Below are 143,375 nucleotides of genomic sequence, written 5' to 3' on the forward strand. Positions count from 1 at the left end.
GGGCTTGCCGACCCATGGACCAAGACAGCTGAGCGTCTTTGGACAAGAGGTTTACTGGCAGAGTGGGGTATCTCCAGGTACTTACTGACAAGGCTAAAGAGATTTGTGACACTTGCCTGAGCAGGGCAGAGGCCACAGGGCTGAGAGGCCAAGGGCCAGAGAGAGGTATACATGTGAGCATACCTGAGAAGCTGTTCTGACCTAAGAACCGTATCCTGAGTTGTTTCTGATCCTGAATTGTAACCTGTTACTTCCCAAATAAACCCTATAACTGAGTATGGTCTGTGAATTGTGTGTGGCTACTGCAACAAATTATCAAACCCAGCAGAGTAGAGTGCTGTGGGAGGGATGGTGTCATGGACTGAATTGTGTCCCCCCAAAAATGTGTTTATCAGTTTGGCTGGGCCATGATTCCCGATATTGTGTGATTTTGTAAATCTTGCCTCTATGATGTTAGTAAGGGAGGATGGACAGCAGTTGTGTTAGTGAGGCAGGACTCAATCTACAGGATTGGATTGTGTCTTGAGGCAATCCTGAGGCAATTTCTTGAGATATAAAAGAGAGAAGTGATCAGAGAGACGTGGGGACCTCATACCACTAAGAAAGCAGTGCCGGGAGTACAGCATGTCCTTTGGGGCCAGGGTTCCTGTGCTAAGGGGCTCCTAGTCCAGGGAAAGATTGATGAGAAGGACCTTCCTCCAGAGCCGACAGAGAGAGAAAGCCTTCCCCTGAAGCTGACGCCCAGAATTTGGACTTCTAGCCTACTAGACTGAGAAAAAAAAATTCTCTTTGTTAAAGCCATCCACTTGTGGCATACCTGTTATAGCAGCACTAGATGACTAAGACAGTTAGTGCCATAATTGGTAAAAAAAAAAAAAAAAACAGAGGGTGGAGGTATGCATGAACTCTGCCTCATGGGAATCAGCCTTGGGCTGTTGATCTTGCTTCTCCTTTCCTCTTGTGAAGTTAGAGGAGGCCAGACACCTCTGCCACACCACTTTTACACCAACCAATGCACCTCAAATGCAGCCACCACTCATCTGTCGATGGACCAGTTGTGCATGGGTCTCCATGAGTTGGGGGTCAACTCCACAGCAGCTAACAACGTCATGCTGGAGAGCAACAATGATGAAAGAACTCCTCAAATCCTTTTGCGTTCCAGAAAATGGTTTACATACTGCAAAGAACGGACCAAAAGAGCATTAGTAATCTCCTCTGTTTAAATATCTCCTTGACTCCACTCGCCCAGACTTTACAAAGCTCCAGGTGCCTAACTAGAGAATCGCTTATTTCTCTCTCCCTGCCCTAAGGTCTCCTAAGGACACTAAGAACCCCTTAGCTTTTTGAAATCTGAAGTCTTCTGCTTCATCAGAGTAGAACTCAGACGTGCGTCTTTCACTCCCCATTGTAATAGTCTCCCACTATTTTTTTTTTTTATTGAAGTATTCCTCCCCCACTTCCAGTAGTCCTTCCTCTTCTTTTTTACAATTGTTTTGCAACTGTTTGAACATTTTTTGGTGCACTTTTTTCTTTGACAATAGCTAAGTGCTCAAAAAGTGGTAGAAATTATTATTATAACAATTATTATCATCATTGTTATTAACCCCAATATAAGCAAATGGAGAGCAAGTCGTTTGAGCAAATGAAAAAAATGATCAGAGGCTTTTAGGATTAATCTCACCATCACTGATTGATTACCTTCTCGCTCAATTAAAATATCAACCCCCCCCTTCCTCTCTGTAACTTCCTTCTTAGTGAACATCATGCCCAGGAAGAGTCCCTCCACCAGCAACTAAGATTCTCTCACATTAGTGTAAGGATACCAGCTAGAAAACTCCACCACTGCAGGGACAAGCTAACTTGAGCTATGGCTTCTGGGATGTAGAACCAGGGTCCTCCAATCCCACCCTCATGGCTTTTGGACCAGTAAAAACCAAACTCATAGCGACCCTATAGGACAGAGTAGAACCGTCCCATAGAGTTTCCAAGGAGCGCCTGGTGGATTTGAACTACTGACCTTTTGGTTAGCAGCCCAGTAAATACACCCTTAATTACCAATCCACTCTCCTCTCGGTTAAGATCCTGAGTGCATTCCAAAGAGAACAAAGTAGGTGGCATTTCATTTTAATTTTAAATCATAGATTTTTCCCAATAAAAATCCAGGGAAGGGTCTAGGTTTTCCGAGAATGACCCTACTTTCTTAAATCCATTAAGCACTAAACTAGGAGCTTATTTACCAGAGAGTTTCTGAGGAGAGGCATCTCTATGCCTCAGTTCCTCATCTGTAAAATGAGCAATTAATAGTAGTGTCTACTTCATAAGGCAGGAGCCATGGTGGCAAAATGCTTAAGCACGTAGCACTTGGTCAGTGGTTTGAATCCACTAGCAGCTCTGTGAGAGAAAAGACCTGGCAATCTGCTACTGTAAAGATTACACCCTGGGAAACCCTATGGGACAGTTCTACTCTGTCCTATAGGGTTGCTATGAGTCGGAATCAACTTAATGGCACACAAAAACAAAACTTACAAGGTTCCTGTGAGGATAAGATGAGTCAACATGTGTAAAAGGCTTAGAACACTGCTTGGTACATAATAAGTGCTCTGTAGATGTTATGATCTACTGAAGTTAAACTTTCTTAGGGATTTTATTTCCCCATCTTGTCTATAATGTTTCTTCTTTGTGGTCACATATTTTTCAGTAACTAAGTGTTAAGAAGGAGTCCTTCAATGGTGCAAATGATTAAGCACTCAGTTAATCAAAAGGTTTGAACCCACCCAGAGGCACCTTGGAGTAAAGTCCCAGTGATCTGCTTCCAGAAAAACACAGTACGAAAACCCTATGGAGCACAATTCTGCTCTGAAACACATGGGGTCACCATGAGTTGGGATGAGTCAGAATGGACTCCACAGCAACTTTTTTTTTTTTAAGCATTAAGAGGAGCGTTTTAAGAGGCTATTTTAACCCTAGAGGAGTTTAGCTGATGGTTTTATTCATCCTTCAGATCAGAGGCACCTAGTTTTCTCACAGACCCAGTGTTGACTGTATCTGTTAATTTATTGAGGAAGTACACTGCAGATAAAAAAAAACAAGGAAGCTTTTAAATTAACTGGTACCTTTATTAAGAACAATAACATCTATACACATTTAAAAACACACATGTAGGAGACATAAGATTTATTGTCTATGATAATGTCTGGAATTAATTGGGATTCCTGAAGTCCTTGCAACGAACTCCAGAACTCCTTAGTCAAAAGCAGAGTTGAAAAATCATCAGTTTTCGTCAATAAAAATCAAGGTTTGGAAAAGAGTCAACATCTTTTAATTTCACAAAATAAACCTAAAATGCAATTGTCTTCGCATCTAAGGATACAAAGGTGGACAATGTTAGCTGCATGACTGTGGACCAATCATTTAACTTCTCTCCATCTGATCTGTAAAAAGGATATTGAGCCCCCAGTTCTACCTGCCTCAGAGGGTCGGTCTCTTGAAAAACAAATGAGAACAAGAAAATCAGGATGTGAAGTAGGCAGAAAAGAAGGTGGGGAAAGGATAATTTTGCTTTCCAGCGACCAACGCTCTGAATTTAATGAAAATACTAGAGTTAATATAACCTGGGAAGCATAAAGGAAGAACCTACCATAGCCACAGCTCCTTTGGGGCAGAAAGAATCTTAACACAGGCTCCCCCCCGCTGCGGCACTGAGGAACAATTTTGAGGAGGGAACTCCGAAAACATTTCCATTCTCATCGTGCCTCCAGATCCGTCTAACGAAAATAACCCACACCCATCCAGCCAAGGAAGCGATTAAGAGGTGGAATAGGAAAGAAATTCAACAAATACTTATCCAGCGAGCATTTGAGTCACCACGTGCCAGGCACTAATTGGCGCCGAAGATATAGTGGAGAGCCAAGGTCAGCAAAGTCTGTCTTCGAGGGTTTGCAAACTGGTTGAGGAAAAAAAAACATAAACGAGAAAACAAACGAACCAATTTCAGACGGCTGCTACGAGGAAGGTAAAACCGGCAAGAACAAGAGGAATGCGGATTCCTGAATGGTTGATCCGGGTCTCTGCGAGATGACTTTTGAAGCAGACCTAAAAGATCACTATCTGGGTTGAAGTGACCTGGGGACGCAGCAAAGCGAACATTAAATCCAAAAACGACCCACAAATCAGGGAAATAATTGGGATTTCAAAGCCCTGAAGAAAGCGGCGCAAACCCGAGTCAGCCAATTCCAGGACGGCAGGATTTTGAATATTCAATCGGTCCAATCACGGGACAGCTGGGAAGCAGACCCGCCGGCTCCGCCCTCAGTGCGCGGAGCCGCTGGCATCCGCAAACAGCCCCATTGCAGGGCAGGATCAGCGTCCATTCGCGCAAGCCGCTCCCAAGCTCTCAGGGGAATTCTTCAGTCGTACAGGGCTGTCGCGGGCCCGGGCTTGTGTCCCGAGCTCATTTTTAAGAGGACCAACCAGAATCAGTTCGTTTCGAACACAGATAAAGCATATTCTGGAACAAAGCCGCCATAAATTCCCAATACCCTTATTTACAACCGACTTCTAGAAAAAAACTAAGCGCAGCGAGGAGCAAGAATGTATCTATGTTGAAAAACAAAGCCAGTCACGTGCCGGGCCCGCGGGTCACAAAAATTTAAAAAGCTACGTGTGCCATCGTCCCTGATCTCTACTTTGTGAGAAGAATGTGAAAAGACAAGTAAGTGAATAAAGCTCTTTTCTTGTGACTAGGTGGGTGGCTCTGAAAAGAGCCTTTGGAGCAAAGAGGCCGGCGAACAGTGTGTGCGCCGGGTCCCGCAAAGGGACTCACTTGGAGCTGGTGTACTTGGTGACGGCCTTGGTGCCCTCGGACACAGCGTGCTTGGCCAGCTCGCCGGGCAGCAGCAGGCGCACGGCCGTCTGGATCTCCCGGGACGTGATGGTCGAGCGTTTGTTGTAATGCGCCAGGCGAGACGCTTCCCCGGCGATGCGCTCGAAGATGTCGTTGACGAAGGAGTTCATGATACCCATGGCCTTGGACGAAATGCCCGTGTCGGGGTGGACCTGCTTCAGCACCTTGTACACGTAGATGGAGTAACTCTCCTTGCGGCTGCGCTTGCGCTTCTTGCCATCTTTCTTCTGGGCCTTGGTGACGGCTTTCTTAGAGCCCTTCTTAGGAGCAGGAGCGGATTTGGCCGGCTCAGGCATTGTAAAAGACAACACTGTCCAACAGAGAACAGAAGTTGAGAATGGGCGGGCCTGATCCTTTTATAACCATCTTATGCAAATTAGGGCTCCAAAAGTATTTAGTTTCTATTGGTCAAAGTAGTGGGCCTTGCTTTTCCAGTAATAGCTACGTAAGAAGAACTCTTGATTTTATTGGGCGTTTGTGGAGCGATTTAGGGCCAATGAAAATCTCGCTCCTAACTCCACCCCTAAGAAAGCTTATAAAAGCTTTCCTAGGGCTGTTTTCTTAATCTTGATTTTGCACATTTCCCGTTTGGCAATGTCAGGACGCGGAAAACAAGGAGGTAAAGCTCGTGCTAAGGCCAAATCGCGCTCCTCCCGTGCAGGCCTGCAGTTCCCGGTGGGCCGAGTTCACCGTCTGCTCCGTAAAGGCAACTATGCCGAGCGGGTGGGGGCCGGTGCGCCCGTCTACATGGCGGCGGTGCTCGAGTACCTGACAGCGGAGATCCTAGAGCTGGCGGGCAACGCGGCCCGGGACAACAAGAAGACGCGCATCATCCCCCGTCACCTCCAGCTGGCTATTCGTAACGACGAGGAGCTAAACAAGCTGTTGGGCAAAGTCACCATCGCCCAAGGCGGTGTTTTGCCCAACATCCAGGCCGTTCTATTACCAAAGAAAACCGAAAGTCACAAAACCAAAAGCAAGTAGATCGCGACAAAGTAAGCCAAAGAACAAAGGCTCTTTTTAGAGCCACCCAAGTTTTCAAAGAAAGAGCTAATGCGCTATTTCGTGATCAGCCCTTCATTTAACACTTTGGTGGCTCTTAAAAGAGCCTTTGGGATGACGAGGGGTGGTATAAAGCTTAATTATTTATTCTTGCCAGGTTTGTGACTCTCCGTTTTCTTGGGTAACAAGACAGCCTGGATATTTGGCAAGACGCCGCCCTGAGCAATGGTGACACCTCCGAGTAACTTGTTGAGCTCTTCGTCATTTCTCACGGCCAGTTGCAAATGGCGAGGAATGATGCGCGTCTTCTTGTTGTCGCGGGCCGCGTTCCCCGCCAACTCCAGGATTTCCGCCGTCAGATACTCGAGCACGGCCGCCAAGTACACAGGCGCGCCTGCACCCACGCGCTCGGCATAGTTGCCTTTGCGGAGCAGGCGGTGTACTCGGCCCACCGGGAACTGAAGGCCAGCGCGTGACGAGCGCGACTTGGCCTTTGCGCGTGCTTTGCCTCCCTGTTTCCCGCGTCCTGACATTACGGGTAGAAACGTAGCTACAGCTTCTTTTTCAAAGAGAAGGCTGTGGAGAGGATAACCAATTTGATGTGATTTATATGCGCTACCGGGAGGGGTGAAAGGAAGTAGTTTGATTGGCTGAAAGGGTAGCCCGATCAGACAGCCAATGGGAAAGCAGGAAGCAGCCTCTTCGTTTGCATCCTGTACTACGAGGAAATGACGGATTTCATGGGTACCTACCAATCACTGGGAGCCACATTAAAGCTTCTTATTTGCATGCCAGGACTTTTAGGGAGAGGCAGTTTTTAAACAAAAAGCTGTTTCTTTTTTAGTGACAGGGAATTTGTAAGTTTTTTCTTAGTTTAAAGCAGAGAAATCCCAATAAGGACGAAAAAGGACTGCAAAGAGCCTCAAGCAGATACAAAGAATTACTCATACTCGAGGGTACGGGATTCTGAATCCGATTATACCTTGAGCCCTAAATTATCCTCCAAGTCCCTCCCTTGCTGTCTTGTCACAGCCAAACTCCCTGAACGAATACTCTAAGGCCTCCTTTCCTCTCAATTCAGTCGCTAGCTGCCTTGGGGCTTCGCCCCCCCCCCTCACCCACTCCGTTTCTCGAAATCAGGTTTGACCAAGGGCTGGAATAGATCTGTCATCTTCCTCTTGACCTCCAGGAGGCGTCCGATACCGTCCTGAACCTTGATCTCTTGGCTTTCAAACTCTCTCCCTCCCGGTTTTCCTCTTAACCTGACCTTCCTTGTCCTGTCCATGCGTTAGTGCTTGTCCCGCTACCTCTGCCTTTGCTTTACTCACCATTCACTCTTTCTGGGCAATCTTTTCCACTTCTATGCTTTCAACTAACATCGAGATTTGTTTCCGAAGCGCAGACCCTATGCCTGACTGCTTACTGAATACTTCAACCTGTTTGTCCCAGCAAGTACCTCAAGTTCTACCTACCCAAACGAACTCATCCTAACAAACCCCACACTTCTTTCTTTGCCTTTTTCCCCTGAATTGCACCAACAACCCTGCAGGTACCTAAACCAGAATCCTAGTCTACTCTTCCCTTAATGTTAGCAGCATATCCAGTTACTTCTTAGTATTTCTTTTCTCCATAATCCCCTTGTCTGCCTCATCATCTCTCCCGTAGACTTCAGCAACAGCCTCTGACAGGAAGCTTTGCCTGCAGGCTCCAACCACTCCCATCCTACTTCCACCCACCTTCCGTAACAGTCTCTCCCAGAAACTCTTCTTTTTCGCCTTCCCCTGCTTCCCATCCCTGGGAGTTCTATGTCCCCATCCATTTTCACTTTTCCTAAGTATTCCATAGGGACAGGTGGTAGAATGCTATAGAGAAAAGAATAGACTTAAATTCTAGTCCCTGAGCCTTTTTGTGATGTTCTCTGTTTTGTCCTCACCTTAATTCAACCGACATTTATTAAATAAATGCTATAAGGCACTGGGCATACAGATAATTGAGACTAGTACAAAGAGGTCTATGATGATGAAATGACTTCAGAAAATGGAGGAAATCTGGTGAATTCTGGGAGTTAAATTAGTTATTGTCAGGTATCTGTAGAGTTCCCCGAGATAAGAATGCTGGTGTTGATTTGGGAAACACCGGAGTCCAATCAAAGATGGTAGGGTATTTCCTCAATAGTAAAATGTAACTAAAGATAATCCTAACTCAGTCAATTATATTATATCCTTTCAGAGATTAATATGTTAACAGAAAGTTGTAGTTCACATAGATTCCAAACAGGGGCAATTCCAGTAGGAATTTGTAAGTGTTTCTCTAAATATCTGGTAGACACAAGATCTGGGTTACTAGAGAGGGGCCCTTGATTGTGAAAGCATCAGACTTTTGTCTCACCCTGGATGGAATATTTCTGAAGACTCTTTTAGTTCAGATTCTGTGCTCAATTAACTCTGATTATTCTATTTCATGATAAAAATATGAGACTGAGAAAGGGAGAGCCAGTTATAGGAAGATATACCCATCACTGGAAGTCAATGAGTTTGCATTCTGGCTGTTCATAAATTTCCTGTGAATTTGGCTAGCATGGGTCTTTCCACAAGAAGCCAATCAACTGTAGATGTTCTGATATGTCAACTTTTCAGAGCTTCAGGGCTGAGAACCAAACCCAGACAGTGGGGACCCCATCACAACCCTGATAATCTGTGAGACCCTGCTTGAGGGGCCAGCTGATCTCACTCTCTCTTTGACATTTGATCTTTTTTTTTTTTTTGTACATCTACCGCAGTGACCCTGTGCTCTGAGAAAGGGTGGACAGAAAACAGGTTATGTCAAAACTTTATTGTGATAAGCCCCTGCTAGGGGCTACCTATGAGGTAGATATTATGGTTTCTTTCACAGATAAGAAAACTGAGTCTCAGAGGAGTTACAGCCCTTGCTGAAGGTCACACAACCACTTACTAAGATATCATTAAAACCCAGGTTGGCTTGACTCAAAGATCACGCTCTTCACCACTTCATTCACACTACTTCAATAACTATGTTTGAGTTTAGTAAAGTCACTTAACTTTCCCAGCCTTACCTTCCTTCTCTGTAAATAAGGGAATTAGACTTAATACCTTAGATCCCATCCAGCTGCAAAACCTTCTCAGATAAATCTAGATAGGCCAGTATCCTACAAGTTATACCAGGCTCAATTATTGTCTATTGCTCCCCAGAGCTCCCTTCCTAACATTCATTAACAGGGCTATTAAAAAACAAAATATGTCAGGCCATTTGTAATAATATACATCATCACAGAAAAACAGGTTGGATCTTATTTCTTTTAAAGTCTCTGGGGCTTTTAACCAAAGGCAACTGAGTTCCTTCCCAGGGAATTCCGTTAAGCATTTATTTTGCATTCTGTGCCTTTGAATTATGGTGTTGGCAAAGAATACTGAATACACCATGGACTGCCAGAAGAACAGACAAGTCTGTCTTGGAAGAAATACAGCCAGAGTGCTCCTTGGAAGCAAGGATGGTGAGACTTCATCTCACATACTTTAGACATATTATCAGGAGGGAACCAGTCCCTGGAGAAGGACATCATTCTTGGTAAAGCAGAGGGTCAGCAAAAAAGAGGAAGACCCACAACGAAACGAATTGACAAAGGGGCTGCAACAATGGGCTTGGACATAACAGATTGTAAGGATGGGACAGGAGCAGGCACTGTTTCATTCTGCCGTACATAGGGTCACTATGAGTTGGAACGGACTCAACAGCACCTAACAACAAACCAACTCTATGCCACCATTCCAACCTCATCTCCACACTCTTCTTCCCCTGTCCCTCCACAGCTTCCCACTGCCATGCCCACCCCCACCCCTAGCCTCCTCCTTACTGAACCAGACCATTCATGAGAGGATTCCCTGTCATTACACAGACAGTTGCCTCTGGCTGGAATTCTTCATTTTTCCCTTGACCTGGCAAAATCCTCATCCTTCCAGTTTCAGATCACCTCATCTTTTATGAAGACTTCCCGGCTCCCATACACATAGCCTGAGTGTACACACTTCTCTTTGTTCACATCCTGGTGATAGCATTTACCACTCTGTACTATGCTCACCTCCTTTCTCGGACACCTCAAGGGAGAGATTTTGTCTTCCTCATCATTGAATCAGGAGTCCTTAATTCCTTTTACCTGGCTCTTAATAGGATAATTAAATGTTTGTAGCATGAGTAAATAAAATCATACTCTCTTAGAGAATTAATGCCTTCTTTTCTAAAATATATTTCTTTAGTCAATAACCACTCTCCAGGTGCCTACAATCAACAATAGACTATGATAGACAGAGTGATGGAAGATAGCATGGAAGCTCATCGATTAAATAAAAATAATATAACCAAAAAAAAAAAAAAAAAAAACTCCCAAACCCATTGCTGTTGAGTCGATTCTGACTCATAGTGACCCAATGGGACAGAGTAGAACTGTGTGCCCCTTAGTGTTTCCAAGGAGCGGCTGGTGAATTCGAATTGCCAGCCTTTTGGTTAGCAGCCGAGCTCTTAACCACTGTGCCACCAGGGCTCCTTAAGAGAATTGTTAGAACAAATAAGGATAAATGTAAAGGGCCCAGTACAGTGCCTGGATCCTGAGAGTCCCCAGTGCTGGATTAGGAGGTAGAATAGCTTAATGGCTAAGAGCTCAAACTCTGCAGCCTGATTCTATGGGTTTCCTTACCTGCTCTGAGACCATAGGCAAGTTACCTACCTCTAAAGTTCCTTACTAGTGAAATGAGAATAATAATAGTAGCTACCTTATAGGGTTGCTGTAAGACCTAAAAGAGTTCATAAATGCAAAACATTTAGAATAGTACCTAGCACCAATGAAGCAGGAGATCCCCAAATTTCTTTGAATAGATTTGTCATTTCAAAAATAAGCATTAGGTTTATCCAGTGACCCAGAAGTTCCACTCATGGATATACACCACCCAGAAATAAACATTTACATCCAACAAAAACATAGAAGAATGTATATTCATACGATGTGATACTACACAACAATGAAATGAAAATGATCAAATTATTGCCAAACACATGGATGAATCTCATAGACAATGTTCAGCAAAAGAATACAGACACAAATGAATTCATACTGTGTGATCCCATTTACATGGAGTTCAAAAAACAGGTAAAACTTACCTATGGTGATAAAACTCAGAAGAGCAGTTACCTTTGGAAGGGTGGTACTGAATTCACTGGGTACAAGGGAGCCTTCTGAAGTGCTGGGAATTTTCTATATCTTGATATGGGTGTATTCATATATGAAATTAAGCTGTACACTTAAGATTTATGCAGTTTCCTATACGTATATTATACCTCAATAAACTAATTTTTTTCGATGAATGCATTGAAGTAATCATTGTGGGGGAAAAATCAGTACTTTGTTGGGTATCTCAATCTTCATGTTATAGATTAGTTTTTATTGTTTGTTTTGTTTTGTTTAATTACACATGAACTGGCCGCCATAATCTCTTAGTGCGTGAAGTCTCTAAAGTCTTAATCTGGCCATGACAGACCTTCACTAAATAGTAGTTATTGTTATGACTATGTTTTTGTTAGAAACAAAGGCACTAAGCTTATCCTATGGAGCTTGCAATTTGCAAAGCTTTCATTTATTTTTACAACAGGAATAATAATGATGTCAGCCCTTTCCATTCATACATTCATTCATTCACCCATCCAACACATTTTATTGAGCATGTAAGTACACCAATGGAAACTCTGGTGGTGTGGTGGTTAAGAGCTATGGCTGCTAACCAAAAGGTCGGCAGTTTGAATCCACCAGGTGCTCCTTGGAAACCCTATGGGGCAGTTCTACTCTGTCCTATAGGGTCACTATGAGTCAGAATCGACTCGACGGCAATGGGTTTGGGTTTTTGGTAAGTACACCAACACTGTACTTGGCATCACATCTAGAATTCAGTGAATACCATTCCAAATGCCTGGATCTCTCTTCGCCTGGATCTCTGCATGGTTATCTCTCTCTATTCATTCAAATCACTTTTTAAATGCCACCTCCACAGCAAGGGCTTCCCTAACCACAGCCTCCAGCCACAGCACCCCCCACCCCAACATATTAATGTCTTTTATTTTCTTCACAGTACTTATCACTAAAATTATCTTGTTTATTTATTTAAATGTTTAATCTTCTGTTCTTCATGCTATTAGAACTTAAGATCCAAAAGAAAAAAGTACTTATCTATCTCATCATGTGTATATCCCTGGTGACTGGCACATCATACATGCTTAAAATACAGCTGTGAGAAATCTTGGAAAATTTTAATTGCTAAAAACCATAACATTGTTGGGCTCTATCAGGGGAAAAGTAGATCATGTTGTCCTCATGAGAAAACTGAAGAGAAGTGATTTCCTCAGTTGTCACTGGATTAGCAAGTTACAGGGCCCTGACTAAAAAGAAGTCCTATAGATTTCATCTCTTTAGCAGCTTTCCAATCAATTTACTTCTCTCCAGCCCATCTCCTGCCTTTACTCAGGTTATCTTTCACCCAGACTACTGCAAAAGGTTTTTCTACTCCTCTCCCTGCCTTCCTCTGTTCTTAGAAAGGAATAAGATGAAGAGTTTTCGTGCTGTCCCTTCTTGGACTGTTCCCCTAGATCTCCTCTTGGAAATTTTCTCTGTCTGCCAAGTCTGGGTGACATGCCTCCTAGCAACCCGTACTGAGTCCCATCATAGAACTTGGCACACATAATTGCAGACTGTTTGCTAACTTGTCATCTTGAGTCGATTCTGACTCATAGCAACCCTATTTTAGAACGGGGTAGAACTGCCCCATAGGGTTTCCGTGGAGCGGCTGGTGGATTCCAACTGCCGACCTTTTGGTGAGCAGCCGTAGCTCTTAACCACTGTGCCACCAGTGCACCTCCTTGGTGTTAAAAATCCGTTGCGTCGAGTCAATTCCGACTCATAACGACCTTGGGGTTAACCAAAAAAACCAAACCCACTGCCGTGGAGTCGATTCTGACTCATAGCGACCCTATAAGACAGAGTGGAACTGCCCCCATAGAGTTCCCAAGGAGCGCCTGGCAGATTTGAACTGCTGACCTCTTGGTTATCAGCTGTAGCACTTAACCACTATGCCACCAGGGTTTCTGACCTTGGGGTTAAGGAGCCTATCTATTCCCCAGCCTTCCGCTATTGGTCAGGCACACAATCACACAATAACTATGTATTCGGTGATTGGAACGGACTTCCATTTTCTTATATGTAAAATAAAGGAGCTGGGCTAGATGATCTACATGACACTTTGGCAATAAAATGGAACAAATAATCCTAACTCCAATGGCCCAGGAGCTCCGTTTTTCTTTGCGTTCCGGGGAATTCGAATCTCTTGACAACCTCACCAGCGGGAGAGACTACAGTTCCCATGAACCCTCGGAGCACCACGTGGCACCTGCCCCTTCTACCATTGCGTAACAAGGACTCCATTTCCCAGCGTGCCTCGGGACACCAGGCCTGCATTTGCCCGAAGAACGTCCGGAGTCCAGGCTCAGAACAGGGACGGCAGTAGCCAAGGCTGAGCGGCAGGTAGAAAGGGTCCAGCTCGGGGTTCAGAGATGCGGCTCTACGAAAAGACCGGAGATGCATATTTCTTACCTTTGCAGCTTTCTGCCCATTCCTTGCTAATTCCCTTAGTGATGGACGCGCCTTGAGCGCGGGCCACTCTAATCGGCCCTTCGCCAAATTACCTCATGTCACACAGAGAAAGCAGCGAGGGCTCGGATCGAAGCGGGCTCCCTGCAGGAAGGGGGAGTGGTGTGGACGTCGGTCCTGCAGGCCCGCGGGGGTGGGAGTTGGTGATACTGGCCTCTGACCAGGCAAGAGACCCCGACCCTTACCTTCCCGTGTTCCCGCCTCTGCCGTAGCCGATGCTGAGTGGGCGGCTGGTCGCGAGTCTGGTCTCCATGGCCGGCCGCGTCTGTCTGTCCCGGGGCAGCGCGGGAGCGGGGACCGTCGGTCCGGTGGAAGCTGCCATTCGCGCGAAGTTGGAGCAGGCTTTGAGCCCCGAGGTACTGGAGCTGCGCAATGAGAGCGGCGGCCACGCGGTCCCACCAGGCAGCGAGACGCATTTCCGCGTGGCAGTGGTGAGCTCTCGCTTCGAGGGACTAAGTCCTTTGCAACGGCACCGTCTGGTCCACGACGCGCTGTCAGAGGAGCTGGCGGGTCCGGTGCACGCACTGGCCATCCAGGCGCGGACCCCAGCCCAGTGGAGGGAAAACCCTCAACTGGACACGAGCCCCCCTTGCCTCGGTGGAGACAAGAAAACTCGAGGAACCCCATGAACCCCAAAGGAGCGGGAGGATCACGATCTGGGTGGGCTGGGCGAGAAGAAATGCAGTCTGGGATTTATAAGGGGTGAGCACGACTCCTGAGCCCCATTCGACTGGCACATACATATTTTCCGGAGATAGCAACTCATTTCAAGCCAAAGCTAACCCAGGGAAAGGACAGAATCACTACTGCTCTTGCCCTGGACTATTCTCAAAAGGCTGCCCAGTTGTTAGATGTTTGTGACCAAGGGAGGCCTGATGAGTTGGAAACAGTCCTTTGCATTAAAACAGAAACTATCATATGAGGTGCATTGCTGTGTCATTAATGGCCTGTTTGAATCAATGTTACCGGTATTCTGGGGAGAAGAAAGATGGCCTACAGACTAGGTAGTCAGGTAAGGGCTTCATGGTGGAAGTGACTTGAGTTGGATCTTTAAAGGAAACCGTGGAACTAAACCAGAAAGAAAAGGAAAGGGTGTGGCAGGCAGGAGGAAAGCCTTAGCAAAGGCATAGGAGCTGAAGAGGGCAGTGAGTTAGTGGACAAAGCAGGGGTTATAGACCCTTGAATTCCATACTGGGGGGGGACATTAGGCTTTTTAACAGCCTGTCAGTTTCCAAAAATGATTTGCATTTGTAAACATATTATGGAAACAGGGTTTCCAAAGAGCAACTGGTAGATTTGTACTGCCAACCTTTGGGTTAGCAGCCAAGCTCTTAACCACCGGACCACCAGGGCTATATACATATATTTAAACCACAAAGGCAATGAAAAGAGAATAAGAACTTAGAATATGGTTACAAAAGGTGGAAAAACCTCTGTAACCCTTCCTTTTAGACTTCCAAATGAAATGGTATTTCTGAGGGGAGCTCAAGTAATGTCTAAATAAGCAACTTTCTGATGATCTCTCTGTAGGAACAATTTAGATAATAAAAAAACAAACCCAGTGCCATTGAGTTGATTCCGACTCACACTAGAGAAATATACTTGATTAACGTATTTTCACCGTTTCTGGCTGAAGAGTCTAGACTGCATCTAGCTGGGCAGTAGAGAGTCATTGGAGACCTTTGAGGAAGGGGATGCCAAAGAGCGTTTTGTGGCAGATGGACCTGGCAGTGATGTGTAAGTATTGGCGTAGGAGAAATTGGAGACACAGAGATCAACCAAGAGCGAAAGCACAGAGCCCTGACTCAGAGGCACTTGTGGGATGGAAAGGAGGAGTTGACTTGAGAGCTACTGTAAAGAAATCAGAAGGTGGCTTGATTAAAATAGAAATAAATGAGAGTGAGAGTGAGTCAAGGGTAACCCCCAGACAGTGTTTTTCAGATTTCCTCACATAAGAATTCCCAAAGAGGCTTGTTTAAAATGTGGATTCTAGGTCCACTCTCCTCCAAAAAAAGAATTCTGATTCTATAAGTCAAGCATGGGGGTGTGGAATCTACATTTTTAAAAGGCACACCAGAGGATTGAGAAAAGTGGTTCTATCATTAAACAGTACCCCAAGTTTTTAAATCTGGGAGATTTAGAGGACCATCCATCTGTAGAAGTGGAAAGGTCAGGTAGAGAGGCCAATTTAGGGAGTAAATATGATGTATCCATTGTGTTATTCTGGCCTTCAGTTTGGAGAAGGAGTCATTTTTCCATCTCACTGTGTTCCCCTCCTGGAGCTCTAGTGGCTGCTAACCAAAAGGTCGGCAGTTCAAATCCACCAGCCACTCCTTGGAAACCCTTTGGGGCAGTTCTCTGTCCTATAGGGTTGCTGTGAGTCAGAATCGACTTTGTGGCAACAGGTTTATCTTCCCCTCCCAGGACTGTCAGGGAGCAGAAAAGAGTTGAATGTGGGTGGAGCGGCAAAGAAGCAGACACAGCCATTGTTTGACTTTTGTTTCCTTTTTATTTTCATCATTTTTTCATTTCATTTTTGACATCAACAGAGTTGGGTTTAGGATTCCCCAGAAGAGCAAGGGAGAAGGATGGGTCCCTCCAGGGGGTGCAAGGGAGAGGGCTGCGTCCAGCAAGTGAAGGGGGAGGGAAGAGGGCACACACTCGTACACTGGGCACTGGAGAAGGCAGTCCTTTGAGCACAGACACCAAAGAGTTAAACAGGCACCACCTGGTTCAGTGTTACAAAATGGGGAGAGTAACCACAGGGCAGGGCACCAGACGCAGCATCAGGAGGGTGAATTTGGATTTTCTTTTTTTTGTTGTTTTGACTTTTTGTTAACAGTTTACAAACAGCTAAAAACTACAACACATCACAGCTACGGTGAGGAGGGCACCAGAGAAAGCAGCCACACAGAGTACAGTGGAACTGGGGCAGCTTAACCTACAGGAGCTATTGTATGGAAGGGTGAGATGGGAAAACTGAGGCTTCTGGTCCCTGCATTAGGGGTCCGTCACTTACTGCCCAACCTCTCCCCACTTTTAGAGGTGCCGAGAGGGCCCATGCTTCCTGCCCCTGCCCCAGCCCCTTGTGCTTTTTGATCTGCTGCTTTGACCTTAGGCCTGGTTTCTTTTCCTCCCCTGCTCCCGGGACTGTGAGGGGACAGGTTGGGGGGTGAGAGGGCAGCTGTGCTGTTCCCACCTGTGCTAAAGTGGGTAGAGCCTCTCACTTCAGAAGAGGCCTGTGTTTCTTGAGCAGAGGGGAAGAGTTGGACCTTGTCGTGCCCTCAGGTCTCCCTAGACTGTGGGACTGTTATCCAGACAGGCTTATCCAGTCCCTCCCAGGCCCAACACAGAAACAAGATTAGGGGAGGTACTGTGGGAGGCAGGGTTGTGTGTGTGTCCGCTGAAAGTACCCTTGGCTTAGATTTTAGGACAGCATAGTGACACCCCCTCCCCATGGCACATACACACGCATACATGCATTCACACACACACAGTCCTGCTGAGTTGCCTCAGAACATAATATATAAATAAGAATCAGAAAGCTAACATCATAAAATTTAGGCTTCATATTTGTAGCCCAAATTGCTGGGGAAGTGGAGGCCAGGGGGCTGAGGTTTATTGCTACTCCCCCAGCATCCAATGGGAGGAGTGAGAGGGCACCCAAGGCCCTTCCAACTCTAAGAAGTTCATTTGGTCCATGATTATGCCTAAGCCCCAGTTCCCAGCATGACCACATGTCCCGTGGTTTCTCCAGGGCCTAGACAGAGGAAATGAGGGAGAAGGCAGGAAGCCTTTTCTGGAGCCCCTGGAGCAGGGAAGAGCAAGGGCCCCTCACTAACACTGGGAGAGAAGGGCTGGGCTAAGCCTTCTCTTGTGCAAAGTCAAGGGTGAGGAGTAGAGCATCCCAATACTGGGATGAAGGAGCCTTCCCTGTAGTCCCTGCCCATGGGCGTCACACACATGCACACGCACACATAAACACACAGCTAAGACACTAAACACGGGATGAGGAGTGGGTGGTGAGGGCTCTGGGAGCCAGGATGGCAGGTCAGGGACGGGGAAGAAGGAGGTGTTGGTCTCACAGTGTGCCTGCCACCCCCGAAGCCCCAGAGATCCTTTCACTGCAGCACCTGCCCCCGGGTCTCGGGCAGCTTCAGCGCCAGAGAACTGCCGAGGGCAAGAGCAGCCGAAGCAAAGAGGATGGGGGCAGCCTTGGTGATTCCCACAAAGGATGTGAAGATGCTGATCCCCAGCACAGCTGCCAGCTTGCACAGGGCGTTCAGGAAACCGAAGGCTGTGGTCCTGCTCAGGATTTCCCCAGCACAGCATGGGGGGCCCAGCCCAGGATGGGGGTCACAGCCAAAGAGACACAGAAAGAGGCAAGGGAGGGTTTGTGGTAGGAAGGGTGGGTGGGCGGGGAAGGGAAGGCGAGGTGGCAGCAGCGTACAAGAGGGAGAGGGAAAGATGGAGAGACCAGAGAGGTGAGTAGTACACCAGGGAATACAGATAATGTGGGTGGGGGGGAGGGGTAGGAGACCAAACAATGAGGTCAATAGTTAAGACTTCAAGGAGTGGATACAAAAGCTACCAGCTTTTAGAAAGGAAACTCCGTGGCAATGTGTATCCCCTTGCCCCCTAAGGATGCTTTTCCCATTCAGATCCCCTTCCTGACCTCTCCTCCCCTGCCCTCTAGGCCCTAAACTTACTACCCTGCCCCACCACACTCCAACTACCTCTTGTCCGAGGGGTAGAGTTCAACAGTCAACACGTCCAGCGCGTTCCAGGATGCAATGCTGACACCCCCAAAAAGGCAGAGCAGAGCAATCATGGCTGACTCGCTGTTCCCAAAAGACAGGAAGAAGCAGGAGACGCAGGACATCACGCTGGAGCCAGCTGGAGCCAGGAGAGGAGCGAGCAGCATGAGCCTGGCCACAATGAAGCCTGTCCACCACCCACCTTGTCCCATCAGCTAGCTTTGAGGGAAGCCCAGGATGAGACTCCCTTTTTCCCAAAGTACCCAAAAGGAAAGCTTTTCACTCATCCTCAGCCTCCCTTATAATTATATTTTTATTGGTAACATCCATAACAGCCATTTATTCAATGCCAGCGATGGCCCAAGCAACTTGCTATTTCACATGCATTGATTTAATGTCTCAAACCTATAAGGGAGCCCTGGTGGTGCAGTGGTTAAGAGCTCAGACTGCTAACCTAAAGGTCAGCAGTTCGAATCCACCAGCCGCTCCTTGGAAACCCTGTGGGGCAGTTCTACTCTGTCCTACAGGGTTGCTATGAATCGGAATCGACTCGATGGCACACAACAACAACATTATCATCCCCATTTTGAGAATGAGACAACTGAGGCTCATACAGGTTCAGCAACTTGCCCAAGGTTGGCTGGTAAGTGGTGGAGCTGAGATTCAAAACCCAGGACATCAAAGCCTGTGCCCTTAACCACTTGCTATTCTGCCTCCCCCCCAGAGGAGTTTCCATGCCAAGCCCCACCCCATCCTACAGCCACACCTTAAGCAGAAGACAAGAGAGAGAGAACCTTCTCCGGCCAAGTTCTTCCACAGCCTGCTGACAGCCTTCCCCCACTCTCAGGCCCCCAGTCAGTCCTGTCCCCCGATCCCCCAGCCTCTCCCCCGTACCGAGCATGCGGAGTCTGCCAATCTTGTCCATGAGTAGGGCAGACACGATATTCCCAGGAAGCACAGCCAGCGTCCCCAAGAAGCTGACGAAGTACACCATGTAGGCCCCTTCACCCGTCCCTGTTACATCTAGCGGGCAGCCCTCCTTGTTGTGCAGGAATGTGCTGTTCACCAAACGGCTGTTCACAAACTTGTATTCAAACAGGTCTGGGGATGAAGGCCAAGACAGGCAGGTGGTCATAGCAAAGGTGAGAGGGAGGGGGCTACTGCTCATGGCCTTTGTGGGGTGCAGCAGTGAGAGCTCTCAAAATCATTCAGGACAGCCATTGCAAAACATCAAATAATATCACCATGGGAACTAGGAATATTTACAGTAGCAAATGTAGCAGTGAGACTGGCTGTTTCCAAGTGTTCCCATTAATAGTCTTTGCTTCCAGTTCATTCCTTTTGTCTACCCTAGCAGACTACTGGCAGTGGTAGGTACCATGGGCTTAGGAAACATTTGTGAGAAAAAAAATTAAAAATAATTTTAAAAGTCCTATCCATTATTTTTTCCTGTGAGGTGGGAAAAGCTCACCTAGGACTCCCTTTAGAAGTGGGAAACCTCAGTCTAACTCACAAAAATAGCACTTTATGTGTATATAGTTTGAGAATCACTGTTACCTCACCAAATATCTCTTTTATTGTTTTTCCTTTTCCCAAGGACCCTGTTTTGAAAATTTTTGCCCTCTTCAAAAGTGCATTAATATTACCACATAGAGTTGTTGTAATTCCAGCCAAAGACAAAAAAACTTGATGTTTAAGTCAGATATTCTGATTATCACAGGAAAATGTTCAATTTCCATGAGATTTTCAGAATTATTGGTGGTAGCTAATAGGCCCCCATGTCACCTTCCCCCCGGGGTCCAGAGATGTCAGGTTGAGAACCCTGAGCTAGTAAATGAAGAAGGTCCTTCTATCCCTCAGGGCCCACCCAACCCTTCCACCTGACACCCACTAGCCATCTCATCTTACCAGTGTTATAGAACACAGTGTTGATGAATGTACAATTCCGGAAAAACGTGTTGCTGGATGTGACATCCTCGAAATAACACTCCTCAAATAAGGAATCCTCAAAGGACACTGACTTCAGGCGCAGCCCAATGAACCTGTAAGGCCAGGATGGTGAGAGATATTTCCCCCTCATCCTCAGACCCTCCTCTGACACTCATTCCCTTAGTGAAGTAATGCAAACTGTGACACTGAGGCGAAACCACAGATATCTTTTCCAAAGAGCCTTGTCTCAAACCCCCACACTCGTAAAAGAGACAAGGATAGAAGACACATGGGAGGAGTGGCGTTTAAAGGTCCCCTCATACTTGTCATTGAAGTACTGCCCCCCTCGGTGGATCTGATTCTCCAGTGTGAAGTTAAAAGTCACATGTTCCACACGCTCCCCAGCAAACACTTTGGTGCGGGCTGCATAGTCTACTGCCTGGAGGTGGCGGATCATGTCAGGAAACCAGACGGTCAGGCCATAGTAGCTAAAGAGTCAAGGGCAATGGAATCAGATAGGGTTCAGGGATTACAACCAGGCAGTTCAGAGGGAGGGGGAAATGGTGCAGTCAGCTCAGTCATGACCTTGCTCCTCCAGCCTCATCTCTCACCACTTCTCCCTTCACCAGTTGCTGTGGTTCTGGTGGACTTGAGATTCTTCTTACTCGCCCACCATCCTCATGCTTACCTCCCAGGAATTTGCTTTTCCCTCTGCCTGAAACTCTCTTCCCCCACTCTATCCTTGGCCTGTCTAACTCCCGTTCATCTTTCAGGACTTAGATGCCCACCACTAGTCTGGAACGGGAAGCCCACTATGTGCTCCATGGCACTCTGTACTCCCTCCATCATGATGTTTATCACACTTCTCTATAGCTAGTTTTGCCTAGCTTCCTGACCAAAATATAAACTCTCTGAGGACTGAGGCCACATCTATTTCACCCCAGCACAGTGCCTGGCACGGAACAGACACTTAATACTGGTCAGCCTATAATACAAGTTTGTTGAATAAATGAATGGAGGGGTAGGATAGAGGATCAGAGATATGGACAGCACCTCCTTTTGTTATTCTTCCCCTTTATTTGCATTTTCTCCACCTCTCTCCCAACCCACATATCACCAATCCCACCCACCCCCTCACCTGAATGACATGGTGAACCACACACCCATCATCATCAGGGTGATGCGTCGGTATTCTGGACCAAAACAGGACAGGAAATTCCCCCAAACCTAGGCAGGACAGAACAAAGTTAGACTGTGACTGTACTTCTTTTTAATGCCCACCGATCCCCTTTTTATTCCCCTACGCTCAAACCCCACTCTCCTCTTCAACTCTCCCATCCCCTTCACCTTCCTCACTACTTTCTCTCCATCATCCAATTCCTCATTACCTGCCCCCCAAGACTCAAGGCTCGGACTCCCCAGCGCTGGTACCAGGTCCCTGTGTCTGACTGGATCTCAATCAACTCGTCCTCCTGATGAATTGTCTTAATGTGGGTTACCTAGGGTCAAGAGAATGAGCCAGCAGTCACACAGTCTGTATTTCCCAACCCCTCCCGGATCCCTCAGTTTTCAGGAAGTAGCAAAATGGAAGGCAGGAGAAGTCTCACTGAGGAAGAATGTGGTCTGAGATGTCTATGAAGGTGGAGAAGGGGAGTATCTAGAGAGGGGACAGGGCTGCAGGGGCCTGGAAGTGTGAGTGGGGAGGGCTGTGGCTTACTGAGAACACTCGCTCAGGATGCCCCTTGGCTCGCATGTTGGTGTCATGGACTTGCTTCAGCACCATCCAGGCCTCATCATGCTTCCCATTCTACAGCCACAAACACAACCCCCATATCCAGGTCAGCCCCTTCCTCACCCAGGGTTACAGATATACCCTCCTTCCAACGTGACCTCTGGAATCAGACATGAAAGGCCCCCACCCAACCCACCACCAACCTCTGACCTATAAGCACATGCATCTAACATTCCAAAAGAGCCCCCAAGCTGGGGTAAAGCAAGATACAATCAGACTTGGGCAAGAGTGGGGTTGAGTCCAGGGGACAAATACAAGCACAGGTCCTAGGGATCCTCTGGTGCTATGGAGAGAAAAAACCAAAGACAAGGGAAATGATAGGCAAGTATGTAGTCAGAGGGGAAGGGGCAGCATCCTAACCCTGCTGGAACACAGACAGTTGGAGGGGGAAGGGGCAGGGGATGGGAATTTCTCTTGAGCTGTAAAGTCACGACCTGGGCCAGGGCCCCTGCCTGCAAAATCTTAAGCCACCATGGTTGAGCAGGTTCCCTGGTTTTTCTACCCATAGAACCCCTCTGCAGATAAAATCCAAGACAAAGGAAGCAAAATAAAGTCCCCCGGAGTAGGGACTGTGTAAGAAAGGAGGGCAGCCACACAAGATCAAATCAAACCCTCAGTGGGTGTTTGAACACAGGAACCTCTGCTACCCACCCTCCCTTGGCCCAGCCCCAGCCACATTCACCTCCAGGAAGAAGCGGGGGCTCTCAGGCTGCGTTGTCAGAGCCCCAATGGCAAACACAGATGGAAAGGCGCAGACGAGGACAAAGACCCTCCAGCTGTGGAACTGGTAAGCAGAACCCATCTGAAAACTCCACCCTGGCAGGGACAGAGTCATAGGCATCAGCAGAGAGCCCACCACAGGAGAGGAGGGAAAGAGTCTGGGGTGGATTCCCTGGGGGCTGCTCACCATAGTGGGGGATGATGGCCCAGGCCATAGCAGCTGCGTACACTCCACCAATCATCCAAAACATGCAGAGCCAGCTCAAGTGCTCCCCACGTTTCTCCTGCGCCAGAAACTCCGAGAAATAGGAGAATACAATGGGGATGGACCCTCCAATCCTGGAGGGCATTGTAAGAATTCAGCATTAGATAGGTGCCATATTCCTGATCCCCCGCCCCAGTGCTCTGGATCCCAAGCAACTTCCACCTTCCAGATCCTTTAAAAGAGACTCTCACACAGTGCCCTACAAGCTCCTCTCTCCCCTCACCACCTATCATCAAGCACCCATCCTTGGGACCATAGGAAATAGGCAGGCAAGTTTCAGGGAAAAGGAAGGAACAAACATTAAATCTTGGAAGATGGCTACAGAGTTGAAAGGGAAGGAAAATCATTAGAGAAGAGAGAAAAAAATTCCCAGAGAAAAAAGAATGGCAAAGGAGTCCGAGGGCAAGTAATCTAGGAGCAGGCCCAGAAAGAGCTTGGAGACAATTCAGAGTGGCAGTGTATGCAGGTGACTGAAGAAATGTAGGGGTGGGGTAGGTCAAGGCTTCAGAGTTGTGGCAGATGTGGGTAATAAGGAGGTCTGTTGTCAAATGCAAGAAATACGTAGACTGGGAGGGGAATAACTTTAGGGTCCACAGCAGCCCAGGGGTGAGGCTGAGACCCACTAGGCCCCTTCATGGAAGTAAGCTAAGAAATAGGACTAGAGGGTGGGATAGGAACTCAGGAAGTAATCTTCAGGACAGGGAGTAAACAGGTTCTGGACAGGAGGAAGCTGGGCTGAATTCACATATATTTAAGGTATATTTGGTGCACCTAGAGATACCAGTGACCAAGACACAGTCCTGCCCTCTAGAGGATCACTCACCCAACACCAGAAAGGAGGCGGCAGAAGAGGAAAGTGCCATAACCTTGGACGAAAGATGAGAAAAATGCGAAGACGCTGTTGACTGAGAGAGAGATGAGTAGACACTGTCTCCGACCTAGTCGGTCAGCCAGACCCCCCCAGAGGAAGGCTCCCACCATCATGCCCAGGTAGACGATGAGGCCTGGAAAGAAGAAAGCAGAGGCAGAAGGGGTATGAGCAGAACACCTCATTTCTCCCACCTGCTGAGCATTCATTGAGCTAAAACTGCAGCAGAACGGATCAAGGGTCTGAAAGACTTTTAGAAGCTAAGTGTCCAGAAATGAGAGTAATTGAGAGGTTGGATGGTATGAGCAAAGACAGAAGGCCATCTCTGCAGGCCAGGGGTTCAAAAATAGGAATACAGATATAGGGGGACCCCACAACCCCAAACTCCTCTTCTTTACCTCTGTCTCTGTCTCACACACACAGGACACCCCTACCCCCATTTCACCTAGACTGAGGAGTGAATCTGCCTAGATTCCCAGGCCCTCCCAAAGTTCTCTCTATCCTCCCCTCCTTGATACCCTCAAAGCAGCAGGAGGTCACTCTGTGTTCCTCAGAGAAAGGGCTCCAATCCCCTCACTTCTCCCAGGACCTGTCAATAAGGTCCCCACAAAATCTATCCTTTATGCCTTCCGGTCCCAGTACTTCTGGTCCTCAAACTCCCCCATTTCTTAATTCCTCCATAAAATCAGAGTTGAATCTGATCATCTACTCTGAATGCTGCATTTTATCCATGCCCAAGCCAAGCTCCAGGGAGAAGGGACCTGTCCAAGATTCCGTAGCAACTTGGCAGCAGAGCAAGGCCTAGATTCTTTCTCGGTGAACCTAAGAGTTCCCTCCTTCAGGATGCCCATCAGAAATGGCCATCAGAGACCACTCCCTGGGCCTTGGACACTCCCAAGGCTGGAGTGAGAGCAAGTGTATCCAGTTTCTCTGGCTGAAAATCCAGGATTCTTCCCCACCCCGAACTGACCCTCCCAGGGTATGAAAATACAGACTTCTTGTTCCCCCAGTGAAGGAAAGGGAATAGGATAATAAGAAGGCAGGCTATGAAGAAACATTAAGTGGTGGTCCATCCCACCATGGCCACCTCCTGGGGAACTAACTAAGCAGACCACCACCCAACCATCATTCCAAGCCCCAGCCCAGTTGCCCTCCCCAGACCCCTTTCACATACAGCCTCACTATGACCCAACCCTTAGAGGAAGGTGTATGTGAGCGGACACCATTGGAGGGAACCCTGAGCCCTCTGGCGACACCTTGGGAACAGGGTCCTAAGGAGCCCAGTGGTAAGGACAGGGGCAGTTCTCAGGAACAAGGGTGTGTCCAGAGTTTGGGGCAGGACAGGGTTGGAGTCCCCCACAGTGTGTCTCACCCAGCATGCCCTTGTTGGAGTCAGACAGGCACATGTCCTTCTCAGCACTGGGCAGCACGAAGCCCACCACGAAGACCTCGACACCGTCGGCCATCAGCGCCAGACCAAGCACGAAATAAAGTGTCCACTGGAAGCGGCCATGGCCACACTCCCGTAGGATGGCCTCATACTGCTGAGCCAGTTCTTCCCGCTCTTTCCGCAGCTGTGCCTCCCCCCGGCCTCCAGGGGGACCCTCCCCATCACCCACACCCCCCCTCACTCCAGCCAGGGGTGCCCCATCTGCCATCCGCTCGCCTTTGCCCCCAGACTCTGCCCGGGGGATGCCCTGATATTCCCCCTCGTAGATCTCATCATCCTCATCATGGCCCTCAGTGGCATCGCTGGATGCGCCACCTTCCTCCTCATCCTGGGTCACTTCCCCACGGTAGTAGCCATCAGCAGGAGCAGGGTAGTCATCGTCATCATCATCCTCTTCAAAGCGGGAGTAGGATCTACGAGAATATTCGTCCTGGACTCTGTCCAGGCCCTTCACCACCTTCTTGGTTGCATGCTTCTTAACTTCCTTGGCAATGTCTTTTGCCCCACGGATGAAAGCTGCCCGGTCTCGGAAGCCCTCTTCCATGATGGGGCTTTGGGGATACCACCAGACTCCCCCAACCCTTGCTCCTTATTCAGCCTTTTGCTCAAGAACTCGTGGAGTCAGAAGGACCCTTCCCCACAGCTATTTAGAGGAAGTGTGCTCAAGTATCTTTGGGCACAGAATAAAAGGAAATAGGACTTGGTCAGTGGGTGTGTAAGAGGAGAAAGAAGGAGGGAGAGGAGCCTTGGCCCACACCTAGTTCAGTTGGGTGGATGGGGAAGAGAGAGGGGTAAGGGGGGAAAGGAAGGGGAGGGGGAGCCAGGTTGGTGGGCCTAAGCTGAGGAGCCAGGATAACTCAAGATGGGCTGCCCACTTTTTCTCCAGGAGCTTCTAGAGACCTAGAAAAAAATAAGAGGGAGAAAAAGGAAGTTGTGAAGCATAAAGTAGTGAAAGTCAATATAGAGGCCAGGCCCATGGAACCTGCTCAGGAGTCACCTACCCAGAGCCCTTCCCCAGACACCCTGCCCCACATCAAGTTCAGACCCCTTGCTTTACTACCAACCTGCGAAAAACAAAACAGGAAATATAAGAAACCAGGATTCCTTACTCTAGTCTAGTTCCTTATTGGGGGTGGAGCTTGGGGTGAATGGGTAGAAGGAGGACCAAGTCCTCCAACCTGTTGCCTTCAGTCATGGATGGCATCTGAAGATGGACTTCCACAGTCCTTCCATCAGGTTTCATGATTATAGGCCCCACAAGAAGGGGTTTTCTGTCAACATAGCCTGGTGAACAAAAGCTCAACTTCCAGAGCCAGGCAGATTTGAGTTTGACTTCCTGCTTTAGCGCTGACTAGATGAGCGACTATGAGCAAGTTTCTGACCATCCACTCCTCAGTTTCCTCTTATTTGAAAAGGGGAAGTAAGGATTAAATGAGATAATGTGGATAAGTTCCTTATCATAGTACCTGGCACATAAAAAATGATCAATAAATATTAGCTATTACTCTTTATGGTGATAGTAATACGGTGAGATGACCTATCCAAAACTAAAACCCAGTGCCATCGAGTCGATTCCGGCTCATAGCGACCCTACAGGACAGAGTAGAACTGCCCCATAGAGTTTCTAAGGAGCGCCCGGCGGATTCGAACTGCTGATCCTTTGATGAGCAGCCATAGCACTTAACCACTAAGCCGCCAGGGTTTCCGAGATGACCTATACTCCCTCACAAATCCCCCAAACAAAAGCTATCTCTGGATCCTCTTTAGGGTGAGCAGCAGAAAGACACACTAGCAAGGACAAAGCCAGGTTCAGTGCAAAGCACATGACAGATGATCTAAGTTGAAATCCCAGCTCTGCCACTTACTAACTGATCTTGGGCAGGTTACTTAACCTCCCTAAGGGTCAATACCCTATTTCCCAGAGTTGGTGTGAGGATTTGATCTCACAGTAGATATTCTATAAATATTAGCTTCATTTCTTTCTATTAGATTGAAAGATATGACGGAAACAGGAAGCAGCAAGGCACACCAAGTGGTCATACTTGAATGTTATTGTCCAATATTACTCCAAAACAGAGAGTCCCAAGACCTCTCAGCCTGTGTTCAAATTAATTCCAGCAGTAGGGCCCATATTATCTCCCTCCAGAAAAACAAGGGAAGACCCAAAAGAAGGGAGACCTGGAACCTGAGTAGAATGGAGGAGAGGGGAGATCAAAAGCTGAGGAAAATGTAATAACTGACTGCTGCCATCTTCTTTCAAGACATCAAACATGGACCTCCTTTCACTGGTGGGGGTGGGAATGGAAATGACTGATCAAACTCATAAGTTTACAATATAAAGGTCTAAGGTCTGTAGTCGCACCCCATTCCTCCAGGGCCTCCCTTCTTAATCCCTCCTAATTCTTTCTGCTTCTCTTCCAGAAGTCAAAGGAAAAGGAGTCCACAAATACCGCATTGCGTAGGAGGCTGGTGTGGAATGAAGGGGGCTGTGGGCCTCCCCCCCAAAACACACGTTCTCCAGAGTGGAGCATAGGAGAACCCCCTTTCTTCATAGAGGCAGAGGAAGCAGGACTAGATTCTGATCAGAGATCATTCCCCTAAAAATATCCTGCTTCCTTCTGCTCCTACCCATCCTGGGCCTTCATTAAATGTGTGTCTCTCTCTCACACACACAAACAAGCACACACACACACACACACACACACACACACAGTAGCCCTGGTAGCAGATAGTAGGTAGCACTATATGCTTCAGAGAGGCACTGACAAGCAAAGCCTTGCCCCCTCAGTGCAGACGTGGGCAATGGACCATGGTGACCAGAAGCAGTGACTCCCATGTCACCTTCTTTTCTTCATGGTTTCCCCCATGAAACAGAGGGAACTGTGGAATCCCCTCCAAAACCAAAAAACCAAACCCACTGCCATCGAGTCAATTCCGACTTAGTAGTAAAACTGCCCCACAGGGTTTCCAAGGAGTACCTGGTGGATTCGAACTGCCAGCCTCTTGATTAGCAGCCGTGGCTCTTCACTAAGCCACCAGGGTTTCCTGGAATCCCCTCAGTGCCTCACAATTTGCTTTCCTCTCCTTTCTACTTCCATTCTTCCCCAAACAAAACCCTGAAGGGAGGCAGATGGACCCAACAGGAGCCATACCCTATGTGTGTACCCCTGAGAGGACATGTAGGGTACAGGAGGCCTCCAGAGCCACAGCAGGGTATGATGGCTCAGCAGTCAGTTCCTCCAGGGCCAACAACCCCAAGAGGTCAGGAGGGAGAGAAAGAAGACAAATTCCATGAGCTGGTGAGGAAGTAGTGCTATTTTTAGCCCCCAAAGCAGCACAGGGTGGCTAAGCCTCTGGGAGAGAGGTAAGATTTGGAGAGGTAGAGGTTAAAAGGGACAAAATTCAGGGTAACGTGGCCCTTTAAGGCTGCCTGGCTTCACCTGACCGGAAAAAAATGTGCCCAGGAGAGATTCTGCAGAGGATGGAGAGGGGCGGGGGAACTCCTGAGCAAAAGCTTCCCTTTGAAGTCCACTCACCTAGTCCTGGATAAGAGGAGGGTCCGGAAGCCCCTCCCCGCCATTGAAACCTGACTTTGGGAACCTCCCTGACCCCCAGTCCACCCTAGCCCAGGTGACAAGGTCATTAAGAAGTAGTCACTTATCAAAATCTCCTCAGGGTGGGGAGAGAGTTGTGGCAGAATGGGGGAGAGGATGCACAGTGCCCCTCCATATTAGAGCTGGATGATGGAGCCTCGGCCCCCACCCCAGGGCTGCCAAGGCTGCGCCACGTCCCCACATCCTGCCCCAGGGTTAGGGAAATGGGAGCATCCACAGTTCTGAGAAAAAAAAAAAGGTGTCAGCTGAGAATGCACACGGAAGAATATGAAGAGGCAGGGACGCAGGGAGAGACCTCTACACGCACAGCCATAGAGATCTCTCCTACCAGAATCTGTAATGACCTCCCCCAATCTCGCCTCTGCTCTGGTATAAGAGAAAAGCCCCTAGAATTTACTAAATCGCTTCTCTGAGCGCCCCCTCCCTTGGTCCTGCTGCTGGACAGGTGCCCATCATCACTCGACACCCCCTCCCCCATCCCTGAACCACTGCCTCGAGGCCCTGACATCCATGCCCCCAACTCTGGTGGTTTACCATCTCTATCCACACAGTATTACCATTCGTCATTCCTCTCCTCTCTCCTTCACCTACCCCTCCTTCACTGCCCCCCCGAAGTCCAAAGGAGCATACTGAGGCAGCATCCATTCTCCGGCCCCAGCCAAGGTCATTTATCATCCATGGGGGTGGGGGGGGGGACGCCAAGGTGAGGAAGGGGTTGGAGTTGGAGGGAACCCCATCCTACCTAACAACCCCCACCCTGAGCAGGGTAGTGGGGGACTTGGGAAGGTAGAGAAAAACACCCTTCCTCCCCCTTCCTTCACATACAAAAAATTGCACACGCGTATATATACATATATGTGTCTATATATATCTCCACAGCAACTAAAATAAATCTCCATCTCCAAACCACTACCAACCTTCCTCATCCCAAGAACGGGGTCGGTCACCCTCCCCACAAGCAACATCGGAGGATAAAATGGCTGCAAAGCAACGCAAGGAAGGATGCTTCTGCCAGGGGCGGGGTGGAGGTGAGAAACTGACAGAAGGGTCTCACCTGGGCTGGGTCCCCCGGGTAAGGGAATCCCGGGAGAGGGCGGGGGTCCCGGCAGCGGGGCTGAGGCGGCAGCGGCGACTGCTCTGGGTACCAGGAGAAGTGGCAATGCAGACCTGCCCCCCCCACTCCGGCCCCGCCTCCTCCCCTCCCCCTCCCCCCCTCCGCGCCACTGAGCTTCGGGAGAGACCATTGTTGGGGGGTGGGGGGGGGCGCGGAAGAAAAGAGAGTGGGGAGGGACTCCCGGCACCGGGAAGAAATGATGAAGAGGCTAGGGGAGTTTGTCACAGGGGCAGCTGAGATGACACAGTCTTTCCCAGCCCCTTCCTAGTAAAAGATGAAAGCAGCTAAGGAGAGGCAGAAATAGTGTTGCCAAGAAAACAAGTGGGAAGGCAGAAAGGAAGGTGGTAAATGGGGCAGCCTCTTCCTTAGCCCCTCAGTCCCAGTATGACAGGAACCACATATTTCAGGGGCTTTCGCTGCCTTCAAAACATCTCCCTATCCTTTCTCCACTGCTCCCAGCCAAGCGCTCCTTTCCCACAACCTCTCCCAAATCCTGAGTGCTCAGGTTCTAAGTTTACTTGGCTATTTAGAGAAAGCAAGGATAACAAGGTATGATTTCTATCCTGAGCTGCCAGAGGCAGAGACTCCTTGGTCCCTGCCATCTCTTTCCTCAAGAAACAGTCCAGATCGTTCATTTACAGTGAAGAAGTCCTTATCCTCCTCCATTCAATTGGTAGTAGCAGAGGTGAGATTGAAGCTGAGAGGGTTTTACAGGCCTGACTGGACAGCTCCCCTTTTATTCATTTGCTCCAACGACTCAAAAAGGGATCACCCCTATATCCTTTCCCCCTTTTCTTTTGTGTACACACAGACACAACCATACATATGGACACACACAGGTATACACACACTTCTAGAGCAGGAAGGAGTGGATTGATTTCAGTTCTTTCCTTTCCCCTGTACCAGTGACATGGGCTCAGAGATACAAGACATACACTTGGTGACTAGCCTCACTCCACAGGTCAGCGGGTAGGTGGCAACTTGGGGATGGATGGACATACTGAATATGTCCACCCATTCCAGGTGGAATATTTCAGACAGAGTATTGACCTGGGTTTCTGACCTGGATTATCACTCCTAACAAGCTATGGGCTCTTGGTCAAGTTCTCTGCCTCTCTGGACCTCAGTTTCCTCATCCAGAATAGAAAATTAAACTAGATGCTGCATCAGGTCCCTTTGAGATCTAGTAGGGTGTGATTCTGCTTTACAAAGTGTGGTGGTTTCAGAATGCCAGGATGATGTTACCTGGAGAAGGCCGGCAGGCCGTGTCCCAGGAGGCCTCACAGGTAGCATTTTCATTGTTGAATTTCCCACTGACAGGTATGGCTCTGTGCTTTGCAGTCTCCAAAGCTAGATCTTAGAAATACTTGTTTGTGCCAACAAAGTTCAAAATTTATTGAAATACAAAGCCATATACAAAAATATTCATTTACCATGAGAAATTTAACTGTCACTCAGATTTATAACTCATGTCTCCATGTCCAGCACATTCTCTCCCTGAAACCAAATCAGAACCATAATATGAACATATAAATGCACAATATAACTGAACAGGAGCATTTGTATCTTTAATGGCATCTGGCCATCCCCAATAAGGAATCATGCCAATGAGACCAGAAAGCTCTCTTCTTGGCTACAATTCTCTACCCCCCTCTCTGTGCTATGGGCAGCCTTGCCAATGCTCCTGAACTACTCTAAATTGGTTGGCTAAAGCACTCTTTCCAGGATGCTATTTGGAACAGCTCGGTTCTGCCCACATAGGCCTTAGGGACTCTCCCTTTACTAAGCTTTCATTGCTGACCTCTCTTCAGGTTAACACATTTTTTACTTAAATATGTTAATATTTTCAATTAGGTTACAGCCAAGTCCTGCTGACAGGGAGCCATTTCTTCTTTTTAAGGTGACTTTGCATTCTCTACACTGATCCATTACCAACTAAAATAGATATGCTCTCAGAGGGAAACGTTATATATATATATTTCTTTTTAAGTTTTAAGGGAAGACTTCATTGTTTTCCCCAGGTGTCACTGCTCCATGCGTCCACCACCCACTCCTTCACAGTCTCCTTTGCTGGGTCCATTAAAGTTGGAGTTCCTAGGGGCACAGTCCTGGGCCCTTCTTCTCCTTGGTCATCTCAGGTAGACCCATGACTTCAATATTGTCTATATGTGGATGATTCCCACATTTTTATCTCCAGGCCAGCCCCAAATTTGAGATTTCCGTCTCCTATTCATCATCACTACTTGGGTACCTAATACGCATCTCAAACTTAACAGATCTAAAAACAAACTTCTGATGCAGGTCTTCGTCTCTTCACCAAGGTGTTCAGGCCAAAACCATGGAGTCATCATTTCTTTCTCTCATCCCTATATCAGCAAGTCTTGTCAGACCTAACTTCAAAGAATTTTGAATCTACCACTTATCATCAGCTCCACCACTGCCATCCTGGTCTAAGCTACCATCATCTCTCTCCTTAGCTACTGCAACAGCCTCTTAACTGGTTTCCCTACTTCCAGTCTTGCTCCCCTATGATCCATTATTCTCAGCAGTCAGGGTGATCTTTTACAGGCAAAATCAGATCTGACCCAGCAAATTTACTCCCATGTAGATACTCAAGAAAACTGAGCACATATGTCCCACAAAAAAGGCAAGTACGAGTATTTTCATAGCAGCTTTATTCATAATAGTCAAAAACCTCAAATGTTTATCAGCTAGAGAAAGGATAAACTTGGATAAACAAATTGTGGCATATTTATTTAAAGGAATACTATACAGCAAATTTTTAAAAGACCGAACTACTACTATACACAACAACATGAAAAGTTCTCACAAACAAAATATTAAGCAAAAGAAATCAGACCAAAAGAGTACATACTGTATGAATTCCATTTATCTGAGGCTCAAGAAAAGGCAAACTGGTCTACAGTAATACAGAAAATAGTGGTTACCTCTGGAAAGTTGAATTTAGAGATCATTTCAAGAACAGATTTGATGCATTCAACACTAATGACCAGACAAGTTGTGGACTGACATCAAGGATATCATACATGAAGAAACCAAGAGGTCATTAAAAAGACAGGAAAGAAAAAAAAGACCAAAATCAATGTCAGAAGAGACTCTGAAACTTGTTCCTGAATGTAGAGTAGCTAAAGCGAACAGAAGAACTGATGAACTAAAAGAGCTGAACAGATTTCAAAGGGTGGCTCAAGAAGACAAAGTAAAGTATTTTAATGAAATATGCAAAGACATGGAGCTAGAAAACCAAAAGGGAAGAAAACACTTGGCATTTCTCAAACTGAAAGAACTGAAGAAAAATGTAAGCCTTGAGTTGCAATATTGAAGGAGTCTATGGGTGAAATGGAGCCCTGGTGGTGCAGTGGTTAAGAGCTCAGGCTGCTAATCAACAGGTTGGCAGTTCAAATCCACCAGCTGCTCCTTGGAAACCCTCTGCGGTAGTTCTACTCTATCCTATAGGGTCGCTATGAGCCAGAATTGACTCGGTGGCAGTGGGTTTGTTTTGTTTTTGTTTTTTTAAGTCATGGGCAAAATATTGAATGACACAGGAAGCATCAAAAGAAGATGAAAGGACTACACAGAGTCACTGCACTAAAAACAGCTGGTCGATGTTCAACCATTTCAGAAGGTAGCATATGATTGAGAACTGAAGGTACTGAAGGAATTAGTCCAAGCTACACTGAAGACACTGGTGAAAAACAAGGCTCCAGGAATTGAGGGAATACCAATTGAGATGTTTTAACAAACAGATACAGTGCTGGAAGTGCTCACTTGTCTACGCCAAGAAATTTGGAAGACAGCTACCTGGCCAACCAACTGGAAGGTATCTATACTTATGCCTATTCCAAAGAAAAGTGATCCGACAGAATGTGAAAATTATCAAACAATATCATTAAACCACACACAAGGAAAATTTTGCTGAAGATCATTCAAAAGCAATTGCAGCAACACATCGATAGGGAACTGCCAGAAAGAAATTCAAGCCAGGTTCAGAAGAGGACGTGGAACCAGGAATATCATTGCTGATGTCAGACAGATCCGGGCCAAAAGCAGAGAATACCAGAAAGATGTTTACCTATGTTTTACTGACTGTGCAAAGGCATTCGACTGTGTGGATCATAACAAATTGTGGATAACATTTCAAAGAATGGGAATGCCAGAACACTCAATTGTGCTCATGAGGAACCTGTACATAGACCAAGAGGCAGTCATTTGAACAGAACAAAAGGATACTGCATGGTTTAAAATCAGGAAACGCACGTATCAAGGTTGTATCCTTTCACCATACTTACTGAATCTGTATGCTGAGCAAATAACCTGAGAAGCTGGACTATATGAAGAAGAATGGGGCATCAGCTTTGGAGAAAGACTCACTAGCGACCTGTGTTATGGAGATGACACAACCTTGCTTGCTGAAAGTGAAGAAGACTTGAAGCACTTACTGAGGAAGATCAAAGACCACAGCCTTCAGTATGGATTATACCTCAACATAAAACAAAAATCTTCACAACTGGACCAAGAACCAATATCATGATAAACAGAGAAAAGACTGAAATTGTCAAAGATTTCATTTTACTTGAATCCACAATCAGCGCCCATGGAAGCACCAGTCAAGAAATCAAACAACATATTGCATTGGGCAAATCTGCTGCAAAAGACCTCTTTAAAGTGCTAAAAAGCAAAGATGTCACTTTAAGGACTAAGGTGCACCTGACCCAAGCCATGATGTTTTTCAATTGCTTCATATGCATACAAAAGCTGGACAATGAATAAGGAAGACCAAAGAAGAATTGATGTTTTTGAATTATGGTGTTGGTGAAAAATATTAAATGTACCATGGACTGCCAGAAGAACGAACAAGTCTGTCTTGGACGAAGTAAAGCCAGACAGAATGCTCTTTAGAAGCAAGTATGGTGAGACTTCATCTAACATACTTTGGAGATGTTTTCAGGAGGGACCAGTCCCTGGAGAAGGACATCATGCCTGGTAAATTAGACAGTCAGTGAAAAAAGGAAGACCCTCAACAAGATGGATTAACACAGTGGCTGCAATAATGGGCTCAACCATAACAATGATTACAAGGATGGTGCAGGACCAGACAGTGTTTTGTTCTGTTCTGCACAGGGTCACTATGAGTCGGAACTGATTCGACAGTACCTAACAACAACATGAGTTTGGACAAATGTATATGCCCATGTAACTACAACCTCAATCAGGGTAAAGAACATGTCCATCAGCCCAAAAAGTCCCTTTGGGCCTCTCTGCAATCACACCCTCAACCCTGGCAACTACTGATCTGCTTTTCTAACATTATAGATTAATCCTTTTCTAATTTAATATAAGTGGAATCATATATTATATGTAAGTAGAATCATACACTATGTAGGTCTCTGGCGTCTTTCTAGATCTTTCCAGGATTCTTAACCTTATATTGCCTCCTGGTGTAGCTTCCTTCTACTTACCCATCAAACTGGCCACTCCTCAGCATCAGCCATCCACTGGTACTCAATCCCTGCTTCTACCCATGCCCTACTCCAAGCGCATGAGATTGTCAGTATGAGGAGGATACAGAAGGACAGATCTTGGTTCATCAAGTACCATCAGTTTCCTCATCTTAAAATGGGGTAAAAACAGAAGCTACTTCAGAGGACTGTTGGGAGGATTAACTGAGATAATGCATGTAAAACACTTACTACGGTACCTGGCACATAGTAAGTGTTCAATAAATATTCGCTGTTATTATTTTTACAATTATTTTATAGGTCAGGTACCTTTTGATGCTCTCAGGATATACAGATGAATAGAATGAGATCTTTTAAGGGTTCTTAAGGGATTCAGTCTTATGCAGGAATACTTAGGTTGGGATCTATAAACCTTCTGGAATGTTTGCTTACAAAATATTGGATATATGTGTATCTATGTATTTTTCTTCAGTAGGAACCACAGCTTTTGTCATATTCTCAAAGGACTCTATGGCCCATAAAACATTAAGAAGCCATGGTCTAGCATGTATTCTCAATGTGGGCAATTTTGCCAAGGGGACAAAAATTGGTTTGAAAGGGAATGTAAAAAAATATTATATAATACAATGGTTTGTGTCCCTCCAAAGGGCCATAGTACATAAACAGATATACAGTATATCTGTGGTATGATAATTTCATGGGTAGAGGAGACAATTTGAAAAAAAAAAGTCTCCTTAGGGGGGTGATAATGAAAAAAGATTGAGAAATCCTGGTTTAATGAATAACAAACAGAAGTGTGGGCTAAAGTACCAAAGTGTACAAGCACATAAGTTTTTAGAAAATTGCTGAGCACCACAGGATGAAAAAGCTAGAGGGTAGAGAGAGAAGAGACTAGAGGAGACACTCAAAAAGATATTGTTAAATGAATGAAGGCTCAGAGATTCTGAGAATGAATGCCTGAGAAAATAGTGGTTCCAATTTCAGAAGTAGGGAATTCAGCAAAGGCACCAATTTACTCTGTGATGGTGTAAATTCATCACCATGGTATCAGACAACAGCTGAAGATACCAAAGAGGAGCTTATGTGAGAAAAGCTAGAGATTTGAGAATCATCAGCATAAAAGTAGCAGATGTTAAAGTCCTGATCAAAGATCAGTTTGAAGATTCGTTTGACAGCTAACACGGAGGCAGAAAGGACACAGAGGCAGACAAAGCTGCCCACCACGTGGGGCTGCTCCCATGCTGGCCTCCAGCACCTGGGGCCAGGAGCCAGCTGCTAGCTGTGCCAGGCTTCCAACTGCTCCTAGGACCTGCTTATGACCACATCAAAGTAACTCTATAGCAGAGTTCAATGAATCCCACTGTGATTTAAAGCTTGGCATCCTTAGTCACTCAGCGCAGAGTATCATGTCTAATCTTTGCGGAGGTTTAGAGGTGTGTAACCAGCCGCTCATTACATAACCCCACCTGCATGCCTCACAGCTCACCTTGAACCCAGCGTGTTCAAAATTGAACTTATCATTTCCACCCTGCCCCCCTAAATTCTTCCTCCTGCATACTCTCATCCTTTATTCCATTTTCCGTTTCATGCACTACGTCCAGTCTAACAACAAGTCCTACTATTGCACCCTTTAAATACTTCCCAAATGCATCTCTTCCTCTTCATCCCTGCTCCTGCCACAGCCCTCATTTAGGACTTCATCTCTTATGTGAATTATTGCCAGATGCAAAATTTGTGACCCTGCCCCCCAGACACCTCTACACTGCTCAAATCTACTCTCTACACTGGTACCATGATTCCAAAATGCAAATCTGCCATTTGCTTGCTTCAAATCCTTCTGTGGCTCCTCAACGTGGAGCAGAGCTTTCCAAGCAGTACGCCTTGACCATGTGCTCAGATACTAATTCACTCAGCTGCTAGACAGAGCCTCAGGTAGCCAGAAGCCTTGAGCCAACAGACTCCAGCCTGGAGCGGCCGCTTCTCTTTACTTCAGTGATCTGTGCCATGACATGAGACAGAGCTGAGAAGCATTCATCTACTGAAGCTCCCTAATTGGCTCTCTCACCCTGCCTCCAGCACCAAGCAGCTTTAGCTTTGGCACGTTATACACCCTGCTATTTATCGACTCTCAACTTCTGCTCAGAAATATCCTATCTATCAGGAATAAGCTTCCCCTTCATCTTTGTCAAAGGAGCCGTGGTGGTGCAGTGGTTAAGCACTTGGTTGCTAACCAAAAGGTCAGCGGTTTGAACCCACCATCTGCTCCAAGGGAGTAAGATGTGGCAGTTCGCTTCTTTAAAGCTTTAGGGCATTGAACACCGAATAGGGCAGTTCTATTCTGTCCTATAGGGTAGCTATGAGTCAGAATCAACTCGATGGCAATAGGTTTGTGGGTTTTTTCATCTTTGCCCAAGGAGCCCTAGTGGCACGGTGGTGAAGCACTAGACTGCTCACCAAAAGGTTTGCGGAAACCCACTAGCTGCTCTGTGAGAGAAAAATGTAGCAGTCTGCTTCCATAAAGGTTACAGCCTCGGAAACTCTATAGGGCAGTTCTACTCTGTTCTATAGTCACTATGAGCCAGAATTGACTTGAGAGCAACACGTTCACCTTTGCCTAGGAAGCTTCTACCCTTCCTTGAAGATTCAATTAAGTATATCAGGTTCACCTGACCCAAGCCATGGTATCTTCAATCACCTCACATGCATGTGAAAGCTGGACAACAAATAAGGAGACTGAAGAATTGATGCCTTTGAATTAACGTGTTGATAAAGAATACTGAATATACCATGGACTGCCAAAAGGACAAAAAAAGTCTGTCTTTAAAGAACTACAGCCAGAATGCTCCTTGCAAGCGAGAACGGAGAGACTTCGTCTCAGGTACTTTGGACATTTTACCAGGAGGGGCCAGTTCCTGGAGGAGGACATCATGCTTGGTAAAGCACAGAGTGAGCAAAAAAGAGGAAGACCCTCAACAAGATGGACTGATACAGTGGCTACAACAATGGGCTCATGCACGGTAATGACTGTGAGGATGGCGCAGGACCAGGCAGGGTTTCATTCTGTTGTACATAGGGTTGCCGAGTCAGAGATGGTTCCCCAGCACCTAACATCACTTTTTCCCCAGATGTTTTCCTGGACTTTTCATGCCAGGTTACATACCCTTCTTCATACTCTCAGAATGTTTTGTTTCAGAACGATTTATATGTCAGTCTGCCCCCTTGGTAATGGCTTCCTTAACATGAGAACTATCTTGTTTGTCCTTGTATCTGCAGCCACCCCAGCACAGAGCCTTTGTAGGTATCAGAAAAATGTTAAATGAATGAGAAAGATGGAAGAGAGTAACAGAGGGCCAAGGCTTCCCTTTTTTTGGCCAGTTTAGGAATGTTCATGGTTACATAAGCCAAAGAACCAAAGAGGTAGCTTCAAGAAAGGGGTGACTAACAGGATTAGATGTGACAAAGAAAAAATGCCATTGGATTGAATTTAATTGCTGAAAGTTATTTGAGCACAGATTTAAATGCAATGGAATCAGGTTTGGAAGAACAGAGAATGAGGTAAAAATAAGATACAAACCCTTATCCAAAATGTCTGATGGTAAAGGATGGAAGAAAATGAACATTTACTGAGTTCCTTACTATGTCCTAATTTTTCATTTTAAATTTGTTGAGCAATGATGTTAAGATATTCATATGGTTCCAAATGAAAACAACATAACACAGAATACTCAAAGAAGTTTACCTTCCCTCCGTATCTTCCTTCCACCACTGGTATCGATTTCCATTAGTTTTTGGTTTATTCTTCCCTTTTTTTCAATATAAGCAAATACATGTACGTGCCAACTCTTTGGTAAGGTGTGGGATGCAATTGATTACTTTTGTGTGGCCTTTCTAGCCGTAGTCTTCTAACATCCAGCCAACTGATTAGGCATGACTGTATGATAGGGTAATAATGGCTCACCAAGGGGACTGGTCAGTGTTGCCATCCTGCTGGGTTTGAAATGAGCCACCCCAGAGGCAGGGAAGAGAAGAGCTCCACTACCACCATGGAAGAACAGCCCGGAGCAGAGACTACATCTTTTGGACTTGGGATCCCTGAGCTGAGCTGCTCCTGGAACCAGGAGACTAAGAGTGTGCTATAACCCTGAAGATGGTGAGAATCGGTGGCAGGAGAGTCCTGGCAGCAAAGAGCTGGCAGCAGGAGGTGGCATGGTGGGCTTTCCAGCCCATGGAGAAGGCTGAATGCCTCCGGGCAGAGGCCTTGGGCCAGGGAGAGGCGTGTCTGCAAGCAGGACTGGGGAGAGGCTGTCCTGACGGAAAAATCGTATCCTTGAGGGTTCCTGAACCTGAAATGTAACCTGTTACTTTCCTAATAAACTCCACAATCCAGAGTACAGTCTGTGAGTTGTGTGGCCACTGCAATGAATTATCAAACACAGCAGAAATTAAGAGGGTGCTGCGGGAGGGACAGCTAGTGTCAGAATCTGGAACAGATGACAGAGAGGGCAGGCTTGTCTGGCCTCTGCCTCATGGGAGTCAACCTTGTACTGCTGATCTTGATTCTTCCTCCCCCTTGCGACATTACAGGAGGTCAGACTCCACCTCCATGCCGTTTTTACAAGGTGGCACACTATACGGTCTGTTCTGCACATTGCTCCCTCCACCTAACTTCAATCTATTGCTGGAGATCTTTCTGCAACAGTACAGAGATATTCCTCATTGCTATTTACAGCTCCACAATGCTCTATCAGCTGAATCTACCAGTTTACTTAACCAGTCCTTCACTGATGGGTATGTGAGTTATTTCCAATCTACTGCTATTATAAACAGTGCTGCAACGAATAGCTCTGTACGTGTCACTTCACATTTTTACCAGCCTATCTCCAGGCATTTTACTTCTGCTCTCACTTCATACAATAATCTATGTCACAGATATTGGGTCCCTGCCTTAAAAATTAGAAATATAAGCTCAACTTAAGAAAACAATTGCTCTAGTGCACAGCAGAGTCCAGCAATTGCAACAGTACATTACAGAGTAAAGCCTTAAAATGAAAAGTGAACACTCTCACCTCTACCTTCTCGACCTTCTCCCAATATACTGACATCTCTTCTTTAAAGAAAAGTTACTTTGCCAAGGAAAACACCACAAAACAAAAACAAGTTTAGTTTTATTTTCTCTGTGCATTTGCAAAACACTTGGGACCAACAGGGAAAGAAAAAAAAAAAAAAAAAGGCCTGAGAGGAGGCAATGCCTTAGCCCCAGGGAGCTACAGCAACTCTGATTGGTCCAAGGAATCGAAAAGCTATTGGAAGGATACAATAGGAGGAAGGAGAATGAGCATTTACTGAGGGAGAGGGCCCCGAAGTGGGCCACGAGGGGGAACTGGAGGCCGGGGAGTGGGTCTGGGTGGAGGAAGTGGCCCCCGCTGGTAGCCATAGGGTGGGGGTCGTGGAGGGCCAGTGTATCCATGAGGGGGCATCAGTGGAGGAGGTCCTCGCATGCCATGTGGGGGCATAGGACCTGGGTGACCTGTAGGGAGAGAGAGAGAGAGAAGTTGGTAAAAGCAAGAAATAGGAGACAGTTAGTGGTGGGAGACCTGTGGGGGAGAAGATACACAGAGAAACAGTGAGAAGAAATGCAAGAAGTAAAAGAAACGGCAGGGGACCAAAAGGTGTAGCAAAGGAAGCTGGAAAAATGTGGGACCTGAGAATGAGGGAGGTGGCTAGAGCCTACTCACCCATGGGTGATCCGAACGGAGGCCCTCGGGGTGGCATGCCCATTGGAGGGGGTCCAGGATGAGGCATTCCAGGTGGTGGTCGGGGTGGTGGCTGCCCCCCAGAACCTGGGGGCCCGGCATGGGGGTGTCCTAAGCCATGAGGGCCATGGTGGGCCAGCTGCATCTGAGACATCCCTATGAGAATAGAATAGACATAAGGAGACAAATGGAAAATAGAAAAATTTTTAAAAAAGAAAGACAGAGGAGAGGATAAAGAAAATAGAGAAAGGAAGAAAACAAAACAGAGCAAGGAAGAACGTAGCATCAAAAAGAGAAGGATAAGGAAAATAAGCTGGTAAAAAGTACCTATCCTTGACCCCATTCCAACGGTACAAATAAACCAACTACCAATCAACTCCTCACTTCATTTGCTCCTTCTATGATTTAGGTACTCTTACCAGTGATCTAAAAGCATATAATAAATGGAGTGATTAGTCTGTTGATGGGGTTTGTGAAGGTGGCAGAGACACTGTCTGAACAAAGACGTAATTCTAAGGGATGATGAGAATTTTTCAGATGGTCAAGAGATTGGGAATAGACCCTTCCAGGCAGAAAGCTTACTGTGTTCAAAGCACAGGCATGTCAAACAGTATCTTATGCTCCAGGAAATACCAGTAACTCAGTGCTCAGTGCATCGTGCAGGGGCAGGGGCCAGATCATGAAAAGCCTTGACTGCCCTGGTAATGAATTTGGATTTTACTCTACAGGTAAAAGGGAAAAACAGAAGAATTTTAACCCAAGGGTATGTGAACACCCATGTTTTAGAAAAATTATTCTATGAAAGACAGATCAAAGGCAGAGAAAACTGGAGTGAAAGTGACCAGTTACACGATTGCTATGATAACTTAGGTGTGAAATAAAAGAATGAGGGCTTGAACCAGGACACTGGCAATGTGGGTAGATGCCAGAGATTCTAAGAACAGGGTAATAGAGGATAGTCTAATACAGCTCCCAAATTTATGAATTAAGCATCTGAAAACAAAGAATATGACAGAAAAAGTAGGTCTGAAGGGAAGGAGTAGAAAATTTCATTTTTAGTCATGTTTGGTTTAAGGTACCAAAGGGGTAGCACAGTACAGCTAGCTGTCCATTAAACAGGAGGATTATGGGTCTGGAATGTTAATAACCATGGACTAAAGAAACAGACCTAGAAAGTATCAATGAATAATGAAAAATATAAAAATACGCGGAAAAGAGAACCAAGCACAAAATCCTAGGTGCAGGCAGGGAAAAAGGAGCCTATGAAGGAGGCTGAGATTGAGAAGTCAGAGAGAGGTGGAGGAGAATCCAGAAAAACAAAAGCCAAACCAGACAAGAATTTCAAACAAAAGAACACGGCCAGTTTCATGTACAGCAGAGGTCAGAGCAAAAAAGAAGGGTCCCCTAGGTTTGGAAATAGGTCACTTTTGGGGTGGAAATGAAAGGAAAGAATACAAGTAAAAGTTAAGGAAACAAAAAGTTGCAAGTTTAGGTTACTCTTCAGGAAAACTTAAATAAGAAATGGAAACGTGGCAGCACATGTTAGTGTAAACAATATAAAGTATTTTGTTTTTGTTTACATAAAAAAAAGGAGAGCTCTGGAACTACCTATTTTTGTTGAGGGACAAAAGGCAACAGCAGGAGTGATAACAAAACCCCTCTACCAAGCTCATCCCTTCTTTTCCCAGCAAAGAACACTCACCTGGATGGGGCATCCCACCTGGTGGGAATGGATGAGGATGTGAATGTCCATGTGCAGGATGTCCAGCCCCAGGGGTTCCTGCTGATGGGGGGCCATGTCCTCCAGCCCCAGGAGGCATAGGTGGCGGCGGCATGGCTGGGGGTATACCGGGTGGAAGGGCTCCAGGAGGTGGTACTGGGGGTGGGAAAGAGCCAGGAGGAGGCATACCTAAAGAAGAAATGGAAGAAGAGTTACTAGTAGTGAGAAGAGGATATCTTTAGAGAGCTTGTGCCAATCAGACCTCTCCAAGAAGGATGACCTCTTTTCCCCTCTTCCCAGCTCTCTTAAAGCCAGCAACAGTGTTAGACAACTCAAACAACTTCACTCTCCTGGAGAAATCCAACAACTTTCTTCCACACCACAACCATCACCCCCCCCAATGCCCTCATCACCCACTGACTTGCTGTCCTTTTTTCCGTTCTTTTCCACCCTTCTGTCCCCTCAACCCCAAGACAAACACATTTTGAATCAAAAGCTTTACCTGGCGGAGGAAGCCCAGACCCCAACGATGATACCACAGGATTGGGGGCAGACGGTGGAGGGGGTGCATCTGCAAACAGCTGGTGAGGACGGTCAGCCTGGGAGAGTGGGTTTTGGGCTGCCAGAAGTCGTTCAGCTGCTGAGCCATGGCGCTCACCCTTAGAGTCCTTCTTAAAGGCATAAGACACAGTGATAGGGCGGTTACATAGGTACTGCCCATTCATGGCCTCAATCGCTGCATCCGAAGCATCAAATGAAGCAAAATTAATAAAGGCATAACCCTTGGAGTTGCCTGTGTCAGGGTCCCGCATAATCTTGGGGGTTTGTAAGATGACCCCAAAGGCGCTGAATGTATCATAAAGCAGCTTCTCGTCAATCTCTGGGTCCAGGTTCCCGATGAAAATGTTGGCCCCTACATCCAGGTTTTTGTTGTGAGCTGATGCTTTGTTCACCCGTATTGGCTTCCCATAGAGTTTGATCATGTTCATGATCTTAATGGCATAGTCAGCATCTTCCTCACTTAAGAATTCCACAAAGCCATAACCTGTGTATAAAAAAGGGAAGGTTAACAAACGAAGTGAAGAGACTCGAAAGGGGGTAAAACTCATCCCCCACCAAGGCACAAACAAGAAAGAAAAAAAAAAAACCTCACTTCAATGAGAATGGTTCTGGAAACAAATTATGAACTGAGGTTCAAAAGAAAGGATTCTTTAAACGCTACTCCTTACAAACACTGTGACTACTACAGAGCCCACCAGGACCACTACATCCCCTCAATACACAAATGCATCTCTTGCTAGGTACTCACCTTGGTGCTGGCCAGTGACTCTATCCTTTGGCATGTGGGTGTTGACTACAGGCCCTGCCTGGAGAAACAGCTCCCATAACAGTGGTTCGCTAACCTTCTCATCCAGGCCCCCCACGTACACAGTAGCATCTGAAGGAAAAGTGAAGGTTAAGGTAGGTGTGAGAGTATAACAAGAAATGAAGGGGACAAGAATATGAAAATGCAATTCAGGCAAGATAACTGGGGGTGGGTTTAGGGGATAAGAGCAAAAAGAAAAAAAAAAAAAGGTGTTAGATCAAGCCCTTAAATCCCCTTCTTCCCAGGACCTAGAGAATCTTCGGAAGTCCAACACCGTGTTCTATTGAAAATTCTACCTTTCTCCGTGGACTTTGTATTTTTTTGAGTGGGAAGGCAAGAGGAAATTGGGCACAGAAGGCATCACACATACAGGCCTCAGCAAGCACCCGACCACCCCGCCCCCGGCAGGCATGGCTGCCGGTCCCGCGCTCTACGAGGCGATCCAGTCACTCGCCCCGGCAGTGACCCTGCTGGCTCTAGTCGGAGCCTCCCAGCTCCCCTGTGCCCATTCCGGGCTCGTCCCCTCTAGTTACCCTGATTCCTCTCAGAGATCGGCCCGGCCGCCATGGCGAACGAGCTCCCGCCGTCTCCAAGCAGCAGCCCCGCCCCCTGACCGCAGTCGCGCCTTCCACTTCCGGGGCAGAGGCCGTGGTAGGGTGGCGGGCGCGGCCGCGGCAGGAGAGGAGCCGGAAGCGGCCGGAGCCATCTTAGGAGGCGCCGAGATTGGGCGCGGCTTGGGATACTCTTGCTGTGGGGTGTTGGTCTTGCTCCGGGCCGCGCCTGCGAGCGCCCGAGCTGGGAGGGGAAACGGAAACGTTCAGACCCCGTAAAGCAGTGCTAGAGGTTAAACCATGCAGCTGCTCCCGAAAATGTAAATTTGAAAGCTAGAAACAAAACTGCTTTTCATGTATCTTGTAGCCAGGTGATCTTTTTTCCTTCAGAAAAGTGTTGAGGAACCCGCGCCCAAGGGCTCGGCTGCCTTCCACCTTGGCTCGCAGCCCTCGCCAGATTCGGCTTCACAGCTCCGGCCTGGGCTTGAGGTATTTTGTTTTCCCTCGGGCGGGTATTGCGGAATGTCTGAGCGGGGAGTGACGTCGAAGCTCGGCTAGCCGTTATTGCAGGGGGATGATGGGACACCAAAGCCAAGGGGTGGCTGGGATTGAAGCCCAGAGCCTTGTCTCAGCCGCCTGAACACACTAGCCCAACAACAACTCTTGATATGCTCCCCAGCTCTTGCCACATCTACCCCTAAAGTGGGAGGCACAGAGAAATGAACCCCTTTCCCAAATTACATGTGAATTCTGCAGACCCTCACCTGACTCCATTCTCTTATCTCGTAATAATATGGTGGGTGCCTTCCTCTCTTGGGTCACACCCACCTTCCACCCACCACTCTTTGCTACCTAGAATCATCTATTCAGATAAATGCCAGCAACGTGTATAAATACCGTGCTTTAATCAACCTTTTAAATACAAATGTCACTGCAAAAATACACAGCTGGAGGAGGCAGGGTGTCTCCCATATCCACCCCATTCTCATGGAGAACTATAAGAAATATTAATTGGAATTAAGCAGCAAGAGGGGTAAGAATGAGGTCACTAGGCCATCTTGTTGGGATGATGACCAGCATCTCTGATCTCACAATTTAACAGCTGATATCCAAAAGAGGTGGTAATGCCTTGAAAAAAATGGGAGATCACATTATAGATTTTGTTTACTGATTTCTTCAAATCACGAGAAACAAGCAAACAAAAAATCTCGAGGAATCAAAACACACAGGACAAGAGTTGGAGAAGGTTAGCGCCACCCCCTGCAATGGAAACTCAGGCCTGCTAAGTAAGCTTGTTTAAGGGCTGGAGTGTGGAAGCTGAGGCAGCAAAACCAGATAAGAAAAATCAGGATTAGACAGAACCCTCCCTCAACCCAGACAGGCCTCTTCCCTGTCTGTGACAATGCCAGCAGTTTCAGCAGGGTTGAGAGAGAATGGTATTTGGGTCTCTCTTCTTAGAGTGATCTTCAGGAGATAGTCTTGGTGGTCTTGGCGTCCATTTCCTTAATAGCTCCTGAAGATGGGATAGCTCATCCTGGAGGCCAGAGATTGTGGGAGCTGACAGGCCCATCTGGGGATGGGGCAAAGAGGGGTAAGAGGAATATTATTGCAGTTCTAGCCCTCTCCTAAGATACACTACGTCCGGTGTCTTTAATTCTCCTTCTCCTTCCAACTGTGCCCGGGGTTCCACTTGATCTAAGCCACAAGCAGTTTCCCCCGCCCTCCCAAAACTACCCAGTTTGATACCAACAGGAGTGGTACCTCACTTTCCAGCCCCTCCCCCTAGCCCCTTGCCATTCCAACTCCGGCTCATCTGGTTCAACAGTCAAGCCCTTTCTCCCACTCCCAACCTCTGTCTTCCCTTCTCACCTGGACTTCAGGCCTTCCCCTCAGGTAGCAGCGTTTCCAGAGCCTGATCTGGGGTCCCAGATTTCCAGGAAGCAGTAGCCCTGGGGGTAAAGGGCAAGCCCCCCAATGTGAGGGGAGCCCCCACTCCTGGTCAGCCAGGCTTTCAGTGGAGATGGCTAGTCGAGGAAGCCAACGAGAAGAGACGGCCAGTAGGGAGGGACTGTCCCGCCAAGGACAGAGGTGATTAAGGGGTGTCAGGGCCCCTCTAGAGAAGAGCCACACAGAACTGGGGGGTCCAGGAACCATGAAGCGTGACTGGGGGGGAAAGAGAAATCATTTGGCAACCTAGAAACCAGACTACCCAGTTTTCCCAAGTTAGGCCAGGAAGAGGCATCAGCTGCCACTGCACTAGTGATTGGAATTACAAGCCTCTCCCTGAGAACTGTTTATCTACTCTCCTTATTAGGGTTCAAACTAGGCCTCAGGACTGACTGAAGTTGATTTAGGGAAACCTGTAAAAGTGAATGCATGAGACAGGAAGAATAATAAACAGAGATGAGAAGGACAGAAAGGATGCCTTCTATGCCATTCTAGGGTTTCTGTCTTTCTGGGGACAGTCAGGGCTCATAAGTGACACCTGCATAACAGGAGTGGGATAGCTCCCCATGGGCAACTAAGATACTGTCTTCCCACTTTTCCCCGTCTAGTGGGATGAATCTGTGGGAAAGTCAGGGGAATTTAGAAATCATTGACACCTCACCTGTCGTCTACGGAGCCAGGAATCTGGGCAGTGCTCTGGGTCATAGCCAGGATTATGGAATTGTAGGATTTGTTCATTGCTGTAGCGTAAACCCCAGTCCCAGACAGAGAGCTGCTGGTTAACAGAGTTCCCAGGTAGGGGCTGGGAGTTCCGTGGGGTGTACACTTGTGTATAGGAGCTGAACTGAACAGAGGAAGCAAGAAAAGGGATGGTTAAACAAACAAAAAATACAGTCCTTTTCCCAAATCTAAAGAGAAATCATCATGAAACGCTCACCTCTTACTCCAAAAATCAAATATAAGGCAAAAGTCCAGTCTTGAGAATGAGCATCAACCTCCTCATCCCCACCCAACACTTCTTTACTCAAAACAAATCAAGGCTAAACTTCAGATAGTACATCTCAACGGGAAAAAAAAAAGACAGATCAGAAATGGAAGTCACTGACCTGTCCACTCTGCTTTCCACGCTCCCAGGGATTATCTCTCAGGAACGTAAGGGTGTCAGGGACTCTGACACTGTCATGAAGAGCAAGAAGGAAAAACTCAGAGAATTCAAACTCAGCTGGAAACTGCTGGAGGAGCTGCCAGACACAATCAAGGAAGAGGAGAAACACTGGAGCCTGAGAAGAGGGAAATTAAGAGATTAGAAGAGATGGTGAAGACTTAAGGGGGAAGATCACAAAATGATGAGGGGTGGGGGACACAGGAACGGGGCACTAAGGAGGTCAGGGAATGGAAATCTGAACTGAGGGTAGTAGGGGATTGTGGGACCTCTCTCATTTTGGTCTCTGTCTAATCTCAGCCTAACCTTAGGATCCTCTGACCCAATTCTCCTACAATGGATTATACTATGTATTATTCTCATCCCCTTACTTCTTTAGTAATACCCCCCAATACACTCCCAAATCCTCACCTCCTCACTGGCCCCAGTTCCCCCAAGCCGGGTCAGGAAGGGGTGTCCAGCTGCCACCCACTCTCGTTGTACTAGTGATTGAAAGCCAAGCAATGTTCGGGCTTCGGGGGCTGAAAGCAGCTGGACGAGTGAAGAGAGGAGGCCATTGAGATCACGATCACCGAGCTCTGGGTGATAAAGAGAGGGAAGGAGCAAAGAAAAGGGGCCAAGAAACTAGGGCAGGAGAGAATGGGAAGAGGAAACATGGCAAGGAGAAGTGAGAGGCACAGAGGAGAAACATTTTGGGTTAGGTAGGATTGAGAGGGCACATAGAAGGAGTGAAGAGAAAATAAAGATCTTGAATGACTCACTTCATAGACTCCACCTGAGTAGAAAAACCCAGCTCAATGTAGGAGGCACAATCACATTTGTCAAACCAGCTTGGCATTGCCCTTCCCACCCCAACCTCAGCACCCATGCAGTGATTGAAGGGAGGGAGCAGAGGGGCGAGAATTGAGAATCGTAGGGTTAGGGATGACAAACTACAGTGGGGAGGCAGAGGTAGTATGGAAGGGTAAGAATTAGAGCTCATGGGTAGTTTCTGGTAACTGAAGAAGAAGCTAGTCCTACAAGGGGACAAAAGAGCCTTATGGGCCTCCTTCTCTGGGCAAAATCCAATCGTGGGTAAAGGAAAAAGGCAAGGAGTGGAGTGGGATGACCCAAGGAACTCACCTTGAAGTACTACAGAGCGAACTTTGGAGGTCACTAAAACTGAGATGTCACTGGCTTTTCGGAGACAAGACCTGAGGGACAGAGGTGTAAAATAAGCCTGGAGGAAGACAGTGATGGGTCATGGGATGGCATAGAAGCAGACTCCAAAATCCTGCCCCTTCTAAGGAGCAGCAAACAACAATCTTCTTGGGAGACTGAGGAGAGGAATTAATGGAAGGTCACTTAGGAGTCCCAAGTTAACAGAAGCTTGGAGAGGACTGAATGATATAAATCATGGCTAGAAGAAGGGGGAGTACCTGACATAGTCTAACCATCGAGTTCCTTCCAGGGCTGAGAGCCATTTATCCTCAGTAACAGATGAATCTGGAAGAGAGTAGAGGGGTCAGAAGGACAAAGAAATCAGAACTCTGGATTCAGGATAGAGTCTATAGCCTGATAGGTTAAGAATAAGTTGGGTAGTGGTTGACTAGGGATAGGAGTAGGAACGAGGAGTTACTATAAATGGCCATGAAGTTTCAAAAATTAGATTGTGATGGTTGTACAATACTGTAAGTATAATAAAATTATTTGAACTGCACACTTAAAACAGGTGAAGCGTGCATTTTATGGTACATAAACTATACGTCAGTGAAGCTGTTAAGAAATAATTACATTGGGGTCAGGAAGACAGGAAATCAGTGAGCCTGCGAGTAGAAAACTAAGGATCACTGGGCTGAAGGTTTACTCATATGTAGCAGGCAAGAGATAAACCAGGTTAGGGTCAGTAGATCTAGGGGTGAAGGTGGGGGCCAAAAGTTATTCTCACCGGGCAGGCAGAGGGCCCTCAGCCTCAAGTGGGCAAGCTGGACATCTGTAAGACTAGGTAGCTCATCCATGGTGTCTACCAGGACAACATCCGAATGCCCAGCCTGGAGCATTGACTCCGTTGCTCTGGAGGAGAGGGAGTCAGAAAGTAAGGGAAGGAGTCTTCCCTGAACACCTAACCCTTGATTCCTTTCTCAAACCTCCCCTCACCTGATATCCTCCTTGCTAGGGTCACTGGCTGTATAAAAGCCACCACAGCGGAGAAGATCACTGCCCCCAGGGTGATGCCAGGACAGGCGCTTCAAACGGGTAAGAGAAGGATCATTTTGGAAGAAACTCCTCGTCCTGTCCTACCCTTACCCCAACACTGACCTCACAGGAATCCCTCCCTCCACACTGACCCCTGACCTCCCATTGACCTCAGCCATTAATCTGATCTTCATACTGACCGGTCCACGGCTCTGATGGAAGTGACCAAATGCTCTCCTGACCTCGCTGTCCAGAGTTCGATTAGGGACCCAGAAGTAACGGGGGAGGCTGTGAAATCAAGTTATGTCACTGCTTGGCTCAGTAACCTCATTATAGTAAAAAGCTGTTATTACAAGGAAGCTGCTTTGGAGGAGACATTCCAAGAGGTCTCAGGTTTAAACGTGTAGAAAGTAAAGGAGATAGCTTTGTGGATGTCCTAGGAGACTAGAGTTTGTGGGGAGGTCTAGGTTTAGAGGATCAGAGAGTGGGAAGACTGGGAAGACAGGAGGGTTGGGGTAGACTGAGGGATCACCTGGTGGCTATGTCGAACCTCTCATTGACAGTGCTGACCCTCCAGTCCCTGGCCCCCTGCTTCTTCCGCTCAGCCTCCCAGTCTTCTGATGTTTCCAAGAGGGGAACAGGTGGTTTTCTGGGGCCAGAACTCTGGCCTGGGGCAGGAGTGAGAACCAGAAAAGGAAGAAGATGAACCAGACAGCTACTCAGCTCTTTTGTCTTCGGCCATCCTCTGCTTTTTCAGACTCGTTTCCCTTCTCTTACCTGAAAGCACCCTCACTCACCAGTCTTGTTCAGCGTTATCCCTGAATACTGTTGGGCTTGACTGCTCTGAGCTCTGGCTTGGACAATGGCCATGGTCACCTGTGGAGGAAAGGACATCCCATCCTTTTGGCTCAGACTGAAGAATTGAAAAAGAATGGGGCCGTTGTTGCCTCACTGTCTTTGCCAACAATAGGGAAAAACAATGAAGACAGTCCCTGGAGGAGGGGACTTCCACAGGTCATGGGGACTGGGGTCAAGAGAACAAATCTAGAAACACAGAATGTTAATTCTGGGGAAAATCTGAGGAATAATCTCATCTAAGTCTTCCCGTTTTTCAGAGGAGGAAACTTGCCCACAGTTACACTGCTGGTCACTGGCAGAGGCAGGCTAAAATTCAGGCCCCTTACTCTCATTATACTATCATATACCCCAGCCATTCAGCCTCTCCTTGAGGAGAGAAATGAGGGGAATGATAAGAGGGATCCTAGGGGTGGGGGTACTGGGAATTCCCAGGGAGAGGATCCGAAGGACATAAGGGAAGGAGGAATCCTTAGGTTGAGGGCCTTTTACCTGAAAGGCTTGAGGTTCTAGTCCTCCAGCCTCAAAACCAACTCTGAGCAGCCGGAAGTCTCGGCCATGAATCAGGATCTCCTCAGGGATAAATTTAAGCGGGGACCCTGGACGGAGGAGCTGGACTCTGGACAGGCCACTCACTGAAGAGAGAGCAGTATAACCATGGATCAGGATCTCTCTAGAAGGAACCCTTCCATCCCACTCTGCCTCATTTCTGGCTGTCCTCTGAGAATAGAGGAAGGATGAGGAGGGATTCCAACACCCTAGTGAGCCCCTCACCAAAGCCCCACACTTACCAGCCTCTAATCGCCCAATGTTGACCAGGGCAAAATCATACTCACTGCTCAGGGGAGTGTCCTAGAGGAAGCATATGACTGATGCTAAAGAAATACGTACCTAAAATACCCCTTTTTTCCTACCTTGGCAGTCAGTCCCCAAGCTCCCTAGAGATAGTCCCCATTGACTATTCCTGATATATTCAAAAGATAGCCCTTAACCCATAATGCTCACTATCTCGCTGTAATGGTTGTCTAAATCCTTCTAGACTCCCCTGCCCATTTCCCACCACCTGCCCTTTGCATTGCCCTAACCATCTCTCTCACCTGACCCCGCTGCCATCCACAGGGCTGGAAGGTGACCCTCAAGTTGGTGCAGATCAGTGTTCCAGGCAATTCAGGTTCCAGCCCCTTCCTTACCCCTGGGGCCCATGCTAGGATCTGCTCCCCTAATGGGGAAGAACGAAAGTCAGACTATGACTACCCCCAGTGTTGCCCACACTTGTATTCTCTGAGGCAGGAGGATCTAAAGAGGGAAAATTAAGATCCTCTCCTAGCTCCACTAGAATGTAAGCGCATTAGGTACAAGAATTGGTGCTTTTTACCTCTGTAACTTTAGAGCCTACAATGGTGTCTGGCACATAGTAGGCACTCAAATATTGATTGAATAAGTAAATGAGAGAAGTGGTAACAGGGTCAAGAACATCAAGAAAATATCAGAGTCCAAGCACTCCCAGCCAGCTGTGGACAAAAGAGTGCAAGCCTCAAGCAGAAGCGCTTCAAGCCAGGAGAGGAATACATAGGTATCTTTGGTAAGGGTATTGAAAAAGGTTTGGGTAGGATAAAATTTTAGGTGTCTTTGGAAGTCAAGAGTATTGGAGGGATATTATTACCTGGGAGACAGCCAGAGGCCAGGCAACTGTCAAGCTGATTGCTCTTGGGCTCCGGCATCCCGCTCCTTTGGACAGACTTTGGTCCGGAGAGCTGAGAAAAGTACAGGATAAATCCCCAGGCCACGCCAGCCCAAACCAAAAAAACCAAACCTACTGCTGATGAATTGATCCCGATTCATAACAACCCTATAGGACAGAGTAGAACTGCCCCATTGAGTTTCCAAGGCTGTAAATCTTTATGGGAGCAGACTGCCACATCTTTCTTCCACAGAACGGGAGGTGGGTTTGAACCACCAACCTTTTGGTTAGCAGCCCAGTGCTTAACCACTGTGCCACCAGTGCTCTTCTGTGATTTTTCTCAGCAGCCGCCTTTGGAGGCCTACATTCAGACTCAGGGGAAACTGAGATCTGTGGCTATGGGGAGCTCAGGGCAGGTTAGCAGACAGTAAAGGGAGGAGCTGGTTAATGGATAATGAAACAATGAACTTGAGACTATGAGAAAGGCAGACCAAGCTCCATCAAGAGAAGCTGATATGACAGACACACCCTCCTCCAGATCCTTCTCTTCCCCCTCCTGTACTCCTCCTCAGCCCGGTTCACACCCTCTTACCAACTCGCCCCCCTCCTCTAGACTCCGTCTCCTTACCCCCATTTCTGCTTCCTCCTTCTGGGGGGCGATGTTGAAAGTCTGGCCCCGGCCCCCCCACCACATTTCTCTGCCTCCATCCGGGGACGGAGCAGTTAAGGGTGGGAAACCTCGAGGATGCTCAGTCCCTTTGGGAAGAGGCTGTATCTTGGAGTTGAGGAGAGGGAAGCCTGGGAGAGGGGCAGAGGGGAGGACACATGGGAAAGGAACATTTGAGGCGGACCGAGTACAACTTGAGGGTCTTTTGAAAGGTGTGTCCAGCCAGAGTAGTCTCCTCGGAAACTTCAGTCGACTCTGAAGAGGGCGGGAGAGATGCCCAGCCCCTTAAAGTGGAATACACACAATTTTGGAAAAGTGGGAAGTGGAGGAGCCTGAGAAAAGCAGAGGAAAAAATGGGGAACTGGGAGAAAGCTACCCAGACTCCTTTTTTTTTTTTTAATCTTAACCCCAGATCCAATTCTCTTCCTGTTCATGAGCATTGGAAACTGATGGGAGCAGTAATAGCAATGATTAAACCGGGATAATTTGGGCTGCTTCTCTGTACTGTCTCAGTAATGTTTTCTCTGGGAAGTTCAGCTCTCTTTTGAACAAACCTTCTTAAAGAGGAAGAATGCAAAAGTAGTTCAGACCTCCTACTGCCTCCCCCAACAAACCTAATAAAAATGGCTGAGAAGAGGAAAAAATCAAAACTGGACCTCAGGGGATTTTTGTCAGGGGAGACCCAAGAATTGGGGAGGGGACAGGTTAGATGTTTTTGTATATCCTTCTCCAAAAAGCATGAAACATACGTCATGTGAACGATATTGTGGAGAACCAGGGAAAGAAACTGAAATATCTTCAGGATGTAGACACAAGTACAGGTGTGTATGGTGCAAGTCTTGGCGGTGGGGGTGGGAGACCCAAGGAAAAGATCTTACCACATAACCCTGCGCATTTCGCAATCTCTCTCTCTCTCTCTCTCTCTCTCTCTCACACACACACACACACACACACCCCAACCAATTGGAAACTAGAGCCCCTTCCAGGTACATGACCCCTCCCCCTCCAACCCAGAACCAGATCTCCAAATTAATGATTCATGTCCAGGACTTTGAAAGCTGAGGGCTGGAAAACCTCTGTTCAGCTTAAAAATCCCATCCCACTCCCTCCTCTTTGCAACTCAAGAAGCAAAGATGGGGGGGTGGTGGCGCTAGGAGAGTATACGAACTGCAGCTGAGGGTTACTGGGGGGTCGCAATGCAAAAATTATATTTAGACATGAAAAGGCCAGGAAATGCAAAATAAAAAAGTTAAATCAGCTGCTGTTTTATTGTTCTTGAGTCCATACGGAAGCAACGATCCTTAGGTGGGGGCCCCGTTTTCCAAAGTGACACTCGATTCTCCCTCCCCCCCAGCGCACACACCCTTCCGGCCTCAGCTTTAAAAATTCCCTGTCTTAGCTGCAACTACGGAACTAATGAAAACACCATGAGATAGGGAGTCAGTCTGGAATGAAGAGACATACAGCTACTAGGAAGGTGGCCCAGAAGCTTGATTCTAGAAACCTTAAAAGCTACGCAGCACCACTCCCTACTCCCTACTCCCTGCCCCTGGGTTCCAGGAGCCACAGCCTCTTGGGGGAAGGAAATTCTTCGTAAGGTCTGTTGCAATAAGAAAACAAGAGCATAGGAACAGGTGTGCGCCACTACTTAAAAATCTCATGCACATTCCTTCTCCCCAATACCCTTCATTCAAGAGCCTCATTCTAGTCTTAAATCATTTAGAGGTGTGGGGGCATCGGAGGAACACAGAGAAAAACCATCGGAGGAAATGAGTGAAAGTCAAAAGAGAGAGAAATAAATTGGTTGGATCAGCACCCAACCAGGAGTGCCAAAGCGGCAGCAGCTGAGGGTTAACATGAATGCCTCTAACCCCCCAAGACACACCCACTAGCAGTGCCTTACCATCACCCACCCACTGCTGCGTGGTCAGCTGCGACTCAGAGCAACCTTGTAGGGCACAGTAGAGCTGCCCCATAGGGTTTCCGAGGCTGGAAATCTTTATGGAAGCAGACTGCCACATTGGGGAAAGGAAATTCTCCTGAGGAGCAGCTGGTGGGTTCGAACCGCCGACATTTTGGTTGGCAGCTGAGCGCTTTAGCCACTGCGCCACGAGGACTCCTTAGCAGAGGATTAGTGGATGAAAACAAGGGTGGAGAGAGGCAAGAGGCTGTATCAGATTTTTCCATTTTCAGAATTCTAGTCTGGTTGCCGGTTTGTGCCAGGCCTGAAAGCTGCTGGGAGGGGCAGCTGGAGGGAGGTGGAGCTCAGTGACTCACCAGATGAGTCACGATGGTTACAAGCACAGAAAGAGGCCAAGGTCCTCCCCACCCCCACTCCTCTCAGCTACAGTCCGCCAGCTTCGGATCCTGTTTCCTACCGCCCCCTACCCACGCGGCCAGTGAAGGGCCACATGGGGACGTCAAAACAAATGTTTTATTAACCTGGTGGCACAGTGGTTAAGAGTTTAGGCTGCTAACCAAGAAGTCGGCAGTTCGAATCCACCAGCCGCTCCATGGAAACCCTATGGGGCAATTCTACTCTATCATATAGGGTCGCTGAGTGGGAATCGACTAGGTGCAGCAGGTTTTAACAAATATAAGTACAGAGCACAAATTACCCTGTGACTTGCAGACTGAGCGTCTGTAAGAGACCAAGTGTCTGTGTGACTCACTGAGTCTGCTGTTGAAGGCCTGGAGGAAAAGAGGAAATTAGAAACATCTGTGTTGTAGGTGATTCCAGGCCTAAAGAGGCTTCTAATACTGTCTTCTCACCTGCAGCTGTATGTCTGGGGGACTCTTTGGAGAAAGAAGAGGACACAGACTCCAGAGGTGTCTAAGTAACTCATGGGCAATCATCTCTGAAATGCTCCAGAAAAATGTGCCTGGAACCTTGGACACATGACTCCTTAGAAAGGAGTGAAAAGAATGGTAAAAGTAGGTTCTAAGTCATTCAGGACCAGCTCCATTTCCAGCAGGGCTGAGTACCAAGTCATTGCTAATTTCTGTTTTATTGGTCTGAGCTTTAGTTTCACTTAAGAAACAGAGCCAACAAGAGAGGGAGTGTACTTCCTTTCCAGGCCTTGTACAGCACTGAGTTTAACACCATTCCCACTTCATAGATAGAATTTAAAAAAAAAAAAAAAATTTTTTTTATATAATCTTTTTATTTTGTTGATAAAAACCAGTATGAGGGAAAAACTTTTGGTTAAATCTTATTAACTCTCAATAAAACTACCATGAGTTAAGGAAGAAATCTGGAGGCCCATCCTATAGTATCTTCCTTGCTCCACTGGAGGTAGGGTGGAGAATGCAGGGGGTGGGTGGATAGCATTGTCTTAAACCAAAAGGTAAAAAAATAGAAGCCTGAAAATCTCCCCCTCATTACAAACCTCACTAGGTACCCCAGATGCCCTGGATTAGAAGAACTAAGTGCACTTATTTAAGCCTGAAAGGTATCACCCTCACCTAGGGTTAAGGGATATGTCTCCCCCTTCACCCACATACCCCTCTCTAACTAGGGGATTTTTGCTTATTAGAGTTAATCCCATGTACCCCTCTTTGCTTTTCCCCAACACAGTAATTGCATGGGCTTGCCTCTTCCACCCCCTCATCCTCCCAAAATACCACAAACCAACCAGAGTCTGTCTTAATTTCCCAGGCATTATTCCTTCACTCCTTGCACCCCACCCAAAGCCCCTGAAAGAATAAAGCAAAACAAACTTCACTCCTTCTGTGTGGAAAAATACCCTCTGCTTCAGGATCCCTCATTCTTAGAATGAAGAGGTTTTTCAATGCCTCAATAGTTACCTTCCCAAATAAAATTATTTCTTAATAAAAACTATTGGGTCTAAAGCCCTATCTTACCAAACCCCTAGGCCACACCTCAGAATTTCGATTTTTTCTTTGAAAAAAGAGCAAAAGGAATTGGATTGGTTAACTTATAAATAAAAACAAACATGATACAAGGTTTCTGTTTTTGTTCATTTGTCCTCATTTTTTTTTTTAAACAAAAGTATCAACTAGAATCTAGTAACAAGATCAAATTCAAACACAGCAGTCCACAGGAGAAACAAAATTTTCCTGTTTTTATTTTCTGGGATAACCCCTGATGTATTTCCATTCCTATTGGTCCAGGCCAGAATCCTATGTTATAGATAGACGCCTAAAGGACAGCCAGGTGAGCTGTGCAACTTCAAGGTGTGAACTTGAGCCTCCTGTGGTTTGGTGTATGTTGGAGGTGGAGGTCTCACCAGCGTTATGATCCCAGAAATAGGTCCAGCACTAGGGCTAGGCGAGCAAGGCTCTCACCTTCAACACAAAATTTAAAGAGTACCAAAACAGTAATCAGAATAAATACTATTTTAATACAATACTTAAAAAAGAAAATAAAAATGCAAAAAAAAAAAATCCATGATGAACAAAACAGCAAAATTTTAAATACAGGATTCAACTCCTTACTTGCTTGACTCAGCCACATTTCCCTCACATAATCCTGGTCCTGTCAGATCCTGTCTTTATTTAAAATTTTGCTATTTTGTTCATCATGGATTTTTTTTTTTTTGCATTAAAAAATATTGTATTTATCTTGATTACTGAGTTTTTTGGTACCTCTTTACATCTGGCACCTAAGGTAAGTGTTCTTCTCACCTTAGGCTCAGCCTTACCCAGAAATATACTTCCTCTCCTTTGGGACCCATCTCTTTTGACCTCACTTGCATCCTTAAAACCAGTTTAGTTTCATATAAAAGTCTAAGATTTAGTAGCTACAGGAAACGATGACATCAACAGGCTATCAGGTCTGGTAAGTCAGTGACTTTCAGTGTGTTGAGGAGAAAGGAATCTTTCCAAACTGTGCCCAGTTCTAGTGAAGAGGGCAGTCTTGGCTGGCTTTGTTACCAAGTGCAACATGGGATAAAAACTTTCTTCATCGGGAAGCAAAAAGAACATATACAGATAAGAGTGCCCTGCCCTCCCCACTCCACCCCACCCCCTGCCCCCAGCCCCATGTCTGCCTTAGATCAAACGTGGGGATTACATTCCATGGGATGGGTTATGAGTACATACCTCAAGAGAAATCCAAATACAGAAAAATTGCCCCAATCAACACCCTGGACGCTTAAGTACACTTATTCCTCTTCTTTGTATGCACCCAGAAGTGTATACAATTGCATAGTTTGTTTTTTTTTTTTTCCAGAAAAATATAAAATATAAAGAAAAAGGAAAATTGGCCTAGGATAGGTCCTCTGATTTAAAGCTCTTAGGAACGGCTCTGGTCAGAGCATAGGCTGTCCAGACTTGTGCTTTGTGCAAAATGCAAAGGAACTCCCTCTACTGGGTCCGCATCCCTACTCCTACTGTCTGGAGAAAAGGGTTGGGTCAGGGAAAGGGAGAAATCCAAAGACAGCTCAGCTCATTGGGAGTAATCGGTGGTCTGTGGTTATAGTTCACTAAAATATATTTCTCTAACTACCTTTTTATAAATTGTCCCTAACCCCTACCCCATGTTTCAACATCAGTCCTAATATCAAAAATATCTCTTCTTACAAAGTTTTTTTTTTTTAATTATTTTAATAAACTAACCACAGATTAAGGTCAGCTATGGCTTAACAAAAGAAGCCGGGATGTTATAGTCACTCTCCAGAAGTAGAGAGGAAGGAGAAACGATCACTTGAATAGGAAAAAAAAAAAAAAAATTCCTTTTTTTTTAAAAATGTTTTTGCTTGATGGGGTCTTTTTGTTGGTTTCTTTTCCTTAAAAAAAAAAAAAAAAAATTAGCCCATAAAATAAGTTGTTTTCTACAGAAAAGCAGCAGCAGAAGATGGTAGTGCTCTATTTAGATTTTTGGTTTTGTTTCAAACAGTCTGGCCAAATGTCTGTCCTTTCCCCACCCCTCCCAACGCACAATTATAGCCTTAATGTATGATTATTGCTAAGTAGTTAAAAAAAAAAAAAAAAATCACCTCTGCACTAATTCACCTGGAGAAAATTCAACACAAACAGCTGGTCTTCTCATCATTCTCTTCCCTTCCCCAGAGGGAACTTTTTTTTTTTTTTTTTATAAAATTAAAATCTTTAAAAAAAATCACAACCTTCTTAACTTAGCTGAGCTCGGCCCTCAAAAAGGAGGAGGAAAAGATAGGCAGCATTCAGCAATCTCTCAAACTAGAATAAATGACAGATGGCTTTTCAGAAGGAAATAAAATTTGGGAGGCAAAGGATTCCCCTTTTCAGTTCCTCCCCCTCCCAACTCAATAAACTGTGATTTAAACTACCCCCCTCTCCTAATAACCACCCATGGGCAGACATTACTGCTCTGTCTTTCTAGATCCTCCCCTGCCAAAACCAAACCTGTTGCGGTCAAGTGGATTCCGACTCATTTAGTGATCCTATAGGACAGAGCAGAACTGCCCCATAGGGTTTCCAAGAAGAGGCTGATGGATTCAAACTGCTGACATTTTTGCTAGCAGCCGAACGCTTAACCACTGCATCCTCAGGGCTCCCAAGATCCTCCAGGAGGAAGAAACCCTACCCTGATTTCTACCTTCATCAAATCAATAGAAAATATGTCTGAACTTCCAGTTCCCCTCCATATCCACCACCATGTGCTGTTTTCCGACCTGAAAGAACTTTGGTCTATTTTTTCTTTATTGACTGAGAACCTCCTTTGCCTGTTCCTCCTGTAGACTTATGCCCACCTCCCACCCCACACACACCAAACCTTCCCCTAGTACTTTCCCTTAGGTCCTGAGATGGAGCCCAAGGGGTTATGAGACAGAACCACCATCTTTCCCCCTTGTACCTCCTCCGTCCCATCAAGTCAAGCTCTGCAAAGGAATAGGACAGCCCTTGAGGCACCATCCAGCCCTGACCTGCTCTCACCAGCCTGGCAGCACTCCAGCGCACACACACTTAAAAGTTTCCAGCCAGGCTCCCCCAGAACATTACTGTGTTTGCCCCATCAACATAGGGGCTGGGCCTTGATGAGCCAATTTGTTAAGTTTGACTTTCTTTGTTTAGCTCCTTTGCCCTCCCAGGTTCCACCTATTCAGAACCTGTGCACCAGCAGTTCCCCACCCGGTTCACGTTCCCTCCTCCTCAGTTCTTCCCTATAACAGCAGGAGCAGAAATTGTTTGTTTCAGGGTGTCCATAGAAGCTGCAGTTCGGTTGTTTGCATTTGGTCTGAGTTGGGGGAAGCCCCCGGGGACCTCCAGTCCATCCATCTGGTTCAGGGGGCTCTCTGTAGCCGTTACTATAAGAGTCAGCCACACGGAAGGGAGGTGGTAACAATGCACCCCTGTGAACGCCATCCTTGGAGTGACTGCCTGGCTCCAGAGAAGGGTTGCTGTCCTGATGTGGGTAGGGTCGCCCAGGAGGGCACTGTCTGGGGAAGGTGGCATATGGTGGTAGGCCCCCCCCACATGGACCCCCTGCCAACTGCCTCCGGGGTTCCTGGCAGTGGACTCCACCCCCAGAAGGCCGAGGGATAGTAAAGCCCCCAGGGTAGCCAGTAGAGAAGGCCATTGCCTTGGACTCTGCTAGGGGGGCAGGCAGCAGCTCCTCCCCACCATCTGGCTCTGGCTTTTTGGCTGGAGGAGGCCCACTCCCTACTCCTCCATTCATGATCTTCCTCTCTGCCTCCTTCTGCTTCTGCTCTGCCAGGAATCTCTCCTCAGCATCAGAAAGGTAGCGCTGGATCATCTCCTCCTGATACTGGTGGCGGTGACCCATCTTCAGGGTTCCAACAAAAATAAACTTCCCTTCCCCTTGCATTGCAATCCTCATAATGCTCAGACTTTGCATCACCTCCTGGCTATACTTGCTTCCTCCATTACCAACAGATTCAGATGCGGGCTTCTCAGACACAGGCCCATCCCCAGCTGCCTCCTCCTTGCCACACTTCCAGCTCTTCAGTGAGTTTTTCTTCTTCTTCTCTAGTGTCTCAGTGCCACTGCTTACCCCTGAGCCCGTTCCCAACCCTCCAGGCTTAGACCCCTTGCTGTGCATCAGGCCTCCCATGTTCTTCTTGAGCTTGCTGCCCAAGGTTTTGCCAAAGCTGCCCAGTTTGTTAGCCACAGAATCTGCTCTCTTCTTGTCCTTCTCCCGATCTCGCTTTGACTTGTCCTTCCGCCTGCTGCCCTCGTTGCTGGTAGAACTGCTGCCAACTGACTCCTTGTCTGATTCCCCAGACTCAGGAGTGGAGCGGGGCTCATCTCCAGCTGAGGCTGTGGGGGACTCAGGCTGGGCCAGGGGAGCCTGAGAGAGACAAGAACAGTGTTAGCAATTATCTCACTGGTCTGGGTTGGGGGAAACCCTCAGGGACCTCTAGCCCATCCATCTGGCTCAGGGGACTCACTACAACCTTGTTGCTACATGTATTAGCCATGTGGAAGAGGGGTGGTAACACTCCTATGTACTCCATCCTTAGAGAGGCTGACTAGTTCCAGAGAAGCCTGCTGTCATGATGGGGAAGGATTCCCCAGGAGGGCACAGTCCTTCCCTATCTCCAGTCACCTCTCCTGTGAACCAAGGAAAAATGTATCTAAGTTTTACCTCACCCATTGCAACCCGGCTTCCTTCTGTAATAAGGTGATATCAAGATAAAGCCTGACTGCTCTTCCAGAACAACGAGCAACAAATACACAGCCTCTGGGTCAGGAGGAAGATAATTTCAAGACACTAGAATGTACTTTATTATAAATGCCTCTATGCCAAACTCTGCTCTAAATAAATCTCAAGCAAGTCTTGACTAACCACAACCAACCAAGTCTAGCCAGTCTTTATTCCCTCAGCTTTTATACACTTAGCTTGGGAGTCCATCAATTTGCCTTGCTCCTGTGTTTCTTTTCTACGTATAATAATGGTATCCTGAGACTCCACTGGATCAGAAGCTCTTTAAGTTATTCTGTCACCCTCTGCCCAATCCAGAGGTCTATCTACAGAGGGCTCAGAACAAAGTAATGATGACTTCAAATTCATCAAAAAGCCCAGAAAATTTTTCTTAAAGAATATGTCTTAGTATCAGGAAGCAGAGTCTGGTTGGAGACATGTGTGGGAAAATGGAGGGGACTGAAGGGTAGAAAGGCAGGAAAAAGTGTCCCCTGAAACTTATCTGATACCTTCCAGTTATGCCTAACCTTGAATCATAAGCCACCACTCAGCACCTATTCAGAAGGAGACCATCACCAGACCAGATGTCCTTGTTCTCTCTGCCACTGAGGGCATGCAGGGTAGGGCTGGGTGACATCTACCTGTGCATCAGAAGACAGTGGGATCCACTTCACATTCATGTAGCTATGCAGCAGGTGCAGTTTGACCTCCAGAGACAGAATTACACTGTGAAAAAGAGAGAGAGAGAGAGAAAGTTAAAAACTTAACTGTGACCTCTAAAAAGCAAAGCAGCAGGATTCAGTTGGGAGGTAGGGTACAAGAGGGCTAAATGTCTGGGACTCTGGCAGAATGGGTTTGAATAACAGCTCCATCAATTACTGGCTTTATGACCTTGAGCAAGTCATGCTGATGTCCCTGCAACTCAGTTGGGGTTGATAATGGGGACAGATAATACTATCTATCCTGCAGGGCTGTTGTGAAGTTTAAAGTAGTGTTTGGAAAGGGCCCACCACAGTGTCTAGAAAATAGGGAACACTTACTAAACAGAAACCAGTATTATTATTGTTGCTGTAAATATTATTTAGAAGGAGCTTCTGATACTCAGAGAACTTATTGTTAAAAAAGCTATAAATTCTGGATTTTAAATCAAATCCTCTCAGCTGAGTCCCAGTGGCAGGACCTCAAAAAAAGGAGGTATTGGGCAAGGAGCTATGAGTCGGAATCGACTCTGGCACTGGGTCTGGGGGCAAGGGGCAAGGGAGGAGCTTTGATATTTATACACTCTCCGCAGGGAAGCTGTGGAGGGAGGCAGGAGGAAGGCCAAACAAGCTGGGGGGTGGGGGGAGAGGAGGACAGGCAGTATTTTTCTTGCTGTCTGTTTAAATTCCAGAAAAGCAAAAACCTAGACTAGACCATTTTGGTCAACTATTTAAAGCCTCTCTCACTTGAGGGCTGGGAAAAGTATGGTTTGATGATTTTTATTTCCTGATCACTATTTTGGGAATTCTGGAATGTTTAATGGCAGGAACACTCTACTAAAGAACAAGTCTAGATCCCAGGATTCCTCTCCCTCTCACAGGGAGAAGGAGCAGCAGCATAATGCAAGAGTCCTGGTGCCCAACCTCTGTCTCTCACCTCTCCATCTTCCCAAAGAAAACAGAGCTAGGATGCGACCGTCTTGCCTCAGAGCTGGAGAAAATCCCCAGGAGACAGACGCTGTACGCTGTATGTGGAGGCAATCCCAGCTACCAAGTAAATGAGAAGACTCAGCCTGCCTCACCTGGCCAATCGGACATTGTCACTGTCATCTTTGCCCCAGTCCCAGCCCTTTCCAGGGTCCACGGCAAAGTGCAAGGGCAGCAGCTTATGCTCTGCATCTGTCAGTGGGATCACAGCTGGGGAGGGAAAAAACATGTCACCAAGGAGGCTCCTCAAGAAGAGAGGAAAGCCAGTGAGCACAGACAGATTTTGCAAAAGAGAGGCAAAAATCATCCCATGGGTCTCAAACTGCAGTCATTTCTTGATTCTTACATTTGAATTATTCCTGGCATTAAAAACTAAACAGGCCTGTTTCTCCAACCACCCAGCATATAATTTCGGCCACTGATCTCCATGACTCCCCACTAGACACCTAACACTCAGTGATGTTCTTGCCAATTAATATGTACTCAGAGAATTCAAAATCATTGAGTTGAGTATAGCGAAGCATCATTCGGAAGGCCCGATGACCCTGACACACAAGCCCTTTACTCCAGAAGATGGAGAACAGGCTACCATGTTTTCTCCCAAACTTTTTTTTTTAATTTTAAAACCCTGGTAGAAAGGTAGGGATAAGGGCTGCACAACATGAAGAGTGTAGTCAATGTCACTGAATTGTGCATGCAGAGACTGTTGAATTGGTGAATGTTTCATTGTGTCCATTTTGTCCCACAATAAAAAACAAAATAAAACAATTCTGGTGTGTTTTCCAGCTTAGTAAGCCCGTGTCAACATGCACTGTCAGGGCTTGCATGTTACTTAATTCCTTCCTCCTATATTAGCTCTCATTTCAATTTTTCCAAGTGAAAATAAAGCAGACCAACAGACATGAGGCACAGACACTGACTCAGCACCTTGTTCCTTGGTGTTCTCCTTCTGCTCCATGGACACAAGCGCAGAAAAGTGGGCTTGATCGTAGGCAAGCACTAGAGGAGAGCGATGACACTGGTTGGCTGGGACCTCCAAGGGCAGATAGATGCCCCCAAAGGGAATGGGGGCAAATGCTGCAGGAAACCACAGAGATTATTATTAAGGCTATGCTGCTCCTTGCCTAGTAGTCAATCTCTCCACCCCGGTCTGCCAAATGAGTCCTCCCTTTCATTCGATCCCTGCTTAATAATTCTTTGCTAAGGCCTTGTCAATTAACACAGCTGCTTTATTCTGAATCACTTGAGAATTCTGCATTGTCCTAATTTATATCTTGTTTTTTTCCAAGGGTCTATATATCCCCTTTCCTGCCTTCCTCCCAGTCCTTAGCCCAAGGCTCTGAACGTAGGAGGTGCTCAGGGTAGAGTGATGACTGACCCATTGACTCACTCACCTTCCCCTCCCGAGTCCCTCAGCATTGTGTCTGCCACGACGACTATAGGCCTCCTAAGCACATGGGCAAGGACAAAGACATGGAACTCCTCTAGGCTTTCGTATACAGGCTCCTCTGAACTCTCCACCCTAGATTGCAAGAGGGGAGAGAAAAGAAAGGTACAGGGGGAGGGAGAAGGAAGAAAACAAAACAACCCTTAAAGACTAATCCTGTAATTTATTTGTTGAAGAAACTGGGTCATTTATCCTGCAGTTTCCCAAAATCTGGATAGGATGCAATTTTAATTCCTTAGCACAGAACAAGACAAACCTTAGCATGGCACACAAAACCATGGGTTGTAGCCTCATCTATCATTTTATACCATGTATTCTATATAGCAGCAATATTGAATGACTTGTAGTTCCTAGACATACCATGCTATTATACATTTCTGTGCCTTTGCTATGGCCCCGTCTCCTTCCAACATCCTCTTAACACAGAGCTTTCTAGACACTGGGCTGTGGGGAGCAGAGAAGACTCAAGGAAAATGATTTCCTGCTCCCCCACTTAGCCATACGTACCCACCACAGTTGGCTCCATTGGTGCCTAGATGCATGCGGGGTTCACTTGAGGCAAGTTTGATCAGCTCATTCCATTCTTTCTGCCATTCGTCCTCTGTGTATACCAGCCCTGACTGTATGAAAGACAGGCAGGGGCACAAGGGAATTAGAGTTCTATATCCTTCTGACCTGGAACTGAAGCCGTCTGGAGACCACCTTCCAGCCAAACAACAGAAAAGCCCATAAAATAAACATCACCATCCAAGAGGAATGTGCTCCTTAGAACAATCAATTATAAAGATCAAAAGAGCATCCCATTTACCCAGAAGCAAAGCCGGGAAGGCAGGAAAAAGTAGACAATCAGGACGAAAGGAAAACAGGTAACCCCAGGTAGAAATGGGGAGAGTGGTGATACATTGTGGGGAATGAAACTAAGGGATGAAACACTTCATGTATAAACTATCAAATATAATTTGCTTTGTAAACTTTCACCTGATGCACAATTAAAAAATAATAAAGCAATTAGAGTTCCAATTAGGTTCCAAAAGGTAATACCCATTCCAACTCAGGTTACCTCACTCCTGTTCTCTTAGTACTTGGTTTATAATTTGTACTACAAAGTCAAAGCTCTTCTCCCTTTTCCAGTCAAGACACACAAAAGAATAGTCTATGATCTCATTCACACTTCTTTATCCTCCATTCTTCCCCAACCCATTGCAATCTGGCTTCTGTTTCTGCCCTCCATCACCCTCCTCCCCCACCCCACCCCCACCACAACTTTACCTAATTCTGGCAGAGGACACCAATGATCTTCTAATTGCCAATCCAGTGGACTCTTCAGGTCTCACGTTTCTCAGCCTTTGTATAGCATTTGGTATCATTAAACTTTCTTCTTCAAATTCCACAAAACTACTTTCTCCTTCCTCTCTGTACTCTGCCCCATAAATATTATTGTTGTGTCCATGTTTTCGCCTTGTTTCCATCTGGGTGATCTCATCTATGGCCATGATCTAGTCTACTATCATCTATATGCTCATGACACTTTAAAATCCCTCTCCAGCAACCCAGACTTCCTCTTAAATTCTATATTCACATAACCAGCTGCCTACTGAAGACTGTCACCTCCCCATAGCTACCTCAAATTTTATAGTCAAAATAGAACTCCTGTCTTTTCCAAAGCCCACTCCTTCCTGTACTTCTATCTTAGTGAAGAGTACCAAATATCCACCCAAATACCCAACCTAGAAACAGGGAGTTAGCTAAGTCTCCTCCCCTTCTTTCTTCTGCCTGGAGCAGCCCACTTCCTGTCCACCTGGTGAACCATTTTTTTACCTTTTAGAACTGAACTCAAGTATTGCCTCATCTATGAAGCCTTTCTTAAATCTCCCAGGTAGAGCCCTCCCTCCCCAACTGCTATACAGACTTCTATCACAAAAGTCACACATATTACACTTTGTTACAATTACATATTTACATTTCAACTCCCACGGTTGTTGTTAGTTGCCCTTGAGTTGGTCCCGACTCACGACTCACGACTCATGGCGGCCCCAAGTATGTAGAGCAGAACTCCACTCCTAGGGTTTTCAAGTCTGTGATCTTTTGGAAGCAGATCACCAGGCCTTACTTCCAAGATGTCTCTGAGTGGGTCTGAGCCACGAACCTTTTGGTTAGCAATTTAGTGCTTAACTTTTGTGCTACCCAGGGACTCCTCATCCCCACTATTACCCTGTTTTATGCAACATCCCCAGTGCCTGCTATGTGATCAATACTCAGTAAACATATGTTGAATGAAACTATAATTTCTATCAAAGGAGAAGGAGTGGTGGTGCAAGCAATTTCAAAATATTTTATTGACTTCAGCATGTATACGATGATTTGTGAGACAAGTTTATTTCACTAATTTACTTGGCTTATATTACTATTAAAATGAGTTGATGCTACTTGAACACACACTGACAGAGTAGAAGGAACCACACTGGAAACTTGCGGGTCATCATGTTTTAGCTGATGAAGAAATTCAACTGGGGATAAAGAACTGCTGTGAGCACATTTTACTTTTTAATAATTAAAAAATGACAAAGTTATCATCAGTTTGTGAAATGATATTCCAAATATTTTTTTAATTAAAAATAAAATGAACAATGCCTAGGTTATATGTAGGGTGCTGGACACTCTGAAACAGGCATCCAGGAGGACTGTCTCCCTCTTCCTCTCATCTATCTCTGCTTCCTGTTTTTATATACACAGCCACTAGGTGGCAGCCTTCTAGCCTGAACATGTTCCCACTGGGGCTTTATCACCTATTTCAACACAACTCAGAGGGACCCTACAGGACAGAGTAGAACTGCCCCATAGGGTTTCCAAGGAGCAGCTGGTAGATTGGAACTGCCAACCTTTCGGTTAGCAGCCATAGCTCTTAACCACCACACCACCAGGTTTCCAAAATAAAGAGGCCAAGGAAATCAAAGCCAATTAAGTTTGGCGTTTGGTACTGTCTTAAAGAAGCTCCCAGTCCATCACCTACCTTCCCTCATTCCCACTCCCAAGATAGGGTATAATGCTACGAATTGGTCTGAGCTAGGACAATTAATGAGGCCACATTTTCAGTATTTGTGCTGAGCAAAGCGTTAAAGGAGCAAAAAGACCACCCCTTCCCTAGCCACTAATCTCTGTGCGTGGGATTTCCCTCGGACTTTGAGAGGAATGGGGTGGTTGACCAAGGATGGGTATTTCCGGGTCTCCTGGCTAAATACCATCTTAATCTCATCCCATTTCTAATAACCACGATAGCTTTAATAGCTAGAATTGGGCACACCTGTTTTATGAATGTTGCGATCATGTCTACTTAATAGCGAGTACGCGCTCCTTTGGCCTTTTCTTGTCTCTGAGGTGGTCAAACCTTAGGTTCAGGTGTGAAGTCAACAGTGAAGAAAAGAAGGTAAAGATGACTACTTATGTGGTTTGGGTTCGAAACTCTGAGCTGGCTCTAGCTCAAGCAAAAGAAGCTCCCCACAAGGTCCAGCCCAGCTCACCAGGGAGCCACACTGGGATTTGGTGGTAATAAAGAATGTAATTTACTTGGCCTTGCCCCTGTGCATTTATTTCTCACAAGAATCTTCTGGGGCAGATTGGCTGATCAAGGACAGGATTCTGATCTTAATGTCATCCTACTTTTAACAACTGGACTCTTTGTTTTTGAGAAAGAAACCTATCACATTCTATTTACACATTTTACATCTTCAGAACATGAAATTCTAATAACAAACAAAAATCTTAGTTCTATATTATAGCCAGTTATGATAAAGCAACAAAAGGTGAAAAGAGAAGAAAATGGGAGAGAAAAAGGCTTCTGAAGAGAATTTCTCAGATTCAATGCAGAAATTTCCAGAAATACATATGAAGGAAAAAAATGGACACACACAAAGAACAGGGGAAGAGGAAATAGGGAGGCCCATTATCTCTAAGTAAGGTATAATGTCACTATTAAAGAACAGGGCTCAGCATACTTCTGCAAACGGCCAGGCAGTAAATATTTTAGGCTTTAGAGCCTTATGCAACTACTCTACTTTGCTGTTGAGCAGAAAAGGTTACATACATAAACACATATGTAAATGAAGGGCAGGGCTGAGTTCTAATAAAACTTTTTTTTAAAAAAAAAACAGTAGGTGGGCCAGATTTGGCCCACAGGCCACAGTTTGCCTGACCGTGCTGAAAAGCACACACAATCTACTGTTATTTTCTTATACAGAAGCAGCCTCAACATTTGCTAAATCCTTGAGAAGTACCATTTAAATTCAATTGAACAGGTGTAGTACATTTAAAACATTTAAACAAACTAAAAACTGAATATATGAAAAATACCTCCAAAAAATTTTTCAAGCACTTACAGTTCTATCTAAGAGCTGAACACACAAGTTCTTAAAAATTAGTCTACCTTATCAAAGCAAAAAACAGTAATACAAAAATCTTACGGCACGGTCACTAAAGGCTTATTGAGCACCTATCAGGTGCAAAACATGATGTTAGATATTTCCTCTATAGGTCTCAGCTTCCCCACACCAGCTCTCGTGGCTGTATCAGAAGCCTTTTACCCTATGGCGTTATCTGCATTTTCTACAATTTTTGAGACTACGAGGGAAGTTATACCGACCTAAGCACCTGAAGATGTATTCCCACAGGCCCCCACTTGGGCATTCCTCCCAGGTAACTTTGGGAAACAAGGTGTCCCACCCGAGCTCCCCACCTCTTTATTCTGTTGGGTTTGCTGCCACCTCCAGCGCCGCTTCAGTGCTTCCTTCTCCACCCCCTTCTCCATCAGTGCATATAAAGCTTTCCGGAGCATCAAGTCACGATCATGAAAGCCCCACATACCTGTGACAAGAAAACATGGTGGTGACCAAGAGAGCAAAGGCACCTTACTATGACTCAATTCCACTTATTATGATACACAGACCCTGGCATGAAGGAAAACAACGTGAAGCCCAGAAACCCATGCTGTAGTTTAAAGAAGTACTCAATCAAGAAAAGATGTGGTTGACAGACTTTGAGCACTTGAAAGTGGGGGACAGACCATATTCAAACCCCTGACAGGAAAGCCTTGCTCCTGAAGCAAGTCTAACAAACTCAAATACAGAGTAACAGCAGATAAGATTGGTCTGGCACACAGTAAACAGCATCAGAGCTTGACGGATGGTTGCAAAACAGGGACCTTTTTTAAGCTAAGGCAAGTAATATATTGAGTTGTAAACAGATTTTATAAACAGGCTCACAAATGACTGCTGAAAATATATTTTATACACCAAAAGAATTTATTAAAGTAGAAAATACAAATGGGATATATATACTTCTGTCTAATGTCAAGGTTTAACTGAGTCCCACAAATGAGATTTGACTGAACAGCTTCCTTTCCACAGGAAAATGAAGAACGCCTTTCTAGACTCACCAAGGGAGGCTGCATGCAGGAGGCAGTTCCCATCTCCAGTAGTTGCCAAAGGAAGCAGCCTCTGACAGGTGGGGTCCACACTCGCCCACCAGTTCAAACGCCCTGCAGAAACATGACAGTGAAGGAAAAGGAGAGAAACAGATTATCCACACTTCCCTATTCCTAAAACAGACTCCTCTGGGGAGCCTAGCTAGAATAAACTCATCCATTCTCAGTGCTCAGTTACTCTTCATAGCTTCTTCATATCCAGTCAGTCACAACCTGGTGAGCATGATGGGTTGGGTCTGTGATTCTTAGGCAGGAATAACTGTGCTCCTCCAGGGGACAGTTGGCAATGTCTGGAGATATTTTTGGTTGTCACAATGCCGGGGAAGGGGGGAGGAGGAGAGGTGCTACTGGCATTTAGTGGGTAGAGGCTAGGGATGCTGCCAAACATAATATAACACACAAGACAGTTCCAACTCAAAAAATTATCCAGCCCAAAATGTCAATAGCGCCAAGGCTGAGAAACCCGGGGTTAGATGATGAGGCTAAAGTCATAGGCTCAAGTTCTGTGCAGACTACTTGGTTTGGATCTGGTCAGAAGACCAGTAAATACTGTAGCAACAAAGCTCTGCACAAATTCATCATTAGTAACAGAAAACAACTCCAAGTGTGTATTCACAGTGACCTGAGAGAATCAGCTGCATGCATGACAGTCAGCCCATCAGCATGTAAATGGTGTGACTTTAAAGATATGAGCAATAAGACACAGCACATTAAACACCCAAAAAAATGAGTCTCAGTTCTGTGTAGTCATCCCACAATTGCCAATCCATTACTTACATGAGGACATTATTACATGAATGATGCTTAAAAATAACCTTAGTTTTCTTGAACTAACAAAAAGTTTACAGAAAGAAAAACTGGCCTATAGTCTTACTAGCCAGGTAACTTGCTTTTTTTTTTTTCAAAATTAGAAATAAAGTATATGGTTAAAAAAAAAATCCAAAAAGTATAGAAGGGTACAAAATGAAAAATACAGAAGCTTTCCTTCAGTGCCCCACCTCTCCTCCTCAGTCTTCTTCCCATGGGAATTTTTTAATACCAGACTAGATTTCCCAGAACTCCCAACTGCCTCATTTCATTAACTAATTTTAAAAATAATTTGTGACAAACAATCGTAAAGGTAAATAACTCTTTTAGCAAAGGTGCATATAAATAAATGTGACTTTCAGGTTAATCACTTCCGTGTACCATCTACAGCACTGGTCCTTTCTGTTCACAAGCGTCTTCCGGAGCCAATTATAAGTAGTTTGTATTTTTTCCTGTGTTGATTTTTAGTATTCCTAGGCCTTTCATATTTATATCTGGTTTCCCTTCTGTTAGATACGAAATTTTCAGAGGAATGTGTCTAACCTATGTCCTTTCTTTAACTTCAAAAAGTGCCTAGCTCAATACATGTTTATTTGACTGCCGACTCTGACTGCAATCAGACCACACACTTAGACTAGAAGCTACTGATCAAGCTCAGCCCCTCCAATACTCCCTCTGTGTGGCTCCCCCTACTCGGAGAGTAGAGCAAAGAGCACAGGAAAGGAAGCACTCACTGACCTGCCTGTTCCAAGGCAACCAGCATGGACTGTTCAATGAGGTCTCTCTCTATGAAGCTGCGGAAGTCTTCATTGTACACAGTGAGATCTGGGAGCTGGAAGGCACAGATGGGCATTTCCAGGGGGTGCTCATTGCTCCCCCCACCCCCACCATTGGAGGAGACATGGGACCGGGCCAGGGAAACAATGCTGGAGCTGGCGTGGGAGATGCCCCTAGACAGGCGTTTTTCTGCAATGAGAAATAGAGTCACCTTAGAACATACACAGCCCACTTAGAGAACCCTCCACTCGTGTGCTGATGGTTACCTCTCCATGAGGTTTCCAGTCAGGGAAAAACAGAGTCTAACTGGCTTCTGAATTTCACCGTCTTCTCTCTCAAGGCAAATACAAGGAGAAATGTAGAAAGTGGTATTTTCACAGGCACTCACATTAGCACCAAATATACATTCCTCTTTCTACCTTTGTTTGAAATTTGCCTGACCTTCCTCTCTCTCTGACTCTGTCTTCTTCCACTTCTATTTCCCAACATGATAGAGATCCATTCATTTGGCTTGGTCATTGTTTGGTAGAAAGAAAAGAGAGTGAGGGAAATGAGGTTTCACAGGGCTAGATTTAAGCAAAGAATCTCTGAAATTTTTCAGGGTCTTGAGGAACATAGGAAAGGATTTCCACTATAACAAAATTAATGACAAATCTTACACATTCGAGAACTTGTTTATCTATCATCATTAACATCTATTTACATTATTTACTGCAACTTTTCTTAATACCCATATTTATCAGAAATGTAACATGTCCATTTTGATTAAATGCTAACAGAGGAAAACACTAATAATTTCATTTGTCATTTGAATGCAAGGAACTTGCAATTTCCCAACAGAAATACCATTCTGATCATAATTTGCTCAGTATAATACTGCAATTTATTTCCATGGCTTGAGTCACATAATTATTAAGAGACATAACAGCTAAATGTCATGTTGGGCAACAATTCTCAATCCATAATAAACCAAGAGTTGTCTAAAGTTATCTACAGTAATGTTACTTTTTAAACTATATTTTTGGGCATTTAAAAAGTACCACATGCCCATGGTAAAGTATCAGAATAATATAAAAAAGTATATACTATTTTTTTAAAAAGAAGCTTTTCTCTCATTCAAAACTCTTGATCCCTTTCCCAGAGGCTACCTTTTATATCCTTCCAGAATTTTTTATGCATGCAGAAGCATAAAAATATCACCTTTAAAATCATCTTTTTTAAAGCATAAATGGGAATATATTACATACACTGTACTGAATCCTACCTTTCTCAATAGATTTTAGAGACTTTTCCAAAACACTACATCAAGCTCTACTTAATTCTAATAGCTACAGAGTATTCCACAATATGAACAATTACAATTTATTTAACCAGTCCTCTACTGATGGACATTAAAAGTTGTTTCTAAGCTTTTATTATTGTAAAATGATGCCACAGTGAGGATCCTTGTATACTGCAAATGTGTATGCGTGTTTATGTATCTAAAGTATACACACACACACACACACATATACATACAAACAGGTAGTTCCCAACTTATGACAGGGTTCTGTTCTGACAATTCCATCAAGGTTGGTTCTGACGTAAGTCGAATACCTCTTTTCTTTTTTTTTTTTTTTTCAGTTTTCACAGGCTGCTCTATGGCAGGTTTTGAATAGTAACCCTAACACTGAACATCTGCGAGTGAACACCCGATGATGGTGACATCAGCAAATGATGTGCTGCTACACTGTACGTACGTAGTACATATTACTGATGATAAGATATACAAAAAAAGTCCTAAGTGTGATTCGACGTAATCTGAACACAGCATAAGTTGGGGACTACATATGTATACCATATACGTGTGTGTATATATATGCACACACACACACATATATATGATAAATTCCTAAAAATGAAACTGCATTCTTAAATTTTGATAGAACTAACAAATATTAACATATTTTCCCCCAAAGAGGTAGGTGGTAATGATCCTTTCAATTCCATCTTTATGTATCCCATATTTCAACAATTAGATCGTTATCCTCCTTCCTCTATTTCTTTCACAGTATCTGAAGATGGCCTTCATGAAGGGTAACACTCAAGATGAAGAGAGTCGATGACAGGCTCTAGCACCTGGATGAATTGAGGCCACCTTTTAATCAGCTTGGCTGGGGAGGAGAGAGAGGAGGAATAGAATGATCTCCAAAGGGCCACTAGACTGTCTGACTGCATTTAGCAGTGCCATCTCTCCCTATTCCTTATATAGAATGTCCCTCAGATACCCTAGTACCTTGAACGATGTCATCCTGCCGCTGCAGGGTGGGCCGGGGAGGACGAGTAGATTCTCTATCAGAAAACCCCTTTTCAGGGGTCCTGGGGCCACCACTCCCTTCACTAAAGGGTGGGGACAGGTTCCCGGCATGGACTTGACGTAGCTGTTCAAAATCACTGAGGGCTGCTCTCACATCCCAATTCTTTCCTGGTCAGGAGATAAAGCAAAGTGAGTTGGGTGCTGCAGAGTTTAGGGAAATCGAGTAAAGAAACATAAATATCACTCTAACTATGTTATCAAATATAGCAAGCACATACTCAGATACACTTCAATCACTCTCCTTTCCCTTACTCTGCTTTAATTTTCTTCAGAACACTTCAATCTCAACTATTACTAATTTCTTTCTTTACTTAATTATTGTCTATCTCCTAAGTAAGCTTCATGAGCATGAAAACTTTGTCTTCCTTGGTCACTTGCATATCCCCAGCACTTAGAACACTACTTAGTACATAAAAGGTACTCAAATAAATATTTGGTGAATTTACTGAAAAAAGGAAATGCCATAAGTAAATAGAAAGGATTAAGCAGGCACTCCTTGTACTATGGGTTCATTTGGTACTTCAGATGCCCAGGAAGTACTGTTTAAATTGGCAATTTACTAAGACAAGGCTTTTCAAGGGTTCTTAAAACATTCCCTGATACGTGTCAGAGATGTGATTCCCCATCCTCATCCCTCCGAGAACGTGAACCTCCTCCAGAGCTTACACAGAGCCAGTTGTCATTAAAACGATTCAGATGTTATAGCTAAGCATAATCAATTGCTTTGCTCTGCAGAATGAAATATACTTTGTTTTTACTACCCTAACGTATCCTTTTCTAATCCGTCAGGGCCCAAAGCAGCAAAAATCTGGGAGATAAACCAGTCACAGTATTTAAAGAATATTTAAGAGAAAACTTGTTTGAGGAAAAAAATCTAGAAACAAAATAACAAACTTTAAATTCAACTGGCTTAACTGAACAGATAGCACTAGAAACATTCCTGATGTATATAATACCAATACCCATTGCCGTTGAGTCAATTCCAACTCATAGCGGCCCTATAGGACAGAGTAGAACTGCCCCATAAAGTTGCCAAGGAGCGCCTGGTGGATTTGAACTGCTGATCTTTGGTTAGCAGTCATAGCTCTTAACCACTGCGCCACCAGGGTTTCCTGATATATAATGGACACTGAATAAAACTCCCGACTAAAGCAAGAAAGAATGAATATGAAGTTCTTAAAACAAGGTCCTTCTTTTACTTCCATAGTGAAATATAATTATTTGAACCAAAATTTAAACGTATTTAATACCCTAATCATTGTCCTGATTTCATTTGTCATTATTTGAAAATACTAATTCACTTATTTATAAATATTTGTGAAATTCAGGCACAATGCTCGCTAGAAAACGCAACTGAAGCCAATACTCAAATTAAAAAAAAAAAAACAAAAAACTGATCATATGATATCAGACTGGAAGGGCCCTTAGAGATCCACTAATCTAAAACCTCATTTTACAGATTTAGGAAGTGAAGCCTAGTGAAGTAAAGTGACTTGCCCAAAGTCACAGCTAGTTTGCTTCAGGGCCTAGCAGGACTCAGCCCAGTTTCCTAACTCTCAGGTCCAGAGGGGTTCTTAGCATAGATGGGCTTCAGGGTGTCCTAAACCACCCGAAACTGTATACAAAGTTATACGGTGTATGTGTTTTTGGGGGGAAAGGGCTGATAGCTGTCATTAGAGTATCAAAGGGAACTGTGACCCCCTCACCAGAAAAAATTAAGAATTACTACCTTACTGAAGATCCTAAATGATGACTTTGTCATATAGATTTATCAGTTGCTTTCTCCAGTTAAATTATTCAATAAACACTTACTGTTCAATAAATACCTCTCTCTGTTCTATTCCATCTGCCACCACCTTAATTTAATGCCTATCACCTAGTGTCCCACCTCAAATTCACTCTAAAGAATCTCATGAGATTAATTCTGATCATTTCAGTTCCATGATCAAAATCTTTAATGGCTTACCACTACCTACTTAATAAAGCCTATGCTCCTTTGCCTGACATTCAAGGCTTTCTGACCTAGCGCCAACCTACTTTTTCAGCCTTTTCTTTGTGCCTCAATTTCCTCATCTGTGGAAATGGAGATGATAATAAAAGTACCTACCTCATTGGGCTATTATGAAGATTAAATGAGTTAAAAGTACTTACAACTGTCCTTGATACACAGAAAGCCTTAGACATGTGTTGACTGTTGTTGCTATTGTTTTTATTACTCTAAAGTTCCAGTGAAGCTGTACTAATCATCCACACCTGATGACTTTACTCCTGAACCATTACATTTACCATTTGTTCCAACTCCCTTTGCTCACTCTGCTCCGGTCACACTGGCCTCCCTGCTGTTCCTAGAACATGCTAAGTAAGACTGCTCCCACCCTAGGGCCTAACCACTGACTATTCCCACTGCCTGGGAGGCTATTCCCTCTACACATCTACACAGCCTACTGTTCATCTCCTTCAGGTATTTGCTCAACTGTCACATTCTTAATGTGGCCTACCTGACTACCCAGTTTGAAAAGTACCTGCCTCATCATTCCCGTTACTGTTTTTCATAGCATTTAACACTTCAAAATATACTTTATAATTTACTTAGTTATGTTTATTCATTGTCTCTCCCACTAGTATGTAAGGGCAGGGATTTTTGTTTGTTTTGAGAATCCAGAACAGTACCTGGTATATAGTAAAAAATATAGTAGGCACTCAATAAATGTTTGTTGAATGACTAAAGGACTTTTGTCCTAAAATCAATGCATGAAGGACATCTGTCCTGAGCATTAGATCTGTATTTCTAATTGTCTGCTAAACACCTTACAATCAGGTCCTCCTAAAAATGAACATGTCCAAAACTGAATTTCCATCTTCCCTCCCAAATTAGCAATAGCATCACAATCCTTCCAGGCCAGAAACTTCAGTCATGTTTAGTTCCTTGCTGTCCCTCAGACCCGACTCGGCCTCACCATCCAGTCCATCGTCAGGGTTGGCTGTACCCCTAAAATATCTCTCAGATCCATCCTTTTTTATCCATATGTATTATCGCTGCCCCAATTTAAGTTCTTATAATCCATTACCTGGTATTTGGTATTTGGTATTTTGGGAGGAGGTTCTCTCTCTGGTCTCTCTGTTACTAATCTCTCCCCTTTCTAATTTGTTTTTTATATTACAACCAGAGTTAACTTTTAAAGGAAAAAGACACAGAGAGAAGGAGAATCAGGTCCCGATGATTTGACTTATAAATTATATTTTATTTTAAATCACCCACTTCTTGCTCTACTGCTACCATCACAGTGCAAGTCATTGTCATCTCTTACTTGAACTATGAGACTGGCCTTAACTGATCTTCCCACTTCTCTGGCCACCTTCCAACCCATTCCATACTGTTAAAAATTCAAATCAAATACCCTCCTGATTAAAATCTTCTACCTGCTTCCCACTGAACTTAGAATAAAATTTAAACTCTTTACCATGGCCTACAAAGACCTCACATATTCTGCTTCCTGCCTATCTGGCCAGCTTCCTACCACTCTTCCTATCTCGCTCACTTTTAGTTTCCTCAACGTGCTAATCTCTCTCACTTAGTACCCTTGTATAACCTTTTCTTCTGTATAAACACTCTTTCCTACATCCCTCTTGTCTTGCTGCTCCTACTAACCTTTCAGGGTTCAGCAAAAATGTCACTGCTTCAGAAAGGCCTCCCGGCACTCTAAATCTAAATTAGGTTTTTCTCTTAAACTCTGGTAGCATCCTCAACCTTTCCTTCATAGCACTTACTACCATGTAAAATTGAGCACGCAGTGGTTAAGAGCTTGGCTGCTAACCAAAAGGTTGGCAGTTTGAATACACCAGCCACTTCTTGGAATTTCTACGGGGCAGGTAGCTATTAGTGACCTACCAGGTAGCTATTAGTCGGAATCGACTCAATGGCAGATGGTTAGTTGTGTACATGAGTATGTTTGTGCCTGTATGTTAGCATGCAAGCAATAATTTGTAACCTAATTTGTTAATTCAGAGCCAAACTGTGAAACCAGATGGCACAGGTTAATTTCTCTGAGCCTCAGTTTTTTGTTTTTTTTTTTAAGTGTTATACTGGGATAATCAAACCTATGTTTCAGGGTAGGTGTGAGAATTAAATAATATACGTCAAGTACCTCACACATACTAGGTGTTCAACACATTACAAGGGGAATGAGTAATGGTTAAGGGTTGCTTTATAGAAGAGGCGTTTGAATTAAATCTGGAAGTGGGAAGATGATTTCAGGAGGATAATGGAAGCAAGGATACAGCAGTCTTAGGAAACAGCCTAACACGATGAGGGTAAGGTGACAAGTTGGGCCTGGCTGGAGCATGGAAGTGTGGGGAAAAAAAGCACAAGATGAAAATGAAAATACAAGTTATGGGTAAGGTCATACTGAATCAGTAGCTGGAATTTAAATTCTGATCTTCTGTTTCCAAACTCATGATCCTCTCACAGGTAGCTAAGCAAATGTCAGCCTGTCACACCTTGTTAAGGGCCACCAACCTAAAAAATAGCTCCTGCATGCTAAGAACTTGCCACTTCCCCCATAGGTGTGCCTGCTTGTGTCATTACACATTTTCTTCAACAAAAAGTATCTGTTAACAAAAGATCCTACAAACATGCTTTGGACCCTCCAAGGCCTTAAGATCTAAAACATTCATACATAGATGTATATACAGATTCAAGTAAGCAAAAGTAGCAAAATAAGAACATTAATTCATTCAACATACAATTACTCATGCAAATTAGGGCAGGAAAGAAACAAAACCATAGGTAATCCCAAATTCAAAAGTCATTTTTATATAAAGAGGAAGTCTTGGAGATCTACGATTATGCTTTTATTGGATGAATATAAAATTTCACTTGCACTCCCTGAGCACAAACTGACAGTGGAGAAAGCTACTCCAAAGGGTTCAAGGTGAAAAAGGATTTTAAATTTTAAAATTATGGTAGGTCACACGAAAAGATCATTAGAAATAACTGAAATGGAAGACCTGTCACACATAAAGTGGATTCCTGATCACCTTAAGTGTTCCGTAGAATCATCCTAACAATAAATATCACATTTTACCCTCTCTCTTTACTCTCCCTTAATGACTCCTTACCTTCCAGGAGATCTCGGGCCAGCCCTGGCTCTGCTCCTGTGGAACGGACAAAATCCGACAGGACAGCATCCATGTCCAGGGTCATGTGATCATTAAGTAGTTTCAGGCAGCTGGATGTAGGGAGGACATGGATCAAAATTCAGGCCTCCACCTGAGGAGGAAATAAACACATAGGCTCAAATTACACAACAGGATGATCACAGCCCGATTCAGCAGCTTCCTAACCAAACGGGGAAACTATCCTAGTTCATTCATTCCAATTAAATTAAAAAATAAACCAGTTCAAAATTTATTATGGAAAGTAACATTTAACTTCCTAATTCCTCATCAGCATTAATTTCTAAACTACATTAACTGTAAAAACGTAATACTACTACAAACAATGCTTTTCCTCTACCGTTCTAGAATATTACATTTCTACCACCGGCTTGCTTAGCCAAACAAATGCAAAGCAGCAGCAGACCACCACTCTAAAACTAACACCCAGCGCGTCGAGTCCATTCTGACTCAGAGAGTCCATTCTGACTCAGAGCGACTCTACAGGACAGAGTAGAACTGCCCCACAGAGTTTCCAAGGAGCACCTGTCGGATTCGAACTGCCGACCCTTTGGTTAGCAGCCGTAGCACTTAACCACTACGCCAATATGCACTATTCTCTAACGTGATACCCTGTTTATTTCCTTCCTGGTACTTAATATACTCTGAAATTATTTTAATTAGTTGCTGTCTGACCTCCTCCTCCAGGATATAAGTTCCTTGAAAGCAAGGACATTATGTGCCTTGTTCACTAATGTATTTCCAACATGTATCACTTGGCACACAGGACCTCAATAAATATTTGTTGAATGAATGAATGAAAACTAGACACTGGATACCTTCAGAGCTGACTGGTGTCCTGATGCTAGCAGAGGAAAGGAAAGGAGTAAAATCATAACTAATAATCCAGAACTACTCAAAATAAAAACAAGCTAGTCTACAGAGCAGAGTGGGGATCCCATAGGTTTGTAAGAAAAAAGTCAATCTTTGTCCACTAATTTCATGAACTGAGGAACATGCCTACCCCAAACATGCCTATTCCCCACCCAGGACAAATGACTGCCAAATAAGTGCACCTGAAAAATAGCTCTTCTTTCAGACTGGACTTTGCCGAAGACTATGTCCCTGACTTGACAGTCTGGCACCCAGTCACATTCCTCTGAGATTAGCAGTCCCAAATGAGAACAATCTCTAACCAAATTTTGCTACCTCAGACAGGTTTACAATTCTCTGTAGAAGAGGACTTGTTCAGAAAGTCACTAGGTACACACCTACCCTACCAAACCCACCAACCCCCTGCAAGAGATGACTGTCTCTTCAGAAACATCTCCTCCGAAATAACCAGAAGTCTAGGGTGACTCCCAGATACTTTTTCCTTCACACTTCCCTCTATTCCAGCATACAGTTTGTTTCGTGGTATGATCAGACCCTGATTTTTGGCATTCCTTAGAATAAACAAACAGTAAAGCTCTATGAGTTATAAAACCAACAGGTCACTAACTTGATTACTAAACACTGGATTTTTTTTTGAGGGAGGTGGCAAAGTACAAAGTATTCCTCTTGTACTGGTCTACTAGTACAGGAGATTCATGCATACAGGGACGTGCTTTATGCGTATTTGTAGCCCTAGCATCTAGCATAGCACCCACAACGCAGGAGGCAGTCAATACATGCCTGATGAATAGATGACTAAGTGAGCCTCCACATCGGCAGCCACCAAACCAATCAATGGGAATCTTAGCAGATCAGAAATTCTAGAGGACTTCATACCACATTTTTAAAGGTCTCAGTTTTAAAAATTCTTTTCCAAAGAGGCATCTACCATACTGTCATTACTCCCACTACCATTTTACCATATATAACATTTTAACCGTTACCTGTGAATTGCCCAACTAGTTGAGTGACTGGTCAAATTACTTGCACTTACAGAGTTTTGGTTATAACTTTCCAGGTTTAAAAAATGAAAAATTTCAGTTCATTACAGCCCCATAAGCTATGATCGTCACATTCTCTTTCAGTCTAGATTTTATTAATGTTTAATTTACTTCAGTTTCAATATCACAACTGTCAGAAAGTGCTAAAACATTGAGAATTTTAGCCTAAGATATCTCAAATTCAAAATGTCAAGTTATTAAATCAGTTTCTTAGACTTGATACTTAACAATTAAATTCTTTTAGAATTCACAGGTGAACAAATGGCTTTTCCTTCCCTAACACAAGCAAAGAGTCCTTCTCCAAGCCCATTTTAGTCACTGTCTTAGGTCACAGGAAATGATAGCAGCTCAAATAACTTAATCGTATGAAAAATCCAAAACCAAGAGATAGCTACAAAATGAATTTCATTCTTCTCTCCAAAAGACATGCAAAGGAACAGTAAAACCACTTTAATAACTTTCTGCAAGAGAATGTGGGAAATATACAATAACCAAATAAAAAACAATTAGCAAAAAGGTGCTCAGCAGAAGACAGAAGAATTGATTAAGCCACAGGCATGTAAGCAATTTCCCAAACAGACACTGGCCAATGAGATCCATCAATGCATGGCATCACAGATCTCCCATGTCAACAGTTGGTCACGCATTTCAAAAAAGAAATTTAGAGGTCTGGCATTGTCTATAATGACTTTCTCATTAACTAAAATTCCAAGCACTAAACCAAACTTCTTGACAGCACAAGCTTGTATTTGGTATTTCCAGGTACATGCCATGGACTCCAACCTAACCTCACCCAACAGGTGAGGACAGCAGCTTTTGTTACATCACTACCAACACCTGGCTTGAGCTTCTCAAACTCCAAATGGGGATACCCAAGCCAATGACTAAAACTCAGTAACTTGGCTCTGTTCCAGCACACAGAGAGAGAGAAAGAAAAAAAAAAAAAAAAACACTTGCTTTCGACCTTTTAAATAAAACGGTGGTGGCACTCAGCATAGTGTATGGGCACGTAAAAATCCTCCAATCCTCCAAATGGAAGGAACTTTAGCAATTATTTAATCCAATGCCCAACCCCATGCAAGAATCCTAACAGATAAACCATCCAGTCTTCGTTTGAATATACGCTTTTATGGGGAACCAATTACTTTATCATGATGTATATTTTGTCGGATAGCTCTAAAAAGCTCTAATTACCAGAAAACTCTTCTAAACTAAATCAAAAGCTGTTTGCTAACCCCCTTCTCCGTAACTTTCACACACTGGTCCTTAATCTTTTCTCTAGAATAAAATTTATTCCCAGGCAAGATGGAATTTTCAACGAAAACAATTAGCTAAAGCAGTTCTTTACATAAAAATTTGTTGCACATCAACACAGCAATGCTATCGTGAGCCAGCCAGTGGTCTTTATTTTACACAATCCATCCCTATTTCAGTACCTCTTTGTACCTGTATTCATTCATAAATATTTGTATGCACATTTTCCATACGTTGGCCCTGTATTATAAACTCAACATGCTAAATAAATGTCTTGTTCAAAATTGACTTCTGCTGCTATCTTTGTTTCCCATCCTTACTTTCACTTTCATGGCCTCCTGAAGTGTTAACAGCAATCGAGAATAAAAACTAACAGGTTAATATCAAAGACTTTCAAAAATGCTATCTTATTATCAACAAAACTCCTGCAGCAGGTCTCATTATTCTCATTTTGCAAACGTTGTTGTTACTCGCTGGTGAGTCAGTCTGACTCACGGAGATGACCTTATGCATAATGGAACAAAATACTGTCTGATCCTGTGCCATCGTCACGATTGTTGGTATGTTTGAGTCCATTGTCTCAGCTGTTGTGTCAATCTAATTCACTGAGGCTTTTTTGCTGACCCTCTACTTTACCAAACATGTTGTCCTTTTCCAGCTATTGGTCTTTCATTGATGTGTCCAAAGTAAGCGAGTCAAAGCACTGCCATCCTTGCTTCTAAAGGAGAATTTTGATTGTGTTTCTTCTAAGACAGATTTGTTCGTTCTTCTGGTAGTCTATGGTATATTCGATACTCTTCACTCATACCACAATTCAAATGCTTCAATTCTTCTGTCTTCCTCTTTCACTGTCCAGTTTTCACATGCATATGAGGTGACTGCAAAGACCATGGCTCAGGTCAGGCATGCCTTAGTCATCAAAGTGACATTTTTGCTTTTTAAAACTTTAAAGAGGTTTTTTTGCAGCAGATTTGCCCAATGCAATACGTTGTTTGATTTCTTGACTGCTGCTTCCATGCAAGTTAACTGTTGATCCAAGTTGAATGAAATCACTGACAACTTCAATTCTTTTCTCCATTCATCATGATGTTCATCAGTCCAATTGTGAGGATTTTCATTTTCTCCATGTCCAGGTGTAATCCATACTGGAGGCTGTAGTCTTTGACCTTCATCGGTAAGTGCTTCAGGTCATCTTCATTTTTGGCAACCGAAGTTGTGTCATCTGTATATCAAAGGTCATTAATGAGTCTTTGCTCCAACCCTGAGCTGCATTCTTCTTCATGTAGTCTGGCTTCTTGAATTATTTGTTTGGAATGCAGATTGAACAAGTAAGGTGAAAGGATACAACCCTGCAGCAAACCTTCTCCCATTTTGAGTCACATTTTACAGAGAAACAAACAAGTCTTGAAAAGTTAGGTAGGTTGCTCAAAATCTGAACCCAGACATTCTGAATTCATGTTCTACTGTACCACATTGCCTCCCAAGGGACAAGGGCGTTATCAATTCCCAGAACTGCACTGATTCTCATCCATTTAATTATTTCACCATAGGAAAAGGCTGCATCTATCTCTCACGTTTATTACATACTTAGGCGCCTGCTTTGTATTTTCCTCATTTCAAATCCTACCATCTTCCTGAGCAATTTCAACATCCACCTCCACAATTTACCCAACATTTCTGCCTTAGAGTTTGACACTCTCATCAAATGCAAAGACCTCCACATCCATTCCACTTTAATGACTCAGTCCTGGACTCTACCATCTCCTAGAACCATTCCACCTCTAAGTCTTAAACTCCAAAATTTTACCCTGGCCACAACCTCTTCTTCCGATTTCCCCTCTTTATCACTAAATCTGTTTTCTCACCTCATTAAGATATCCAATGCCTTGACCACCTTACTCATTAATCCAACAAAAATTCATGAAGTGCTGTCATGGATTGAATTGTGCCCCCCAAAAATATGTGTCAACTTGGTAAGGCCATGATTTCCAGTATTGTGTGGTTGTCCTCTATTTTGTGATTTGATGTAATTTTCCTGTGTGTTGTAAATCCTAATCTCTGTCTGTGGTTAATGAGACAAGATTAGGTTATGTTAAAGAGGATTAGGATGGGATGCAATACCCTTACTTAGGTCATATCTCTGATCTAAGGGGAGTTTCCCTGAGGTGTGGCCTACATCACTTTCTATAAGACATGAAAGGAGAGAAAAGCAGCAGAGAGATAGAGGGACCTCCTACCACCCAGGGTCCCTGAGCTCAGAAGCTCCTAGACCAGGGGAAGACTGATGACAAAGACCTTCCCCTTGAGTCAACAGAGAGAGAGAGTCTTCCCCTGGAGCTGGTGCCCTGAATTTGGATTTCCAGCCTCCTAGACTGTGAGAGAATAAATTTCTCTTTGTTAAAGCCATCCACTTTGTGGTATTTCTGTTATAGCAACACTAGGTAACTAAGACAAGTGCCTACTATATATTAGGCACTATACTCAGGATTAGGAACACAACAGTGAACTAGACACAATACCTATCTTCACAAAGTTCCAGTATGGCAGCGGGGGGCGGGGGGGGACATAAGATTTCACAATTATAATATGGAGATGTTGGGGTTGGGGGACTAATAGGGAATCAGGAAAGGTTCCCCCAAGGAAGTAATGTTTAATCTAAGAAATGAAGAATGAGTAGAGACTGGTTAGGGAAATTAGGAAAGGAAGATGCTCCAACCAGAGGAAACATACATCAAAGTCCTGTGACAGGAAGAACAGAGGTAAGAATTGTGCAAAATGAGCCTAAAGAGAAAGTCTAATAGACCCTGTTAAAGACTAGAGTTTATACTAAATGCAACTGGAAGTCACTGAAGGGTTTAAGCAGGGATATGGGCATAAGTATCGCTAGTATCCAAGCACCTAGTAAATGCTCAGATTTTTGTTCAGATGAACTGAATTGTATTTGTACAGTACTACACAGGCAAATCAGTGTTTACACAGATAAAACTAAGCCAGTGGCTCATCTAAAAGACATGTGATGAAGATCGTTGAGTGATTTTACTTGCAATAGATTTCTCTTCCTAAACAAGTTTAGCTCAGACTAATATTAAAATCAGTCTGCATGCTCTGAGTGCTCAACTACTTAATAACAGAGAGAAATGACCCGAAATTAATTATTTGTTGTAGATTACAGAGCTGTACTAAAATGTCTGAGAAACTACGGACCCTACGTTCCCGTGTCTACAGTATCTCCCAACGCTTCTGTGAAAATGGGGTGGCAGAGGTGTCTCACCTCCTCCAACTTCACAAGGGGGAAGGACAATCAAGATCAACAGCCCAAGACTGACTGCTATGAGGTGGAGGTCAGACATACCTCCTCTCCAACCGTTAGGCCTAGCGGGATAGCAAAACTGACCAAACCTCTCATTAAGGCTCCATACACCTTATTTGCACGGTCTCACCCCCACAAGGCGCCATGCACCTTATTTACATTATTAGCAAGCTATCCAATTCCTTCGATGGGCCACATGCACCTCATCTGCACAGTCCTATTCAGTCATTTAGTGGGAGTTACAAAGACTATGGCTAGAAGGGCCATATTAAGTAGTTCACTGTACCACAGGCTGCCCCCCTGGTTCTTCTAGCCATTGACCCTTTCATATCTGAAGGATTAACTTCCCTCTTCCAATCATTTTACCAGTCCAAAACAGTCATTAACAATTAGTCCTTCAGCAGGGCCAAGAGTCCTCAGGGTAAGGTTACTCAGGTACCAGCCATTCAGGTCTGCTGCAGGTGTCCATCTGATCTCGTCAGGTTCTCCAAAAGTTCTTCTTGTCTTTACCCTTTCTGATAAAATTTAGCTGAGAGAAGATTATTCCCTCTGAGCCTCACGAGGTATAAGCATACCAAAATCTTTAAGGGGCTTTAAGTTTGGCCATTGTACTCCAGTTCAGCAGCTCCTCCCCCTTAGTCTACTCTTTCACACTTACAGCTTCTACAATTAGTTTTTACAATCACAATTAACCCTGTTAACAATCAACACTCACAACTGAATCATATAATCCTATCAGCATCTTCCTCCCTCCCCCCAATCAGGAAAAAAGGAATCTATTCAGTGGTGATCCTCCCTTGTCCCCCTCATTTTGAGTGTAAGCACATTCACAAAAGCATGTAAGCCAGCCACTTCATGCCTTTATCCCCCTCCATTTTAGATAGCCAATGTTTAAATTGCCCACCCCTATCAAACCAGTACTCTGTAGAGACAAGCATGTTCCTTAGTGTGAAGAATCTTCTGTTGCAGTTGGAACTTTGAGCATCTGCATCCATGAGCGAAGTCCAGTCCAGAACAAGTCATCAAATTGCAGCAGTCTACACCAGCGAACAGTATTAAACATGTTTCTCTTCATTCAGTTGGATTCTAGTCAGCTCATCCCTACCCATCCAAGCTAGGTCACAATGGGTACCAACATAGACTCAGGAGTTCACACTTCCCTGCACTTCAGACCAGCCAGCCCCTTCTTTCTCTCATTCCTAGCCCCCATGGGCTAGGTCAATGGGCACCACCTGTAAGCTCAAGAGTCCACACAACTCCTTGGATTTCTGATCAGCCAGCCCTTTCTCTCTCTCATCACTAGCCTCCATGGGCTAGATGGACAGGTGCCAATGGAAGATGTCTAAACTCAGTCCGTCTCTTCATTGCTGCACCTCCTCCACTTCCACTCATTGAGTGGTCCCAGGTGGTCACCACAAATGAGCATACCAAGCTGTCTACTTACCAGCTCCCCTTAACTTCCAGTCCTACAATGGGGTTCTTCTGATGGGCACTGACTTTTCCTGACTCAATGTACCCAAAGGCAAACCACTTGCCAGAGAAACTCAAAATGTAAAAGTAGTTTTTTTTTCCCTAAAGGTCCTTCTGTGAAATGCAAATTTCCTGCTCTCTAAATAGCTCTGTGTGGGTCTGCATGTCTTTTCAAATGCAAATCTCATGACTCCAAAGGTTCAGGGTGGGGGTCAGGTTTTCAACCTAAGCTCCCAGTACTCTATACACAGGGCTACTGCATTCAAGCCAACAGCCTGTGTTTCTGTCAGAGCAAATCCTAGTTCCCCTTTTAGCATATCCAATCAAGTATTAAAAGCTGAAGGCAGAGTTACACATTCTCTGTAATCTATAATACCTAATATTCATTTCTATCATGCATTTAGGTCAGCTTTACAACACTAGATAGGAGGAACATGTTGCCTTCAAGTCAATTCCGACTCATAGCAACACTACAGGACAGAATAGAACTGCCCCATAGGGTTTCCAAGGAGCAGCTGGTAGATTTGAACTGCCGACCTTTTGGTTAGCAGCTGAACTCTAACTACTGTGCTGCCAGGGCTCCCCATATCCATAGTACATTCAAACGAACACATAACCCTTTTAAAAAACATTCCAGTTTCCTTCTCCACCCTTTGACGATCTTCCCGTTCATATACATATGGCCTCGGGTCTCTGGGTGGGTGGAAGCAGTAGACCCTGGTCCCCTATCCAGCTTATCTGGCCTGGTTTTTGCTCCGGTCCACGGCAGATGCAGCTTTTTCTCCCTCAGCAGCAGCATAACTCTCCTTTCAGCCATTACAGATAATAACCAAAGTAATCATCTAAGAATCAAAGGTTTCAATTCCCACACCCCTTGTCCTTTCTCTCACAAACTCCTGTGCTTTCATGAGTTTGGAGCCACTGCAACAAATCCTGCTTCTGATATCAACTGTAAAAGTGGCATAGCAGAAGTGTCTAACCTCCACTAACTCCACAAGGGAGAAGGAGAATCAAGATCAACAGCCCAAGGCTGACTGCTATTAAGTGGAGGTCAGACGTACCTCCTCTCCAACTTTTAAGCCTAGCAGGATGGCAAAACTGACCAATACCCTCAAACCAAAAAACCAAACCCACTGCCATCGAGTCGATTCCGACTCCTAGCGGCCCTGTAAGACAGAGTAGAACTGCCCCATAGTTTCCAAGGAGCACCTGGCAGATTCGGACTGCCGCCCTCTTGGTTAGCAGCTGTAGTACTTAACCACTACACCACCAGAGTTTCCACCAATACCCTCACTAGAGTTCTATTCACTTTATTTACATGGTCTCACCTCCACAAGAGTGCCATGCACTTTTACTTTATTAGCAAGTTATCCAATCCCCCAGGTGGGCCACAGCACCTCATTTGCATAGTCCCATTCAGTCATCTGGTTGGAGTTACAAAGACTATGGCTAGAAGGCCGTATGAAGTAATTCATTGTATCACGGCTTCCAAATTCTCACACTATACCTACTCTCTCAGTTCCGCTGATGCATTAGAGCTGCATCTGAGTCCTCTTTAACTCCTCCCAAAACTCAATGGAAAACTACAACGGTGAAGACTGGTAGGAATTTTCAGAGGTCAGAGACTCCTCCATGTCTATGATGTCAGTCCGAAGGCATCCAGACAGGCAGAAAGAGGAGGGACAGAGGTCCTTTAGAAATTTCACGTAATTCATTAGGTGGGAGGGAGAGATGAATGGTTATCTTGGCAGAATGTTTTTAGTTAATATGGGTCTTTCAACTCAAAGAAACAAAATAAGGCCTTTTTAGAAAGGAAGAGAGTATGATAAAATTTTCCATACTAAAAGGACCTACGGAAACCCTGGTGGTGTAGTGGCTAAGAGCTATGGCTGCTAACCAAAAGGTCGGCAGTTTGAATCTACCAGGTGCTCCTCGGAACCTCTACGGAGCAGTTCTACTCTGTCCTGTAGGGTTGCTATGAGTCAGAATCGACTCAACGGCAGTGGGTATTTTTTAAAGGACCTACAGAAATGTTGCAGATCAGAAATAATGAGTCTGAAAGCGGAAAAAAAAAAAAAGAGAGAGAAAGGAAATAATATGTGTGAAACCTTTACATGTTAGTTCATCTAAACTTCCAAACAACTCTAAGATGTGTGTATTGTAAACTACCTGCTACAGTAATCTGCCCAAGGTTACAAAAATAAAAAGTAGCAGAACCAGGATTTTTATGACCCCAGCCCATGTGACTCCAGAGACCATACACTTGTGCTATACACCACACTAATTTACCCTCACTGCTTCAACTTTTCTCAACTCCAAGGCCCATTCAACAATATGCCATAATAAGGGGAGAATGGGCTCTGGATTCAGAAACCCCGCAGTGGTTAAGTGCTCTGGCAGCTAACCAAAAAAGGTCGGCAGCTCGAATCTGCCAGGCGCTCCCTGGAAACTCTATGGGGCAGTCCTACTCTGACCTATAGTGTGGCTATGAGCCGGAACTGACTCGACGGCAGTGGGTTTGGTTTTTTTGGTTTTGGGCTCTGGATTCAGAGAAATCAAAATTCAAATCCCAGGTCTACCACTTAAGGACGAGGTAATCATGGGTAAGCAACGTAAGCACATTGTGTCTCAGTTCCTTCATGCGGCAAATGAGGAAAATAGCTGCATTTCAGACCTCTTGTGAGGAATAAACAACCTACAACACGCAAAGCTGTTAGTGCAGTTCCTGGCACATAAATCCTCAAAAAAGTCAGTTGCCATTTTCTGTTCAACTCCCTCCCACACACTCTTCCGCAGTCCACTAGAGCCCAACACAGTTCCTGTATCTTCCTTTCAAAAGTCCCCTCTACTCCTCCCAAACAACACCTTCAATACTACAACCGTTTCCAACATACCAATCTTCACACACACACACACACACATACACACACACACAGAGAGATGCTGCCCAGCCTATCAGTCCCATTCCATTGTCTTTCAACTCCTTAAGCCTTGCAGAAAATGTCCTAGTGGGGTTTCCTTAGTTGTACCTTCCACCAGATCATTCTTCAAAATAACAGCAAAAGCAAAGTGCCCTCTCCTAGATTTACAGACACAGTTAAATAGCTCATCATTTCCAAATCCTCAGGAACTGCAATTTCACACTATTTCTTGAAATTTCAATGTCTTAATCTACCTCCCACCTTTACCCCTTACTCATTCCAAGTCCAAAAGATTTTTAAAAATATTTTCTTATCTGCCTGCATGTTGTCTATTTTTTGTATTGGAAGGAATGTTTACATCTCCTCCTACTCACCCTGCACACTTCTGGGTTGTTTTTTACCTCCATTACAGTATGTGCTCAGGGTATGTCTACTCTCCCACAACACAAGGGACAGTGTGTAAAAACAAAAGTTCTACTTGAGCAAGTTTTGATTACTGAACTTTTGACATGGAAAAAAAAAACTACAAATTAACAGGCTACCGTAACAGCTAACCACACTGCTTCTCTAGAATCAACTGTCAAACATTGAGGAACTGACAACCTCTCTTCTTTTTAATTCCTCACTATTGGTCATTTCACTGTCAATCATGGAATTTCCACTAAAGGGAAGAAATAACAGAAGAAAAAATTCAAATGACTCTGCTCTTAGTTATCCATAAGAAATTAATTCACTTCCTAAATTTCAGGTAAATAAACTTCCCTAACCTCACCTACCACCCAGCATACAACTACTAATTTTTTTTTAAATCTAAAATCATTAGAAAAAGAAATGTGTCTTTTATAAAATTGTATAAATCAGTTCAAAGAAAAATACTTTTTGTTGTTATTTTTCTAATTATCCACCTTCAGTTCTGTAATTCCATCTTCCCTGGCCATACACAAACCTCACTTAAACTCTTATAAGCCCAGTTTGGGAAAACAATCACCTGGCACTTGCTGTTATCATATACAGGCAATCCCCAGGTTACAAACAAGATCAGTTCCTAAGTCTGTCTTTGAGTCAAATTTGTAAGAAAGTCAGAACAGGTACATACAGTTCTTATTTAGCATTAGTCAATGCTTTGTTTTAGTATACAGTATACACTTTACCTTTCTATGCAAATAAAACACTTAAGTGCCACAAAGTAGTGCAAGCACTCATTATTACAAACCATTGTATTTAGCTCAAATTTTTAACATAATAGGTTTTATGGCAGTCCGTTCTTAAGTATGAGTTCTAAGTCGGACATTCATAAGCCAGGGCCTGCCTGCCTTATTACTTTTTAATATTAGTTGGCCTTCCTGATCCTCATATCTTATCTCTCCAATCTGACTATTAGTTACTCATTCAAGCTGGTCCACCAGGTACTAGGTACTGTGCTATGGCCCAGGGATACAAATACAGAAGGGAAGCCACAGGCCTACCTTTAAGGCACTCCAGTGTGGTTATTAGTGCACAGTGGGGTATGAATAAGTGTAAGGAGCCACCGGGCTACCTGAATGGGTTAGGGAAGCTTCTCAAACTTTTACATGAGTCTTGACGAATATATGAGAGCTCACTAAGCTGGGGGACAGGAGTACATTCTAGACAGAATTAAGATCTTTGAGGCTGGTATCTTTCTTTTATACTTCAAAAAATTCTAAACAGAAAAAAAAAATTAGAGAGAACATTAACTGGTCCAATTTAGAGAAATGCTGATAATCAAAGTGGTGTACCTACTTTTATTACAAACGACATTCTGAAACAGTTTCTAGCCTTTAATTATGGTGAGCTTACACTTCAAAAAAAAAAAAAAAACTAAGGTTTGTCATGGATTGAATTGTGTCCCCCAGAAATGTCTGTCACGTTGACTAGTCCATGATTCCCAGTATTGTGTGATTGTCCACCATTTTGTCATCTGATGTGATTTTCCTTTGTGTTGTAAATCTTATCTCTATCATGTTAATGAAATGGGATTAGCGGCAGTTAGATTGATGAGGCAAAACTCAATCTGCAAGACTAGATTGTGTCTTAAGCCAATCTCCTTTGAGAAATAAAAGAGAGAAGCAAGCAGAGATACACAGGGACCTCATATCACCAGGAAAGAAGCACTGGGAACATAGTGCATCCTTTGGGCCCAGGGTCCCTGTGCTGAGAAGCTCCTCGACCACAGGAAGATTGATAACAAGGACCTTTCTCCAGAGCAGACAGAGAGAGAAAGCCTTCCCCTGAAGCTGGCACTGTGAATTCGGACTTATAGAGCCTACTAGACCGTGAGAGAGTAAACTTGTTTGTTGAAGCCATTCACTTGTATTTCTGTTACAGTAGCACTAGATGACTAAGACAAGGTTTTAGAAAAAAAAAAATTCTAAACAGGCCTAACACATAGGAAATGCTTAATATGTGTGGTTCTACATTATTCATGCTACTCCATGTGTGGTTAATTGAGAGCTCTCTGTATCTAAAATAGGCCTGTGGACTCCTTATTGGTTTCAAATGTCAAATTCACCTCACTGGTATGGATAACCACGGTCTATATGAATAAATATAACTTACATTTGTACAGCTGTCCACTGAGAATAACTTCTCTTTTCTGTAATTGTTTTTAAAGCACTTTCCCAAATATGGCCTCATTTAGCAAAAAGAAAAAAAAAATTTAATGCCCTTTGAGGTCTTTAAACTCTTTTCTGATGGAAAACACATATACACAGAGAAGCTTACAAAGCTTAAATGATGCCCAGCTAGCAAGGAACCTGGACCTAGGTATTCTGGCTCTGAATCCTGGGTTCATATCAGTTCTCCAGAGACTTACGGCAAAATCAAATCAGTCTAGCCATGAAAACTCCAAAGGCTAAAGAACTCTTAATATTTTGCTTTTAAAAACACTATTCATGTTCATGCACAGTTTCCTAGCCACCACCATACTCCCTGGGCCCCGTCAACCCAACAAACACACAAATTTCTATTTCTAAGTTGGAGTTAAAAACAGGAACTCCAACCCATGATACCCTGAGCATTATTAGAGTTTCTTTCATTTATATAAGTTGTGCCTAGCATTTTTCTTTTAAAAGCAACCAAGTCTTCTATATTTATGCACATAAAATCAGTTATGAACATATATATAATCAGACAATTCTAGTTCAACTAGGAATACAGAGTCCGCACTTCTAATATTTATATCATTAACACTTCACATTTGGGTCTTACATGGAGTAAACCTGGTGGTGAGGTACCAAGTCAGTCTATTTTCCCTGTTTCACACTTTAGAATCATAGACTTTTAGAAGTCGGACATTAGAGATCGTTTTGTTCCATACCCTCAAGTTACAGTTGAGAGCCAGGTGAGTAAGATTACGTAACTTGTCCAAAGTCACGAGCTAACTAGCAGCAAAACTGGATACAGAACGTAAGTCAGCTTACTCCCATTCCAGTAATCTTTGCTCTACTTCACATATATCTCTAGCTGTCAATTCTTCCTGTGACGTACTTTGTGGATTTCCACAAAAACTGCCTTTCTCCCTGCCACCCAGCTAAATTTCTTACTTCTGCAGAAGTGTACCAAAGGAAGAAATCTGTACTTAGGAAATTTAATTAAGTCACTGAAAAAACCATATTTAGGAAGGGAAATCATAAAGAAAATCATAAAGGCATGCTAAAATCAGATCATCTTTTTGGTTTTGCTCATCCCCACTAAAGATACAAACCAGATTTGGAAATATTCTTCTAAAACCACATTCCTAAGGTCTGAAATTTTATAGCAAGAGGTTAGGACAAAACTATATGTGAAATACGGACAGATTTTTTTTCTTTTCTATTGACAGTTTGAAGCTATACTTTTCACACATTATTAAGAAATCACAGTGCATAACTAAATTCTGAACAGGACAAAATATAAAACTAAGAGAGAAATAAAGCACCAGCTTTTAACGTATTAACTCTCCTGGTCCAAAAGTGTAAAGCCTGAAAGTATTAAAGCAGTAACTTTCCCCACATTTACCTTTATTCATGTTTACATGTGGGAGAGCTACAACTCTTCCTCCTCTCAGGAAAGCTACCGTCAGCACAGTAGCACTCAAGTCACTGCAGTTCTCCCCTGATGAACCTTAACCTCCTGACTCAATAAGTGCTTTCTGAGGACCCACTCTGTGCTAGGCAGTCTGCTAAGTGGGGTAGAAACATCAACCACTAAGTCATCATCCCTATTTCTACAAGTTCATCAAATGAGCTGGTTCCAGGGAAAACCCCAAGATTGGAATCAGCTAACTTCCACTATTCAGCAAAGGTTTACTGAGTGCCAGGCATTAGAGACAGAAAAAAACGAAAAGGAAATTTTAAAAGGTGAGAGTTCTCAAAATTTACTAAACTTTCTCTTCTGGATTATTCAAAACAAGAATGCCTGTCATTAGGAGTTGACTGTAAAGGCTTTTGATGATAATGCCTAACCAAAAAGTTTGGTCAAAGGCACTGTTCCCTTAATCTTACTACTTTGCAAATACTGTCTTGGACCAATACTTTTTTGTTATCTATTGTAGAATTCATATAACAGGAATGTGGTTGATCTTACAATAAACTGAGAAGTGTTGTTTCCTACGTAGACAGATACATCTAGTAAAATATGCTGTATTCCTACGTAGACAGATAAACATCTAGTAAAATATGCTGTATACACATAAGGCCAAACACATGACAAATCCTGTTAAACTTTCTTGCCACCGTACTCAGTGGGTCAAAGTAGTATAGGCAACCCGTCATGATGACATAGCACCAGGCCAAGTTTTCAGGGTGGCAAGAATCTGCTCTTCCTTCTCCTGTCCGTAAAGAATACAAAAGGTATCAATTAAGCCACAAGACATCTGGCAAATATCCATTGCCCTCGAAGTCTTCCTCCTTGAAATTAATCCAGGAAACAAACACTTCTAAAAATGAGTCTTATCCCATTATTATTTTAAATATTATTCTTGGTAGTGGTGGTGGTAGCAGCAACAACTGCTAGCTTTTATAGTTATAGTATTACAAAATACTTTCAGATATATTATCTTATTCACTGAAAAAATGGAGAGAGGATAAATGGAAACATCATAGGCAACTATCTCAAATATTAAATATCAAACCCAGGGCTCTTCAAGCAGATCTTGAAATGCTATGAACATAAAACAGTATAGAAATGAACTGAAGTTCTGTAAATAAATCTTCTCTAACCCCAAATTTGCAGAGCATGGAGAAACTCTGGCCGTGAAACGATTAACATTGAACTGTTTGGGGCAAAAGGAAGAAGCTTATGAAATGATTCATAGAGGTTTGAGAAATTACTTCAAGAATCCTGTGTGTTGGCACATTTATGGTCTTCTCCAATGGTCAGACAAGAAGTATGATGAAGCCATTAAGTGTTACAGAAATGTGCTAAAAAAAATGGGATAAAGACAATCTTCAAATCTTAAGGGACCTTTCTTTACTACAGATTCAAATATCAATTACTTCAGCTTCGACCTGTACAGAGAGCATCATGGTTGGCTATGCTACTGCTTATCATTTATTAGAAAATTATGAAATGGCAGCGAAGATTTTAGAAGAATTTAGGAACACAACAGATATCCTCTGATAAAGTAGATTATAAATACAGGCATACCTTGGAGATACTGTGAGTTTGGTTCCAGACTACCTCAATAAAGTGAATAAATCACAATAAGGTGAGTCACTTGAATTTTTTGGTTTCCCAGTGCATACAGAAGTTGTTTTTACACTATACTGTAGTCTATTAAGTGTGCAGTAGCATTATGTGTAAAAAAAAATGTATATACCTTCATTAAAAAATTACTTTATTGCTAAAAAATTCTAACCATCATCTGAGCCCTTCAGCAAGTCAGAATCTTTTTGCTGGTGGAGGATCTTGCCTCCATGTTGATAGCTGCTGGCTGATCAGGGTGGTGGCTGATGAAGGCTGGGGTGACTGTGGCAATTTCTTAAAATAAGACAACAATGAAGTCTGGTGCATCAATCAACTCTTCCTTTCATGAAAGACTTTTCCACAGCATGCGATGCAGTTTGATAGCATTCTACCCACAGCAGAACTTCTTACAAAATTGGAGTCAGTTTTCTCAAAACCTGCTGCTGCTTCATCAACTAAGTTTATGTAATATTCTAAATCCCTTGTTGTCATTTCAACAATGTTCACAGCATCTTCACCAGGGGTAGATTCCAGCTCAAGAAACCACTTTCTTTGCTCATCTGTAAGAAGCAACTCCTCATCTATTAAAGTTTTATCATGAGAGTGCAGCAATTCAGTCACATCTTCAGGCTCTACTTCTAATTATAGTTCTCTTGCTATTTACACCATATCTAGTTACTTCCTCCACTGAAGTCTTGAACCCTTCAAGGTCTTTCACGAAGGTTGGAATCAACTTTTTCCAGACGTCTGTTAAAGGTGGTATTTTGACCTCCTCCCATGAATCAAAAACGTTTTTAATGCCATCTAGAATAATGAATCCTTCCCAGAAGGTTTTCAATTTGCGTTGCCCAGATCCATCAGAGGAATCACTTCGTATGGCAGCTACAGCCTTACAAAACGCGTTTCTTAAATAATAATACTGAAAGTCAAAATTACTCCTTGCTCTATGGGCTGCTGAATGCATGCCGTGTTAGGAGGCATGAAAACACCACTAATCTCCTCGTACATCTCCATCAGAGCTCTTGGAGGACCTGGTGCATTGCCAATGAGCAGTAATATTTTGAAAGGAATTTTTTTTTCTAAGCAGTAGGTCTCAACAGTAGGCTTAAAATATTCAGTAAACCATGTTGTAAACACATGTGCTGTCATTCAGGGTTTGTTGTTTCCATTTATAGAGCACAGGAAGAGTATATTTAGCATAATTCCTAAGTGCCCTAGGATTTTCAGAATTGTAAATGAGCAATGGCATCAAATTAAAGTCACCAGCTGACTCTCTTGTTAAAACAGGAGAGTCGGCCCATCCTTTGAAGGCCTGAAGCCAGGCACGGACTTCTCCTGTCCAGCTCTGTCAGTCTCAGGCGGCGTCTTCCTCCAGGAGAAGGCTGTTTCACCCACACGGAAGAGCTGGTGTACCTCGGCGAGATCTTCTGGAGAACTTGCTGCAGCTTCTACACCAGCACTTGCTGCTTCACCTCGCACTTCTATGTTATGGAGACGGCTTCTCTCCTTAAATCTCACGAACCAGCCTCTACTAGCTTCGAACTTTTCTTGTCCAGCTTCTTCGCCTCTCTCAGCCTTTGGAGAACTGAAGAGTTAGGGCCTGGTTCTGGATTGGGCTTTGGCTTAAGGGAATGTTGTGGCTGGTTTGATCTTCTAACCAAACCACTAAAACGTTCTCCACATCAGCAATGAGGCTGTTTCACTTTCTTACCATTTGTGTACTCGCCGGGGTAGCACTTTTAATTTCCTTCAAGAACTTTTCCCTTGCATTCACAACTTGGCTAATTGTTTGGTGCCTGAGGCCTAGCTATCAGCCTGTCTTGGCTTTTGACATGCCTTCCTCACTAAGTTAAATCATTTCTAGTTTTTGATTTGAAGTGTGAGGCATGGGATTCTTCCTTTCACTTGAACACTAACAGGCCATTGTAGGGTTATTAATTGGCCTAATTTCAATATTGTCATGTCTCAGGGAATAGGGAGGCCTGAGGAGAGGGAGAGAGACAGGGAACGTCTGGCTGGTGGAGCAGTCAGAACACACACAGCATTTATTAAGTTCACAGTCTTATGTGCGAGCAGTTCATGGTACCCCAAAACAATTACGACAGTAATATCAAAGATCACTGATCACAGATCATCAAAACAGATATAATAATGAAATAGTCTGAAATATTGTGGGAACTACCAAAATGTGACAGAGACACGAAGTGAGTACATGCTGTTGGAAAAATGTCCCCAATAGACTTGCTTGATGCAGGGTTGCCACAAACCCGCAATTTGTAAAAAATGCAGTATCTGTGAAGCTCAATAAAGCAAAGCGCAATAAAATGAGGGATGGCTGTATAGCGAACTCCTTTTATATCAGAATCAAGTTCTTCAGGAAGCAAGCCTCTATAAAGAAGCTCCAGAACATCTCTGTACCTATGAAAAGCAAATTTGTGATAAACTTGCTGCAGAAGAAACCAAAGGGGAACTTCTGTTACAATTATGTCGTTTGGAAGATGCTACTGATTTTATGGAGGATTACAAGAAAGAAATCCTAAGAACTGGGCCTACTATAAAGGTTTGGAAAAGGCACTCAAGCCAGCTACGTTATAAAGACTAAAAATTATGAGTAGCCCTGGACTAAATATCCTGGGGGACTGGTGCGAAGAAGACTGTCATTAAACTTTTTATCTGGTGATAAGTTTAAGGAATATTTGGGTAAGATCCTAAGGATGAATTTCAGCAAGGGTTGTCCACCAGTCTTCAATACTTTGAGATCATTATACAAAGATAAAGAAAAGGTGACAATCATAGAAGAATTATATTTGGTTATAAAATGTATCTATAAGAGCTACTGGTTATTTAATCCCAATGACAATGGAAGAGAGGAACCACCAACCACATTACTGTGGGTCCAGTACCACTCGGCACAACATTATGACAAAATTGGTCAGTCATCTATGGCTCTGGAATATATAAATACTGCTGTTAAAAGTACTCCTATTTTGATATAACTGTCTCTTATGAAAGCTAAAATAGATATGCATGCTGGAAATATTAAAGAAGCTGCAAGATGGATAGACAAGGCTCAGGCCTTGGACACGGCAGACAGATTTATCAACTCCAAGTGTGCAGATAGATTTATCAATTCCGAGTGCGCAAAATACATGCTAAAAGCCAATCTGATTAAAGGGGCTAAAGAAATGTGCTCAAAGTTTACTATAGAAGGAACACTGGCGGTAGAGAATTCGAATGAAATGCAACGCATGTGGTCCCAAACAGAATGTGCCCAGGCTTATGAAGCAATGAATAAATTTGGCGAAGCACTTAATGTCACCAGATTGAGAGACATTTTACAAAAATCACTGATGACCTGTTTGACTTTCATATATACTGTATGAGGAAGATTACCGTTAGATCTTATGTGGACTTGTTAAAACTAGAAGATGTACTTCAACAGCATCCATTTTACTTCAAGGCAGCAAGAATTGCTATAGAGATCTACTTGTAGCTTCATGACAGCCCCCTTACAGATGAGAATAAAGAACATGAAGCTGATACAGCAAACATGTCTGGCAAAGAGCTAAAGAAGCTACAGAGAAGAGCTGAAAAGAAAGCCCAGGCAGGAGTAAAGAAAAAAAAAATACAGAAAAAGAAAAGCAACAAAAAAAACCAGAAAAAGATGAAGATGAGGAGGAGGAAGAGGAAACAAGCGGTCCAAAAGAACTTATCCCCAAGAAACTGGCCAACATTGAAACTCCACTGGAAAAAATTATTAAATTTTTAACCCCACTGAAGAACTTGGTGAAGAACAAGACAAACTCATCTTTTTGCCTTTGAGATTTACTTTAGGAAAGAAAGGTTTCTTTTGATGCTACAATCAGTAAAGAGGGCATCTGCTATTGATTCTAGTCATCCCTGGCTTCACGAGTGTACGATTCGCCTCTTTAGTACCGCAGTGTATAAAAGTAAAGATTTACCTGATACGCTTAAACAGTATTAGAACAAGAAATGAATTGTCTTTTTTGGAGCAATGAATCCAAAAAATTTTAAGGAAACTTTTCTGACAAGGAAGTCTGATTCACTGCCACACAGATTATCAGCTGCCAAAATGGTATATTATTTAGATTCTTCTAGTCAGAAGCAAGCTACAGAGTTGGCAACAACACTTGATGAATCCTTCAATAACAGAAACCTCTAGACATGTATGGAGGTATTAGAAGCCTTGTGTGATGGTAGCCTAGGAAACTATAAAAAAGCTGGTGAAGCATATAGAGCACATTGTCATAAGCTTTTCCCTTATGCTTTGGCTTTCATGCCTCCTGGATATGAAGAGGATGTGAAGATCACAGTTAATGGAGATAGTTCTGCAGAAACTGAAGAAATGGTTAATGAAATCTGAACATCATTAAACAAGCAAATGGAATGACTTTGGACCGTATCTAGTGTATAATATTCTTGTCACGCACCTGCTGCACTGCTCCAACTTACACAGAATGAGAGGAGTAAATGTTCTTGCCTTCAAATAGTGGTTTACTTTTTTTATCCTGCTGGAAAAGTATATATAAAATATCTAACCTATTACAGAGCATGGGTTCAGTTTCTTGAAAAAATTAAAAGCTACTAAAATTGAGGGCTTAAAAAAAGATACCTTATCCTGTTTCTATCTACCCATTCATGTTTTTAAACTAATTTATGTAAAATCTGGAGGCTGTTACTACTACCAAAGCAGGTGTGTGGCAGAAATATTATTTTAAATTTGTCTTGTGAGACATTACTGTATCTCAGACAGCACAAATGCTGTTTTAGCACTGGATTCTTTCACTGAGCACAAAGAGTTTCTGGGGCTTTAGCATCTGACTGATTTTGTTACAGGGTTGATTCTGACCATGGAAGTATGCAATGTGAATCACTATTTACAGAGAGACCTCCAACAGATGCTTGATATTGTAGAAACTGGGAGATATAGATACCACGTAGAATTACTAAAAGAATTCCGAGAGGGTGTTCAATATGCTTGTTGTGTTTCCATACTTTACGTGATCAGTTTGGTGTTCTTGTACTTCAGTTTTTAACTGAAGGATCCAGTTGGGACAATCTCAGTTTTAACTAAAACTCATTGTTTTGGCCAAACTTGTTAAAACTGTAATGCAAGAAGCAAATGTACTGTGATGTGGTTATCAACTAATTAGCAAGCATGAATTTTCACCCCAGAGTGAAACAAGAAAAGCTAACAAGGCTTGAAGTTACTAAGCAGAACTCCTGACTACCATTCTATGATTGATCAACAGACTAACATTTAAAAACCTCAGCAGCCCTTGTTCATGCTATGCAGGAAAAAAACAAAAGCGCTGCGGTTTAGGTAACTCTGGAATTTTTCCAGTGTCACAGGTTTGTAATACTTGAGGCACTACAATTTCTAAGGATATATTTCTTGCTTAGTTGTTTCAGGAAAGTCCAAGACTTTGTAATTTTTAAAGGGCCCAAGGTTTTTGTTTTTTCAGTAACAGACCAGCTTTTTCCTGCAGTTAATCAATTTAACTTCCTTTTTGCTGTCAAACATAAGGTACCAAATATGACACAACAAATTCTTTTGAAAAACAAAAACAAAAAAATCAAATCCAGTTTAACTGGAATCGAAACACAAGCATTTTCAGTTCTACCAAAGGGTCAAGAAGTTACCTCTATCAAAAAAGCATAGTAATAAAATAGCAAAGCAAAATCACAGATTTCCCTTTAAATCACGCCCTTAGGCGCTAGTCTTGACTGCTCCAATTTGTAAATATTAAGATCACAGTTTCAGCAAGAATTGATTTTATAAATCTTTGCTATTCCAAGACCTTTCCCAAATGCTTTACCCACAGTTAAATGATTAATAAATATTCTTCTAAAGAAGAAGTACTTAACGATGAGGAAGCTGCCCTAGAAAGACTCAACATTCAAGTACCTCCTTAATTAACATTTACTGTGTACCTAATCAACCGGAGCCCTGGTGGCGTAGTGGTTAACAGCTTGGCTGCTAACCAAAAGATCAGCAGTTTGAACCCACCAGCCGCACCCTGGAAATCCTATAGAACCAGTATGAGTTGGAATCGATGGCAATAGGTTCTTTTTAATTGGGTGCCAAACACATTCCACATAAATCATCTCATTAGCCTCAAGAGCCATGCTCAGATACTCCTGAATCTTCCACACTAAATTGACTGACTACCCAATACTAAATAGTCCTAATACTTGCATCCTTGATTCCACCCATTTCCTAGAACTCAGATGGAACTCAATCCCTACTGGAAAGCAACTCCTTACTCTCAGAGTCCTACGCATTTTTTAATGCTTGTGCCTTAAAACTCCTAGCTCGAGAATAAACACCACTCATCCCAGGTATGGCATATGGTGATAATGGTCATAATCTAAAACAAAAACTCTTTTGGATTGCACAAACTAAAGAATAAACCTAGAATGCTAATCAAAAAAATCAATTTCAGCTGCATAGAAAACATTGGATTTTGATATTCTTTCCAACCTCAAAAACTATTTTCTAGTCCTTGGAACACAGAAAGCCCTTTCTATTTGGATGAACTGCAGAAGGCAAGTTTGTCTGACCCAAGAGTCCCCACTCACATACTCATCAGAGAACTGGGAGAAAACAACAACAAAAAAATCCCAACTGGCGTGACACATTACAATGTTAACACCACATTACTCACCATTGTGCTACAAGAAAGAACTTGCAAGTGGGCAAGGAACTTTCAGGAAGCCAAAGAAACAAACAAAACTCTTTCAGTCCTCCAAGCACAAACACATCCAAATGCAGAAGCAGGTCACACTGTAGGGTTTATACCCAGGTGTGAATGGGTGGAGAGGAGTGCGGGGGGGGGGGGGGGCAGAAAAGCATTATTGGGTAGGTGTGTTTGTCAGCGCCAAGACAGATTTCTTTGTTGGATTCATCAAGAACCTTTTTAACAAAGAAATACTGGGGACTCCACCTCACAGGGAACACACGTTATGTGAATGGCACCTTTTGGAGTCAGTCAGAACTACATATAAATCCTACCTCTGTCACTTTCTTGCTGTGTGACCTTGGACAAGTTATTTCGCTTCTCTGTGCCTTAGCAGGGACCTCATCTGTCTTATTCACTGTGCTATCTCTAGGATCTTGAACAATCTCTAACCTATAGTAATAAACATTTGTTGGATGAATTAATCTGTAAAAGAGGTATAAGAGTATCCATCTTACAGTATTATGTTAATTAAACGAAGAAATATACACACTACTTAGTAAAATACATGACTCAGGGTAGATTATTGCTATTAAATAGTAACATTTTCTTCTTTTTACTCCCCAGCCAGGTCAGAAGTTATGACAGAACTAGACCAAGGATTAAAATGGAATAAGGACTGTAGAAGCCAAGTATTGGAAGACATTTACTGTTAGGGACCTAGTCATAAAACCCAGGAATATTCCAGTCTTGGCAGATGAAATTAACAGTGCCAGATTGTTATAAAAAAAAAAAAACCCTACTGCCCTGGAGGTGGTTCTGATTCATTGCTACCCTACAGGACAGAGCAGAACTGCCCCACAGAGTTTCCAAAGAGCACGTGTTAGATTTGAACTGCTGACCTTTCGGTTAGCAGCCAGAGCACTTAACCTCTATGCCACCAGGGTTTCCCCAGACCCTTACAGTAAACGCATAGTAAATGTTAGTTGATTTAGAAAATTCTAGTTTGAACCCTCGGGTATCTGTTACCAGGTAGATAAGAGCCCTGAAAAAAACGGTGGGTAAGAAAAATGGGTGCATCTTAAATATGCCTGACTATATATTTACGAAGCAAACAGAACAGATTTTTTGAGGGCTATTAAGCCCTATAAAAACCTCTCATTAGCAAAAACTGATTCACTCTTTTTTTTAGTTAATAAAAATTTACGTAAATAAATTGTTCTTAACTCCTGACTAGGTAAAAATAAGTCTGAAAAATTTGGGTACAAAACTTCTCCCCTCTTTACTCCAAAAAGACTAATGGTGCCTTTGAGGCTACTTCAACTCCTGCTTGAAACCAAAGCAGCCTACCTACCAAGGCAGCAGAACGCGGATGGGGGAGAAGGCAGAAACTATTTAATCTTCAAAAAAGAGGTCAGAGAGAATATGCAGTTAAATTCAAAATCTAAAGGAATCTTATTCCTTGAATACGAAGAATTTAATCTCAGAAAATGAACGCTCTAAGGAACCCAGGCCACTGCTGCACAGTGAGCCTGACGGGCGGAAGCATACACGTTTAGTGTGTAAGTATGAGGGGAAACCGGGCAGAACTGAAACGGGCTGTGGTCAAACCTCATCATAATGTGGTCTTCAACTTCCCATTTCAGTTCCCAAGCATCTGCTCTGTGTTTTTAACCACTTGACCCGTTTCCTCTTAAGCAATGTATGATAGAAAAAGCCATGGACAGCAATCAAAAGAGTGGGTTCTACACCAAACGATACCACTTAACAAGGCATGCACGCGCACTTAAACCAGTCACTGAACTCTCTGTATTCAGGACTGACCGAGAATGTCGGGCTAGATTTTGCCCAAACCCCGGTCTTCTACTGCTATTATCCAGTCTGAAAACGTGCTCACTGTTCTTATCCCTCTTCCCACAACAACCTCTTACCAAATGTTGTTTATTTTTTCCTTACATCACTCAAATCTCTCTCCCCCTTCTCCATTACCATCACAACTGGTCTTTCTTCCTCCGTTTTACATCACACTGCTCAAATTTCCTAAAGTACTAATTTATACACACAATTCCCTGCTTGGGAATGTTTCATGGCCTAGATATAAGCCAAACTCCTTAACTTGAGATTTTAGGTTCTTCCCAATTTATCTAACTCTCCAGCTCATTACCCTCCTAGGTAAATAAGCTATAAACTCCTTATTCTCTCCCCACAGCAATGTGGGCTCAGCTCACTGTTCTGCCTTGAATGCTTTCCCTCCATATTTACCCAGTCTTTCCCCTTCCCCAAGGCCTAGATACTCTAAGGACTCCATACAATTTTTCCGTTTTCCTCTAAATGTCTATACAACACTATATAACTAACGGTATGACCTACGTGGCACCCAGGACCCATGGCTTTGTATTACTATTTATCTTTTTATGTAAATAGTCTTCACAACTAATTATTGTCTTGATGACCTATAATGCTTTCTATACTCGGGGCCTAACTTTTCAGGGTGCAGATATCTAATAAAATGTTTGTTGTTGATGGTAACTACTACCTGGGTCAAGTCATTTAAATTTTCTGGTGCTCATTTTCCTCACCTTGAAAATGATGACAATATGTAAATTTCTTCTCAGTTCTAGAATGCTATATGATACATACTACTACATAGCCAGCATTTGTTTCTCACATTTTTTTCCTATGTATGTATTTATGTATATGGAGACCCTGGATGATGCAACCAGTTAATGCCCTCGGCTGCTAACTGAAAGGCTGGAGGTTCAAGTCCGCCCAGAGGTGCTTTGGAAGAAAGGCCTGTTGGTCTACTTCTGAAAAATCAGTGGTCACAAACCCTGTGGAGCACAGTTCTGTTCTGACACACGTGGAGTTGCCGTGACTCTGAATCAACCTGATGGCAACTGACACCTGGTATTTATGTATATGTAACTATGTCCTATTTAACCCAGAATGAAAATTCCCAAGAGCCTAATTCTCCTACTACCTAAAGGAAAAAAAAAAAAAAAGTGTTGCTGTCGAGTCAATTTCGATTCATAGTGACCTACTATCTATTTATGGGTAACACTTCATTGGCATCTCCTTAGAACATCTTGCCAAAATTCCAACACACAGAAGGTCTTCTGCAGAAAGGAATTTATACTCTCAACAAGGCAGCAAACATCAAGGGAAATTTTCATAGAGGATTTTTTAAATCTTAATTTTCACAATGAATTAGTGAAAATTTTAAATCTTAAATTTCACAATAAATTCCTGTGCCAAACGACCAGGAATTTATTTTAGACAACCAAAGAAGCTTGGATGCAGCAAATCTTAAGTCTAGCTCTCAAATTCTATTTTTCAGAGTTCTGAGAAGGGTTATGGGAAGTCTCTAGGCCTAGGCAGTAAATAACAGGAACCATGGATTCCTCATGTCAGAGAATCTTATCCTTAGTATTGATAGAAAATTTCAGGAAATGAATGGTCTAAAATTCAGCTGGGTGAGCTCCCAGCTGAAATGAGACAAAAGCTAATGCTCACAAAGGAACGCGTAGACCAGTTAATTTTTTAAAACAAATGAGAGCTTGCTGTCCAAAGCATATTTTTGTAAGGAGCATTATGTTTTCCCACTGTCTGGTCTCAGTTCCTAACATAGCACTATCTTTATGTGAGTATCAATCAGGATTTAGCAATGCTAAAGCCTCAGAGGGATTCTCTTCTCCCTTTCCTTTGATGTCAGAGTTAATGATTCAAAAATACTTAAAAAGACACTAGTAGACCAATTCATTTAAGATGACCCTGACTTTTCAAAGAGGAATTACTTTAGAACACAAAACCAATACTCAAAGCTGCATCCATATATGATGTTTTCCAAGTAGGCATCTGTAGTATGCAGCCTGGATACAAATTTGATATGGTCAAGGTATAAGGTTTATAAAGAATTCTGAGCCAGGTTTTGAAGGGTGAGAGGAAACAGAACCTCTTTAAAAGTTTATACCCCTTTTTCTGTTCATGTTCCTCAAACCTATCCTCTGATATCTGTAACTCCTATCTACTCTGTTTCTTTGCTCTTCCCTTGACTTCCACACACATACACCCTTCTCCCTCCACCTTCCCCTTCCCTCCATATCTAAAAACAGTTTTAGGAACCATAAGGTAACAGTCTCGTGCTAGGAATTAATGCTCTGGTTCTCCTGCCTGTTAAGTCACCAAATAAAGTCATGGGGCTACACGCAAATTTCTCTTACGTGGTTTCCCCACCACCAGATCTCCCTTACCAAGAATGGAGAGAAGACAGCGAAATGGCAGGAAAGTGGAAAAAAAAAGTCATTTACTCATAGGAACTGTAAGCTCATTAAAGCCAACGTGATCAATTACATGTAGATATTCACAGCAAAAGTTTTCATCTCAGGCTTATTTCTCACAGTCTGCTCTGGCCAACTCCTATACATTCCCCCCACAACCTTCCCAAATACACTAAACGTGTGCTCAGGAAAAAAAATTTTTTTCTTACCATAAATTCAAGGTAAAGAGCACAGCAAAAGAACATCTGTTGCATATTAAAGCTCAGAAATGCATTTTACAAGTATAAATGGGCTTGGGATAATCTATTCCAAAAGGTCCATGATACAGTTCCTCAGAACCCACAGGAAATCAAGATCTGACCTACTGGGTTGAGTCACATGAAATTGCCAGTATTTGTTTTTTACCTACAAAATGACAATTTCATCTTGTTCAACTTAATATTTCATTTCTTTCTTCTGGGGGCAGGGAGAAGGGTGTAGTTTCCACAGCGCCAAAGTGATGCTCTATTGAGACTATACACTCCGGAATTAAAAGCTTCAAAATATTACACTGAGATACAACCTGGCCTTGTCAATAAAAAAGAAAGCGTGGTTAAAAGTGTATGTATGTACATATGTATATATTAGGCTTTCTTCTTTAGGGACCAAGGAATTCCTGGACCTCAACAGTGTTTACTAAGTGAACAGACAGCCCACGTTTTCTCAACACAAACAGCCCATCTCCTGTGAAGGTGTCAAGGCCTTGATGACAACAGCAGAATTTGATAGCTGGGGAAATGAGTCTGGCCACAGGAGCACACTGCCTCAAAAGCTACCGGGATCAATTCCCAGGAGTTTCCTCATGGGGATGGTCTCACCTATCAATTTCCATTTCATTGCCCAGAAATGTTTGCTCTCACCTCCTGCAGTAAATTAATCTTGACTGCTCTCACAACTTATGTACACTTTTACGTAATTTTTAATGCTGAATATTTCTTAATAAGCTTTTTCATGGAAGTCACCCCAATATTTATAATTAGACTGATAGTTCACCAATGCACAGGATTGTCTTTTTTATTCTTTTATTCATTAATCTAACCATTTAGTCACTTAATAGTTCCTAAATGCCTGTTATTTGTAAGTTATCTTGGCAAGCTCCACCAGAGCTACAAAGATAAGACAGACTATACATTTGCTTTCAAGGAGCTTATAGTGTAGCAAAGGAAGTATGCCATAGAAAAAAATAATGCCATGGGCACAAATAAATAAAAATATAAGAATATACAACTACTACATGACAAGTACCTAAAATAATAGGATGATTTTCACAAGCGGTAAAGATCGTATCCAGTTAGAGAAAAACATCCGGAAAGTCTTCAAGGAAAAGATGGTTTAAACTGGGACTTTATGGATGGGTAGGATTTTTTAATAGGGCAGGGGGGGAGGGTAAGGGAGGAAGTAGGTTTAAAGCTTAGGTGACTGAACTAGCTCTATGTGTGTGCACAGTGTTGAGGAAAAAAGCTGCAAAAGGATATATACAGTAGAATACCACTAAAGTGAAGTTTCAAAGCAAAACAAAACTACAGGTTGTTAGTGTATTATAAAACATGAAATAGGATGATACACACCAATTCAGGCAAGTAGTCAGGGCCTAGAAAGAGGAAGAAGGAAGGGATGCAGGGCAGGACTTTAGCTATACCTGTAACATTTTTGGAAACCCTGGTGGCATAGTGGTTAAGTGCTACAGCTGCTAACCAAGGGTCCCCAGTTCGAATCCACCAGGCGCTTCCTGGAAACTCTATGGGGCAGTTCTACTCTGTCCCATAGGGTCGCTATGAGTCGGAATCAACTCGATGGCACTGGGTTTGGTTTTTTTTTTTTGTAACATTTTCTATCTCAAAGAGAGGGAGAACTAAAATAAGTATGACAAAATGTCAATATCCATTAAATTTGGGTTGTAGGCTCAAAGTTGTCTGCGTTCTTCCCCTGTACTTTTCTAATTGTTTTGAAATGTCCCATTATTAAATGTTTTAATTAAGAAAGGACCAAGTGACTAGAAAATAGTGGAGTCACAAACACCGAAAGAATTGTCAGGAGCAATCTTTCGGGGAACTTTTGACGAGGTCTGTTTTAGACTGAAGAGGGTTCTTCACATCCCTCCGGCAGTGTGCTCAAGAAGCACTGAGAATGGGGAGTGGCTGAAAAAAATGGACAAGGAGGAAATTTTTATTGCCATCTCAAATCAGATTATCTGAGGGGAGAACACCTTCCCACATAACATAAATGCCAGTTTAACCAAGTCATCTCCCTCAAAACAAAGCCAAGGAAACTTTCAGCCACGTAGGAATTCCGATAAGGACTATGAGTAGCTATTCTGTGCCTCCTCTCTTCCCTCCCCTCCCCCAAACACTCACAAACAAAAACAAAATGTACCCTTGCCCACTTGAGAAAGAATTAAGAATTGGCAGCTCTACTAAAGTGGAGAGCTTCCAAACCAAGACCTTCTCTGGAAAAGATGATGACAGGGCCCAGAGAAAAGAGTAAAGAAACCACAACTCAGTAAAGTTTTGATGATGGCCTATCAATGAAAGGGATCTATCCTTTCACAATCCCTCAGGTCCCAACTATCCCCCGGAGAATACGAAAACATCCTCTATCTTATCCTCAGGGCTCTGTTCTCCCAAAAAATGACTAAAATGCAAATCCAAACTCTCACTTAGTATTTTAAAAACCAAATAATTTTCCACCACAAAAATTCAATGAAATTTAAAACACAGGGAAAAAAGATTTAGAATCCAAGTATAACGACAAATCTTGTTTAGATAAATATACTTTCTGTCCCTGCCCAGTTTACCACTGCCTCTTTCTTTAAAAAGTTTCAGTTGCACAACTTACAACTAAGTTTAAAAGAAAATGGCTTGAAGGAACCTTAGCAGGAGAGATAAATATATCCAAACACTCAATAAAACAAACACCTGACATTCTTCCACATTTCAATCATCACACCTACAGCATCCTAACACCCTATTCACCCCACTCCAGGGCACCCAGCTGCCCTAGGTCAAAAGGAGGTCCCTGTTCTCCATGGTACTCTCAGGGCATCCTCAGCCAGATCTGAGGAAATCCACTGTTCACTTTGGACTGGTAAGAAGGAAAGTGGAATGGAATAACAGAATCCCTTTGTCTTCAGGCACAAAGCAATGTTGCAGAATGGAACAAGCACTGGAATGGGACTTGGGAGGGAATAAAGACATGAGCTAATATTTATTAATCTCTACCACATAGCAGCCACTGAAGACCAAATTCCAGATCAAACCATCACTAAACCACTTCTGTGATCCTGAGTAAACCTCAGGTATTCCAACTGAAGATGAACGAGGGAGACTAAAAAAAAGTGTAACAGTTCCTCCAGTTCTGATTCCATTATTCTACAAACTTGATCACTCTCAACAAATGTGTTAAGTACAATGAAGCTATTAAAAAGCCTTTTGCTTTGTCCCTCTCCCATCCACCCCTATACATCAATGACACAGGAAACTTTCTAGAATGTGAAGCTTATCATTCAATGCTTAAAACTCTATAACGGCTCATCACTTGCTGTAGAACAAGATGATCCGGCCTGGCCTACTTCTCTAGTTTCATTCCTGCCCCTTCAACCCTGTCTCCCAGTCATAATAATTACTTAAAAGTTGCCAGTGGAAGTGTGGCTGTTTCCTGCATTTAAGCTTTTGTTCATGCTGTTTTCTGTCCCCATCATCTGTAGGGTACATGCTTAACTCATTTTTCAAGACTCAGGTCAAATGTCATCTCCTCTGGGAGGTACTTTCTAACCTCTGCATGCCTATGGCAGAATAGACCTTTGGGTGCCACTCTCCCCCTTCCATAGTCTATCACAGGTTCCATCACACTTCATTCCATCTATTTCTTTACACATCTGCCTCCTTCTCATGTGCCAACTTAGAACCTCCTTGTGGGTAGATATCTTCTCTGACTTATCGCTGTCTCCTCAGTGCCTAGGACAGTGCTTACAAATGTAGATATGTGACGTGGGTGTGGAGTATGGGGGAGGAACAGAAAAAGGTGTGAGGGAAAGAAGGAAGGACTCAATTAAGATGGCCTTAATTAAGAAGAGTGGGAAATAACTAGTGTTCAGGTTTATCTGTAACACTATCTTTGGCCTTCTGCTCTTTCCAGAGAGCTTATTCATTCTCTTGGCTACCAAAGCTATATCAATGAAGTACAGAGCTAAATTTTCCATCTTATTAACCCCCACCTCCACTCCAGCTTAGGCTCACATTTCCAATAACCCGAACAGCTTTCACTTGAGCACTTTCAACCTAACACATCTCAAATTGAACTCGTCTTCATATTCCCCTAAAAAAATGAAGAACCCTCCCCAACTTCCTTATCTCAATGTCTCAGACATCAAGGCTTAAAATGTTAGTCATACTTAACTCATCATTCTCCTTCATATTTCACATCCAATCCTCACAAAATTCTATTTTTTACTCTTTCCTTATCCTATCCTCTACAATTCTAACTCAGGCCTCGTCACCTTTATACCCGCTAGTACCAATGTCCCTTCCCTCTAAGCTGACCTGTGTCCCAGTGTCATCATATTATTACTATCTTAATCGAAAATTTTCAGTGGTTCTCTATTTTCTTTTAAAAACCTAAACTTATAAAACCCTGTCTTTTAAGACCCTCTATAAATGACCAAAAGGAGCCCTGGTGGCACAGTGGTTAAGTGGTCAGCTGCTAACCAAAAGCTAGGCAGTTCAAACCCACAGCCACTCCACAGGAGAAAGATGGGGCAGCCTGCTTCCGTAAAGAGTGCAGTGTTGGGAACCCGATGGGGCAGTTCTACTTTGTCCTATTGGGTCACTATGAGTTGGAATTAACAACAATGGGTTTTCTGGGGTTATAAACAACCAGAATGTTCCTTGAAGAGAGGATGGCCAAGACTTCAGCTCATTTACATTGGAAACATCTGCAGGAAAAATCAATCCCTAGAAAAGGACATCATGTTTGGTAAAGTAGTGGGCCAATGAAAATAAGGCAGTGGACTGACACGATAGCCACAACAATGAATTCAAACATACCAATGATCGTGAAGATGGCACAGGACTAAACAATGTTTTGTTCTGTGATATGTAAGGTCACCATGAGTAGAACCAACTCGAACACAACTAACAACGTAAAATAGCTTCAAACCTACCTACCGAACTACATTTCACTACTATTCTCTGTTATTCAGGTCAGTCTCATCACTGACCCAAGAATATCCCAGGTACGTTCCTGTTTCCAGGCTTTTGCTTGGGCCCTTTCAGCTCAAAAATGAAAAAAATTTTTTTTTCTTGATCTCATGTGCCAACCCGTCTCCCTTGTACCTAATAAAAATGTATTTATTTTTTAAGATCTGAGTAAGTTATAATTTCTGACATCATTCTTAACTACTTGAGTACTTTTTCCCAAAATACCAATGGTACATAGTCTGTACTACGCAACTGATAATATACTTCCATATTTTTTATTTTTATAATAATAGAGGCTCAATAACTGTTCATTCCTTCCTATTCCTCACTCCCAAGTGAACTGCAAGCTCTTCAATGGTACAAAGTTGTCATTTTTCCTAAACCTCTGTAGCACCTAGGATAGAACTAAACTCACAGTGGGTCATTAAAAATAATAGTTCAGTAATTTCTCCTATCCAAAACTATTTCTTAGAGGACATAAAGGGATAAGACATAATTCTAAAAAAAATACAGTTGAAAATAATCCAGAACTGGCTGTCTAAAATAAGATTTCTCACTTTTCTACCTCTGATTTCCAGCTCAGAAATACTAGTCTCCTGAGGCAAGAGGTAAACGATAATCCTGTGCTCATGACGTCACAAGCACAGAGCTTTGGTGATGATTATGAGGAGGTGGGAGTGGGGGGCAGGGCTGAGGCTCAGCAGGAGCTCCAGTGTGATATGTCAGCTAAAAGAACATCGATGAAAGAAGAGCTATGTGATTTTGTCCACTTTTTAAACATGGACACTTTTCCTCATTTCTATTTTTTTTTTTCAAGTTGACTACATTTTCAAACAAGTTTCCTTCAGAAGGAAAACATCTGACACTTTCTGTGGAGCCTCTGGAAGAGCCTTTACAAAGCTCAAGTCCTTTGAGAAATCCAGCTTAATCTTCAACAATGCAACACAGTACAGTGGGATTCCTCCCGATACCATGAGTGAAAACTCATTCTGGTTACAACACAGGCATCATCCACTAGTTGCTCTTCAGCCTAAGGCAGGTGGCCTGAGAGGCTACACTGGATCCTCGCAGATTTTCAAAAGAAACTGGTCATTATCAGCATACTCAGGAGAGTCCAGTCTCAATTATCCAAAACAGATTATTCATTTTATGGGTTTCTGGGACAAAAGTTTTAATCCAACTTTGACTGTTCTGTGCCAATCAGGTAACACAGGCTTAGAAATGCAAATCCATTTCAGCATCAGCAGGATAAACACACACAAAAGACTAACTTAAATCCAGTTAAAGCAAAAATGCTTTTCAACCCAAGAAATGTCTACATTGAGTTCTGAATTACCTATACCAGTGCTCCCTACATGAGCACAGATAACTGAGAGTTAAATGCACTTGAAACATGACACTGTCCTTACCATAAACACTTATGGAGAATCCAGTCATAGTCTCAAGACTTCCCCACAGGTTGGTGCACTGTGAGAGAGGTACAAGCAGAGTTCAGCACAGTGAGTAAGGCTGCCTGAATTCAAGAACTTATACAAGGACTCTTATGGCTCCTGCTTTAGGCCAGAATGATCCAGAAGAGTCACAATGTACTTGTGCCTGCCTGACTCCGTGTTCCCGAGTTCCTGGACCAGAAGGCTCAATCAAAACTTCTCATTAAATCCATCCTTTGTTCAAGGGCCTACAATGACTCTATTGACCCTTTTATCAACACCCAGCAGAGTCTGGTCTCTGAGTCCTCTCCACCAACCATAACTCTTGCCTGCCCTACCCATGGCTTGACCAACCCACATTCTCTCCAGCCACTCATTTATTCCCCCCACAAACACAACTTAGTCATTCATAGCATCACTGTACACCGTACATTCTATACTCTCTGCCTAGAACATGTTTTCCTTTTACTCCTAACACTTAGAGAATAAACTATTATGTACCCTATACTCTTTCCCTTACTTGAATGCTCATACTTATTTTATATATAAGGACACAAAAGTAACTTATCCAAGGTCACATAGTAAAAGGTAGAAACAGGATTTGAATCAAGGTTCACCCATCTCCATAGCCCATGGCCCTTTATTATCTAATCCAGAGCCTCCCAAATCCATTTAAAAAATTGCTGGTTCAGAAATCTTCCTTAATTTATCTCACTGATTTGTACTTCATTATTTCCAAGTTTTTTCAGCCCTTACATACTCCATTTATAGCACACTAAGATTTGTTTACATGTTGTTTCTTAAATGTTAAAGCTTATAATAATCTGCCTTGTCATTCATATCATGTACCCATCCCACTCCCAAAGGCAAGGGCACCTGTCTTTACATCTTTTATGTTTCCCCAAAGCTTGTCACTGGAGCCTGGAGGCTGCTTTGTCCACAGGAGTGTTCAATCATTATCCAGCAGACCTCCTACTTGAAGGGAAAAAAAAAGAAAAAACTCCCTTCTTAAATTAAAAATGTACTGAATTCAAGCATTCATGATAAAACTGCCTTGTGTCTACATTCCAGTTATACACATTTTTAACTATCTGAATTTATTAGAGGCTGCTGGGAAGACGCCCGTCTGCTACTCCACAGCTTGCAGGTTTCCACAGGAAAGGTACTGCTGAGGTCACATTTCAGAGCATTGTTTCAGGGTTTCGGTGGGCTAAGTGTCTGCGGTAAGGAGCGGGGGGAAGGACCTATGGCAGCGCCCTTACCATACTTGAGATATTCAGGGATTCCAGAACTTCAACAACTGGCACTCAGTGTCCCCATACAATCTGCGAACTTATTTATAATACTGAGTAATTCCATCATAATTAATTTGGTTACTGAAACATATACTGAATCTCAAAATTCCAAACAATGCCTTCTGAGAACTGGGAATAACCAAAAACCAAACCCATTGCCGTCAAGTCAATTCCGACTCACAGCGACGCTACAGGACAGAGCAGAACTGCCCATGGGGATTTCGAGGCTGTAATCTTTACAGAAGCAGACTGCCACATCTTTTTCCTGCAGTGCGGCTGGTACGTTTCAACCGCCTACCTTTTAGTTAGCAGCCAAGTGCTTAACCACTGTGCCACCAGGACTCCTTAAAGCTGGGAATAACCAAACCCATTGCCGTGGATTCCAACTCACAGCGACCCTATAGGACAGAGCAAAACTGTCCCATACAGTTTCCAAGGAGCACCTGGTGGATTTGGACTCCCGACCTTTATGCCAGGAGGGTTTCCAGAGGCCCAAAAGCCCACCACTATTCCCAGTTCTGGAAACCTTGGTGGCGTAGTGGTTAAGTGATATGGCTGCTAACCAGAAAGTTGGCAGTTCGAATCCACCAGATGTTCCTTGGAAACTCTATGGGACAGTTCTACTCTGTCCTATAGGGTCTCAATGATTCGGAATCCACTTGGCAGCAATGCGTTATTGGGCCTCCACTAAGCTTATTCCTAAATTTATTTAGCCTCTCCAAGCCCCACCCCTTGGAATAATATATGCAGTTCAACCTAGGGAAAGTTGCTAGATACAGATATAAATAGAATTTACCCCAACCCAGAACCCAGTGCCGTCGAGTCGATTCTGACGTAGTGACCGTATAGGACAGAGCAGAACTGCCCCATAGAGTTTCCAAGGAGCACCAGATACCATCAATAATATTGGCACCAACCAACTCACACAAATTAAAGCAATTATTGATAGTCAACAGACTGGCAGGACTCTAGGAGGGTGTGTGTGATTTTTATAAAAATTAGATTTCACTCTCCAAATTAAATCTTTTTATTCAACAGAGGTCTTAAAAGAAAGACATTAAGGAAATAAAGCTTTAGGAAAATTCCCCAGTTGTTGGTGACATAACTCCACTCAGAGTCCAGCTAAAAATTAGCATTCATTACTAGTCATCCTGCCTCATACAAGTCAGCAGGCAGCCCTTCCTTTGGCAAAGGTTTACACCCCTACCCTCACCCCCACCCCACCCCCGGCAAGTCTTTGCCATTAAATGAAACAGGGTAAGTCAGATCAGACACACACACAAAAAATAATAGTTTGAGAATTATCTCCTTTCCATCTTTCCTTCCTGCTCAAACACGTAATGTCCAAAGTCGATATCTGTCCAACTATAAATTATTCACGTTAATGGATAATTACTGGCAGAAAGGTGCTGATAATCCAAAGTGGGGGAGAAATTGAAAAATAATCTATTTCTGTTTTGGAATATATGTTCTCAGCATATTTACCCTCTCAATTATTCCTAGGATGAGGTAATATTTGCATTCATTTGCAATCTGTACATAGTAACTGGCCCCTTACTTGGGGAGGCGCTCTGAGGCACGCTGGGTAGCTAGTGAAAACTAGCACAGAATGAACACCAGCCTGCAGATGACCAACATCAACTTCATTTATTTTACAGTTCTGTTCAGCCTTCAAAATATCAATAGAGCAGCACAGCAGGCTGGTTACTAAACTTAAAAAGAACTGCTTGAAAAACAATGAGGGCAAAGAGTATAATTAATTCTTTGTTGTTTGCTTCTAATGTATTCCTTTGTAAATTATGCATGGCAAATGTTTAACTACAGTCTGATTCTCCCTAGCCACCTAGCCTAAGTCCCTGCAGTCTTCTGCCCTCCACCCCACCAGGAATGCAATCTCCTTTTCTAGGAAGGAAAATTTTCTAAGTGTTTTTAAAAGTTATATAGTACAGAAATGTTTTTAAAGAATTTAAGGACCAGCTACCCTTTGGACTAGTCCTACTACCATCTCCTCTCTACTTTGTCCTTTCCTACCTCTGGAATAGGTTCTCAAAGACAAAGAGCTCCTCAAAGAGCTGCGAAATGTGCGGTATGAGAAGCAAAAAAACGAAAAATTGCCAGCTTTCGACTTTCTAAATAAAGTATCTTATACCCAAGCCAGTGCCGTCGAGTCGATTCCGACTCAGTATCTTATACACATACATAAAAAAAAAAAAAAAAAGGTAAAGTCCTGCTAATTCTTGATTTTACATTCACGAAAACTCCCTGAAGTGTTCGGGGGAATCCTCTTACATAATTCCTCAGTCAGCTTCTTTTAACTTAATTTTTATATCTGTACTCTGCCGAAAGAAAGAAAAACAGAGGCTGCCTCAGAGCGCTGGTCCTTGCGAGCCGACAAGCTAAAAATACGCCGGCCCAGTAAACAAATCCCATTCCATCTCGACCGGAGCCACACCGTTAACCTAGTAATTATGAGAAGAGCAGTGAGATCACGCAACCCCCGGCTTACTCATCATCAGCTTCTAAAGTTTCCATCGGCTCATGGCAACTTTTCTTTTTTCTAAAGTTCACAGCCTGCCCTCGAATCACAAACACACACACACACACACACATACATCTTTTTCGCTCTCTTCCTCCATACTGGACGCCTACCGGTTTGCCTATCAATAGGGGAGAAAAGCTTGTTTTCTTTTCATTTTACTTTTATGTTGAAACCTTAAAATGAACTTTATCCTACTGAGTAGCAGCCTGCAGTCCTAACCAGCGAAAGCCTTCCACCTTAAAATCCCACCATCCCTCCCCGAAGGCTCGCTGACGGGGGACCTCCAAACTGGCCAGCACACCTGGGGAGGGAGGCCAGGAACGGCGGGGAGCTAGGAACGCGGGACGCAGGTGAAAGGGAGGAGGGGAAAGGCGGAAAGGTTAGGGAGAAGCGAGGAGGAGCCAGGGCGAAGAGGGAGCAGGCTGGCCAGGGCAGATGGCTCCGCGTGAGATACAGCCAGAAAGGAGAAGGGACACAGTGGGGATCAGGGGGTCAGAGTCTGGAGGGCTGAAGAGGCGGGAGGGCCGGGAGCAGACAATGGGAGGGTGTCAAGGCGGGGGGCTCCGTTACCCTCGCGGCTCCCGGGGCTCGGGGCTAGGCCCTAGGCCGGGGCGGAGCGCGGGGCCCGGCCGCCTCTCTTCATTCCTCGGCAGTGACCCCGGGGTCCGGCCGGCCCCTCCCCCGACGACGATGGAGGCGGAGGCAGCGGCGGAGATGGCGACCGCGGCTGTTGCTCCGCACAGGACCAGAAGCTGGAGCCAAACGAGACTGATTGGAACTGGCCTCCCCGAGTGGCTTTTTGCCCGCTTCACGCTCGGTTGCCACTCCGACTCCAGCAGCTGGTTCAGGATGGGTGGCTTTCGGCCGTCCGGCCGGAAACAAGCCCCAGTTTCCGGCCGGAGCGGGTTGGTGGTGACACCCAAGCCGCCCCCGGGCCCTGTCCCGTCCCGCCCCGCCCCGCCCCGCCCCACCCCGTCCCTCCCCGTAGCAGCCCCGCCTTTCGCGCCGCTCCGCCGGCTGCGGCCAGTTTGGCGCTTGCACCGCGTTTGACCTCGTGTTTTCTGGCCCTGGTTCCTACAGCCCCTGGGATGGAGAGTTCTTGACCAGGGACTGGAGGGGTACAGGATGGGTTCTTGAGATTAGGGGTAGAGCAGAGGCTACAGCCCTTTGGGAAGAAGTAGAAAGGGGGCGGGGTAGTTCTGGAAAGGTGAGAGGGATGAAAAAACTTTAGAATGAGAAGACTGAAATTCTAGTTCCTCTACGCAGTCCGGACAGACCAGAGGAAAATTAACAACGCTTCTTCCAGACCAGTCTCTACCCAGTGATGTACTTCCCTTGTTCCTTCACGTTTGAAGTGAACATACCCATCTGTATAAATGCTTAATAATTATTTATTTGGATAACGGTGATATCGTAGTTAATACATCTGCCTTAGACTGTTAGCACAATCAAAAAAAGTTATGTAGCTTTTTTTTTTTTTTGGTAATGCCTTTTGCAGCATTACAGTATAATTTAATTCAACAAGTATTTTTTGAGGCTCTATGGTGTGTAAGGCACTGTGCTCAGTGATGTTTGGCATGCAAAAATGAACAAATGGTGATGGTCACACAACATAGGGGATGTAAATAATGTCACTGAACTGTACAAGCAAAACTGGTTGAAATGGCAAATGTTACATATATGTCATCACTATAAAAAAGAACAACAAGACAATTTCGGGCATCAAAGATCTTCCAATTTAGTAAAATACATAAAACTTTTGTCGTATAAGGCAGAACTCAACGTGTGCTGTGTGAGTTACAATGAGCTGTGGATATGAGAGCATAACTAAGCCATGCCTGCCACACAGTAGGCCTTTCATATTCGTTGCATGAATGAATATTAGGAGAATGTGGATGTTTCAAGCAGGAAAATTTATTTAATCAGTACGTCTTTGTGACAAACACAAACCAGGCAAGCCTATAATCTGACTGACGAAATCCTAAATTTTAATTCAGATCCCCAACATTGTGACACCTGCACTGCATACTCAAAATAATGTTTTTTGCCTGAATTGTGCCCAGTAAACAACAACAACCAAAAAAAAACAGTGCCCTATAGGCATATATAAAAACAAATTTACAGTCAATTTTTCCATCTCCTCACAACTTCCTGAAGTCTTCAGTTTCTAAAGGGGAGGCATTGAGCATAGAAATATTAGAACTATCCAGCTCAGAGTAGAAAATTGGCACCTGAAACAAATAACATCCCTGTTGTTGTTAAAAAAAAAAAAAAAATAGATGCTGCCAATTCTGACTCATAGCAACCCTATGTACAATAGAATGAAATGCTACCCAATTCCGTGCCATCCTCACAATCGCTGCCATGTTTGAGCCTATTGCTGCGGCCACTGGGTCAATCCGTCTCATTGAGGGTCTTCCTCTTTTTCCCTGATCTTCCACTTTACCAAGCATAATGCCCTTCTCCAGGCACTGATCCCTCCTGATAACATGTCCAAAGTACGGGAGTCGAAGTCACACCACTCTTGCTTCCAAGGAGCGTTATGGCTGTACTTCTTCCAAGACAAATTTGTTCATTCCCTGGCAGTTCATGGTATATTCAATAATCTTCACCAATAATTTTCACTATTTGAATTATGATGTTGCCAAATAACATCCTAGACAACTACGTATCTTGGAGACACCCTAGGATTTAGACTTAAGGATTTACAGCTGGGTCTGGGACCAACCAAGATCAAGTGGGTCAGAGTACCTTGCATGAGGTCATGCCCAGGACCTACAATACTATGAGCAGAGCCATTTGGCCTGAGCGCCAAGCATGCAGAGAACACAAATTTTAGCTACTGTTGTGAGTGGCACATTTGAATAGGAGAGTAGGCTGAACCTTGGTTACCTAAGTTGATTCTAACTGAACTCCACTGATCACACCCAACCATTGCTAGTTAAATTGGAGGTGGGAGAACAAATCCGCAGAAGAGGAACCTCAAAAAATCTGAAAGCTGTCTTGTTTTACCAAGACCCTCCCAGGGCCAGGTTATGCCTATTTGTTAACTGTCTTTCAAATCTTAAACTCCATTACCACAGAGTCATTATGACCAGGTATGGTGTTCAAAGGCATTCTCCACCCTCAGTACAAGACAGACCTTTTCTTTTGGCATTGACTACCAGAAGTTTCCAAATTTAAAAGCCAGGCCACATTGCTGGTCAAACACATTTAAGTGACCACACTTTACAGGCTTGCCTGGAAATTTAGGGCCCAGGAAGGGATAGGGTTGCAGTTGCTTGGTGACTGTTTCTTGCTCTGACCGCCCATCATTCATTGTTATTTGTGCAATTGCTCAATGGTCTGCTTGTTTTTGGCCAGCCCAGGCTGTGTGGGTAGCAGTGTGGTCAGCTGGGCTGGGAGCCAGGCCACCTGGGTTCTGGTCCCAGCTCAGCCAGCCCCACTCCATTAAGTGACTCCCTTCCTATTCATACGTGTCAGTTTTTCTACCTAGAAACTGGGGACGTATTGTCTAGTAATGTGCAGCCACTTGGGCTGTCACTCTGTTGGGTGTTCAGAAGGAGCAGTCTGAAGAAGAAGGCAGTCAAAACACCTAGTTATTTTTTGCTGCCAGGTAGGATAGTAAGGAAAGAAAGTAAAAGCAGCAGAGAAAACCCAGGGCACACACCCTCAACTATCATTGGGTACAAAGTTCTCTTCCACCCTAAAAGCCGGTTTTTCTTTTCTTGTCTTAGCAATCTTAGAGCTTCTTCAAGGAGCTCACTGAGCCTTTGCTTCACCTTAAGGAGAGTAGAAAGACCAGAGCTTCGCATTCCACCAGAGAAACCAAAACCAAAGACTATTTCAACAGTGTAGCTAAGGGATAGAGTGGGGGAAAATGTTCTGAGAAAGCTATTTTGCAGCTAACCAGGAAAAAAAAAAAACAGAAATTATTTGCATTTATATGCTTTTGTGGTGGAAAAGAGAACTAAACCAAAATAACTTCCTTTCCACTACCACCACTATAATTTAGTCCAGTGGTTCTGTGGAGTTTTAAAAACTACATATATGTGTAGTGACCTCATACTGACTGATTTGGAATTGTTGGGAGTGAGGCCCATAATCTATATCTTTTTAAAAACCCAGGGTTTTTTATAAAGTTAAACACATTCCTACCTTATGATCCAGCAATTCCACTCCTAGGTATTTACCCAATTGAAATGAAAACCTCTGTCTACAAAAAGACTTACACATGAATGTTCACAGTAGCTTTATTCACAATAGTTGAAAGCTGGAAACATCTCAAATGTCCACCAACAGAAAAATGGATAGACAAATTGTGATATTGTCATACAATGGAATATGATTTTTAAAAAGTGAACTACCTTTAAACATAACAACATGCGTGAATCTCAAAAACATTTTTTGACAAAAAAGAAGACATTTATATGAAATTCAAGAACAGGCAAAGGTAATCTTGATGGGGAAGTTGGGGATCGAATGGGATGGGGTATGAGGGAACTTTCTAGGATGATGGAAATTTCTAAATCTTGATAGGAATGGTGGTTACACACGTACATCAAATTGTACATTTAAGATCTGTGGATTTCACTGTATGTGAATTTTACCTCAATTTTTAAAATTAGGGAAAAAATCTTGGATTCCTTTGGAACACTTAACCAGGTCATAAGTGTATATTTACTTGTGTAATTATTTGATTCATATTTGTTTCATACATTAGATTGTGACACTCCATGAAATAAGTTCACCATTTTATCTATAGTTCCTACCATAGTGACTAGCCCATGGCAGTCATTCAGTAAGTATCTATTGAGCGAATAATAAATGAATGAATTGGCAGCCAATGTTGAGAACCACGGTGGAGTGGTGGTTAAGAGCTATGGCTGCTAACCGAAAGGTTGGCAGTTAGAATCCACCAGGCACTCCTTGGAAATCCTATGAGGCAGTTCTGCTCTGTCCTTTAGGGTCGCCACGAGTCAGAATTGACTCGACGGCAACCGAGTGGACAAACACATTCGAAGGTGGGTTTTTTTTTGAGTTGAGAACCATTGCTTTGGTAACTTATCATTTCACGTCCAGGCTCTTGTAACTGGTTCTCTCTAGTCCTAGGCCCTCTATCTGCTAAATCATGCTCCCTAAAATACTGCATTGATCTTTTCTCTCCCTTCTCATGAACTGTAACACACATGTTCTTTGCTTAGCCAATCAATGTTCATCCCTTTTCTTCCTCCTGGCTTATAGAACACTGATTATGTTTAAGTAGCCATCATTTTCTTCATGACCATGTACTTCAGGGGAGACTGACTGCGCAGGTAGAGGGAGAAGCCAGGAAACTGGGTTAGTTGGGGGGAAAGGTTGAAAAACTGACTGGTCCAAGCCAATCACAGGGTTCCATTCCTCTTGCCAGTGCTTGGTTTAGGCACGGGCATGTGATACAGTTCTGGCCAATGTGAGGAAATCTGCTAGAGGCTTGGGGAAGACTTCCTTGCCCTTATAATGAGACAAAAGAAAGAAGAAATTATTCTTTTCTGCTGATGAATGTTGCTGGGTTTAGAACTGCTGTGCTGGTTTTATTGTGCTGGTCTGAGGACAAGCTGACACACTAAGCTTGGCAGAGCAGAAAGATTAAAAGAATCTGGGTTTTTGGTGAACTGGTGAATTAACCAAGTGGGTGCGGTCCTACTTGAAATTCTTGTTGTATGGGATAATATATCTTCCTTACTATTTAAGCCATTGTTATGGATTAAATTGTGTCTCCAAAAAATGTGAAGTTCTGATCCCTGTACCTGTAAATATGACCCTGTTTGGAAATAGAGGTTCTCTTTTATTATGCTCATGAGGGCATACCAGAGTAGTTGTTGTTGTTAGGTGCCATCCAGTGGCTTCCAACTCATTGACCCTATATACAACCGAGTGAAACACTGGCCGGTCCTGTGCCATCCTCATAATTGTTGTTATGCTTGAGCCCATTGTTATAGCCACTGTGTCAATCCATCTCACTGGGAGTATTCCTCCTTTTCACTGACCCTCTACTTTACAAACATGATGTCCTTCTCCAGTGACTGGTTCCTCCTGGTAATATGTCCAAAGTATGTGAGACGAAGTCTCACCATCCTTGCTTCTAATGAGCATTCTGGCTGTGCTTCTTCCAAGACAGATTTGTTCATTCTTCTGGCAGTCCATGGTGGATTCAATATTCTTCATCAACACCATATTTCAAAGGCATCAATTCTTCTCCTATCTACCTTATTTATTGTCAGCTTTTGCATGCATATGAGGCAATTGAAAATACCATGGCTTGGGTCAGATGCTCTTTAGTTCTCAGAGTGACATCTTTGCTTTTTAACATTTTAAAGAGGTCTCTTGCAGCAGATTTGCCCAGTGCGATGCAATACATCATTTGATTCCTCGACCGCTGCTTCCATGGATGTTGTGTGTCCAAGTAAAATGAAATCCTTGACAAGTTCAATATTTTCTCCATTTATCGTGATGTCACTTATTGGTCCAGTTGTGAGGATTTTTGCTTCCTTTATATTGAGGTATAATCCATACCGAAGGCTGTGGTCTTTGACCTTCATCAGTAAGTGCTTCAAGCCCTCTTCGCTTTCAGCAAGCAAGGTTGTGTTATCTGCATGTCGCAGGTCGAGTCTTCTTCCAATCCTCATTCCACATTCTTCTTCATATAGTCCAGCTTCTCTGATTATTTGCCAGCATATATATTGAATAAGTAAGGTGAAAGGATACAACCCTGACACACACCTTTCCTGATTTTAAACCATGCAGTATCCTCTTCTTCTGGTTGAATGACTACCTTTTGGTCTATGAGGTTTCACATGAACACAATTAAGTGTTCTGGAATTCTCATTTTCTGGAATGTTATCCGTAATTTGTTATGATCCACACAGTCAAATGCCTTTGCATAGTCAATAAAACACAAGTAAACATTGTTATGGATTGAATTGTGTCCCCCCAAAATGTATGTCAGCTTGGCTAGACCATGATTTCCAGTATTGTATGGTTGTCCACCATTTTGCCATCTGATGTGATTTTCCTGTGTTGTAAATCCTACCTCTATGATGTTAATGAGGCAGGATTAGAGGCAGTTATGCTAATGAGGTATGACTCAATCTACAGGATTAGGTTGTATGTTGAGTCAGTCTATTTTCAGATATAAAAGGGAGAAGCAAGCAGAGAAGAGGGGAAACTAATTACCAACAAGCAAGAAGAAATTGGAGAGCACATGTTCTTTGGACCCAGGATTCCTGTGCTGAGAAGCTCCTAGAGCAGGGAAAGATTCATGACAAGGAGCTTCCTCCAGAGCCAACAGAGAGAGAAAGCCTCCCCCTTGAGCTGGCACCCTGAATTCGGACTTCTAGCCTCCTAGACTGTGAGAGAATTGGCTTCTGTTTGTTAAAGCCAGCCACTTGTGATATTTCTGTTATAGCAGCACCAGATAACTAAGACAGACATCTTTTTGGTATTCTCTACTTTCAGCCAAGATCCATCTGACATCAGCAATGATATCCCTGGTTCCACATCTTCTTCTGAATCCAGCTTGAATTTCCAGCAGTTCCCTGTCGATGTAATGCTGCAATTGTTTTTGAATTATCTTCAGCATAATTTTACTTGTATGTGATGTTAATGATATTATTCAATAATTTCTGCGTTCTGTTGGATTACCTTTCTTTGAAATGGGCACGAATATGGATCTCTTCCAGATGGTTGGCCAGGTAGTTGTCTTCCAAATTTCTTGGCATAGACGAGTGAGTGCTTCCAGCATTACATCAGCCTGTTGAAACTTTTCAATTAGTGTTCCATCAATTCTTGGAGCCCTGTTTTTCCCCAATGCCTTCAGTGCAGCTTGAACTTCTTCCCTCAGTATCATCGATTCTTGCTCATATGCTACCTCCTGAAATGGTTGAATGTTGGCCAATTCTTTTTGGTACAGTGACTCTATGCATTCCTTCCACCAGAGTAGAGCGGATCTTAAACCTAATCACTTCCAACTGGTGTCTTATAAAAAGAGCAGAGTAGACACAGAGACACACACGGGGGAAGAGAAATACCAGGTGAGGACTCACCTACAAGCAAAGGAATACCAAGGATTGCCGACAGACACCAGAAACTAGAAGAGAGGCCCATAGAAGGAAATGACACAGCCAAGACCATGATATTTGGACCTTTAAACTCCAGAACTGTGAGAAAATTTCTTTTTTAAACCACCCGTTTGTGGTATTTTTTTCCTTCTGGCAGCACTAGGTAATTAGTCATTTTGAGCTTGGTTTTTCTGTTACTTGTAACCAAAAGAATCTCAACTATTAAAAAGTCATCAACAACCCCTCAGTCTCTATAGATTAAAGTCGAATTTCCTAGTCTGCCCTGTAAGATCCTATATAGTATGACCCAAGTCTCATCCTGTCTGCAGAATATGGCTTGCTAATTTCCATCTTGACATTTTTGTCCTACTTCCTTTACCACCAATAGTGTGCTGGTAAATATTAATAACCATTTCTCCAGAAGAAAAAAGTCCTGATCTAGCCTCTACCGATTTCCATGGTGTATATGTATATATTTGTTGGTGTAGGACCAGGCAGCATTTCATTCTGTTGTACATGGAGTCACTATGAGTTGAAGCTGACTCGGTGGCACCTAACAACGACAACATATATTCCTACCACTGAAGATTTCATTCTTAGAACATGATGTCACTGAACATGGAATTGGAAAGAGATGTGTAATCGGTTCTAGCAAGCCAGTAAGAGACAGCTGGAGGTGGGTCCAGCACAACGTTGTTACCATCCAACTTCCCCTCATCTGTCTATAAATTTACTCCCTGTAGTTCAAAGTTCAACCTGTATCGCTTTCTTTTAAAGACTTTCAGTAAAAGTCCTAATCCATAAATGTCTTTACCAATCAATTGGAATTTAACAATTGCCTCGAATTGTTAATTTCCAAAAGTATTTGCTGAAAAGTCAACTAATTGATTGACAAAAAAAACCTAGGAATAATAAAAGCAGCAAAAAAGAGAAGTATTCATGACACCATATTACCTCCCTGAAGCTCCTAAAACCCGAAAAAAACAAACCTGTTGTCATTGAGTCGATTCCAACTCATAGCGACGCTATAGTACAGAGTAGAACTGCCCGAAAGGGTTTCCAAGGAGCAGCTGGTGGATTCAAACTGGCGACCTTTGGGTTAGCAGCTGAGCTCTTAACCACTGCAACACCGAACTTCTAAAGGAATCCTAAAATCAGGCATTAGGGAAGCTCCCAGGAAGAAAATTCCTGCCCTCCAGGCCCTATGAGCACTAAAGATCATTGGAAGTACTTTATTGCAAACAGAATTTATCAACTCTCCATTATTACAAACACCTATATATATATTTTTTTATCCCCAGGACATTGCCTAAAGGGCTCTTTGCAAGATGGGGAGTAGTCCTATCCTGGTCCTTGACAAATCCCCTGAGAATGTAAGAATGGACTTCTAAGCCCATCTGAGGGCTAGCTACAGGTAAGTAAGGAAGAGAAGCCGGTTCCTGAGGCTGTGAGAAGAGCAAGAGCTACATTATCTAACTGGAATGCCAGCCAGGTGGGTCAGCTTCATTTCCACCTCACAGGTGACACACCCCTAGGCTTGAAGGAAGCAAGTAATTAAGAATGCCAACACACTGGCTGAGGCAATGAGGAGAGGTCTGAAAATGGAATGACTCAGTCATTCTGCTCGCTGACTAGGTCAGCACTGGGAGGTAGGCCGGACTCAGGCTATTGGGAACTGACAGAGCATTCAGGGGATAGGAGGTGTGAGACTGAACCAAACTCTGGTGATTGCTTCGGGGCATTCACTTGAACTCTCTTGTTAACTCCCTTTTTTAATGTGACTAATGGCCCATTTTGACCTCTACGGGTACTGCACACTGAGAATGTTTTCCTAAATTATAAACATACGCTTCTTTTCCTGCATCACAGACCTCTGGGGTTGAGTGACTATATCTAATTGGCGTCTGTTACGAACTGAATTGCATCTCCCAAAAATGTGTGTCAGTTTGGCTAGGCCATGATTCCCACTATCGTGTAATTGTCCGCCATTTTGTCATCTGATGTGATTTTCCTATATATTGTAAATCCTACCTTTATGATGTTAATGAGACAGGATTAGAGGCAGTTATGTTAATGAGGCAGGACTCAATCCATACAAGACTAGGTTGTATCTTGAGTCAATCTCTTTTGAGATATAGAAGAGAGAAGCGAACAGTGGAGGGGGGAACCTCATATCACCGAGAAAGCAGTGCTGGGAGCAGAGCTCATCATTTGGACCAGGATCCCTGCAATGAGAAGCTCCTAGACCAGGGGAAGATTAATGACGAGACCTTTCCCTAGAACTGATAGAGAGAAAAAGTCTTCCCCTAGAGCTGGCACCCTGAATTTGGACTTCTAGCCTCCTAAATGAATTTCTGTTTGTTAAAGCCACCTACTTGGATATTTCTGTTATAGCAGCACTAAATAATTAAGACAAAATTCACTAGAATCACTCTCAGAGATGTGCCCCCTGTTACTTTCCAGATTATTGAACTGTTACGTGTTCTGGCCATTCCCATGTTGTTTATAGACTCTCAGCAAACCTGTAGATCACAGCAACACCTTACAGAGAAGTAAGTTGCACTTACAGTTTTTTGCTGGAAAAAAAAAATCTGGAATTGAAAAGTATCATTATTTAGGTAATCTTCCTGGTTTAGGAAGAGATGAAGTCCTGAGGTCAGAAGAAACCGATCAAGACCAAGAAGTAGGGAGGAATGATGAATAAAGTACTCTGAGAGCACCCAACGGCTGAGGAACATTTAAAAAGAAACATTGACAATGGGAAGAGAAGGAATGAAAACTGAGGGACTGAGTAATGGGAACTAATAGAATGAGGTGACAAGTGCTAATCAGGTGTGCTGGCTCTGCAGAAGTTTTTAAGTGGACTAGTTTCTGGGTAGCTTCCTTCAGGCAGTGCCCTTCCACTCTGTCCCTGGGCCACAGTTCGTACACAGGCAGCTCCGCTCTTACTTGTAAGTAAAAGATGCTAATGTAGCACCAGGCTCTTTGCCTCCCTGTCTGGATCCTCTGCGCGAGCAACAAAGGTTCAACACGATGGGAGTGAGTACAATTAATTGAATTGAGCTGATATTTTTAAGCATCATCCATATGTAAGCCAGGCAAAGATTCAATCGTTGCCCTCAAGGGGATTTCGTGAGGATACTAGGCATTAAATGTACAAATCCTTCCTGTTTGACACATGCCCTTCACCTTAATCAGATAGATGCTGGAAGGTGATGTAGACTGTAAAAGGACAATATGGCCTTTGTCCACAGAGATTCATTCCTGAAAGAAGCTGAAAGAGCCGATTCTTACCGCCCATACAGTGCATTCTGTTGTTGACTTCCTGCTTCCTACAAGACTTTCCTTTTGATCTTTAGTTTCCTCCTCCCCTCCTTCTCTAGATGAATAGTATTTACAGGCCCTTAATAGTGGTTAAGTGCTATGGCTGCTAACCAAAAGGTCAGCAGTTCGAATCCACCAGGCGCTCCTTGGAAACTGTATGGTGCAGTGCTACTCTGTCTTATAGGGTCTCTATGAACCAGAATCGACTCGACGGCAAAAAGGGTTATGCAGCAAACAGCTTCTAATGCTCAGCGAGAGAGCATGGTAGTTACTTCTTGAAATTGAAGGACAGGCCAGTGACTTGGTGTTGCTCTGGCTTATCCCTTTGGGATACCCTAGCACTAAACATACACACATTTACAATTAGGTTTCACTGTGGATGCAGTTTGTTACTCAAACCCAACCCAGTGCCACTAGTGTCCCTGTTTAAAACCAAACCAAACCAGTTGCGGTGGAGTTGATTCCAATTGATGGTGATCTCATGTGTGTCAGAGTAGAACTGTACTCCATAGAGTTTTCAATGGCTGATTTTTTGGAAGTAGATCGCCAGACCTTTCTTCCAAGGAACCTCAAGGTTAACTTGAAAGTCCAACCTTTCAGTTAGCAGCCAAGTGTGTTAACCGTTTGCACCACTCAAGGACTCCAAACAGCCCGCTAGAGACAGTGAAATGATCACTATGAGTACTGAGTAAATATTTATATGATAATGGTATAGGCATTCATTTTTCATTTACTTTTCACTTAAAACAGCTCAGAGGCCTGTTACATCATCTCTGGTTGTGAACAACAAACAGTGTTCCCTCCCTCCTAATGTAAATGTTGTTGGGGCCACTCCCTTTCTACCCAAAGGGTAGAATCTGCCAGGAACTCTGAGAACAGTAATATCCTAAAGACTTTCTCCTTGGTGAAAAGAAAACATCATGTCTCTTTCCCAGATTTATTACCACCTACGATCTTTCTTCCCTAACAGTCCTCCTGTGGGTAAACTTTGCTAATAAGAAAGGTACCAGATAATTAGCAGAGGGAATTGGAACCAAAAAGAGAAATAATGGAGACACCATTAGTGTCCTATTTAGTAAAACTACTATCTGAGCAGAATAGTAGATAGCCTTTTTCTGCAGGGAAGGAAAATAGTAGACAAGAAAAGAGGCAAAAGATAAGGACAGGGGATTAGTAGTAGAGTAGGAATCCTGTTGTTAGGTGGCATCAAGTTGGTTTCGGCTCATAGCTACCTGATGTATAACAGAATGAAATGTTGCCCGGTCCTTCATCATCCTCACAATCATTTGCTATGTTTGAGCCCCTTTTTGCAGCCACTGTGTCAATCCATCTCTAGTTGGGGGTTCTTCCTCTTTTTCACTGACCTCTGCCTTACCAGGCATGATGTTCTTCTCTAGGGATTGGTCCCTCCTGAGTACAAATAACAAAGGGTGATTCCGAGATGACAAGTCAGTACTGCCCAGAGCCTGAACTTGAAAAGGGCCTATTCTGGCTTTCCTCTGGTCACATTCCTCCCCACGGGATGAGTTGCCCACAGGACCAGAGACATGCCCATCTGGAGCCCAGGATTCCCTTCTATACCAACCTCTGGGTGTCTGGGAGTCTGGGATTCCTTACCCAAATGGCCCAAGCCTGCTTCCAGGGCCTCTTCAGTGGGTCCAGATATCTGAGCTTGGACAGCTCTAGTGGGCCGGCTCTCCCCACACTGTCACGTTCCAAGTCACAACCCCAAGGAGTCCAATAATTCTAAATTTGAAACTGGCTTTCCAAGTTATTGTATTTGTCAAGGTAGGAGGATAGAATAATTTTTATTTAACAACTTGTTAGCTTTATTTATAACCTTAAAATATTAGACATATGGTATATGGGCCTCTGTTTTTACTGTTGCCTCAGGCCCCACAAATGTTAAGGGTGGGCCTGTTTAATATAAAATGTGCTTGGGATTGAAAAAACAAAACAACGAAACAGTTCCTGTGGAGTGCTTGGGGCTAAGAGAGCTACATATTTAAGGGAAAATATGTTTCTCTGCAATTGATTAAAAGCCTTGATTGCAAATCTAGATTTTTACTTAAAGCCACTGATTTGTCTTGAAATTTTTCTCTAAAGCCAAGTAGGTTCCTATCATGTGATGACCTGTGTCTAAAATCACTTCATCTGGCGCTGCTCTAGTCTCCGCGGGCATAGCTGCGGGAATGTCGCTACTCCCATCTCTTCTCTGCTTGGCCTCCCTCCCCCCACTTTCTTATGAAATGAAAGTGATATGTTGTTTAAGTACATAGTTATAAAGATTGCGTGTCCTTTTGTTTTTCCAATAGCAAATGAATTGACTTTTTTATATTCCTTTCTCTCAAAAGAACAAACCTAACAAAATTGTTTTTTAACATGGCTGTCAAAATTTTTTCCCCTTTGAGTCATATACTTTTAGTAAGATATATGTTCCATTTTGCTCGTTGAGATAGTGTATCATCAAAGCTTTTGATATTTGATCTTTCACTATTGGAGCTGAGGAGAGAGGCAGGCCAGGCTCGGGCGGGGTGCTAGTCTGGAAAGAACTGAGTAAGGTATTTACCCACAGCAGCTGAGAGGGAATGAAGCCAGAGGGCAAGTGCACAACTATATTGGGAGGTGTGGCAGGGTAAGTATTAATCTGAAGGAGCAAAATCTTGTCATCAAGTCCAAGGGGCAAATTCAGAGCCAAAAATAGGAGATGAAGTCAGAGTTCAAAAACTTAGTAAACTCAAGTATAATGACTAAGGCAGGTATGAGGTGAAAGAGTCCAGGGCCACAGAGTGAAATAGGTTGGGTCCCAGAGCTCCCTGTTATGAGGTGGGCTAAAAAAAAAAAAGCCCCAGTCAAATTCAGTGACAGAAGAGAAGACAGCACCAGCACAATGGAATTCAGACTCTAGTGCTCAATTAATATTTTTTGGATGATGGAATAGATTTGTTAGTTAGTTAGCAATATTTATGGAGAATATACAAGACTTATTTAAAAATATGTATATTGCCAGCCAATTCAGCAGCTTTCAACACTGAAGAAAGGCACAAAGAAAAAGGTGTAAATGTGAAAATTCAAAATTTACTAACATTACAGACACAATGGTTACCCTAGACTTTCTCTTGCCATCAAATAGAACATCTAACTTAGTCATTAAGAAACAAAAACTGTTTCTTATTTCAAAATGAAGAGAAATCTAGCATCTCTCTCTCATTTTTTTGTTTGTTTTGTTTTTCATTCTTTCTTGCTTCCCAGCCCGAGTCTGGAACTCAGTCTGGAAGAAAGGAGCCACGGTTAGTTTCACGGTCTTCACCTGTGACAGACACTATAAAATCTCATGCCCCAGGTCTGAGATGGTCGCAGGCAGTAGACTTGTGGGCATAAAATATACCACGTATAATGTCGTACAGTGACATCTCATCACCATGTCTCTAAAGCAGGCTTCTGAAAACCACTAACAGCAGATTGGAGTCTATGTTTTGGGTGACTCAAGAGTCACACTTCATTTACCCTCCCAGTTTTACTGAACTCTTTGGTATCTCAGCTGATTCATCATGTGTCCAACGGCAAAAATCTTCAAGAACCCAGGGGAAAAGATACCTCAAAGTGCTCTATTGTTAAAGAGTTCAATGATTCTCTTTACTGAAAGATCAGAACATCAGAATGACCACTAACAGCAACAGCCACAGCCGCAGCAGCAGCTAAGAATATTGGCATCCAATAAGATTTTATTGTTTGTCACCCTTGCAGCAAGTGGCTTGCCACAATTAAATAATGACATGGCAGTAACTGGGTCCTAGAAAAGGCAAGGAGACTCCTCTCACCTGGTATATGTTCAGAAAGCCAGCTAAGGACATGCTGTCTTCAAAATGCTAAGAGGTATAGTAACCTGACAGAGTGACATCAACACCTCCTGCTTCCTCCAACACATATCAGTGAGTGATGACAGAAATTAACCACCTTAGCGAACGGCAATACCATTTCCGTCATCATTTCGACACATCAGATACTGGTCAGTGCTAGGGACATGGAAGGCAATTTTTTTTTCTCAGTAGAACATCACTGCTTAGCATATTAACAAAAGCACTTTTCAAGCACTTAGCCACACAGGGCAATGGAATAAATATTCCGTTCCACAAGTTAAATCTAATCCCTGCTTAGCTTTTCTAAGAGCTTACAATCTATTTTAGATCACAAACTATAAGTTCCTTCAAAGGTTGTGGTTGAGGATGAAACCAGGGCAAATAACAATGCCGGAGGTAACAGTTTTTCTGACAGGAGCTTGTCCCTGATTATTGTCTCTGCACTCTGGGGAATAAAGGGTCACAGGGGTTTATGAGGGGGCATTAGCTTAAATAGGAAGAGAACAATTAAGAGGATAAGGGACTTGAGTACAAGGTGATAAAGCCTAGGAACAGATGGCTTGATGAAGAATGCTTACAAGGGTTAAAGATATTGTTCTATATGCTATTTGCAGAGTTTTTCACAAAAGTTAGAGAAATTATTCCTGATATTTTAGGAGTTTAGCCTAAGATATATGACAAGAATTGTAAAGACATCAATGTGGATATTTAAGAACAAATCACTCAATAAAGAACAATATTAGCTGCTACGATTTTGGAGTGTGCACATATGGTCAGATACACATAAAGGTAAAGAGTTAACAATCGTTTCCTCACTTAATCTTCTCAACAAATTTTTCTTCTAACCCTAAGTCTTCAGTTTAGTTTTGTTAAACACCACAACCTGGTCTGAGCTCAGTTAAGGAAGGTAAATGTATGGTGGACCTTGGGAAATTCTGAAACCAAGGGCTCAGAGTTTTCAGGATTCTTTTTTCAGCATGCAAGCTTCACTTTCTCCACTGCAAACTGGCTTCTTCCACACAAGAGGGAATAACAACAGTTCCAGAGCCTGACATCTCGCAGTGCTCACCATCAGAGAACAGAGACCAGCCTTTTCTGTCCAAAAATCTGGAGAAAGGGCTCTGACTAGACCATTTTGGGTAGGGTGCCCATCCTTAGACAAACAAATTATGTCCAGTGTGGGGCATGGTGAAATATTATATTTGGGTCAGATGTCCAGCCCTAGACTAACGACTGTGACCAGGCAAATAGAGTCACATAAGAACATGGAAGCCCCATAAGAATTACATGATTGGAGAGGGAGATGTGGTCAGGGGCTTGTGTTCATGCTTGGGACAAAAGACACTGGGGAAGCAGAGGTGGGATTCTGGATATAGGGTAAGAAGAAGAATATGCAGAGCTCTGGAGCAAGAGTAGCCTTGAGTGAGGGCACTTGGCAGACAGAACAAGTGACCAGCAACATGGACTTTAGAAAGTATAAAAATTTTGTGGAAGAATAGACCTTCCAAAGTTCTCCTAAAGACAGAAGAAAGAATAGAGAAGTGCATGTTCCTTCTCCTTAAGAACACTTTCTGGAAGTTGCACAGTACATTCCTGCTTACATCCCATTGGCCAGAACTTGGTCACACGATCACACCTAGCTGCAAAGGAGGCTGATAAATGTTTTATTTATTCTGGGTGGCTATTTGCCAAGCTAAAAATTATAGATTCTTTCATTAAGGAAGGCCAGAATGGATATTAGAAGAAATTAGTAACATATGCCACAGGCCGTGCAAAAAATAGTTACTATTTTGTTTGGCCATAACAGTTCTTCTCTTGTTTTGGGGAATTGTTCTCTCCTACTGCAACCAAGTGATTTTGGAGGGACTTTCCACTGACGGTATCCCACTTCCCTGGTCACAGAGATGAGCCCCTGACCCAGGGTGTTTCAAACATAACACCCCCATCCTCCTAGACCTCTGTGATTGGTCCAAACATGAAAAAAACAAAAACAAATTTGACCTATCAGAGCTCTTCCCTGGGATTTTTTAACTGGAGTTTTCTCAGGGTATGGGATCGTAAGGATACCAGCCCAAGGCTACATAAGGCTACTTAAGGCTGTGGTTGAAACATGGTGACAGCAACTTAAAAGACTAGAGCCAACACAGAGAGAGACACAGAGGTGAGAAGTGAAGAGAAAGAAATGAGGAGATTTGGGATGATATTGAAGCCGTTGGAGCTAGTCATCCTTGAGAACAACTCCACCTCTGCTCTTCTTACAGTTTGGCCATATGAGCCATTGCATCGCCCTGCCTTGCTTAAGTTTGTTTTATCTGGGTTTCTGTAATTTACAATCAAAAATATTTTGACTAATATAACCAACATTTAAAATTTCCAAACCAAGCTATACATACATAACCAATGAATATCATCAATCATGTGATGTGCTCATACTTAAAAAATCTTTAATTTTCAGGCTTCAGATAACATAAAGCAAAGTTGCTGTATTGTACTGAGTGGCTTCCATGTATGATAAGGACCCTGTTATCTAGGTTTTGGGAATACAAGATTATACCATTATCCCTGACTTCAAGGTGCTTCATCCTCTAATGGAAGGCAGTGAGGTAATAAATAATTATAATACCATAGAGATATGTAAAAGGTAAGCAATGGTACAAAGTTAGGAGTGATCAACTAGACTTAGCTAACTTCATTTACCAAAGAAATTTCCTTATAATAATTAATTGGGAACACTACTACTATACTTTAGTGCTAGAAGGCATTTTCTTAAAATTCCAAATTGGAAAATTTCTTTTCCTTATTACTTCCCTGTGAAGTATACAAGTTTTATTCTACTCTAACATGGGAGATTACAGGTAGAAAAGTAGAGAAATCCAGCTTGATATGGTGTGTTCAGATTATTGAGATGATTAACTAACAAGATCTGAAGAATTTCTGATATTTTTAATACAGAAAAAAGAAAATACAAAAAAAAAAATTTCCTGAAGTAGCCAAAAATAAAATATCAATATCCAAGTCACGAATCTGTAATTTTAAGATAGAAAAAATAATTTATTAGATAGTGGACAAAATTCAATAATATTCACATTGTAACAAGATCATCTGTACATAACTATACTGATCAGAAGAGTTATTTTTTTAAAACAAACAGATTTTGCAAGGCTCTAGGATGCCGTTGTCAATAGTATCCTTAAGACAACAGACACTGTGAGACTAAGTATATAGAGCCAAACAGGCATTAACAAACTCTGTAGAGCCTTGCTCAAACTATAGTAAACACCGGATTAAATCCTATCAAGATAATTTGGCCTAATATAAAGTCTTATAATTCCAGGAGTACCTACAAAAAGATGAATTAGGGGAAAAGGCAAGGAGAGAGAAAACAGAGGGCTGTTTTTTCAAACTGAGTTATGTATTAACAATCTCTAGGAGCCAGAGCCAACATGGCTCTGTAGACAGAAACACCATGCCATCCCTCTGCAACAAAGACCTGAAAAACTAAGTAAAACAGATATAAACATCAATCCTGGAATCCTAAGCATCAAATGAAGGGATAAAGAACTAGATCAAGCACCAAAGGGAAGAAGAAACTGACAGAGAACAGAAAACGAGGAGAGCTACAGAGCAGAGGTCCCATGCCAGCTAATGAAGCATGGATTTGGCATCTTAGAACACAGCCGCAAATGACCCCGACAGGAAGTATGGGAAGGTAACTTTACAGAGCTGCCAACAGGAGACAGAGAACCCACTCTGCACATCACATCCTCTACCTTCCCTCCTGCCTCTCTGTACCACACGCTGAGTGCCATGTCCCAAAGCATCACTTGCAAGGACTTCTGGACCCCCTGACCCTACCCCACACTGCCCCCCAGCTCCACCCCACAGGCACCAGTTCATGTGGCAAATAACCCATTCAAGCCCCTCCCCCATTGGATCTGCCCACCTGGACAAGGTGGTGAGAACTATCATGCCCATAGATGAGCAAGCAACAAAATATGTACAACCCGCCCACCCAGAAATAGCCAAATAAAACAAAAAAGCAGGATGAAACAAATGTACAGTTGATAAACAAAGAAAATAATCCCTGGATGTCTCAGAGACAACAGACAACATCAAAATGTATTTAAAAAAATAGGATAGGATGGCTCCAGTAAGCAACCAAAACAAAACCCCAGATGACCTTCCAGCAGAAGAAAAGGCACTGAAACTACCTGATAGGGAATTCAAAAGTCTAATATTCAGCTCTCCAAGAGATTAGGAAAGAGATGAAGGAAAACACAGACAAAACTAAGGAAAAAAATAAACAAAATCATGGAAAATACAGACAAAATCAGGGAAAACACAAAGCAATAAAGGAATATAAGAACAAAATGTGAAAATAAATAAACAATTAGAAACCATATAAAAACAGCAGTTAGAAATCCAAAAGATAAACAACAAGATTTCAGAAATGGACAATGCAATAGAAAGTTTCAGGAGCAAATCTGAAACAGTGGAAGACAGGATCAGTGAAACTGAAGACAAATCCTTGAATTCCACTTTGTTGGAGGAAAAATTAGAGAAAAGAATGAAGAAAAATGAAGAAAACCTAAGAACTACGTGGAATACAATCAAGAGCAAAAATCTGCATGTTATTGGAGTTCTAAAACAGTGGAATAAAATGGAAAACACAGAGAGGATCATTGAAGATTTGCTGATGGAAAACTTCCATAATATCATGAAAGATGAAAAGCTGACCATCCAAGAAGCTCAATGAACCCCATAAAGGATAGACCCCAAAGAAAGTCACCAAGATATATCATAATCACGCTCACCAAAACCAAAGACGTTAAAGAAACTCTAACATCACTGAAAAGAGAAATTGACTGTCCCACAATAATAGTAGAAGATTTCAACACACCACTCTCAGTAAAACAGAGACCAGCTAGAAAGAAACTCAGCAAAGGTACAAAAGATCTAAAGGCCACAATCAATCAGCTTGACCTCACAGACATATACACAACACTCCACCCAACAGCAGTGAAGTATACATTCTTTTCCAATGCACATGGAGTGTTCTCCAGAATATACCACATCTTAGACAACAAAGCAACCCTCAACAAAATCCAAAACATTGAGATAACACGAAGCATCTTCTCTGATCACAATGCCATAAAAATAGAATTTAATAACAGGAACAACAAGGAAAAAAGTCAAATACATGGAAACTGAATAACACCTTGCTTAAAAACCACTGGGTGATAGAAGAAATCAAAAATGGAATAAAAAAAATTCCTAGAATCAAATGACAATGAAAACACATGTTACCAAAACCTGTGGGACACAGCAAAGGCAGTGCTCAGAGGTCAATTTATAACAATAGATGCGCACATCCAAAAAGAAGAAAGGGACAAAATCAAAATGTTAGCTTTACAACTTGAACAAATCGAAAGAGAACGGCAAAAGAAGTACACAGCCACCAGACGAAAGGAAATAATAAAGATCAGAGCAGAAATAAATGAAATAGAGAATAGAAAAACAATAGAATCAACAAGACCACAAGTTGGTTCTTTGAGATCAACAAAATTGACGAACCATCGGCCAAATTGACAAAAGAAAAACAGTACAGGAAGCAAATAGCCCAAATAAGAAATGAAATGGGAGACATTACAACATACCCAACGAAAATAAAAAAGATTATAACAGTACTATGAAAACTGTACTCCAACAAATTTGAAAATCTAGAGGAAATGGACAAATTTCTACAAACACCCTACCTACCTAAACTAACACAAACTGAGGTAGAAAATCTGAACAGACCCATAACAACAGATTGAAAAGTTAAAAAAAAAAAAAAAAAACTCCCCACAAAAATAAAGTCCTGGCCCAGACGGCTTCATTTGAGAATTCTACCAAACATTCAGCGAAGACCTCACACCAGTACCACTCAAACTATTTCAGAATATAGAAAAGGAAAGGCTACTTGCAAATTCATTCTATGAGGCCAGCACACCCCTGATACCAAAGCCAGGCAAAGACACCACAGAAAAAGAAAGTTACCCACCAATATCTCTCATGAATATACATGCAAAAATGCTCAACAAAACTCTAGCCAACAGAATTCACCACCATATATTAAAAACACACCATGACTAAGTGGGATTCATACCAGGTATGCAAGGATGGTTCAACATTAGAAAATCAATCAACATAATTCAACATACAAGTAAAACAAAAGGAAAGAATCACATGATCATCTCAATCAACACAGAAAAGGCATTCAATAAAATCCAAAAACTATTCCTGTAAAAGCTCTCCATAAAATAGGAATAAAAGGGAAATTCCTCAGCCTAATAAAGGTTTATTTTTTTTTTTTTATATTAAACCAATGGAAACCCTGGTGGCATAGCAGTTAAGCGTTCGGCTGCTAACCAAAAGATCAGCAATTCAAATTCACCGGGTGCTCCTCGGAAGCCCTATGAGACAGTTCTGCTATGTCCTGTAGGGTCACTATGACTCAGAATCAACTCGATGGCAACAGGTTTTTTGGTTTTATATTAAACCAACAGCCAACTTCATTCTCAATGAAGAGAGGCTGAGAACAGGAATAAGACAAGAATGCACTTTATCACCACTCCTATTTAACATTGTGCTGGAAGTCCTAGCTAGAGCAAGAAAAAGAAACAAAGGGCATCCAAATTGGTAAGGAAGAAATAAAACTACCCCCATTCATGAATGATATGATACTATACATAGAGGACCTAGAAGACTCCACAAGAAAACTACTGGAACTAAGAGAAAGATTCAGCGGAGTTGTAGGATACAAGAAAAACACACAAAAATTTGTTGGATTCCTATGCACCAATAAAAAGAACTACGAAAAGGTAATCAGAAAAGCAATACCATTTACAATAGCCCCTAAAAAAATAAAACACTTAGGAATAAATCTAACCAGGGATGTAAAAGACCTATACAAAGAAAACTACAAAACACTACTGCAAGAAACCAAAAGAGACCTACATAAATGGAAAAACTTACCATGCTCATGGATAGGTAGACTCAACATTGTGAAAATGTCAATTCTGCCCAAAACAATCTACAAATACAATGCAATCCCAATCCAGATACCAACAGTGTTCTTTCACGAGATGGAAAAACTAATCATTAACTTTATGGAAAGGAAAGAGGCCGCGGATTAGTAAAACATTACTGAAGAAGAAGAACAAAGCAGGAGGTCTTGCACTACCTGACCTCAGAAACTACTATACAGGTATGGTAGTCAAAACACCCTGGTACTGGTACAACGACAGACACATTGACCAGCGTAACAGAATCGAGAACCCAGATGTTAATCCATTCACCTATGGTCACCTGATCTTGACAAAGGCTCAAAATCCATTGAATGGGGAAAAGAAGTCTTTTTAACAAAGGGTGCTGCCAAAACTGGATGTCTATCAGTAAAAAAAATTAAACAGGACCCATACCTCACACCATATAAAAAACTAATTAAAAATGGATCAAACATCCAAATATAAAACCAAAAACTATAAAAATCATGGAAGAAAAAATAAGATCAATGGTAAGGGACTTAATATATGGCATAAATAGGATACAAACCATAATTAACAATCCACAAACACAAGAAGATAAGCTAGATGTCTTAGGCTGGGTTCTCTAGAGAACCAAAACCAGCAAAGCATATAAATATATATTTAAAATATATGTATAGAGAGAGAGAGGTTTATAGCAAGAAAATGGCTCACGAGGTTGTAGAAGGTGGAACGTCCCAAGTCTGTGGGCCAGGGTAGAGGTGTTTCCTAATTCACGTAGCCACAGGTCCTGGCAAATCTAAGATCAGCAGGTGAGAGAGCAGGGCTCTTGCTCACAGGCTGTGAAGATCGATGAATCGGCAGGTAAAACCATAGGTAAGATGCTAGCTCAAGTCCAGAGAACTGGAAGTCAGATGAACAGGAACCATCTATAGGATCCAGAGCAAGCAAAAAGCCCACAAGCCTTGCCAAAAAGTCTGCCTTGCCAAAATGTCTGCTTATATTTGATGCAGTCCACATACCCAGGGAAACTCCCTTTCAACTGACTGGCTACTCACAGCAGATCCCATCATGGAAGTGATCACACTACAGCAAACCTCACAATGGCCCCACCAAGTAGGCCCACAACCTTAACTATCACACTAGACAACTGGGGTCTTCTAAAAATTAAACACTTATTCACCGAAGTAGGACCAAATTACTGGGCTGAAGGTTGGGGACCGTGGTCTCAGGGGACATCTAGCTCAATTGGCATAACATAGTTTATAAAGAAAATGTTCTACATTCTACTTTGGTGAATAGCGTCTGGGTCTTAAAACTTGTGAGCAGCCACCTAGGATACTCTACTGGTCCCACACTGTCTGGAGCAAGGGCGAACGAAGAAAAACAAAGACACAAGGGAAAGATTAGCCCAAAGGACTAATGGACCACAACTACCACAGCCTCCACCAGGCTGAGTCCAGCACAACTAGATGGTGCCCAGCTACTGCTACTGACTGCTCCGACACGGATCACAAAATAGGGTCCAGACAGAGCTGGAGAAAAATGTAGAACAAAATTCAAACTCACAAAAAAAGACCAGACTTACTGGTCTGACAGAAACTGGAGAAACCCTGAGAGTATGGCACTCAGACACTCCTTTAACTCAGCACTGAAGTCGCTCCTGAGGTTCACCCTTCAACCAAAGATTAGATAGGCCTATAAAACAAGCAATAATACACATAGTTTAACCATGTGTATGAGACTAAATGGGCACACTAGTCCAGGGCAAGGACAAGAAGGCAGGTGGGGACAGGAAAGCTGGACTAGGGAACCCAAGGTTGAGAAGGTGAGAGTGTCGACACGTTGTGAGGCTGGCAACTGTCTTAGTTATCTAGTGCTGCTAAAATAAAAACACCACAAGTGGATGGGTTTAACAAAGAGAAAATTATTTCCTCGCAGTAAAGTGGGCTGAAAGTCCAAATTCAGGATGTCAGCTCCAGGGGAAGTTTTTCTTTCTCTGTCGACCTTCTTATCATTCTTCCCCCAGACTAGGAGCTTCTCTGTGCAGAAACCCAGGGTCCAAGGACATGCTCTGCTCCTGGCACTGCTTTCTTGGTGGTATGAAGTCCCCAGCTCTCTGTTTGCTTCTGTGTCCTTTTATCTCTTGTGAAATAGAAGGTGGTGCAGGCCGCGCCTCAGGGAAACTCCCTTTATATTGGATCAGGGATGTGACCTTAGTGCCAAAACCAAACCCACTGCCGTTGAGTCGATTCCAACTCATAGCGACCCTTTAGGACAGAGTAGAACTGCCCATAGTGTTTCCAAGGAGTGCCTGGCAGATTCGAACTGCTGACCTTTTGGTGTCCACAATATTGGATAGTAGTGATGAATTTCGTCATCTGAGAATTCTTCTGAAGATGCACCAAGTATATTATCTGCTTCGACTTTAAGAACCCTTTATCAAATTAAGAAAATTTCCCTTTTTTCCTTGTTAGATAAGAATTTTTTATTCAGGGGCGGATACTGAATTTTATCAAATCCTTTTTCTCCAACTATTGAAATAATCATATGTCTTTCGCTTCTTTAGTATATTAATCTAGTAAATTATATTTACAGATTAAAAAAAAAATTAAGCCATTCCTATAAACCTGGAGTGCATTCTACTTGGTCATGATGGATTATTCTTTTAATACACTGCTGATTTTATTCTCTAATAGTTAAGATTTTGCATTTGTGTTCATAAGTAAGAGTGGCCTATACTATTCATATTTTGTGTTGATTTGTATGGTTTTGGTATCCTGTCTTTACCAGGTTATAAAATGAGCTGGGGAGTTTTCTTTCTTTTTCTATGCTTTTACACTAGGCTTTTACATATCCTCTTATATGCATGCAAAAGCTGGACAATGAATAAGGAAAACCAGAGAAGAATTGATACATTTGAATTATGGTTTTGGCAAAGAATATTGAATATACCATTGACTGCCAGAAGAACGAACACATCTCTGTCTCGGAAGAAGTACAGACAGAATTCTCCTTAGAAGCGAAGATGGTGAGACTTTGCTAACGTACTTTGGACGTGCTATCAGGAGGGACCAGTCCTTAGAGAAGGACATCATGCTTAGCAAAGAGTCAGTGAAAGAGAAGAAGACCTTCAACAAGATGGATTGACAGAGTGGCTACAACAATGGGCTCAAGCATAGCAATGATTGTGAGGGTGGCGCAGGACCCAGCAGAGTTTCATTCTGTTGTACA

The 143,375-nt window shown here is 43.4% G+C and overlaps 8 protein-coding genes and 2 pseudogenes across 8 annotated transcripts; 4 read left to right on the top strand and 6 right to left on the bottom strand.

Annotated features, from left to right (window-relative positions):
- Positions 1–4,751: 4,751 nt before the first annotated feature.
- On the bottom strand, positions 4,752–5,199 carry LOC100657060 (histone H2B type 2-E). The gene has a single exon (XM_023547397.2). The coding sequence runs from the start codon at positions 5,197–5,199 to the stop codon at positions 4,819–4,821; it is 381 nt and encodes a 126-aa protein (XP_023403165.1). The 3' UTR covers positions 4,752–4,818.
- Positions 5,090–6,556, bottom strand: LOC100656492 (histone H2A type 2-B). The gene has a single exon (XM_003409510.4). It carries the CDS (start codon positions 6,436–6,438, stop codon positions 6,046–6,048), a length of 393 nt encoding a protein of 130 aa, XP_003409558.1. The 5' UTR covers positions 6,439–6,556; the 3' UTR covers positions 5,090–6,045.
- LOC100656778 (histone H2A type 2-C) lies at positions 5,464–6,682 on the top strand. Its single transcript, XM_003409511.4, has one exon. It carries the CDS (start codon positions 5,498–5,500, stop codon positions 5,885–5,887), a length of 390 nt encoding a protein of 129 aa, XP_003409559.1. The 5' UTR covers positions 5,464–5,497; the 3' UTR covers positions 5,888–6,682.
- Positions 6,683–8,751: 2,069 nt separating this feature from the next.
- BOLA1 (bolA family member 1) lies at positions 8,752–14,535 on the top strand. The gene is made up of 2 exons (XM_003409509.4): positions 8,752–13,481; positions 13,820–14,535. The coding sequence occupies exon 2, from the start codon at positions 13,823–13,825 to the stop codon at positions 14,234–14,236; it is 414 nt and encodes a 137-aa protein (XP_003409557.2). The 5' UTR covers positions 8,752–13,481; positions 13,820–13,822; the 3' UTR covers positions 14,237–14,535.
- A 1,394-nt stretch (positions 14,536–15,929) lies between these two features.
- SV2A (synaptic vesicle glycoprotein 2A) lies at positions 15,930–29,593 on the bottom strand. The gene is made up of 12 exons (XM_023547396.2): positions 25,311–29,593; positions 23,894–24,074; positions 22,993–23,144; positions 22,768–22,901; positions 22,011–22,100; positions 21,682–21,792; positions 21,432–21,520; positions 20,617–20,781; positions 20,273–20,406; positions 19,259–19,465; positions 18,344–18,503; positions 15,930–17,912 (listed from the first exon to the last, which is right to left on the bottom strand). Exons 1-12 carry the CDS (start codon positions 25,930–25,932, stop codon positions 17,729–17,731), a joined length of 2,229 nt encoding a protein of 742 aa, XP_023403164.1. The 5' UTR covers positions 25,933–29,593; the 3' UTR covers positions 15,930–17,728.
- An 11,147-nt stretch (positions 29,594–40,740) lies between these two features.
- Positions 40,741–45,074, bottom strand: SF3B4 (splicing factor 3b subunit 4). The gene is made up of 6 exons (XM_003409506.4): positions 44,966–45,074; positions 44,376–44,504; positions 43,569–44,111; positions 43,049–43,255; positions 41,329–41,502; positions 40,741–41,120 (listed from the first exon to the last, which is right to left on the bottom strand). The coding sequence occupies exons 1-6, from the start codon at positions 44,997–44,999 to the stop codon at positions 40,933–40,935; spliced, it is 1,275 nt and encodes a 424-aa protein (XP_003409554.1). The 5' UTR covers positions 45,000–45,074; the 3' UTR covers positions 40,741–40,932.
- Positions 45,075–45,114: 40 nt separating this feature from the next.
- MTMR11 (myotubularin related protein 11) lies at positions 45,115–58,454 on the bottom strand. Its single transcript, XM_010589491.3, is given in 18 exon segments — positions 45,115–46,411; positions 46,413–46,553; positions 46,853–47,146; positions 47,592–47,774; positions 48,037–48,210; positions 48,504–48,670; positions 49,215–49,285; positions 49,511–49,577; positions 50,020–50,144; positions 50,229–50,317; positions 50,468–50,555; positions 50,800–50,935; positions 51,065–51,143; positions 51,615–51,757; positions 51,914–51,974; positions 52,220–52,341; positions 52,786–52,876; positions 53,432–58,454. Coding segments are annotated over 18 exon segments (2,157 nt in total). The 5' UTR covers positions 53,498–58,454; the 3' UTR covers positions 45,115–46,351.
- A 174-nt stretch (positions 58,455–58,628) lies between these two features.
- OTUD7B (OTU deubiquitinase 7B) lies at positions 58,629–118,725 on the bottom strand. The gene is made up of 12 exons (XM_064282512.1): positions 118,401–118,725; positions 79,745–79,895; positions 74,546–74,734; positions 72,232–72,459; positions 70,639–70,740; positions 69,940–70,067; positions 65,718–65,830; positions 65,158–65,285; positions 64,691–64,840; positions 63,859–63,973; positions 62,720–62,804; positions 58,629–61,724 (listed from the first exon to the last, which is right to left on the bottom strand). The coding sequence occupies exons 2-12, from the start codon at positions 79,827–79,829 to the stop codon at positions 60,516–60,518; spliced, it is 2,532 nt and encodes an 843-aa protein (XP_064138582.1). The 5' UTR covers positions 79,830–79,895; positions 118,401–118,725; the 3' UTR covers positions 58,629–60,515.
- Positions 90,348–97,017, top strand: LOC100653550 (N-alpha-acetyltransferase 15, NatA auxiliary subunit-like; annotated as a pseudogene).
- Positions 98,419–99,926, top strand: LOC135230553 (N-alpha-acetyltransferase 15, NatA auxiliary subunit-like; annotated as a pseudogene).
- Positions 118,726–143,375: the final 24,650 nt, after the last annotated feature.

The sequence above is a fragment of the Loxodonta africana genome, chromosome 3, assembly GCF_030014295.1.
Source record: "Loxodonta africana isolate mLoxAfr1 chromosome 3, mLoxAfr1.hap2, whole genome shotgun sequence".
Classification (NCBI taxonomy): domain Eukaryota; kingdom Metazoa; phylum Chordata; class Mammalia; order Proboscidea; family Elephantidae; genus Loxodonta; species Loxodonta africana.

Excerpts from the sequence above, each read along its gene's own strand:
- LOC100657060 (XM_023547397.2), bottom strand. The coding sequence starts at position 5,199 with ATGCCTGAGCCGGCCAAATCCGCTCCTGCTCCTAAGAAGGGCTCTAAG.
- LOC100656778 (XM_003409511.4), top strand. The coding sequence starts at position 5,498 with ATGTCAGGACGCGGAAAACAAGGAGGTAAAGCTCGTGCTAAGGCCAAA.
- LOC100656492 (XM_003409510.4), bottom strand. The coding sequence starts at position 6,438 with ATGTCAGGACGCGGGAAACAGGGAGGCAAAGCACGCGCAAAGGCCAAG.
- BOLA1 (XM_003409509.4), top strand. The coding sequence starts at position 13,823 with ATGCTGAGTGGGCGGCTGGTCGCGAGTCTGGTCTCCATGGCCGGCCGC.
- SV2A (XM_023547396.2), bottom strand. The coding sequence starts at position 25,932 with ATGGAAGAGGGCTTCCGAGACCGGGCAGCTTTCATCCGTGGGGCAAAA. Across the intron at positions 21,793-22,010 it reads ATCCTGAGCGAGTGTTCTCA|GTAACCCACATTAAGACAAT; the intron begins GTAAGCCACAGC and ends TCTTGACCCTAG. Across the intron at positions 21,521-21,681 it reads CCTTGAGTCTTGGGGGGCAG|GTTTGGGGGAATTTCCTGTC; the intron begins GTAATGAGGAAT and ends TGTCCTGCCTAG.
- SF3B4 (XM_003409506.4), bottom strand. The coding sequence starts at position 44,999 with ATGGCGGCCGGGCCGATCTCTGAGAGGAATCAGG. Across the intron at positions 43,256-43,568 it reads GTCTGGGCTTCCTCCGCCAG|GTATGCCTCCTCCTGGCTCT; the intron begins GTAAAGCTTTTG and ends TTTCTTCTTTAG. Across the intron at positions 41,121-41,328 it reads TCCGTTCGGATCACCCATGG|GTCACCCAGGTCCTATGCCC; the intron begins GTGAGTAGGCTC and ends CTCTCCCTACAG.
- OTUD7B (XM_064282512.1), bottom strand. The coding sequence starts at position 79,829 with ATGACCCTGGACATGGATGCTGTCCTGTCGGATTTTGTCCGTTCCACA. Across the intron at positions 70,068-70,638 it reads CCTGCATGCAGCCTCCCTTG|GTATGTGGGGCTTTCATGAT; the intron begins GTGAGTCTAGAA and ends TTCTTGTCACAG. Across the intron at positions 63,974-64,690 it reads GGAGAACACCAAGGAACAAG|CTGTGATCCCACTGACAGAT; the intron begins GTGCTGAGTCAG and ends TTCCCTCCCCAG.